The 144,179-nt window shown below is 39.9% G+C and overlaps 2 protein-coding genes and 1 non-coding gene across 5 annotated transcripts; 2 read left to right on the forward strand and 1 right to left on the reverse strand.

Moving 5' to 3' along the window:
* Positions 1-4,623: 4,623 nt before the first annotated feature.
* AEBP2 (AE binding protein 2) lies at positions 4,624-68,185 on the forward strand. Of its 3 annotated transcripts, none has more exons than XM_036251844.1 (9): positions 4,624-5,460; positions 24,612-24,819; positions 31,413-31,520; positions 40,438-40,624; positions 44,005-44,129; positions 50,172-50,239; positions 56,505-56,618; positions 59,669-59,695; positions 68,131-68,185. In XM_036251844.1, exons 1-9 carry the CDS (start codon positions 4,790-4,792, stop codon positions 68,168-68,170), a joined length of 1,548 nt encoding a protein of 515 aa, XP_036107737.1. In that variant the 5' UTR covers positions 4,624-4,789; the 3' UTR covers positions 68,171-68,185. The 3 variants fall into 3 exon arrangements, with proteins under 3 accessions (XP_036107737.1, XP_036107736.1, XP_036107738.1); XM_036251843.1 differs by lacking the exon at positions 68,131-68,185 and adding an exon at positions 60,209-61,780; XM_036251845.1 differs by lacking the exons at positions 4,624-5,460; positions 68,131-68,185 and adding exons at positions 5,657-5,799; positions 60,209-61,780.
* A 50,143-nt stretch (positions 68,186-118,328) lies between these two features.
* LOC118624786 lies at positions 118,329-118,434 on the forward strand. Its single transcript, XR_004958457.1, has one exon. It is a non-coding gene; the product is annotated as a U6 spliceosomal RNA (small nuclear RNA).
* A 15,047-nt stretch (positions 118,435-133,481) lies between these two features.
* On the reverse strand, positions 133,482-134,138 carry LOC118623368 (emerin-like). Its single transcript, XM_036250852.1, has one exon. The coding sequence runs from the start codon at positions 134,136-134,138 to the stop codon at positions 133,482-133,484; it is 657 nt and encodes a 218-aa protein (XP_036106745.1).
* Positions 134,139-144,179: the final 10,041 nt, after the last annotated feature.

A 144,179-nucleotide genomic window follows, 5' to 3' on the forward strand; every position in this document is an offset into this window, starting at 1 on the left:
AGGTGTCCTCACTATGTTAGTAGGTTGTAGGTAGAAGAATCCACTGACATTCAAGTTATTTTACTGTATCTGACCCATTAGTGCTGTAGCCAATGAGTTTGAATGCTATTCCTAATTAAATAGCTCTTATGCAATGGTGTGTTATTGGGTAATTTATAATTATTAATTACCAAGCAAGAAGGAAAGAACTATAGAACACTGGCTCTCAATCCATGAAGAGCCAATTTTTAAAAATTTCCAGAAGACTGATATTTTTACAAAATACATAAAAGTGAGTTACCAAAATAATAAAATAAACTGATGAAATAAAAAATATATATATAAGCCCCGCCTGGCCGGTGTGGCTCAGTGGTTGAGCATTGACCCATGCACCAAGAGGTCGCTGGTTCAATTCCTAGTCCGGGCACGTGACCAGGTTGTGGCCCCAATCCCTAGTTGGGGGCATGTAGGAGGCAGCCAGTTGATATTCTCTCTCATGGATGTTTCTGTCTCTCCCTCTCCCTTCCTCTCTCTCTAAAAATCAATCAATAAAAAAATATATAAGCCCAAATTTTTTATTATTAGATTCAACAGACATAAAATTACTCTGTCAAGTTGTGTTAAAAGTTTTCAGTACTTATCTAATTGCAGATTGGTAATGAACAGTTCGTGGATGGGCTCTGGTCTGTAGACCATGCTTCCTGAAGTTTTATGAACTTTTCACCTGATGCCACCTGAAGGAACTCCATCACCTGGAGGTCCTGCCTCTAGTCACACACATTAGTGAGTGGGATGATGATGACACTGCGACACTGTGGTCATGTAGGAGTGTGCCCTTGTTCTAAATAGATGTGTCAGAGTATTAATGTCTGCAACTAAAGGAAGAGGGAGAGAGAAAAGAGGGAGAGATTAAGGGGGGGGCGGTGAATAGGTGAATAAGGGGAGAAGGAGAAGAGGAAAGGGAGGGGGAGGAAAGAGACCAGAGAGGAGAAGGTGACAGAGAAACACAGCCTGCCCAAATGTAGCAAAATGTTAGTAACTGATGGATCTACACAGGTGTACAGGTATTTATTATGCAATTCTTTAAAATTATCAAAACATTTGTAGTTTAAAAAATAACTTTCCAGTGATGGGAAACACCTTTTTCTCCAAAAAGCCAGGTCCAAGATAGCTCATTTTACTCTTCAGTATGTGTAATGCAGCTCAAACATTCGTTTGTGGTTTTGATACCTGCCATTACCACATGTCTGATCTCCATTCCCATTTCACTCCTCTTACCATAGCTGCTATGTAGTAGATACCTTTGCAACCTAAGTTTAATTATATCACTCCTTTAAAAAATATCTCACTATATACCTGTTGTCTTTCAAAGTAGAACTTTTATTTTTTATCCTCACCCAAGGACATTTTTGCATTTATCTTCAGATAGAGCGGGAGGGAGAGAGAGAGGAAGAGAGAGAGAGAGAAACATCAATGTGAGAGAGACACATTGACTGGTCGCCACCCACACGACCCCAACTGGGGCCGGGGACAAACTGCAACTGGGGTATGTGCCCTTGGCGGGAACTAAACCTGGGACTCTCTGGTCCACAGGTTCACGCTCTAACCCCTGAGCCAAATCAGCCAGGGCTCAAAGTAGAACTTTTTATTCAAGGATTTCTGCAATCTAATCTTTAACTCTTGTTTTAGCTTTCTAGGTTTGCTTTCTCATGGTTAATTAACACTATCACAAATATTTATGCTTTTCCATGTTATTGCTTCTCAGTTCTAGAATTTCCCCTTAAACGGAATTACATTCTATATACTCGTCAAGATCAAGCCCAAATTAATTAAACTAAGATGTAATTATGTTATTGGAGAAATGTATCGATGGCCTTTCATTCGCTCTTTCCAGCTATTTTATAACTAGTTAATTACAGTGGTATCAGTTATATATCTTACTATACACTTGTTTAAATCTTACACTTTTCATGAAATTTTCCTTGATTAACTCAGCCAAACATTAACCCTAATCTCCAGGGCTTAATCCAGTGCTTGGCACATACACTTAATAAAAGTATATATATATATATATATATATATATATATATATATATATATACACTTTTCAGTGAAACTCTCTAATAGTTCTTAAATTATACAGGATGATAATACATTACTTACATTACTTGTCTATGTCAAAGAGTGGCTTTAAGGTTAAAATGTCTGAGGTTAGCCCGACCGGTATGGCTCAGTGGTTGAGTGCCGACCCATGCACCAAGAAGCCGCCAGTTTAATTCCCGGTCAGGGCACATGCCCAGGATGTGGGCCCAATCCCCAGTGGGGGGCATACAGGAGGTGGCCAATCGATGTTCTCTTTCATTGATGTTTCTATCTCTTTCTCCCTCTCCCTTTCTCTCTCTAAAATCAATAAAGAAAAAAAAAATGTTTGAGGTTAGTATTTTGCATTATATGTGTCTGAAGGTATCTGTAAACCATAATGCTTTATACTGTTGTTTATTATTTTTATTTTTGCTTTCCCTTGAGGCAACATATAGAACATATAATAGCTGACCAAGGCCTAAGGCAGTGGACATAATACTGGGGTACTCATGCTATTTGAAAACTTTCCAAGATGTGCATGAGCATGGAGAATGTGTTTTAAAGTAGTCAGTTCTCTGATCCTCACTTCCTTAGGTAGCCATCCCTAAAACTGATGCCTGAAAATGTGCCCAGGGTCAAAGTGACAGTACCCTCCTATCCAGCTTTCCTTATCCCAACTGTCCCTCCCTACTTTACAAAAGAATGACATAATTCTTTCCCAGTCCCAATCTTTCTAAAGCATAATACCTGCAGGGATACAAAACTTTCAGGACAACAAAAAAAGAAACTATTGACTGGGGAAAGAGAATGGGTTGGTTAACACATCCTTTTATAAGGCAGATGATTTTCAGTTACTTATTTCAACAAAATTGTAAGAGAAGCTAATCAGAGTTGTCAGCTGATAGATCATTAAAAGTATTTTTTTCTTAGATCTTTATGTGATTTTTTTGGCATGTAGTTTGAAAGGAGTTTCAAACAATGACATTACTATAATAAAAGTCCATTCTCATCAACTTATATACATGGACAAGTTTTTTCTTTCTTTCTTTCTTTTTTTATCCTCAACCGAGGACATTTTTCCATATTTTGTTCAGATAGGGGAGGGGGATGTGAAAGGGACACATCGAGTGGTTGCCACCGGCACAACCCAACCAGGGCCGGGGACAAATTGCAACCGAGGTACATGCTCTTAGCGGGAATCGAGCCCAGGTCTCTCTGGACCGCAGGTAAATGCTCTAGCCGCTGAGCGTAACTGGCCAGGGCTGGACAAGTTTTTTCAATGCTTACATCCATGGAATTGAAAACTTGGAGAAGAATTGATGCTGAATACATTCTCATTCTAGTAATAATCCCCACAGATAAAATAAACTGGTTGAAAAAATTCATTCAATTCCATCTCTGTAAGATGCATTTCCAATAAAATTTTACTTTCATGTTTAATATTTATAAATATTTGCAATATATTTATTTTATCAGTTGAAACAATAAAACTTTTCCTGTGATCATAAACCTTTCCTGTTTTATGATCACAGAAAATTTAAAAACTACCCTTAAATTTCTTAAAAAAAAATTGTTCTTTAAAAATTAATTTTAGGGAGAGGAAGGGAGAGGGAGAGAGAGAGAGAAACATCCATGACAGAGAAGGTGATTGGCCAATGGCCGGCCCTGCACGCCCCCCACTGGGGATTGGCCCGCACCGGGCATGCGCCCTGACCCGGAATCGGAACCCGCGACCTCTTGGTGCAGATGGTCGACGCTCAACCATTGAGCCACACTGGCCCGGCCAAAAATACGATTAAGGTAAAACTCTGGAGAGGATGTGAAATGTAAAGATCAGTTCAGACGATAAAGGATGAAAACAGGCCAAGGCTGTATTTTAAAAAGTAGATATTGGTGGTTAATAAATCCGTATGGTAGAGTTCACTGGCTACATGTTAAAAAGTGTGGCAGTTATAAAATATTTGTAACGAGTTGGAAGAAATGTAGATATCCCTTTAAACTGTAGTTTTAAAGGGCTCACGAGCCCAAAAGTTTGAAGCTCTTGAGCCTGAAAGCGGTGCTTGGTCTGATCAGAGACTGTGACTTAACTATTCCTAGTGGGATTCAAGCGCAGGTTAGAGGAAAACTTGTGGCTCTGCGTCGCGCATTAGCATTTGGTACTTTGCATTGTATTATTTATTGTTGTGCATTTTGATCACCTCTCCTCATAGACTGCAAGCTCTCAATAGACCAGGGAGCTGTTCGATTTCTGGCTCAGAGCTGTACCCTGGGGACAGTCCCCAAACACCCCTGGAATGAATGACTTGATCGTGAGAACTCGGAGGGCTGTTAAAATACCCAGCAAGCACTCAGGTTTCTGTTCTTCGTGTCCCGCCCGCTGCGAGGCCGGGGAAGGCGTGGGAAGGCCCGAAGGAAACTCTGAGCACTGGGCGGGCGAGGAGGGGCGGGGCGCGGGCCGGGCGGGGACCCTGGTGGGGGCGCGGGCGCGGAACCCGCGGCCGGGGGAGGTGCCACCTCGCGCCGCCGCGCAGGCGCGCAGCCGTCTCCGCGTGAGTGCTGTCCCCGCGCGGGCTCCGTAGCGCGTGTGCAGGCTGACGCAGCTCGCGGGCCCTCCTCTGGCTCTGCAGCGGCGTCGGTGGACTTTTGGGCGTTTGGGAGGGGGCGAAGGAGCGCGAGTCGGGAGAGGGAGGCGGCGGCGGCGGGAGGAGGAGGAGGAGCAGGCGCCGCCATGGCCGCCGCTATCACCGACATGGCCGACCTGGAGGAGCTCTCCCGCTTGAGCCCTCTGCCCCCCGGCAGCCCCGGCTCGGCGGCGCGGGGCCGGGCTGAGCCCCCCGAGGAGGAGGAAGAGGAGGAGGAGGAGGAGGAAGAGGAGGCGGAGGCCCAGGCGGTGGCAGCGCTGCTGCTGAACGGCGGCGGTGGGGGCGGTGGAGGCGGCGGCGGAGTGGGGGGCGGCGAGGCGGAGACGATGTCGGAGCCGAGCCCCGAGAGCGCCAGCCAGGCCGGGGAGGACGAGGACGAGGAGGAGGACGAGGACGAGGAGGAGGAGGACGAGAGCAGCAGCAGCGGCGGCGGCGAGGAGGAGAGCAGTGCCGAGAGCCTGGTGGGCAGCAGCGGCGGGAGCAGCAGCGACGAGACGCGCTCGCTGAGCCCCGGCGCCGCCAGCAGCAGCAGCGGGGATGGGGACGGCAAGGAGGGCCTGGAGGAGCCCAAGGGACCGCGGGGCAGCCAGGGCGGCGGCGGGGGCGGCAGCAGTAGCAGCAGCGTCGTCTCCAGCGGCGGCGACGAGGGTTACGGGACCGGGGGAGGCGGAAGCAGCGCGACCTCCGGGGGCCGGCGAGGCAGTTTGGAGATGTCGTCGGATGGGGAACCCCTGAGCCGCATGGACTCGGAGGACAGGTAAGTGCTCTGACGCCTTCCCCTTCCCGTCCTCCGCTAGCACTCCTGGGCTAAGGGGACTTTTTGCTGAGATCCTCCTGCTCCCCAATTCCTCGGCCCCTCCCCCAGGCTCTCAACTCGGAAACCTCCCCGGCCGCCCCGCCCCTCTCGCTGCGGATAGCGGCTTCAAACTCGCAAACCATTTTCCCCCCAACTCTCCGCTCCGCGCCCTCTTTCCCCCTGGCTCCGCTCTCCGTGCCGACCTCAGGACAGCTCTCACTCGGAAACAGCCCTCAAAGTAGGCCCCGATCCCCTGTCGGAGCTGAAGAGGCCCTTGATGTACACACCTCGGTACACAAGGTTAGCTTCTACCGTGTGCGCGAACACTTGTCAGAACTATAATTGACAAGTGTTTTCCAACATGGCTGGTCTCGCTTGGATTTCACAGAACTTCCTTGTTCAGGGAAGAGACCCCAGCTATCACTCTTCTCTCCTTAAGAAAGACAAGACTATTCTTTTACGTTTAATCAGTGCTTCCAGAATTCCTCGTGTAGTCGTTAATATGGTCTCCAAAGTGTTTAAATAACTTCTGTTTGTTTTGTGATCAAATCTGGGGGAAAGTTTAAAAACGAATAAATCATTGTAGAAAAGAGAAATGAACTTTGGCTTTTAAAATAACTTGGCGGAATCGAAGAGAGTTGGAATCGGAACAAAATACACTCTTGAAGGTACAACATGATAGTAGGCGGTTTAATATATATAGTTATGCCTCAATGTGAGTTATGATTTTAGATCACTGGAAGTCATGTATTGGGAGAGATCTCTGAAGGAATTACCATTTTTCTAAAGTCTGTTATAAGAAACGTTGAGACTGACAAAAATGCGCTTCATTTTTTTCGGGACATTAAAAAATTATCGCAATAGTATGTTTCAGTTGTTACTATTATTTTTGATCTCTTTGGAAAACTTCATATTTTAATTTTAATTTGTCCTTAATGTATTTTAGAAAACAGAACTACTTCATTCATGTTATAGTGCTTCTGAAGTATATTAGCATTTATTTTGACCATCTGCTAATGTTTTGATGAGCAGTGGAATTTTTAACCATCTATATCGACTTGGATTTAAAAAGTTTTAAGTATTTTAAAGTTCTAGGAATTCCAATTGTTAATTGATACAAATGAACACTTTGGTTTAAGTGGAATGTAATAAGGAATACAAGCCTTAACTATTCTGGAAATATAGAATTTGAATCTGTTCCACACTTTAATATCTAGTTAAAACATCTTGGATGGGGTAAAACTCTACAAATCTTAGAAAAATTGTACTGAACTAGATAGGTATGGCAGGAAGGAGAGTGTCTTCAAGAAAATTAAAAATTGATGTGAACTGCACAATGAAGCATATGTTATTTATCATTTTATTATATCATCCTTCGTTGGTGACTGTAGATTTTTGAAAGTTGATGTAGTTCCCACAGTTCTTCTGTTTAGTTATGAACACACATACACTTGTTTAGCACTGCACAATTAAGTGTCACAGTCATTTCATTCCCAACTCTGGTGCAAGATAGGTATTGTTTTAACTTCAATTTAACAGATGAAGAAGCAAGTTGAGAGTCTTCCTAAAAACAGTAAGTATAGAATGATATGGTGGAGCTGAACAAAGGTTCTTAAGTCCCTTCCTATTTCCACTTCACAAGGATAGGAATAATTGACCTTAAATAACATGCTGTGTGTGTCAGTTTTTGTTTATTTTGAGATAATATCTGTCCACTGTATCATTTTATTAGGAGATAATGAATTGTTGGTCAAGTAATGTTTCAGGAAGAGGAGTTTGGCTTCATTTCATATTTAATAGATATTTACTTGAGTATCTATAATTTTTACAACATACTTCAGAGTAAGGAGTAAGGTATTGGTGCCACAAGTCCAAATAAGGTTAAAACTTGATAACTAAGCATACTTGCTTTTCTTAATGCTTAAGCATTGGAAACTACAAATTATTGTAATCATTTTACCATTGCAACGTAATAGATTTATCACTTGTATGAAAACGCCTTACATTAGTAGTGAAACTGGTTGTGTGGTCTTGATAATTCTTAATTCTGAAATGCCCCTTATTGCCTTTGAGTTTTTTTTAAGAGTTATTTTAAATTTGAAAAGGATTCATAATTCTTATAAACTGTTCTGCAGATTACACTATTCTATGTGGATTTTATAGATTGATTTCATGGTAGGAAGTCTTTATTTTTTTAACTGATGAAAGGATATTGTGGTTTTAAAGTGCTTTTAAAAAACTTGAGGCAATCCTATCGCAACGATTTTATCATTAGAATTTACTCTGTTTCTATTAGGATGATTGTACAGTTTTTTATATCACTTTGAAATTAGATCGTATCTTTGAGTTTAACACACTTTAATTCTTTTTAAGAAAGAATTAAATATAAAGACTTAGATCTTAAAGCTTGTGATTCAAGGTGTCACTTTATAACCTTGTATTGGAGGTGTTGTGTGATGAAAAGTGACTAATTTATAAAATGATTAAATGACAGTATGAAAAAACATTGGTTCTTTTCCCCAGGTGAGAGTTATTCAAAACCAGTGTACGTGTACTAGTATGTTTATTTTGGTAAAGTTAGAACACCTTAAAGTTGATAGGTAATTTACTTTTACTTTGGTTACAGAGATAATGAAATTTTCTTTGGGGATGGGGGTGATATTTAATGGCAAGAACACTAAAAATTAGGGTTTTTGTTACTTTGAATCTAAGCTTAAGTATTTTTTTAAAAAGTTACCACCTTTTAAGTTACTTTCACAGGCAAGTTAACTTAAATACAATATTAGAATTTAAAATACCTCAAAATTTTTTTAGTTTACAAATTAGCCCTAGCTATTGAATCAGATTGTACTTAACATGAAAGTACTCTGAGCTTCTTATCCTATATAAACGAATCGATAATAACAACCTCTATTTTGTGGTTATTTGTCTCTTTTTATATTCTGTTGTCCCTCCCTCCATTACCCCCAACTAGAATATAAGCCATGGCTTATTTTGAAAAAAGCCCAGACCTTTTTTTTAGCCACTTTTATCAGCCTTTCTGGATAAATCTAGGTGCGAAGTGAAAAGTGCATGTGTGAGGATGGGGTAAGAGGGAAGGGCATATAACATGAAGCTTATTTTAAATGCTCAGTGAAGGCCCTTGACCATTTTGTGGATCAGAATTTGTCAACTTTTTGGGTTGCAAACTTTGAGGTATAATTAACATTGCTTTGAAACTGGGAAAACAGACTTATATTGCCCAGTTTCCCTTAAGTATGATTTGGAAAATTTTTTTCTAGTGTAGAGGCTAAATTTTTAAATCAGATTAATACTAAAAGGCTGCATGTTGAGGTTATTGTCAAGATTTATTAAGGATTTGTATGTTCGAGGCAATAAAATACTTTTATGTAAACCTATTTTGATCATACTTCATAATAAAACTCCTTTTCACTATTTACCCCTTTTATCTCTGAAGCAGTTAGCTCTTCATTGTCTCTAGAATTCCTCTTTTTAACTATGCTTTTATTTTGATTAAATTTAGGGAAAAGCTTCTGATAGGTCTCAGTTTTCATAGATAATATTGTAATGCTGAGTTAAGGAGGGTATGGCAATAGTAAAAAAAAAAAATACAGATTTTAGGATTGAATTATATAGGGAGATTCTAAGGGATCATTTTACTTTTAAGAAACATTAAGACTACTTTGTCTGGTCAATTAGAGAACCCTGTGTGTAAGCTAGTTTGCTACCAAACATAGGTTGCGTATTGCTGTGAGACCTCATTCCAAGGTGTAGGTTTTGCCATAGCTTCTAGCACAAAACTTCATTGATCTAATGTAAAAAAAAGTTGGAGAGTTCATACCTTGCCTATTGTATTAATTATTTATAGTTGTGTAATGAATTTCCTAAAATTTAGCAAATTAAAAGAACAAATATTTGTTATCACAGGTATTTTCTGAGAGTTAAGCAAGAATGGAAAGGCTTAGCTAGGTGGTTCTGGCCTAGTGTCTCATGAGGTAGTGAAAATGTTGGCCAGTATTGCAGTCATCTGAAGGCTTGACTGGGGCTAGGAAACCTTTTCCAAGATGCCTCACTGAAGTAGCTGTCAACAGGGGGTCTCAGTTACCTCATCCAGTCAGGATCTCCTGAGGGCTGTTTGTGTGTCCTCCTGACCGTAGCTAGCTGGTTTCCCCCAGAGCAAGTGACCTGAGAGAGAGCAAGAAAGCAACCGCAGTGCCTTTTTCTTCTTTGTACATCTTCATTTAACAAATAACTTATTCCTATTTTTCTTTTCATTCACACTGATACACAAAAATTGCTTCAAATTTTTGATGACTGAGACCTTTCAAAACTCAACAAAATGCCACAAATCCTTTCCTTGTCTTTTAAAACCTGGCTTTATTTTCTTTTTCTCTTCAATTTGATTCTCTTATTTTTTTCTCTCCTTTTATGGCTCTATTCTATAGGTGGAAGGATGTAGAATATTACACTATAAAGAGCCTGTAATCTGGAGTCAAAGGGCATAGTTCAAATTTTAGTCTTGCCTGTATTATGATTTTAAGTAATATCTTTGAGCCTTACTCAGTTCCTCAACTGCAAAATGGGTTTAGTTTTTACCATAACAGCATTCTAAGGTCCAAATGAATTTCTGTTAACTACTCCTGTGACTCTTCTGAAGAATCCATGTTATGTGGATGCTTCCTTTATCCTTTTTTGTTGTAGAATGGTACATTTTTGAGAGCAGGGACAGTTTAGCTTGTTTAGTGAGCACTCAATTATTAGAATTAAATTGAAATACCAACAGTAGACTTTATATAAATAAAGGACACTATAAACTGAGGGCCAAGAATTGGTGTCCATGGTTGGGTCATTGTTTTTGGTATTGATGAGTGTAAGGACAGCTTTGCCTATGAGATTATATGCAAAATTTTATGTGGGTGTTTTTCTCTGGGAAGATGTCCACAACTTTTATTAGATTTTTAAAAGAGTTGGTTTAAGAATTGCCTGTTTAGAAGAGATCCAGAGGTGCAGAGTTAAAAGAGTGGACAACTCTGAAATTGGTAATTTCTATCAAAAGCATATTTTAAAAAGTGAGTATGAGTATGGGAATCTGAAATGGATAGTCCCCAGAGTGTTTTTTATAAATATCACTTTTCAGCATTTATTGTATAAAAATGCTTAACATTTTATTAAAGTTAAATGGAAAATTTGAAGTAAAGGAGGGAGAAGGTATAGGGAGAGTAGTGGTTAAGAGTGAGGGATGAGTGTGACTGTTTGGATTTGGAATTCATTTAAGCTGGGTGACCATGGGAGGGTTATTTAGCAGTCCATCGCCTTAACCACTTGGTCACCTCGTCCCAGGTTATTTAATGTCTTACTCATATTTCGGGTTTCTCATCTGCAAAAAGGGGACAATAGTTCCTCTACTGTAAGATTGTTGTGGGGGTTACATGTAGAGTATTTAGCATGCAATTTATTAAGTGTTTACTATGTGATGAGTATTTATTTCACAGATGTACATAGAACCTCCATTCTGTGCCCGGCATTATTCTAGGTGCTGAGTATACAGCAGTAAATAAAACAAAGTGTCTGACCGCTGGGATGGGGGAGACAGACTGCACAAATTAACTGAGAATAGCTAGTAATGATCTGTTGTTCTGAAGCAGTATAAGGTCTGAAATACCAAAAAGTACTATACCAACTGTTAAATGTGTGGTAAGTGTCTGTGAATGAGTGCTGCAGAAACTTGCAAAAGTATCTCATACAAAATCTATATTTTAATCAATTACCTTTAACATATACAGGGTGGGACAGAATTAGGTTTACAGTTGTGAGTACACGAAACACAATTTTTTTTTGTATTAAGATTTATTATAGTATTTTCAGTGAACAACTAAACCTTCTTTTACCCACCTTGTATATCTATTCTGTAATTGACCTAAAAAGACTCATAATACCTTTTATTTTATTTTTTAATCCTTACCCGAGGATATTTTTACATTTATCTTCAGTGTGTGTGTGGGAGGGGGAGAAGCATTGATGTGAGAGAGACAGATTGATTGGCTGCCACCCGCATGACCCCCAACTGGGACTGGGGACTAACTGTAACCGAGGTATGTGCCCTTGGCCAGAATTGAACCCAGGACTCTTGGTCTGCAGGTCAACGCTCTAACTGCTGAAACAAACGTGCCAGGGCTATTTTATTTTTTGAATATGTTTTTAATTGATTTTTTTAGAGAGGAAGGGAGGGAGAGATAGAAACATCAATGTGAAAGAGAAACATTGATCGGCTGCCTCCTGCATGCCCCCTACTGGGGATCAACCCCAAAACTTGGGCATGTGCTCTCACCGGGCTATTGAATTGGGACCTCTCAGTCCATGGTATGACACTCAATCCACTGAGCCAGGCCATTTTTAATAGTTTTTAATACATAAATAAAGCTACTGATCTATTAGTAAAAAGTTTTGAGATACGTTTTCTTAGTAATGGTAATGGATTTACAGTGATCTAACCACATGTTGAGTTCATTTTTATGACTAATAGTTTTCCTGTGAAAATAGTAGTTACTGACCTTAGCACTAAATGGATAATTTTGGGCATGGATAGGAAATCAGATGGATATTTGGATATTTAAAAAATTTTAAATCATGGTTACCATTGTATCCTGTTTATAGTGATAAGAAATGTGATGGCACTTCTCTAGATGTTAATTTTTTTAAGACTAAAAAGGTGATTCCATTATTTTCTATTTTATCTGTAAATTGTGACACAGTACCTTAAAATTAAAATTGGAGAGTATTGTATTTAATCAGTACAATTTTGGTGGGAGTGTGGGACTGGATTTTATGGTTAGGTGAATGATGAAGAGAAATTTCTATAAAGCCTAAATGAAACATATTCTGGAGACTGCCTAGATCTGAAGTGTGCATTGGAACTGGGAAATAAGAGTTAATGGCTAAAGTGGGACCTTTCATACCAACACATGCGCATCTTTCTCATTGTAGGTTTGTGGATCAGATTCTTTTGCTTCTCTGCTGCTTCTGTCTTTGTAGTTACGTTCAGATCTTACCTTGAACATTTTCTCAAGCAAACTATCCCCGATTCTTTTTTTAAAGAGACAAGTGGGGAGAGAGAGACAGACACACACAGAGAGACACAGACATCAGTCAGTTGCCTCTCATACTTGCCCTGACAGGGGAACAACAACTGGCAGCCTGGATATGTTATGTGCCCTGAACGAAAATTGAACCTACCACCTTTCGGTGTACAGGACAACACTCCCATCAACTGAGCCACACCGGCCAGGGCTATCCCTTATTTTTTGTTAAATAAATTGCTAGCACTCCTAGTTCTTCATTGTCCTTATCACAGTTTAAATACTTATTTATAGTCTGTCCATCCTGCTAGAATGTGTGCTCCCTAAGAATAGGAACCATGTCTGTTTTGATCATTGCTCTATCCGAAGCACCTGGCACAGTGCTTGACACTTATTTTGGGTGTTCTTAAATATATTTTGGATGAGTGATGAAACTTGTGAAACAGGAAAATTAATTATATGTGGCAAAGGTACATGAGGAGGGTTTGGAGCAGGGAAACCAATTAGGTTAGAGGAATAGTACAGGTGTGAAATGGAGAGACATGAGCTAGGGTAGAAGTTGGGGAAAGTGTCATGCCTGGGAAACTGAATCAAAGGAAAGAAAAGCTAATTTCCTGAGTTGTCTCTGAGACAAATATTATGTTACTATTTCTGACTAAAAAAATTTTTTTTTGGATTTAATTATAACAACAGCTTACCCTTTATTTCTAAACATAGCTGTTACCGAAATAAAGGAACATTGAGTAGTAAAAAAAACATGAACCTTAAGTCAGAAAGACTTGGCTTATTTTAATTCAACCATCTCAGAAGTTGTTTCCTTACCTGTAAAATAAGAGAAATATCTTAGTGTTATGAATAAGTGAGATGGAATATGTAAAATGGCCTAGAGCTGTATTCATAGGGTAATTTACCCTCCCATTTCTCATGCATTGATGTGGGAAAGAAGACTAGTGGGAATAAGTAATCAATATTGATTGTAGCACTGGTTTTACTAGATACTGGCTGTAGAAAATTTGGCAAATCATTTCATTTCTCTGAATTTTAGATTCTTCTTAAAAGTGAGGGTATTTGAATAAATATAATTTGGAGCTGTCCTTTAGACAAACCCAGAATACTGCAGGTGTGGCTTTGCTGTATCTAGGCTCTCAAAGATAGTTTAGATAGGTTCTTCTGGGTTCAAATATCACCAGAATTCTAATTAATTTTTGTGGTGTTATATTTCTGTTTGTCTTCTCTGGGCTATAACATTGTAAGATTTAAATCAGGTCCTATTAATCTTTATACTTCTAACACATACCTACTTACACTCATCTATTATATTGCCTATATTCAGTAACTCAGTAGTTGGTTGAATTCAACTGAATATGGATGTATCTGACACACATTATTTCTCACTGCCATTAGTGTGGCTCCATGAAACAAGGAGAACCATTCTATGCCTTATGTTTTTTCCCCTATTTTTTTTTTAAATCGTTACCCAGGGATATGCTTATTGATTTTAGAGAGGGGGGAGGGAGAGAGAGACAGTGACATTGACATTGACCAGTTGCTCCCACACATACCCCAACTGGATGCAGACATGTGCCCTGACTTGGAATTGGACCTGCAACCTTTTTGGTGTATGGTATGATGTTCCAACCAGCTGAGCCACCCAGCTGGGGCCCTGATTTTTTTAAACAGCATATGTGGAAACATTATTTGAAAAAAATTGTGATTATTTGAATAATTTTAAAAAGACTTCCCCGACAAAAAAATAAATTTGCCTATTATTTTAGGAGAAAACACTATCTAGTTTGCTTAACCATCTGTGATGCATGAGCTTACTGAAAAGATTTTGAGAAGTGCAGTTCATTGTACCCTCACCAACCACCAATGAGGTCAGGAAGTACACAGAGATTATGACTTGCCCAAGTCACATTGCTCCTTGAGAATGCACAGTCATGACTCTAGACATGTGGTCTTAGCTACTATACTGCCTATATGATTGTGTTAACAACCTTGACCAGGGAAGTTTGATTAAAATCATATAAATGAGTGGCTATTTAAATTTTCAACCTTTCTCTTTTGCAAAGAATTCATACTCATTTATGAGCTTTATTTTCATTTGCAATATTTATATACATATAGGTTATGTAGCCCAGATCCCTCTTAAGACTATGAAACATAGAAGTTAATTTTTAAGTGTTGTAGTTATTCAGTCTTAAGGGGAATAGAGGCTCTTTATTGACATTTTATTTCCATAACACTTTTTGAAGTCCCTGACTTGCTTTCTGGTTTTCATTTATATTTTGAGTTTCTAGAAAGATGAAGTGTTACCAATTTGAGAAAACACATTTTAGAAGGGTATTAGTATTTCTCAGCAAATACATTTGCTAGTTCATGTATAAATTATAAAATTTTTGCCATGACTTTATAAATATTTGTTAAAGTACTGAGAGTGAATGAATCAGCAGTAGACTTTTTAGTGCTTTCAGTTCATGTTGGCAATCATTTGAACATGTCTTTTGAGGTGTTGAGCACTACTGTAGTCAATTCTGTCAGAAACATTTTCATGATTTAACACTAACTTCAAAGAAACACTAAATAAATATGTGATTGCTTCTGTAAAAAATGGGTGTTCTTCATAGTATATTTTTTTAACACGCCATCTTGCATATATGAGCATTTTTCTGCAAATCTTTTTAAGAAGGTAAAAGATAACTCCTTATGGTGTAATCGTATTGAAGTAAAATGTTTCAAATATTATAGTCTTTTTGAAGATAGTTGCTTCCTGATTTATTAAACTGGATGATGAAAATGTGGGTGGAGTAATCTTAAAGGGCAGTAGACTAGAGATGAGAAACAATTTTAAAATAATGTGCACAGTGCATAGTGGTGGTAGAAGAATGAAACCTACTTGTTTTCCATAGGCTGTATTTCATCATTGTTGCATCAAGTCCCATTTGGCCAATTTACTGAATGCTGCTGGGTCTTGGGGAAAATCTTTTGTCTTTATTCACAGAAATAATTGTGGGGATAGAGAGTAGTCTTTTTCTTGATTAGAAAAATCAATTTTATCTTTTTAAATTATAGTAATAATAGATTGTAATTACAGTAATAATAGTAATAATATCTTTGTTTTGGCTAATGATTTTTAGCATGCCTCCAATTAATTTTGATGATTATCTCGTGACAAATCCACGTATTTTACTTGTTAGGTTTAGGAGTTTGGTCTAAATGAGATGTTTATAGGTGATTCATGATACAGATCAATCAGATCATAAGGAAGCTGAATTCCTTCCACCTTAGGTGAGTAGGAAGGGCCTTGGGGAAATTTGTCTCGTGTATATGTAACACATGTAATAAAACAGGCACTTCTTAAAATTGTTTTCTAGTTTAAAGACCTAAAAGAGCCTACAGCACCACTGCAGTTTGGAAGGCAAAATGAGTAGGCCTTGTGGAAATCTGATGTGGTTTAAATTCATCACTCCCATTTAAGACCGATTTCATAATTTACTTTTGTTCTTGATAAATAAAAACTAAAGTGACTGCCCCATTGTCTCTGGAATGAATATTTGGAGTTGTATTTTATGGTGACATTGTTAGTTTCAGATCTGTTTTAGTTCTGGATTTGGGACAAGTTCTACCTCAGGGTAATTTTGCTTTCTTATGTATGTATTTATTTATTTAACTTTTATTGAATTTATTGGGGTGACATTGGTTAATAAAATTATATGGGTTTCAGGTGTACAATTCTATTAATACATTATCTCTATATTGTGTGTTTGCCACCCAAGTCAAATAATGTTGCTTTTTGTGACTGACCTTGAATTAATTTTCTATGAAGCAAAATGACTTGTAGGAATCATATTTAATCGTTCATCTTGTCAGTAACACTATCTGCCCAACTAAGTCAAATTATATGTAAATGTTAAATGTCTTGTGTGTGCATACCAGATAAAATTGAGTGAAGAGTTATTTTGATGTATAATATTGGCTCTATTTTATTTCTTAAATTAGTAATTTACCCAAATTTATAAACGTGGCAATTAAAGTTTTTGGCATTAGTGAGTTGTTCTTGTGTGACTTTGAGCAAGTCACGTATTTTTGTGTCTCAGTCTCTTTAATAGATAAGGTACTAAGAGTATTTCATACGGTTATTGTAAGCATTAAAGGAGTTAATACATGTCAAGCATTGTTCTAGTTACTGTGGCTGCATGACAACTCTAACATTTAATGGTTCAAAACAATTATTTTGCTTATGAATCTATAATCTGAGCAAGGTTTGGCCTGGTTAGATCACTCCTGCTCCTCTTGGTGTCAGTTTGGAGCAGTGTAAAGGCTGGAGACTGCAGTCGCCAGAAAACTCCCTCAGGTATCTGTCATATAGGAGGTGCCTGGGCGGAGAAGACTCCAACAGCTGGATGCTAGAACAGCTTGGGCATCCCTTGTCTCTCTGTAGCTCTGTGTACTTTCTTCATAGGCTCTCTTCTGCACGGTGGCTTTGGAGGAGTCAGATTTCTGGTGGGGTAGTTCAGGGCTCCCAAGTTGTGTGTTCTGAGAGAGGGCAGGCTGAAGCTGTATTGCCTTTATAACTTAGCCTTAAGACATCTGATAGTACCATTAACTTCTGCAGCAGTCTGGCCTGCTCTGATTTAAGAGGAGGTAATCTCCCCTCCCCCCATGCCACATGCTAAGAGCATGTGGGAGGATGTATATTGGTATGGCCATCTTTGGAAAATACAGTCTGACACAAGCACATAGAACAACACAGGGCAGGCAGCAAATAATAAGCCATTATGATAAAGAATGGGAAGTCAGATTTAAATAGAGAGTCTTAACTTTTGTGATGCACATCTTGATGTAGTAAATTACATAATTCCTCTTTTTCCTTAAGAGAAAGTAAAAAAATGTAACAGGCAGACAGTTTATAGTTTTCTTGAAGTGCCTGTTACTTTTAATGGTTCTGTTTAGCTTTTAATCCTTTTATCAATGTCCAGAATAAGGAGTAGGGCCCAAAATAATTGTTCGATTCCAACAAACGGTGGTGAGGAGTGGTATGGGTAACTCAAGTAAAGAGCTTTCATTCTTAAAGTTATATAATATCTGGTATACAACTTCAGACTTTTCAAAAATATAAAATCCTCTTTAGTGCTTTGTACGGTTTTGAATTTTAACCTTTAATAATTTTGATTACAGAAGTGGGAGAGACATAGAGTAATCTTTTGAGTAGTGAGTGGTCATTTTTTTTTTTTTAATAGGTGAAAGGAACATTGCCTGTTATCTGAAAAACAGCTTACCGTGTTGTATGATTAGATTAGGGCTCCCTTGTGTGTGGTTATGTTTACCTACAATTTGATAAATACTTTGAAAACTATACATAGTGTATTTATTTCTATCCAAAGCATATTATCAATTACAAAGATAAACTAAATTTATAATATTTGCTCTGATCCTGTTAAATATTCCTCAGACAGGTAGAATTACTGTCCTCTCTTTTCATGCCACTTTTCTTCATTCTGTATGGAAGACCATGTTTCAGTCTTAAAACATTAGAATTATAGAGTACTTGTTTTATAATAATTAAGATACAAATTATGAACTGAAGACTTCCTAAAGGTTGTGTTTTTCATTGATAGAACAAAAATAAACAGCCCAATCCATTAGAGATGGGAGGTTCTTTAGTGGAACGTCAATCAATATCTTTAGATCCTGAAGAAAGTGATTAGATGCCTTGCTTATTCTGTTTTCCTACTATATTCTTTGTTTATGGTACATTGTATCTTTCTGTCACTCTGTATATGAGGTAGCTCAGTGGTTTCTAACCTTTTAGTGTGAATACTATCCATTTAATAATTAATAATTTGATCATTTCGAGGTCTGTGGTTGAGAAAATAAAAGATCTAAAAACAATTTACAGACTTTGAGTAGTGGATGAAACTCTTTTCCAAATTAATTTTTATGTGGAACCCCAGTAACATAGTAAAATAGTGTATTATTATTATTTGTTTAAATATGTTTTTATTGATTTTAGAAAGAGAGGAAGGGAGGGAGAGAGAAACATCAATGTAAAATTTAACATCAATTATATGTCAATCAAAACAGTAAAGCTTTTAGATGAATTTAAATTTAAACAATGGCTTGTGGATAATACAAATTTATGTCAGTTTTAGCATTCAGTTTATTTTCTTATTCTGTTTTGGCTGCTTAGTAGTGAAAATCTGACTTGCAGATATAGACAGTTTGTCTTTCAGACTCCATATATACTTTAGTTCTACTGATTGAGCACTATAAAAGAGGATTTCTAGTATGGAAATTTTGTTTGAAAGACACCATTACTGCCCTGGCTGGTTTGGCTCAGCGGTGAGAGCGTCAGCCCATGGTTCAAAGAGACCCGGGTTCGGTTCCCGCTAAGGGCATGTAACTTGGTTGCGGTTTGTCTCCCCGGTCCTGGTTGGGGTCGTGTGGGAGGCAACCACTTGCTGTGTCCCTTTCACGTCAATGTTTCTTTTCCTCTCATTCTAACTGAACAAAAATGGAAAAAAGTCCTCGGATGAAGATAAAAAAAGAAAGACACCATTACTTAATCATCTTAATAGTCTTTATTTCATATCACAAATGCAAAAGTGACTAGTCTCTCAAACTTAAGCAGTAAAATTAATATTGTTTCATATTACCTCTTAATTTGGAACTAGCTACCTGGCTATTCCCCTAGGAGAGGAGAGTACGCAGCAAGTTAACTGTGAGTCTTCTTCGAAGGTATTTAATTGGGAAAGGCATAAGGTGTGAGATTTGCAGATCTAATTTTATATGAATGGACATGTGGAGGTCTAAATTAGGGTTGGGAAACGCCAGTGCAGAGCTCTAACTTTGTAATCAATGTCAACTTCATAGGAAATTGGACATTCTTATATGTTAATTTTTTTTGAGTGACAAGAGTAAACTATATTTGATTTCAAATTATGCACCCATATCCTCTTTAGGTCTGTTCTCAGCTCTTCTTTCAAGTTAGACATTTCAGAGCAGGGGTGAGTAGAGAATGATACAAAGTTGCCAAGAAAAATTCACAAAACAAATTAATTCCCTCACAGAAGGCAGAAAAGAAGACTGCAGAGAAAGCTGTCCCTACCTATTTGATCTCAGAAGTTATTGAAGAATCTAGAGCTTTTGTTTATGTCAGTTATATCTATCACTATTACAGGAATAGAAATTAAAACCAAGAACTTTTAAAAACATTAATTTTAAAATAAACTAATTATATGTAGCCTAGACAGTATTTTTAAAGATGTAAAATAATTTTTCCAGTTAAAGAAACAGAAGTGACATTGTTTTATATTTAATGTCTTTAATGTCTGGCTTAGCAGCTAGTTTCTCATACGTGCTTCTGCACTCAGTCTTTTGCAATGAATTAGTTTGGTTTAACTATATGAAGAAAATCTGGCCTCATACAGATATTTAGTGGGAAAGGAAGTAGTATTTTAATAGTTTAGATAATTTTGTGGCTATCTGATGATATGCCAAAACTTGACAAGTGCTCTTTTGACAAGATTATTTGCAATGTGGAATCTGAAACTATATCAGTGAACTTTTTTCAAATCCGTCTCTATACCATTTAAAAAATTAATTTGAGAGAGAGAAGAATGGGGTTGGAGAGAAAGACATACATCATACTTACATACATAGATCGGTTGCCTCTTGTCCACACCCTAGTTGGGGATCAAACCCGCAACCTTCTGGTGCTCAACCACTGAGCCACAGGGGCCAGGGTATCAGTGAAATTCTTACACTGTTGTACTGAGGCCGTGGTCTTGTCCTTCTCCATCATGATAACATAACATCCATGTATTTGCTCCTGTGTCTTGTCATTTAGCAAGTGGATCTTCTCAGTGTTGGCATTCCTGTTGGCTGTGGTCAAGTCCACCAAGCAGATGTTTGCAGATGTTTTGCTTGGAAGTAATTTAATAAGGGGCTGTTCTTGTATGTATGAGTGAGTTGGCCTTCAATTGGTTTCCCAAAAGAAACTATTTTGGTAAAAATTCTTGTAGTTACTCTAGTTATTGGGGTAGGAAACTCTGGTCCGCCAGATAGTTTCTTAACAAGATCCATGGAAAAGAGAAAAAGGGGAATGCTGTTACATTAAAAATATCTTATGTCCTTTCCTAAATATTTCACTGGATTTTATAACTGTATGTGTGTGTGTTTAAATCCTCACCCGAGGACATTTTTCCATTTTTGTTCAGATAGAGTGGGAGGGAGAGAGGGAGGGAGGGAGGGAGAGAGAGAGAGAGAGAGAGAGAGAGAAACATCAATGTGAAAGGGACACATCGAGTGGTTGCCACCCACACGACCCAACCAGGGCCGGGGACAAACTGCAACCGAGGTACGTGCCCTTAGCGGGAACCGAACCTGGGTCTCTCAGGACCATAGTCCGACGCTCTAACCGCTGAGCCAAACCGGCCAGGGCGTGTGTATATTTTAAAATTATGTATTTTTGCCCTGGCCGGTTTGGCTTAGTGGTTAGAATCGGCCTGTGGACCAATGAATCGCGGGTTTGATTCCGGTTAAGGGCACGTACCTTAGTTGCAGTTCGACCCGGCCCTGGTCAGGGTCATGTGGGAGGCATCCGGTGGATGTGCCCTTCTCACTTCAATGTTTCTCTCTCCATCCCTCACACTTTATCTGAAGGTAAATAGAAAAATGTCCTTGGGCGAGGATTGAAAAAAAAATACTATTATGGATCTTCTGTTGTCATGGTGTTTTTGCGAGTGCTTTAGTTTGTTGTTCTATAATGAAACACTTTGTTAGTTTGATTAGTCTCACACTTTCTTAGTTTGGTTTGTCTCAGTTGGATAATAATACTCCTTTAGAATTTGCTACTTAAAATGTAGCAGCACCCTGGCTGGTTTGGCTCAGCGGGTAGAGCGTCGGCCTGCAGTCCAGAGAGACCCAGGTTCGGTTCGCGCTAAGGGCGCGTATTGTCCCCGGCCCTGGTTGGGTCGTGTGGGTGGCAACCACTCAATGTGTCCCTTTCACGTCGATGTTTCTCTCTTTCTCTCTCTCCCTCCCACTCCGTCTGAACAAAATATGGAAAAATATTCTCGGGTGAGGATTAAAAAAAAAAAATGTAGCAGCAACGTCAAGCATCTGCTTGTTAAAAATAGAGTATCTCAGCTCTGACCGGTGTGGCTCGGTTGGTTGTTGTTCCGCACACCAAAAGGTCACCCATTTGATCCCTTGTTAGGGCACATGTCCAGATTTTGGGTTCAATTCCTGGTCTGGGCTTTGTGTGGGAGACAGCTAATCAATCTTTCTCTCTCATATTGGTTTCTTTCTCTCTCATTAAATCAATAAAAACATATTAAAAAATTAATATCTAAGGTTCTGCCCCAAACTCACTGAATAAATCTGCAATAATAAGATCCCAGGTGATTCATATATGTGTTAGTTTGAGAAGCGCTGCTTTCGATTATTGAAACTATCTGAATAGTGTGAGTGCGTTTTCTGGCTTAGGTTTCCTTCCATTCCACATACCAGGCTGCTTTTGTTCACCTTTTACAGAATCAGTAAGTGTTCACTGGAAAGGGGAACTGAGTGAAAATGTTTAATATTTGTAAGATCCTAGAAATATTGTTAAGATCAGGTGGAATGTAACCTTCTAGTTGTGATCATCATATTATCTTATTATAGGAAGAAGGACACTCCTTTCTATGGATTCTCTATCTAGCTCAGGATCCTGTCAAAATTAGAAATGACCTTTTACTTGCCTCCTATATACTCCCTTGTATCAGGACTGTTGCCTTCCTTAGTCTTCAGAATGGAGGGAATGACTGATTCCAGCATGGATCTGGGGCTAAGAGGGGGCCTTCAGACTTAGGATTGGATACTTGCTAGAAGTTGGGGAGCCTAAGAGGGTCTGTGAAACAGTATTCCAGTTGAAGGTTGCAGGTTCAGTTCCCAGTCAGTGCACACACTAAGAGAGATTTTTACCTTTAGAGAATAGTTGTATCTAAATCTATCTTCTCTTTCACTTAGGTATGCAAATTGGAACCATACTAGACTGCACTTCTTTGTGGGTGTGGTTTTTTTTTTTTTTTTTTAAGCTACCTTTGATAGTATGGCTTATAAAAGTATGAGGTTAACAGTTAAAATGTTTTAAAATACATGAAGCAGCCCTGGCCAGTTTGGCTCAGCGTTTAGAGCATCGGCCTGCAGTTCAGAGAGACCTGGGTTTGGTTCCTGTTAAGGGCATGTGCTTCCGTTGCAGTTTGTCTCTGGCTCTGGTTGGGTCATGCGGGTGGCAGCCACTTGATATGTCCCTTTCATGTCGATGTTTCTCTCTCTCCCCTCCCGCTCTAACTGAATAAAAAATGGAAAAATGTCCTCTGGTGAGGCTAAAAAAAATAACACGTGAAGCAAGTGATAAGGAAAATGGGTAACCATATTACGGTTAAGGGCCTCATGAAACTTGAAATTTTTAGGGCTAAATAAAAATTTTGTGTTTTAGTTTAGGAAAACTACCATACTCACAGTTTATTTGTGCAGAAACAGTTTATAAGTAAATATTTAGATATTCAAGAACTGATTTATATTTGAGAGTTTTATAGAGATCAAAAAGTTTTAGAATGAAGTTTAGGGTAGAAATTTAGAATCTATACATGTATTGACTGGTAGATAGATATCTAAATGAACTTACATATGTGAATATCCTTGAAAGGAAAATCTGAGACTTTTTTTTGTATCTGAAGCATCCTGCCAGAACATTTTGCTAGCTGTTGGGGTGCATTTGATGTTAGACAAATTATTAAACTTACTAAATAGGTTCAAATTCAGTTTAATTCTTAGATGTGAGCAAATAAGGTTGAAATAGTATAAGTGAATGTTTTTATTTTTAGAAAGCATGTGCTGGAATGATTGTGGTGAAGTATGTTTGCAACTGGCGGATGATTGAGAAAAACAAATTGCATATAGCCAATAGGACAAAATGTTCATTGTTGAGTTCAGATTTAGGTACACTTTCCTGTGTCTTTGAAATTTTCTGTAATACAAACTTGGGGTAGGAAAGTGTACCCTTTAATATAATTTTTATAATTTAATGGTACTTACATTCCAAGCTGCTATAGATAGCTTTTGATGGATTTAGTCTGAAAACATTCTTTCTGGTGACCATTCTGTAATTGAAACTACTTCTGTGTAGTTTCTCTGTTAGGAAGATATTTTTTAAAAACAGTAAATGGCTTTTAAAATGAAGGCAAAACTGTATTACGTTTTCTTAAGATGTGAAGTTTGGAGCATTTAAAACTATTGAATAACTTTTTTAAATGCAGTTTTTGGTACATAAAAGGGTTAATAATATGTAATACTTTGTTTAGTAAATAAACTGAAAAGGATTGATTGCATTTTCAATCTTTTGGTGGCTAGAGATTAGTTTAAAAAAAAAAGGACATTTCAATTTGGACTTTGGTAAAACCAGAGAAACTTTCATTGCACCCAGTTTTCTCTCTTCTGCTTTTTTATTTAGAAGGGAAAATACAGCAAAATTTCCCAACTTACTTGAGATGGAAAAATGTAGAATGTGATGGCAGTTGTATTCTCAGATTAGTGAGTAGACAAAGGATATTGGATCAACAAGTAATCTGGGAAACTGTAAAGATAATCTTTAGATTCTGAATTACTTATAGCTGAAACTATTTATTACATTATTGTGTGTTGAACTATGGAAAGGATGAAATGTGATGACTTGTATGTATAAGTATGTGTGTGTGTGTGTTTGGTTTGTTTTCTGTAGGGTATAATATGGGGGAGTTCGTGACTGCAAAAGTTGCTTAAATTATCCCATACATGTCTGGTTTTGAGGTACTAGCATTTTTTTTGGCCTTGATTTGCACTTTATTACCAACTATATAATTTCAAAGCAGTGTTTCTTTATAATGGAAAATATGGGTAGTATGCTTTGTATGAAGCAGAATATCAAGTAGTAATCTTAATTAAATATTTATAAGATCATATTCATGTTAGTGAATTTCTAGGAATAACGCAGCCTTTTTTCTTCTTTTGTAGCATAAGCAGTACTATAATGGATGTAGACAGCACAATTTCCAGTGGGCGTTCAACTCCAGCAATGATGAATGGACAAGGAAGCACTACTTCTTCAAGCAAAAATATTGCCTATAATTGTTGTTGGGACCAGTGCCAGGCTTGCTTCAACTCTAGTCCAGATCTGGCAGATCACATCCGTTCCATACATGTAGATGGTCAGCGAGGAGGGGTTTGTTTTGTCATTTCTTTTTTTTATTCCCTGTTTTCATTAGTTTTATTAATTTATAATGACTAGTTAGGCATTTTTTTCACCCTTAAAGTAATTTGGGATTGTTTTTTATAGGCTTTATTTTTTTCAAATGTTTTTTACTTTTATTTACAAAGTTTCACTTACTTGATGGAATCATATTAAATAGAACATATGATGTGTTGCACTTTAATTTGCTCTTAGATGTATTACTTTGAGGAAATTAGACTCTGAAATATAGTGGGGTATTATAAATGAATACAGTGTACTCCAAGGTTCTGATGTTTTGAGTTGAGGACATTTGGGGAATTGGTACTGTTTAGGATTTCTGTTAGAGTGGTCCTAAATTATCTCTGATGCTGAAATTAACTAGACAGACTATTGGTACCAGGATTCATGTATACATTCCTATTAAATGACAGTCTGCACTCATTATTTGTGATAGAAAATTGATCATCTTTCCCAAGTCTTGTCAGAGCTGGCTTAGATAAAAAGTTCTGATTAGTCAATGTTGACCTATATCCTTTCAGGAATAGCTTTAATTGTGTCAGTTTATATCATTATTATTGGATAGTCAGTAAAGTGCTGAGTAAATTAGGTGAGCCAAAGTGTAGTGGACCAAGATATTTATAATATTTCTACTATTTGTAATTTTTTCCAGCTTTATCTAGGTTTGTCTTGAATACTTAACCACATTTAACACATTTTCCAGGAATTAATGCTACATGGTGTACACAGGTAATGTATTAGGCCACATATTTCCCCTCACCCTGCCTTCACTGTGGAGATACACGGGTATTAAAAAGGCTAAAATCACCAGGGTTTACATGAGTAGGCAACTGTTTCCAAGGTTGTATTGATAATTAATTTATGTTATTGATCTTAAAAAAAAAACAAAAACCCAAGAAACAATTATATAAGCTCTCCTAATATATTTACCTCTGTGGTATTGCATCTAAATTTTCTTTGTAGAAATATTTGCTGTTGTCACAATATGTTGTAATGTATCAGCAGTCTTTTGATTAATCAAGCTTGATAAGTAAACATTTGTCTTATTATTAGATTTAATATATATGGTGTCTGGGTAGATACCAGATGGTGTATTAATGAAGTGTGTCCATCATATGGTTTTTCACTGTTGAACCATCTCAGCAGTTAGGCAATTTAAATTGACTATTTTAGATACCTCATATAAGTGGAAGACAACAGAATTAGATGACATAATTATTTTAGATTTTTTTTTCTTTTTTTTTTTACTCTTAAGTGTTAAACTATCATAGTGGAATAGAAACAAATAAGGAAAAAATTGTTAACGCCAGAGGACTTTGTGGTTCTAAATACTGAGAAAGAACAATTTTACTGGAGCAGTAAGTTAGTAAGATTTAAATACTGTATTAATTCCTATTTCTTTCTCATCAAACTTTGCATTCACCTTGGGAAAAAACAAAACCGCCCTGGCCAGTTTGGCTCAGCAGTTAAGAAGAGCATAGGCCCGCAAACCAGAGAGTCCCGGGTTCGATTCCCCCTAAGGGCACGTACCTCGGTTGCAGTTTGTCCCCAGCCACGGTTGGGGTGTATGGGTGGCAACCACTCGATGTGTCACTCATATGTTGATGATGTTTCTCTCTCTCTTCCCCCCTTCTCCCTCCCGCTCTATCTGAAGATAAATGCAAAAATGAGTGAGGATAAAAAACACAACAACAAAAAAACAAAACCATGATGTAACAGCTTAAAAACTTCTTTTCCCCCTCTAAACTATTTATGTTGCTATGTCTCCTGGACTTTATCTGTATAAGCTGAAGCCAGGTAGAGTTAGGTTTTCCTGACCTTTTCATGTATCAGACTGGTTAGATATTCAACTCTACATTAAAAGTTGTACTAACCATTTAAATACTAAATTATAAATGTACCTTTTTTAAAAAGAATTGAGATGGTTTTCTATTTAAAATATAAAAACAGGCAAAACATTTATTATTATTTTGTTAAGTGTAATAGAATTGTGTCCTTGTGTTCATACATTCACGTATGACTGGGTTTCCAAAACTAGACTGAGCTGTTTCACTAATCAAATTTCAAACCCCAGTGTCCTCTTAGTATACACCTATGTTTTGGTAGGTAGGGAACGTCATCTTGTGGAATTTCAGTGGTTCAATAAGATCCATTAGTCTTCTGTTCTTTCTGTTTTGTTTCTTACTTTAAAAACATTTGCCAGAAAGATATATGTTCATGTTTCTTGATGCAGGAGTTACTTTACGTTTGCTATGTTAAATGTACTTAAGTATATGTTCTTTGGTGTGTTTGAGGGGAGAGGGCTAGAGGGAGATTGGGGGTGGGGATGAGGTGATAAGATACTGTTCAAAGACTTGAATGAGGCCAGTTACCTTTATGTTATATAAAGTGACATTTGTAGACTCTCGGGGTTAAATCAGATTGCTGCTAGGAAGTGAAATCAGTCTTAGGTCACTTTGCTTGGCCTTTTTAAAAAAAATTCTCACCTGAGGATATGTTTTTACTGATTTTTAGAGAGAGGGGAAAGAGAGAGAGAAACATTGATCAGCTGTACCTTGACCGGGGATTGAATGCACAACCCATAATCGAACCTGCAACCTTTTGGTGTATGGGACGGTGCTCCAACCAACTGAGCCACATGGGCCTGGGCTCGCTTTTTTTTTTTTTTCTATCCTCACCAAGGACATTTTTCCATTTTTTGTTCAGATAGAATGGGAGGGAGGGAGGGAGAGAAATGAGAGAAAGAGAGAGAGAAACATCGACGTGAAAGGGACACATCACACATCGAGTGGCTGCCTCCTGCACGACCCAACCAGGACCGGGGCCAAACTGCAACCGAGGTACTTGCCCTTCACCGGAATCGAACCCACAACTCCTTGGTCCGCAGGCCAGGCTCTAGCCGCTGAGCCAAATCGGCCAGGGCTATAGCTATCATTTTATACAGATGTTGAAAGAGTAAACTGATTTGAGACAAAATAATTACATATGAAAAATATGCTTCTCTTTTGTATATACACATTTTGTAAAATAATGATTTTTTTTGGAGACATATTAGAACTTAAAAGAATCATAAAATCATCTGTCCAATTCCTTCCTGATTTTATATGGTATGTCCCTTGGTATATATGAAATCTTTTGATTCATATTTTACTGCCAAAGGAATCTAAATCCTTAGTAAAAACTAGCACCCCTGCTCCTTTGGGCTTGTAAATTATGCTTCTTACTGGCTCTCTATTTAGAATATATTTGACTGATTTTAATTTACTAATAATCACTGACTTCTCCTTATGTATAGTGAGACGCTGTCAAGTTGCATTGTACTCTTTTAAGAAAGGTAGTAAAGCTGACCTATTCTGACAGTAATGTGTCAGTCTTTCTAGAGGAGTTCTCAACAGAAAATCTCCCTGTAACTTGGATATTGTTGACCTGTACTTTTTACAATTTAGGTCATTGTAAATTTTAAAATACTTTGGGAGTCCGAAAATATTATTTTAATGGCTCTGTTGTTGTTTTTTTCTTGGACAGTGGCGGGAAAATCTGGTGGCAGTTATTTTGAGAAGGGACCCTCTCAGTGTCTAATATAAACAGTTTTTCTGTTAATCAGTCTTTCTTAGAGAATATATATCATATTTTTACTGTGCTTTGGAATTATCAAATGTGTGCTCATAGTATCTGATAAAAAAGGAAATAAGAGATACGTTATTTTCCCCAAGATTACACAGCTGTGAAGTGTGAAAGCGTCATAGAATTTAGTCATTTGCTTTTATTCTATTTCTGTTCCATCTAATACAACCGAATATAACATAAATCTGTTTGGCTATTGTGAGAGCCTGGCCTATAAACCTCTGTCCCTTAATCTAATTAATGTAGCTACATCTTTTTAAAAAAATATATTTGTATTGATTTTTTTTTTTTAGAGAGAGAAACATTGATGTGAGAGAGAAACACCAATTGGCTGCCTCATGCATATCCCTCACCAGGGATTGAGCCCACAAATCGGGCATGTGCCCTGACCGGGAATTGAACTGGGACCTCTCAGTCCATGGGACAACGCTCAATCCACTGAGCCACATTGGCTGGGCAATATAGCTAAATCTTAATTCATTTTAAGGTAGTGTAGAGGAACCATGAGATATTTTATTTTTGAATAATTTCTTTCATATTTGGGTTTAATTCCTATGGTGTTTGGTTTTCAGGGTTAATTTTTACAACAAGAAAGTTTCTTAAAAGTATAGTATAAAAATGGTTTTTGAAACTGGCATCAAAAAAGGACTGAGGTTTGAATAAAGATCCTTTTATCAAGATTTTGGATTACCTATTTTATCAAAGGGGTTTTTCTTATTTAAATTAGGAAAGGAAATTTAGCTTTTAAAATTTTCGTGGTTTTTGTGGATCCTTGATGTGGATTTTTACTGCCATTTTGTGTATCAAGACTATCCTTGTGCAAGTTTATTGCTGCCTCCTCCCGACCCCCTAATTATTTTTCAAATATTTCACAAGTATTTCTCCCAAATATGGCTAAACATAGTTAGCTTTGGTCTCTTAACACTTATTTCATTTCCTAAACTATTCACTAGGTTGAAGGTTATGGTTTTTCTTTGAACCTGAAGGTGTTGCCCTAATAGTGTTACTAGACATTATTCCACCTAGAGTCTAGACCATGCCTCTTCACAATTAAGGCTATTATCTGATGGAATTATAGGATCTGCCATTGCCTCCATACTTATATTTATTCATAGGAAAAAATTAGAAGTTAGAGATTTGTGGTTTCTCTCAAATGTAGTGGTTGAGTAATATTAGGTTAGAGCAGTGTTGGAGTATTTTTCTGTTTTTTTTTGAGTAATTCAACACAGGGGTCACTTGAGTTACACCAACAGAATTCTTCACTGTTATAAAAGTTGTTACATAAATTATGTTAATTTTTTGCCCAAATACTTTGTTTCTTTAAAAGATTTTTTTATTAATTTTATTTTTTTAGTGAAAGAGGAAGAGAAAGGAGGGAAGGAGAGAGAAACATCAGTATGACAGTGAAACATCTATAGGCTGCCTCTTGTACACCCCCCTCCATGGATTGATCCCGAAACCTGCCACACCAGCCACCTTATGGTGCATGGTATCATGTCCAATCCACTGAGCCACATCAGCCAGGGTGATCTCAGTTATTTTAGATTGTTGATTTTTCTAGACTTTAAAACAATTTATTTTAAACTGAGTTTAATGATTGTTTTTCTCAGTTCTGTGGGTCTCTTCTTTCTGTTCTATATGTAGTACATTACAGTTTTCAGAGTGTGGGTCGATTTATAATTGTTCTTACCTCGGAAAAGAACAGAGCCACGCCCAGCTGGTGTGGCTCAGTGGTTGAGTGTCAACCCATGCACCAAGAGGTGGCTGGTTTGATTCCCAGTCAGGGCACATGCCCAGGTTGTGGGCCAAATCCCTAGTGGGGGCATGCTGGAGGCAGCCAGTTGATCAGTTCTTTCTCATCGATGTTTCTATCTATCTCCCTCTGCCTTCCTCTCTCTCTAAAATCAATAAAGAAAAAATAAAAAAAGAACAGGGTCTAGAAATAGTACTCTGAAGGTGATGATCACAGTAGATTCATATCTCTTGATGATTTTAGGGATTCGTTTTAATGTCTACTTTGATGGAAATATGATCAATTAGAAAATTGACATCTCACAAGTAGGAAAATGATAAAGATTAGATGATTAGTTGACAGATTTGTGCTTTTCCAAACCCAGGCAAGAATGTAGTATGTTTTTATGATGTTAGAGTAGTTCATGCCCATTGCTTTTGCAATTACATTAATTTGACATTTTGCATTAGATTTTGTTTCCTATTCAAGATAATTGAAAATAATTTTTAATGAATAGAACAATGTAAGAATAAATAGTGTGCATGTGAAAATTGGAATTCAGGAGCAGGGAAAGTATGATTTTATAGTTGAATTGTATTACTCATTCTTTGAAGATGAAACTATCAATATCTACTAATTAACCTTTGACTATTTTGATTGTGGATTCCTTTATGTTTTTTTTTTTTCCCTTCTCTTTATTTCTTTTAGAGAGGGAGAGAAAAACATCGATTGGCTGCCTCCTGCATACCCCTCACAGGGAATCTGGTCCGCAACTTGGACATGTGCCCTGACTGGGAATTGAACTGGTGACCTCTTGGTGCCTGGGTCGATGCTCAGCCACTGAGCCACATCATCGGGCATGTTTTCTTGATAATTGCAACTAATACATGCTTGTTTCCTCATACAATAACTACAAAATGGTCATAGTGCTAGTTCCTAGGGATGTTTTGTTAATATTTTGTATATTTCCTTCTGAATGGTACTTTGGCTTTGGTGTATTAGTTCCTTTTTGAGGGACTGGACAGCAGCCTGAAGGGGGAAGGAAGGGTTAAAACTGTGCGTCTCATGCTGGAAGTTCAGAAAGTTTAATGTTAAGCATTTGATTGGCTCTTTTTGTCAATTGAAGACTTGCAGTGTGCTCATTTGAGCTTAGAAGGAATAAAGCTGTTGAAATAAGTTCTGAAGATTTTTATGGCTCTTCTCTTAACAGGTATTTGTTTGCTTATGGAAAGGTTGTAAAGTATATAACACTCCGTCAACCAGTCAGAGTTGGTTACAAAGGCATATGCTGACACACAGTGGAGACAAACCTTTCAAGGTAAGTAAATGTATGTGAGTTTTATTTTATAAATTTCAACCTAAATTGACAAGATGATGATTATTTTTTTAAATCCTCACCTGAGGATATTTTTTGAGAGTGGATGAGCAGGTGGGGAGACATAGATTGGTTGTTCCTGACAAGGGTTGAGGATCAAACCCACAACTCAGGTATGTGCCCTTGACTGGGAATCAAACCCAACACCCTTTAGTCCTTCAGCTGACGCTCTAACCATTGACCCACACTGGCCAGGGCAATAAGATTCTAAATGGGCATGCTTTTGCCCTGATAAAAAATTTTAAAAGAACCATTTGTTTTAGCATGCAAGTAGATGCGTGGAATTTAAAAAAATAGATGAAGGGTGAGTTAATCCAATTCTTAAAATTTGAAGAACAGGAAAAAAGTCTCTTATGGTAGGGTCTTGAAAATAGTGGACAGCTCAGTGACTTGAATGCATGTCTTTAAAGTTGATGGGTTGTTAATATCTTGTGCTCTGTTTTGTCACTGCGATAGATTTCATACTTTTTATTAGTGAACAATGACTATTATGTGAAAATTGTAATTGTAGAACGTTACTGTACTTGATTCCTTTCAATTTTGAGGTCATACTGAGCTTAGTTGTAATTACTGTGTCCAATAGAGGTATTCAGGGAAATGTGTATAAAGAACAAGTTTTTATAAAAGCCATTTTTCTATTTATCTTCGTTAAAAATTAAACAAAATATTTTGGTTTGTAATTATGGAAAGCATATACCATAGAGAATAAGTTTGTATTTAAAGAAGTTTAATAGTTATTAAACCAATATTTACTGGTAGGTAAATACTGTGCCAGAAACTTCCTTTGAGTTTCATTAGAAAGGAGATAATTCCTGTGGAGTTGCTTTTTAAAAACAATCACTTAACTCTTTTTGGAAAGACAATCTTTAAGAAGTTTTAAAAATGTGTAAAGAAATAATTTACATAAAAATCTTACTCCCTGCCTGGCCAGTGTGGCTCAGTGGATTGAGTGTCCTTCCATGGACTGAGAGCTGAGAGGTTCAGATTTGATTCCCATCAGGGCACATGCCCCGATTGCAGGCTTGATCCTCAGTATGGGGTGTGCGGGAGGTAGCCAATGGCTTTTTCTCTCTCACATTGATGTTTCTCTCTCTCCTTTCCTCTCTCTCTAAAAAAATCAATAAAAATATATTTTAAAAAATCTTGCTCCCTTTTTTATTCCCTGATTTCCTGTCCCCCAAATAGCTGCTATTCATTTCTAGTGAGTTATTTTAGTATTTCTTAGGAAACTGTAAGCAGATACGTATCTAATCTCGTTCTTCTTCCTTTCTTAACACAGAATCTAGAAAACTATACACTTTCTACTTTACTTTTTTAAATAAGCTTTTTATTTTAAAGCAGGTTTTAAATTTACAGACATACTACAAAGATTATAGTCTCTATATATTCTACGTCAAGTTTATCCCATTATTAACATCTATTGTGTGTATTGCTTTTAGCATCCTTTATACTAGAAATCTTTCTATATTCGTTCATAGAGAATATTCTCTTTTTCTGAACAGCTTTGTAGTATTTCATTGTGTGACTATAGCAACTTATTTAACCAAACTTGTATAGACATTTGGGTTGTTTCTAGTCTTTGCTATTACAAATAGTTCTGTAGCAGCAGTTCTCAACCTGTGGGTTGCAACCCCTTTGGGGGTCAAACGACCCTTTCACAGGGGTCGCCTAAGACAGAACAGTAGCAAAATTACAGTTATGAAGTAGTAATGAAAATAATTTTATGGTGGGGGTCACCACAACATGAGGAACTGTATTCAAGTGTCGCGGCATTAGGAAGATTTAGAACCACCACTGTTCTACAGTGATGACTCTTTTTTGAACATACATAATTTTGTACATGTATGTTTATATATATAGGAAAAATTTCCCAAAATGATGTGAGTAGGTGGATCAGAGGCTACATAAACATTGGTAATTTTGTTAAATACTGCAAATTGTCCTCCCTGTGGGTTGTGCCCTTAACAGCAGTGTTTGGGCATCTGCCTTCTCCGTAGCCTTCATAACAAGGTGCTGTCAGACTTTTGGATTTTTACTCATATAATAGATGAGAAATTGCGTTAGTTTTTTTTTTTTAATTAGGATTTAAAAATTTTTTTTATTTATTTTTTTTAATTTTTGTTTTTAGAGAGAGTAGAAGGGAGGAGTAAGTGGGGAGAGAGAGAAGTGTAGTTTTAATTTGCTTTTCATTGATTGTGTGTGATATTGGGCATCTTTTCATCTGTTTAACCATTTGGATTTCTTTTTCTTTATGTTTTTAAAAAAATAAACGGTCTCATTGAGCTTTCTGTTGGCATGTGGGTCCTATAACTTTAATATCCTAGTCTTTCCTATAGTCATATTACAGATCCTGGCCCTGACATTTACTAGAAGTGTGTGACCTGGGTGGGACAGGTTTTTTAACTTTCTGTCTAATGTGTAGCTGGTGTCCTGGCCAGTTTGGCTTAGCGGTTAGAGTGTTGGCCTGCAGTCCAGAGAGACCTGGGTTCGGTTCCCGCTAAGGGCACGTACCTTGGTTGCAGTTTGTCCCCAACCCTGGTTGGGTCATGCAGGGGGCAGCCCATTGTGTCCCTTTCACATCGATGTTTCTTTCTCTCTCTCCCCCTTTCTCTCCCTCCCACTCTATCTAAACAAAAAATGGAGAAGTGTCCTTGGTGAGGATAAAAAAAAAAAGTGTGTAGCTGGTAATTATAGTTATCTCAGAGTTGTACAGTAGGTATCCAATATATGTAAGGCATTATTTATTTTTTATCCTGACCTAAGGACATTTTTTTTTTCATTTATCTTCAGATAGAGCGGGAGGGAGAGAGGGAGGAAGAGAGAGAGAGAAACATCGATGTGAGAGAGACACATCGAGTGGCTGCCACCCGCACAACCCCAACCAGGGCCAGGGACAAACTGCCACAGAGGCACGTGCCCTTAGCGGGAACCGAACCCGGGACTATTTGGTCTGCGGGTCGATGCTCTAACCACTGAGCAAAACCGTCCAGGGCTGTAAGATACTGTTTTTGAAGTAAAAGAATACTTTCTCAGGTATTTTTTTTAAGGCAGAAATTCTATTGCTTGTTGATTATGATGTGCAGGTTAATCTGTACAAAAGGGTTTTTTTTCCAAATCCTCTTTTAAAAGCTGTAGATGATCCTATTTGAGAGGGGGAAGAAAGTGTCTTTAAAAGACCAAAATTACGAGGTATGATGTGGCAAAGCATTGTTCTGTAAGTCATAGGAATCATTTAAATCAAGAAAACATTTATTGATGTCTCCAGTACATGGCAGGGTGCTAGGCATTTGGAAGCAAGGTACATATGAAAGGCAGGCCTATGTTCTTCAGGGAACTTACATTCTTTGGGTTTATACAAATCTAAATAGATTAAAGTAATTTAATGTTATAAGTGCTTTAGCAGTGACCTATAAAAGAATCTGTGGAAACATGGATTAGAGTGCAATTAAATGTACAGTTAACCCCTGGACAGCACAGGTTGATACCTCTGTGCAGTTGAAAATCCCCATGTAACTATAACTTAACTACAGTTGACCCTCAGTTTCCATGAAGGATTGGTTCCAGGATCCCCAAGGATACCAAAGTCTGTGGATGCTCCATCCAGTCCCTTAAATAAAATGGTATGGAACAGAGAGCTAACAGTCATCTGGGACCAGCCTTCCACATTCGCATCCACAGATTTCCAGCCGTGGATCGAAAATACTGCTTTCGAACTGCAGTTGGTTGAATTGTGGATGCAAAACCAATGGACATGGAGGGCCAGATGTATTTATTGAAAAAAATCTGTGTGTAAGTGGACCCATACAGTTCATACACTATTGTTCAAGGGTCACTCTACTATGTAATAGGAGCTGGGAACGAATAGTAGAAGTTGAGTGGTAGCTGACTGTTGATGGAGGAGGTGATGAAGTGATGATGATTGAGGTGAGTCTTATTTTTTTGAAAAAAAAAAATTTTTTTTTATTGACTTTAGAGAGAGAGAGAGGAAGGGAGAGGGAGAGAGATAGAAACATTGATGAGAGAGAACATTGATTGGCCGCCTCCTGCATGCCCCTCACTGGGGATTCAGCCCACAACCTGGGCATGTGCCCTGACCAGGAATCAAACTGGTGACCTCTTGGTGTGTGGGTCGGTGCTCGACCAGTGAGTCACACTGGCTGGGCTGAAAAAAGTTTTTTGTTGTTACATAATATATAACAGAGTGTGTAAAGTACACTTAAGTGTTGAACAGTTTAAAGATTTGTTTTTTATGTATGTACTGTGTTTTATATGTGTATACTTCTGATGAAGAATACTTTCAGTAAAACAATTTCCTAATGTCCCTTTCCAGTCTGTCCCTCTTTAGTCCTCTACTCCTCCTCTCAGGCCATGTTATAATTTCTGTCGTCCTGATTTAATTGCATGAACTTGAGTCTGGCTTTTTTCACTCAAGAAAATAAGCAATGAGAATTTTGCTTGTTGTATGTACCAGTCATCTTATTTATTTATTATTATTTTTTAATATCCTCACCCAAGGATAGTTTTCCATTTATTTTCAGATAGAGTGGGAGGGAGGGAAGGAGGTACAGAGAAATATCGATGTGAGAGAGAGACATCAGTTAGTTGCCTTCCACACGACCTTGACCAGGGCCGGGGACTGAACTGCAACTGAGGTACGTGCCCTTTGCTGGAATTGTTTGTTTGTTTTTTTATCCTCACCCGAGGACATTTTTTCCATTTTTTGTTCAGATAGAGTGGGAGGGAGAGAGAGGAAGAGAGAGAGAAACATCGATGTGAAAGGGACACATCGAGTGGCTGCCACCTGCACGACCCAACCAGAGCCGGGGACAAACTGCAACCGAGGTACGTGCCCTTAGCGGGAACCGAACCCGGGTCTCTCTGGACTGCAGGCCGACGCTCCAACCGCTGAGCCAAACCGGCCAGGGCCCTTTGCTAGAATTGAACCTGCGACTATTCTCTAACAACTGAGCCAAAGTAGCCAGTTGCTGTATAGTATTTGACTTTACAAATAAATCATAGTTTATCCGTTCTAATGCTGATGGGCATTTGGATTGTTTCCAGTCTTTGGCTACTATTAATCAGCTGCCCTATGCACATTCTCCTACATCGTCTTTTAGATTGCACACATGCATTCATTTCTTTTGACTGTATATGTACAAGTGTAATTGCTGAGTTCTAGAATGGGGCATTTTTAGCTTTTCGAAACTGCCAAACTTGTCTCCAAATGGATCGTATTATTTTTAATTCCCACCAGCAGCAAATGAGAGTTTTATCTGTGCTATATCTTGGTATTATCAGACTTAAATTTTAGCCATTCTGGTTATGTAATGCTACCTCCTTGTGGCTTTAATTTTTATTTCCCTGGTGAGTAATAATTCTGAGCACATTTTCACATACTTGTGGCTATATGGGATTTCTGTTTTGGTGAAGTGTCTAATCAAGCCTTCTATTTTATTGAATGGTTTGTCTTTTATGATTATGCAATTTTTTTTTTTTTTTTTTGGTACGTGCCCCTAGCAGGAACCGAACCTGGGACTCAAGTCCGCAGGCTGACACTCCAACCACTGAGCCAAACTGTTCAGGGCTGATTATATAAAATGTTTATGTATTTTGGAAATAAGTCCTTTGTCAGGTATATGTATTACAAATACATTTTTTATTTGAGAGTACATTTATTAAAGCTGGGGACAGTGAAACAAGGAAGTTGTAGGACAGAGGAAACAACAGGGGAGAGATTGGCAGGTCTGCTCTGGCTCTAGAAACGGAAATAAATGAGCCAAGGCGGGGTTGCTGTCAGCTCACTGGAGAGTCAGAGAAAAGGGGGCTTTGGGGTCAGGTTCAGGGGTTTAGCCTGTGATAAGCTGTCCGTGGCCCCCTGGTTGCTACCAGGGCCTAATCTTTTCAGCCTTGAAGGATCCCAGGTGAAAATGAATCTGCCAAACATACTGGGACGCTTGTAATTAAGGATCATCCTGGTGGAATCATATGACAAAATCCCTCCGAATTTAAACCTCAGGGCTCGGATCTAAACCGTTACTGTCATCTCTGCCTTTTAATTATATTCAAGGTAGCTGTTCTAAAATTTGAAATGTGGAGTTGTTTCAGCTGATTTGCTTGACTAACCAATATCAAACTGGGAACCCAAGGGCAAAGACTATCTTATTTATATTATATTCTTAATTATATTATATAGTATTTTGTATTATATATATTATAGTATAGTACAGTATAGTATATATTGGCCACAAAAGATACTTATTTTAATGTATTTAGACTAGGTGTTAGGGAATATAGGGGTGGTATCTTCTTGGAAAGTAAAAAGAGTAAGTATTTCCTTAAGTGGTAAGTAGCAATGCTTGGCTCTTGGCTCCTGTAGTGGACAGGGTTGTTCTATGGCAATATGGTAGTCTACAGGAGATGGAAACTTTGTCTGTCTGTCTGTCTGTCTGTCTGTCTGTCTATCTATCTATCTATCTATCTATCCATCCATCCATCCATCCATCCATCCATCCATCCATCCCCACCCACCCATCCATCCACCCACCCATCCATCCATCCATTCTCACCTGAGGACATTTTTCGATATTTTGTTCAGATAGAGTGGGAGGGAGAAAGAGAGAGAGAAACATTAATGTGAAAGGGACACATTGAGTGGTCGCCACCCACACGACCCAACCAGGGCCGGGGACAAACTGCAACCAAGATACGTGCCCTTAGCGGGAACCTAACCCGGGTCTCTGTGGACCGCAGGCCGACGCTCTAACCACTGAGCCAAACTGGACAGGGCTACAGGAGATGGAAACTTTAAAAAGCATTATTCTTTCTTGGTACTCAAAGTATGTGTAGTACATTTTCAAATTCTAAGAATTCAGTAACTTAAATACTAAACTCTCATGGTCGGGGTCTTGAGCTGAATATTCTTGATGCAGGCTGAGGACCACACATTATTATTGTTACTTACTATATATATATATTTGGTTAATCCTCACTTGAGGATATTTTTACCATTGATTTTTAGAGAGAGTGGAAGAGGGGGGAGGAAGGGGAATGAGAAAGGAAGAAGGAAAGAAACGTGACCTGGTCGGTGTGGCTCATTGAATTGAGCATTGTCCAATGGACTGAGAGGCCCCAGTTCGATTTCCAGTCAGGGCACATGCCTGGGTTGTGGGCTTGATCCCCAGTAGGGGGCGTGCAGAAGGCAGCCGATTGATGTTTCTATCTCGTTCTCTTCCTCTCTCTCTAAAACAATGAAAACATTTAAAAAATTGCCCTGGCCGGTTTGGCTCAGCGGTTAGAGCGTCGGCCTGCGGTACAGAGAGACCCGGGTTCGGTTCCCGCTAAGGGCATGTACCTCGATTGCAGTTTGTCCCTGGCCCTGGTTGGTCGTGCGGGTGGCAGCCACTCGATGTGTCCCTTCACATCGATGTTTCTCTCTCTCTCTCTCTCTCCTTTCCGCTCTATCTGAACAAAAAATGGAAAAATGTCCTCAGGTGAGGATAAAAAAAAAAAAAAAAAGAATTATTAATGGCGTTTTATAAGGAGCTTACTGTGAATTGTTTCAGTCAGCATTGGTTTTTACCACATTCTCTAAGCAGTTAAGTTCTGACATTTGGAAATAAACCTATGATTTACAAGATGTGTCTGGATATATACAGATACAGATCTATATCTATATATACCTGCCTTGAAAATGCGTGGAAAAGGATGAGTTGGGATAAGTATCTAGATATGCAGTGAAAGTATGAGGATGCCCTCAAAGGAGGATGTACTCCTTTTCACTTTTGCAGTTTTAGAGAGACTTTGTGAAAGTTAGGATATCTACTAATAGAGGGTTGTATTGTGTTTTTAGAAGTTTAGAATGGTAGAGGCACCTGCTGAAAGAAAGACCCTGGAAGCATGTAGATTATTTGTGATGTTATCTAGTTAAAGTGTGATATAAATTGAACCACTAGGAATAATCTGATGGATATAATTGGTATTCATGATAACAAATTTGTATGGCTAGAGTTTGATTGTCAAGTCAGAAACTAAGTAAAGTGAATAAACTACTGATAGAAAAGACACCAGCAATCTAGCCGTGGAGTTTTCTGTTTGGAGATCATTTCAGAAAATTGTGTTTTAGTTAACATTCATTTGTTAGAAGACCTGCAAATATGATTTTCTGAGGTTTAACTAGAAATAGCACACTTGTACTGTAGCTAATATATATATTGTATTTTTAGTGATATCCAAGCGTTCTATATTCAGTGTTGGAATATAAGATCCACCAGATTGACTCGAGTAATTAGCCTTTTGTTTTCTCAGTCTTGCAAGTACAGAAAGCTATAGAGGCAGTGTTTAATGGAACTTACAAAGAGGTTACCTAAGTCCAACTCTGAGCATAAGTCTTCTCTGAGGCTAGATCTAATAGTTAAAAAATCACTATTACTATATTTCTTTTCTGTCAGAACAGTAGAGAGGCTGCTGGAAGTTTAGAGATAGCATATATTATGAGGCAAAAGTAATTTTAAAAGTCCAGAAATGCAAGTATTTGTCAGGATACCTAATTCTTTGATGCAACACAGTTTATTTCTCCTCTTCAGAAAGTGGTTAATCCAAAACCAGATTTTTCTGGAAAGAAAATTTCACTATTTTTGTCTTGTGTGTAGTGGGAAGAGCAGTAAACTGGGAAGTCATGAAAGTTGAGCTTCCACTGCCTGTTACTTTGGTTAGCTTATAAAATGAAAGGGTTCTTAGTTTCTTTCTGGAATTATTTCTATAGCATCACTGATTTACTTCTGAAAATGTGAAATAGTCGTTCATTCATATTATACTTGTTTCCTACACAGCATCCCTGACATCCTTTTCTGTTTTTATTTAGTGTGTTGTTGGTGGCTGCAATGCCAGCTTTGCTTCTCAGGGAGGGCTAGCTCGCCATGTACCTACACACTTCAGTCAGCAGAACTCCTCAAAAGTTTCTAGCCAGCCAAAGGCCAAAGAAGAATCTCCTTCTAAAGCTGGAATAAACAAAAGGAGGAAATTAAAGAACAAAAGACGACGCTCATTACGTAAGTGTTTCACAGAAAATCTGTATTACAGTGCTTTTGTTTATATTGGGCTTTCTTGCAAATTCAGTTTTTACTGTTCTTCAACTCTGTCTGTTTTTGTTAACTAATAAACAGATAGGGTACCTCTGTGACAATGGGAGAATTCAGTGATAGAAATTTTATCTGTAGTAGCTAAGGGAGTGTGAATATATATGGCCTTAGAATACAGACTGTATAGAATTAGATTTTGAGGGCTACTTTGATTCTGTTCTAAGGACAATTTAAAACATGGCAGTGTCAAGTGTTTCTAACAGTATTTTAGAAAAATTGAACATGTTAAAGGTAAAAATCAAGTAACTGTTAAGATAGGTTTTACCTGCTCCAAAGTGATGTGTGTGTGTGTGAATAGCAAAACTATTTGTAGTCTGTTTCAGCACTGAACAGTCTTTATAGTAATACACACATACAGTTGTTAGGTGCTCAATTACCAGATTATGAGCTGAATCCTTGATATTTAGGATAGGACACAATTAGATGACAAGACTTGTAAATGTTGGGAGTAGAATTGACTTTGAAACCCCCAGAGCCTAGCACATTGCCTGGTTCTTAGTGTCAGCTGGCTAATTAAATATATCTTGAAGAAATATGATTGAGTGAAGCTGTCATTGAAAAGTGAGGCCACTGCAAGGGTGAAGTAGAGAGAGAAAAGAGGACACTTTACTTTTTCTGTTGGGATTTGAGTAGTGTAGAACAGACTCTAGACACTAATTCAGACTATAAAGCAAACATTGAATTTAGATAAAAATTGAATTTTTTTGGTTACTGCAAGGCTGCAGTAGACAAATGAACACATCACAAGTGAAAAGTAAACCTTCCTAAACTCTCTTAAGATTGTTATTGTTGAAATTAAACATTTATTTTTCAAAGTTGGCCACTGAATTGAGATTTTGGATCCATTTACTTTTTGATGATGTAACTCATCGTTTTAAAAACAGTGCTTGGGCACCCAATTCTAACATGTGTATTATTATAGTATAAGTTTAGTATTCTTGATACTTTAATAGTGGACATAACATCATTAAGGTCTGAATAGAATAGAATATGAAGTTTGAGGGCTCCTTTCATTATTGTGAATTTAATTCTGGTCATGATGTCTATGTTTGAATCTTGAATGAGGAGTGGTAGATTTGAATGATTTAGAGAGGTTAGTTATTTTTATTTTCTCTAAGTGTTTATCCTTCCCTGGAAAAAGCATATTTGTAGAGTATGGAGAAAGTACACCTTTTTCCCCCTGTAGTCACAGATCTAATAGGGAAGGGTTTTTTTTCCTCAGCATTAGGTAAAATCATGACTATTTTTTTCTCATAAGTGTTAAATATTTTTTTCTTACCAATTTTCCCATCATCATTGCATTCTTGGTCTTATGGGTTCTGCCAATTTTCCTTCTGAGAAAAAAATGTTCCTTCTGAGAAATAATAGATATGTAGGTTGTTTTACGTATGCCAGTTTGTGAAATCCTCCCCTCACAAAAACTCTGGTGAATTTGTGTAGATGTTCTGACAACTTCTGGAGGTAAATCCACTCCATATAGTAATCAGAATAGTGTGGTAAATCAGCTACATGTAATTCAGAATGCACTGTACCAGGAAATCAAGCCATTTCTTCTGTTATCAGTAAAATTTAATATTTTATTATAGACAGTCTTATAAAATTACATGTACTAGTAAACTTCACAGTGGTAAAACAATTCATTTTTCTGATTTTGATCAATGTTCTGATTAAGAATAAAAATGAACACAGTTGTAATAAGATTAGTGGGATGAAAATTAACTTTTTAAAAATGTTCTTACCATATTAAATCTTTAATGTATGACTTTGTTGTGAGCACACTAAAAGATTGCTTACCCTGGGTTTATGAGTTTATTATTTTTTAAAAAGTGGTATACACTTACTAATATAAACTGCTTTATGGCTTAACAAGGCATTAAAAAAATTGTCTTTCTTTCTTCTTTCTTTCTTTCTTTCTTCTTTCTTTCTTTTCTTTCTTTCTTTCTTTCTTTCTTTCTTTCTTTCTTTCCTTCCTTCCTTCCTTCCTTCCTTCCTTCCTTCCTTCCTTCCTTCCTTCCTTCCTTCCTTCCTTCCTTCCTTCCTTCCTTTCCTTCCTTTCCTTCCTTTCCTTCCTTTCCTTCCTTTCCTTCCTTCCTTCCTTCCTTTCTTATCCTCACCCGAGGATATTTTTCCATTTTTTGTACACATAGAGTGGGAGGGAGAGAGAGGAAGGGAGAGAGAGACAGAAGCATCGATGTGAAGGGACACATCGAGTGGCTGCCACCCGCACGACCAACCAGGGCCGGGGACAAACTGCAACCGAAGTACATGCCCTTAGCGGGAACCGAACCCGGGTCTCTACGGACCGCAGGCCGACGCTCTAACCGCTGAGCCAAACCGGCCAGGGCAAAAAAATTTGTTTTTCTTTATTGATTTCAGAGAGGAAGGGAGAGGGAGAGAGAAACATTGATGAGAGAGAACATCAATTGGCCACCTCCCGCATGCCCCCTACTGGGGATTTGGCCCACAACCTGGGCATGTGCCCTGACCGGGAATTGAACAGGCGACCTCTTGGTGCATGGGTTGATGTTCAACCACTGAGCCACACTGGCCGGGCAACAAGGCATTTTTTCATAGGCATTTATTTTAATTATTATCTATAGATGTTTATCTTCATTTCACAAATAGGGAAATTGGCTAAAGTAGATTTAAGCAGTTTACCCAAAAGCACACAGCTGATAAATGGAGGAGTTGAGAGTTAGAAATAATTTTGATGGACTACTCATTGACATTCAAAGGTGTATTTATAATGTTCTTAGAGAGTTATTTATAATCAAGAAAATACTTGTCAAAAACTTAAAAAAAAATGACCAGTTAAATTTGGAAAATTTTAAATTATATATTAATATAGAATATTTATGAAGTACATTCCATTGTTTGGTCATGGGGAATGAAATCTCAGTGTGGTGCACAGATGAAGGCAGTCATCAGATTGTTGAAAATGCAGAGTGGTGCTCAGGAGAGATACTGGAATAAAATATAAAATATATGGAAAACGATGGTAGCTGAAATGTGGAATCGTAAGACCTAAAATTAGAACCTCACACATCAAGGGGCCGAATTAACCCACATTCACTCTTGGAATTCTGCTTTTGTACATCCTTATCTTGTCAGCTAGACTCCTTGTTTTGAAAGCAAAGAAAAATTTGGATTTAAACACTAGATTGATACTCATCAACTGTTTAAATCTTTCTTACTTATTCCATGGTTTTGTGGAAAACAGACTACATGGCTGTTTGGCAGACTGTTATATTTATCTACACATTCTTTATCTCTTTTGTATTGATTTTTAGCACGGCCACATGACTTCTTCGATGCACAAACACTGGATGCGATAAGACATCGAGCCATATGCTTTAACCTCTCAGCTCAAATAGAAAGTTTAGGGAAAGGACACAGTGTTGTTTTTCATAGTACTGTAAGTATTTTTTTCATTTGTGTGTTTTTAAATTATCTGTATAGGTTTTTTGCAGGAACGTGTATTTTGACTTTTATAATTGTATTTCTAAATTGCTCAAAATCTAAGAAAATACAATTTAACAAAAAAATTCACAAAACATTTTGCTTTATAAACATTTTTAAAATTACTTGTATTATTGGTTACAAATCAAGTATTTCCCACAATGTGACATTTTTACTATTAAAAAGAATATTTTAGCCTTTCGTTTGAACTATTTGGGAATGTTGGGTTGGCATTTGGCCCACTAGGCAGTGGTGTCTTTTTTGACCTGATGTCCTCATTTGTAAAATTAGAACTTTAGACTCCTTTTAGCTCACATCCTTGTGAAAAATCAATACATAGTGTATTTTTAGTTAAGTAAGAGTTAATAGAGTTCTCGCTTCCCATGCTCCTTGCTGTTTGTCCAGTCATCTTTAAATTGCTGTAGTTTGTTGAAGGTAAGTTAGTGGACATAAAATTTTAGACCAGACTCTTCACTAAGAATCCCTAGAAAAAGATAATGTTTAATTTTGGCTGCTGAAATACAAATTACACTAAATTAAGGTTTTATTTTTATAGTTCAATTAAAATGCATAAGAATTTAAATACAAAAGGTCAGTATTGATATCATTGTCTTTACTGGTTTGAATCTGTATTTTTTCCATCTCCTATAATAATTATATTTTCTTGGCATTTTTACTTTTTTGTCTATGTATATTTCCAATTCCAAATTTCCAATTTCTTTGTGATTTTTCTTTTATTTATTTATTTATTTATTATTTTTTTATTCATTAATTTTTGTTACAGATGTTTCTCCTTTCCCCCCTACTGATTCCCCCCTCCCCCTCCCTCCCTGCCCTTTCCTAAGTTCGTTGTCCCATGTCCACTGTTCATGCATGCATGCATATAAGTTCTGTGGTTTATCTCTTCCCCACCCCCACCCCCCCTATTTAGGGGATTGTCAGTCTGTATCCCATTTCGACGTCTCTGGGACTACCCCCTTCCTCAGACTGTTACGTTCATTATATTCCACCAAATTTCCAATTTTGATTTATAAAATTAAAGGCAAGAAATTAAAAGGTTAGATACAAAAGAAAGGGAACCTTTTCTGAGTTGAGACACATGAGAGATGTGAATTTGGGTTCAAGGAAAGGTGTAGTATACTTATGGTCTTTTAAAGAATATTAGAAATGTAGTTGTCTAAATAAGGATAGAAGGGTTGGAAGGAAAACTAGAGGGATTGAAGGCAGAGTTGAAGTGGTTGCACTGGGAATTTTATTGGGATTCAGGAAGATCAGGAGCTTGCTCAGCAATGATGGCTGGATGTCCCCATTTGAAGTTTGATAATATAGGTTTAGGTTTATGATTTGGTAGGTTTGTGAATTGTTCAATAAGATGTGGTCCCCAGTCCCACGGACTAAAGAGTCTTGGGTTCTATTCCAGTCAAGGGCACGTGCCTTGGTTGTGGTTTGGTCTTCCATCCTGGTCAGGGTCTGTGCGAGGCAACCAATCGATGTGTCTCTCTCACATCAGTGCTTCTCTCTCTCCCTCCTTTCCTCACACTCTATCTGAAGATAAATGGAAAAATATCCTCGGCTGAGGATTAAAAAAAACAAACTACACCAAACCATGCCTGTGCTCTAGTGGAAGAGACTTGATAAACAAGAAAGATTAGTAAAAATGTAACAACTTAAATTTAAGTACAAGCCATTCATTTATTAGGGGATGAGCATCATAGACAGTGGGAAAATCAACTACAAAATCCTGAAATGGGAATATGCCGTGTATTTTTTTTTTTTCTTTTATCCTCACCCGAGGACATTTTTGTGTTCATCTTCAGATAGAGCTGGAGGGAGCGAGGGGGGAAGAGAGAGAGAGAGAGAGAGAAACATCAGTGTGAGAGAGACATATCGAGTGGTTGCCACCCACACGACCCCAACTGGGGCGGGGATGAACTGCAGCCGAGGTATGTGCCTGTAGCAGGAACCGAACCCAGGACTCTCTGGTCCGCAGGCTGATGCTCTAACCACTGAGCAAAACCAGACAGGGCTATGCCAAGTATTTTGAAAAACAGTGAGGAGCCAGTGTGGCTAGAGGAGATGAGTGAGGCAGGGAGAACAGGAGTTAAGTCAGAGAGGTACTAGGGAGAACCTTGTTGGGCCAGGACCTTGGCTTTTATTCTGAAGCCATTGAAGGAGTTTGAACAGCCCTAGTCTAATGTGATTTTTATTGCTTTTTTCTTACTCAGATTTTTAACAATTGATTTGAGAGAGAGGAAGCAGGAGAGAGAGAAAGACAGAAAGAAACATTGATGTGAAAGAGAAACATCAATTGTCTGCCTCCTGCAACCTGGACATGTACCCTGACTGGAAATCAAACCCTCCACATTTTGGTGTATGGGACGATGCTCCAACACGCCAGGGCTGGTGTGATCCCCACCCCCCCATCTTTATTAATTTATTTTTGTTACAGGTATTTCTCTTTTTTACCCCCCAGACACCGTCCTCCCCATCCCCCCCCCCCCAGCATTGTTGTTTATGTCCATTGGTTATGCATACATGCATATAAATTCTTTGGTTCATTTCAAGGGGTGGTGTGATTTTTTAAAAATAATTTTTTATTGAGGCATTATAATATAAACTGCATCCAGTTAAAAGTATATAATTCTAGCACAGCTGGTGTGCTTCAGTGGATTGAGCGTCATCCCATGGACTGGGAGGTCCCGGTTTGATTCTTGGTCGGGGCACATGCCTAGGTTTCGGGCTCAGTCCCCAGTAGGGATGTATAGGAGGCATCCAATGGATGTTTCTCTCTCACATCCATGTTTCAATCTCTCTCTTAAAAAAAAAAAAAAAAATCAGTAAAATATATTTTTAAAAAATATACAATTCTGTGAATTTTGGCAGTACTATTTACCTATGAAACTACCACTACCACAGTGAAAATGCAGACCATTTCCATTAATCAGATCTTGTCTGTTGTAACTCTCGTTCATCTTTGCCTCCTCACCCTAGAGAACTAACTCACTGATCTCTTTCCTCTCGTGTAAGTTTTAATGTGCTTGCTTTCCCCCCTCTGTTGTGAGAACCCATTGTAGGTTAGAGTGCAGGGAAATAGGGATCAGTCTTCTCAGTATCTCATGTGAAAGAAGACTGGAATGGTTCTAGTGGAGATGCCAAAGAGGTTAGATTCTCGGTATCTTTTGAAAGTAGTACTGACAAAAATTATGGGTGGATCACATGTCAGGTTAGATGAAGAGAGGAAAGGATGGCTTCATTTTTTTTTTTTTTTTTTTTTTTGGCATGGGCTACTGGCCAAAAAGATGGAATTGCCGTTTCAAGTAGAGGCTGTCCGGGTGAGCAGCTCGGAGGAGATGGGTGTATTAAGAGCTGTAATTTTGGCGCTTTTTGTAGAGCCATATAGTGCCTGTGTCACGTAGGCAGATGGATGCACGAGTTGTGGCTACAGGTTCAAATATGGAAGTTTTTAGCATTATTAGTTGTGTTTAAAGGTATCAGACTAGACTGGATCACCTAGAAACTAAGTATAAACAGAAAAGAAAAGAAATTTAAGGACTGAGGTTTGGGGCTCATTAATATTTAATGAGCAATGAATCTGATGAAATAATGGTCTAGTAATGAGCCAGGATCACTGCATATTGGGGAATACTGAGTGGTGATGGCAGTGATAAAGAAGGTATTGTATTTTTTAATAATGAGCTATTCTTTTTTTTTTTTTTAATCCTCACCCAAGGACATCTTTGCATTTATCTTCAGATTGAGCAGGAGGGAGAGACGGGGGAAGAGAGAGAGAGGTAGAAACATCATTGTGAGAGAGACACATGGACTGGTTGCCACCCACATGACGCCAACCAGGGCTGGGGACGAATTGTACCTGAGGTATGTCCCCTTAGCGGGATCCAAACCTAGGTCTCTCTGGTCCGAGGGCCGACACTCTAACTGCTGAGCCAAACTGGCCAGGGCGCTATTATTTTTTAAAAATATTTTTCTTTATTGATTTTAGAGAGAGAGGAAGGGAGAGGAGAGAGAGAAACATTGATGAGAGAGAGAACATTGATTTGCTGCCTCCTGCACACCCCCACTGGGAATGGGGCTCACATCCTGGAAATGTGCCCTCACCAGGAATTGAATTGGCGACCTCTTGGTGCATGGGTCGACGCTAAACCACTGAGCTACACTGGCTGGGCAAGAAGATTGTATTTTAAAAAGGGAAGCCCCAACTTCTACATGCTTTCATTAGAGTAGCTCCTCGTGATAAAATCCTTAGGTTTACCATGAGAGGAATTAAGATGATCAAAAAAGAAAAAGAAATGAAGAAACTAAAGATAATGGTGATGATGTAAGGAGTTTGAAAGAAAATTAAAAAATTTAAATAAAAAAAAAATTAAAAGTGTAGTATATGATGTCATATAGAGAGTTAAAGTAGTGTATGATGATGGAAATAAGTTTTCTAACTGTAGAAAACATCTAGGAGGTTTTAAGATCATGAAACCTTATGTTTATCATAAAAACAACAACAACAACAAAAACAGGAATAAGAATGACTTGCTACATCCCCAAGTGACACTGAGGAGGCAGAGGTAACCTTGACTGAGGAAAATCACAAAGGGTGGGGTGTAATCTGGAGAAAGCTTTTTCCTGGGGTAGGGGGAAGGAAGAGGACATGTACAATGGGAAAAAGGTCTTTGTTAGACACAATGGAAAGGAAGGAGCTAGGTGAGCAAGTTCTCCGAGTTCCATGGCTGGGAAGGTTTAGATGGAGGAGCAATATGTGTTAAGCAGAATCACTTCTATTAGCAGTCAAAATGTTCAATACCAACTACAGATTTAAGTTTTCTAGTTATCAAATTAACTTTATAGGAAATATACTGATAATGAAACAATTTGTAGAAAAATGTGTATGTGAGGTACTATGCTGTGCAGTTTGCCTAATTTGTCTTCTTTAATTGAAACATTTTCTTTCGAGCCTTCTCCAGAAGAGGTCAGCAGATTCCTAGTTACCAGTCAGTTGGCTTGCTGTGCTTGCTTGGTTTGCATTGTTTTCATATTTTATTGTTATTATTTTTTTTGTAGAGGTATTTTGTTTTAGCATCTTCATCTCTGTCTTTGGGCTTTAATTTCATTGTCAAGTCTAGAATTAATGTGCTTAATTTAACTATATAGGGTTTTCAATAAGAGAGATAGAAAGGGTTTTATTTTTGCATAGAATGCTGCTGTTCTAATCTGTTTTGAGGATGGCATATAATTTTGTGTTGTTTGGAACTTAAACTTGGTAAAAATATTGAGATTTAGATTATTAAAACACATGAAGTGCTGATTTTGTTAATATGGAAGAGGTATAAAATACCATCTTGATCTGTTTTTATTTAGCATTACCTTAACTTTCAGAATCTGGTAATGAATGGCAAGTATATTGTTTTTCTTACACTTCTATAGGTCTTTTTTGTTTAGGTTGATCCACCCTTTAACCTAGGTGATTCATTAAGGTTGAATCTAAACATTGATGGAGCAATGTTACATTTAAAATAAAACCAACGAACCAACCAACCAACCAACAAGCAAAAAAACCCCAAGTAAACAAACAAACAAAAAACCTTGGTTGTAAATTGTAGACTTTTCCTTTCCCAGAAATATTTTTTCTTTATTGTTTATTCTTTAAAAATATTCCAGCCAATGGAATATTGGATTGTTTGTTCTTGGTTAGCATTCTAGCTAAGCCACGGACTTGAGAGATAGTAAATAGCATTTTTAGTCCCTTAATAAAGATAATATGGTTTTTCTATTTGGCTGTGCAAACCTTGTCTTCAGTTCCTTTTTTCTCTTTTCAAAAAATATATAATCAAAGGTAAAATTGCTACAAAATAGGGCAGAACAAGATGTTGTTTGTAGTAATATCTGGTCTAGGATATGACACTTCAAAGTTCTTGTTTAAGATTAAAAGTGCCTTTTAATGATATATTACAATAATGTGGTACATCATTTTTATGATTTCTTATTGTAGGTAATTGCTAAGAGAAAAGAGGATTCTGGAAAGATAAAATTTTTGCTTCATTGGATGCCTGAAGACATGTAAGTATTTGGAATATTATGTGTAATTAATACAGACTAATGTCTTACTTTTAAATCTTCAACAATTACTTATATTATTGGATTCAGATATAAAGACTTACCGAAATTAATCTATAAATATTTTGTGGTTCTCAGGATTAAAGAGATAATCTGTGAAAGCTCTTACAATACCGGCTCCAGGTATAAGCTTTACAATTAGCTTTTTATTGTTTTTAATAGAAGTTGTTGCAGTAATTTTTCATAGGATGTGATTATTTTTTGGATTTTTCATGACTCGGATAGTATGTAAGCATCCTTAATTGTCCCTTCGATTGAATCATTTATTTTAAAAAATTTTCTAAGCGTTTTCTAGCCCACAGTTTTTTTTTTTTGTTTTGTTTTTTTTAATCCTCACCCGAGGACATTTTTCCATTTTTTGTACAGATAGAGTGGGAGGGAGAGAGAGGAAGAGAGAGAGAGAGAGAGAGAGAAACATCGATGTGAAAGGGACACATCGAGTGGCTGCCACCCGCACGACCAACCAGGGCCGGGGACAAACTGCAGCCGAGGTACATGCCCTTAGCGGGAACCGAACCCGAGTCTCTCCGGACCGCAGGCCAACACTCTAACCGCTGAGCCAAACTGGCCAGGGCTAGCCCACAGTTTTTTAAAGAAAAAGCAATTGACCAGCTTTCCAGCAGCCTTACATTTATCTTTGTGTCTTAGTACCCCTTAGAGCACTTTTGACCCAGATACTCCCTAATTTAGATATTTAAATTTTCTTTTTATCCTTTTATAAAAATTTTTTTTTATTACAATAGACAATAGAAGTATATTTGTGGAAATTTTGAATGGACTTGATAAGCACCAAGAATAGAATTAATTTTACTTATTTATTTACAATTTTATTTTATTCCATTTGTTTTTTGTTTTGTTTTTATCTTCACCTGAGGACATTTTTCCATTTATCTTGAGACAGATTAGGAGGGAGGAAGAGAGGGGGAGAGAGAGAAACATCGATGTGAGAGAGACACATCGACTGGTTGCCTTCTGGGCGACCCCAACTAGGGCTGAGGACGAACTGCAAATGAGGTACATGTCCTTGGCCAGAATCGAACCTGGGTTTCATTGGTCCATGGTCTGACACTCTAACCGCTGAGCCACACCTGCCAGGGCAAGAATAGAATATATTTTAGAAAGTGGAATCAAAGTATGTATATTTATTTTTCAAAATTAAGCAATATGTGGTTAATACTTGTTCTGGATATTAAATAGTTTTTTACAGTTTTGTTTCTCAAACTCTGTTTAAGAAGATGTTAATGAATGTGATATGAATGAAAAGTTCTTAAATAGATTTGGGAGTTTACAGTGCACATTAGCATAGCAATATAAAGAAATCTTTTTTTTTTTTTTACTCCTGTAACTATTAAACTTCTATTAGTGTAGAATGTATGTTCCATCACTTTCTCCCCGTTTCCTTTTAGGTTTTATGAAATGCTACTGTAAGACATTTTGTTTTACTTAAAAATATTTTAATCCTCACCAGAGGATATTTTTTCTGTATCTTCAGATAGAGTGGGAGGGAGGGGGAGAGAGAGAAACATCGATGGGAGAGAGAGAGAAACATAGATGTGAGAGAGATACACTGGCTGTGGCTCTTACTGCTGTGCCAAATCGTCCAGGGCTAACCAGGTAAGATCATTTTTTTAAAAAAGAACTTTTTAGCCCTGGCTGGTGTGGCTCAGTTGGTTGAATGTTGTCCTGTGCACCAACAGGTCACCAGTTCGATTCACAGGGCATTATGCCCAGGTTTCGGGTCAGTCCCCACTTGGGGCACATATGGGAGGCAGCTGATCAGTGTTTCTCTCTCTTCCTCTCTCCCTTTCTTTCTCTAGTAATCAATAAAAACATTTAAAAACTAATTTTTATTTAAATATATGTAATTCTTTAAGCATATTCATCATCCTAATTCTACTCCTACTTAAAGCACTTAAAATAAATTTTTTATATCTTTTTTCTTTTTTTTTCTTTTTATTATTTTTTTAAATGTTTATTGTTGAATGTATTACAGGTGTTTCTCATTTTTCCCCCATTGGCCACCGTCCTTCCCACTCCCGCCCCCCTCCTGCCTTTTCCCACACTGTTGTCTGTGTCCATTGGTTATGCATATAAGTTCTTTGGTTTATTTCTTCCCACCCCCCAACCCCGTTTTCCCTTTGAGGTTTGTCAGTCTAGCAACCAATTTGTTCTTCTTAATCCCTTCCCCTTTTTCACTCATTCCTCCAACCCCCCTCCCATCTGGCAACCAACAAAATGTTCTCTGTATCTATGAGAATGTTTCTGTTCTGCCTGTTCATTTTGTTTGTAGATTCCATTGTCGGTGGGTATGTATTCATTTTGTTTGTTCATATGTTTTATCTTTTTCTTCAAAAAGACCCTTCAACATTTCATATAATAATGGTTTGGTGGTGACGAACTCTTTTAACTTTTTGTCTGGGAAACTATATGGCCATCGATTCTAAATGACAGCTTTGCAGGATAGAGTAATCTAGGTTGTAGGTTCTTGCTTTTCATCACTCTGAATGTTTCTTGCCACTCCCTTCTGGCCTGCAAAGTTTCTTTTGAGAAATCAGCTGACAGTCTTATGGGAACTCCCGTGTAGGTAACTAACTGCATTTCTCTTGCTGCTTTTAAGATTCTCTCTTTGTCTTGAACCTTTTGCATTTTGATGATGATGTGTCTTGGTGTGGGCCTCTTGGGGTTCATCTTGTTTGGGACTCTCTGTGCTTCCCGGACTTGTACATCGGTTTCCCTCACTAAGTTAGGGAAGTTTTCTGCCGTTATTGTTTCAAATAGGTTTTCAATTTCTTGCTCTCTCTCTTCTCCTTCTGGCACCCCCAAGATGAGAATGTTGGCACGCTTGAAGTTGTTCCAGATGCTCCTTATACTATCCTCATTTTTTGGGGTTCTTTTTTCTTTTTGCTGTTCTGATTGGGTGTTTTTTGCTTCCTCATATTCCAAATCGATGGTTTGCTTCTTGGCTTTACCTACTCTACTTTTGAATCTGTGTAAATTATTCTTTATTTTAGTTAGTGTGTCCTTCATTTCTTACTGGTCCTTTTTTGTGCTCTTGAGGCCCTCACTAAGTTCACTGAGGTTCTCACTAAGTTCATTGAGCATCTTTATGAAAGTATTTTGAACTCAGCATCTGTTAGGTTGCTTATTTCCATTTCGCTTAGTTCTTTTCCTGGAGATTTTTTCTGTTTTTTTCATTTGGGATCTGTTTCTTTGTCTCCTCATTTTGGCTTCCTCCTTGTGTTTGTTTCTATGTATTTAGTTAACAGGAGGTACGGGGCTAGCTGAGACCAGATGCTGCTTGTTTGAAAGAATTTAGGAAAACCTGAAGCAGAATCCAAGACAGGCCAATCCTATGGTTAAGCAACTGGCAGCAGCTTGGGTGGGCCTGAAAGTTGGGTGGGGCGGGGCCTCAGGGAGTCAGCAGGGTGGGGCTACCAGTGTGAGCCAGGTTGCTGGAGTCCCAGATATGGCGACTGTCTGCCGCCCCAGGGAAGGGCTCACCAAAGGAACAAAGGCCTCTGACAGCACGTGTGTCCCGGAGAAAGCCCCCCTCTCCAGCCCTCACTCCAGTGCCAAACAGCTCAGTTCTTCCCTGTATGTCTCTGGCGCCCCTCGAGCTGCCTCCCCTCCGAGCTCAGAGGGAGAGAGTCCGATAAGTCCGTGCGCGGGCCCTTTAAGGAGCTGCCTGGGGCTGCAGCCGCTTCAGCTTCCCTGAGCCTCAGTTCCCGCTGGTTTTTCCAGCCAGAAGTTATGGGGATTCTCTTCCTGGCACTGGAACCCTGAGCGGGGCACCTGGTGTGGGGCGGGGACCCCTCTGTCCTCAGGGAGGACCTTCCCAGCCTCGGGAGCTTCCTGATTTTTATCCGCCACACTTGGGTGTGGGACCAGCCCGTCTTCCTCCGCCCCTCCTACCAGTCTGGATGTGGCTGCTGCTTTAATTCCCTAGTTGTAGGACTTCCATTCAGCTTGATTTCAGGAGGTTTTGAATGATGGTTGTTCTGTAGTTTAGTTGTAACTTTGATGTGGTTGTGGGAGGACGTGATACCGCGTTTACCTACGCTGCCATCTTGACTGGAAGTCTTATATATCTTTTTTTAAAAATTGAATTTATTGGGGTGACACTGGTTAATAAAATTATACATCATCTGTATGTATATTGTATTGTGTGTTCACTATCCCAAATCAAGTATCCTTCCCTCACCATTTATCCCCCATATCCTTTCTGCCTCTCCCTCCTCCTCTGGTAATTATCATGCTGTTGTTTGCGTCTTATGAGCCCCCTGCCGGCCTTTTCTTTCGTTCTTTTTTCTCTCTCTTAATTCCTTCACCTTTTCCACCCAGCCTCGAAACCCCCCTCCTTCGACAGATGTCAGTTTGTTCTCTGTGAGTCTGTTTCTATTTTGTTTGTTAGTTTATTTTGTTAATTAGATTCCACATATGAGTGAAATTATGTGGTACTTGTCTTTGACTGCTGGAGTAAGACATTTTTAAATGGCCCTGTAAAATTTATTTGATGAGCTGCTTTTCACTAAACATTTAAGTTATCAGTTTTTCTCTACTGTTACAGGAAGAGATATTCAAATCTATTACTATAACCCGGCCAGTGTGGCTCAGTGGATTGAGTGTTGTCCCATGGACTGAGAGGTCCCAGTTTGATTCCCAGTCAGGGCACATGCCTGGGTTGCAGGCTCAATCCCCAGTAGGGGGCATGCAGGAGGCAGCTGATCAATGTTTCTCTCTCATCGATGTTTCTGTCTCCCTTCCTCTGTCTCTAAAAAAAAAAATCAATCACTCACATCTATTAATATATAAACTATGCAAAATGTTAGAGGTTTTGATAGACATTGCCCTCTTGAGTTTTTACCAGTTTCTAATGCCATCTACTACATTAGAGAGCTTTCCTCTCTCGTTTGTAATCAATACTGGCTATTATCATTCTTACATTTTGCATTTTTTTTTATAAGTAATATATATTTTTTAATCCTCATCTGAGGATATTTTTCTATTGATTTTTAGATAGAGAGGGAGGGAAGGAGAGAGAGAGAGAAAAACACATTAATTGGTTGTCTCCCGCACGACCCCAACCAGGGCCAGGGATCAAACCTCAACCTAGGTATGTGCCCTTGACTGGAATCTAACCCACAACTCTTTGGTCCATTGGCCGTCGCCCCAACTGCTGAGCCAAACTGGCCAGGGCCAAGTAAGATAATTTTTTACTGTTTGTATCTTTGCTGAATCGATGGTTTGTGTTCTTTGTTTACCCTGTCCCCTTTTCCCTAATGAATGTTCACCTCTTTCATACTGATTTATAAGAGCTATTTTTATAAAGTAAAGTTATAAGCATACAGGTGGGGCAAAAGTAGGTTTATTGTTGGGTTTACTGTTGGGAGTATGTGAAACAGTTTATTTTGTATTATTATTTATCATTGTGTTATTTTTCATACGAACAACTGTATACTTACTTTTGTCAACCCTATGGTTTCTGTTAAAATATGTTTAAGTGTCTGTGTATTCTTAGTATTCTGAAAGTTGATTAATCCAAATATCAAAATGCTTTTATTTGAATTTCCTTGTAGAATTACTTTTCTTTGATTTTAGAATTTTGATTACATGTGAAATTTTTATAGTGGAATTTGGGGTTTTTACTTTTTCTTTCTTTTTTAAAATTTTTTTCTTTATTTTTTTTAGAGAGAGAAGAAGGGAGAGGGAGAGAGAGAGAGAAATATCGATGAGGGAGAACATCAACTGGCAACCTCCTGCATGCCTTTCACTGGGGATTTGGCCCACAATCTGGGCATGTGCCCTGACCAGGAATCGAACCCGCACCCTCTTGGTGCATGGCTCGATGTTCAGCCACTGAGCAACACTGGCTGGGCTACTTCTTATTTCTTCATAAAGAAACTCTGTGTCAGATTTCCATCAAGTCGGGCTCAAGTGTGCATTTCACTCAGCAATTTAAAAGACAGGCAGTGTGTTCTAATAATGTGTTTCTAAGTTTGATAGGGCTTTGCCACCAAGAGTTCCTAATGCACCCCAAATTTGTGCCTAAAATTTCACTCTGTACTTCGTGTCCCACACCTGAGTTCCCTTGGCTTGTGAAAAGCTTGTTAACCTAGGTTGCCCTGTCAAACTAGTGAAAGCAACTGGGTAATGTGAAGGTATATGAGGGATAAATTCAAAATTAATGTGACTGTTTTTGAATTTATAGTCTGCCTGACGTGTGGGTGAATGAAAGTGAGCGACATCAATTAAAAACTAAAGTAGTTCATTTGTCAAAGCTACCCAAAGATACTGCCTTGCTTTTGGACCCAAACATATACAGGTAATTTAATTCTTGATTTGATGTTTTACTTTCTGAATTGTAATCTTTAAATCTCTCTAAATATTAGATGTAAAGTTAGGATTTATTTTTTAAGTTCTGAATTCAGTACCAAGCATAATGTTTTCTGGAGCTTTCTATATGGCAGTTACATCACAAAGATTTATAAATTATAGAATTGAGAAAGATAACATTTTGATGAAGTTTATATGTCACTTTAATTCCAGATTTATCTTAAGTTGCTTCATTGTAATAAACATAGTATTTTGAAAATAAGTGCCTCTTGTTTAAGTATATAATACGTTTTATAATATCAGACATTTGTAGACCTAAGAATGTGTTGCATGTGCCCTAAATACCATAAATGATTGTGTTTTTTAAACTTAGACTATTCCCAACGGTTTCAGACGAGCAGTTTATATATATATATATTTATTTTTTTCTTTTTTTTCATCCTCACCCGAGGACATTTTTCCATTTTTTATTCAGATAGAGCGGGAAGGAGAGAGAGGAAGAGAGAGAAACATTGGTGTGAAAGGGACACATCGAGTGGCCGCCACCCACACGACCCAACCAGGGCTGGGGATAAGCTGCAGCCAAGGTACATGCCCTTAGCGGGAACCAAACCCGGGTCTGTGTGGACCGCAGGCTGACGCTCTAACCGCTGAGCCAAACTGGCCAGGGCAATTACTGTTTGTTTTTAAGAGGTAGCTCAGAGTGTTTACATTTCTAATACTTTTCTGATCTGACCTTTGTTTTAGTGTACTGTACTTACGAAGGTATGGGGATGAGTGAGAAGAGACCCAACATTTCTTATTATGTACTGGGTCAGTTTGCTAGGTGCTTTAAATATACTTCACTCACACAGCAGTCCTGTTAACTAGGTGTTACTCTCTCTGTTTTACAGGTTAGAAAACTGAGGTTAAATACCTTGCCCAAGGTTATACAGATAGTGTGTGACTCAACTCCATACTACCTGTATCCAAATGACATATACTAGGGTGACTTCAAAAGTGGGGAAAATGCTTTAAAGGCACTCTTATTGAACAAACTTTATATATATATTGTTTTTTAAAAAACTCTTTTTTTTTCTTTATTGATTTTTAGAGAGAGAGGAAGGGAGAAGGAGAGAGAGAGAAACCTCTATTGGCCTCCTGCATGCCCCCCATGGGGATTTGGCCCACAACTTGGGCATGTGCCCTGACTGTGTACCGAACCAGCGACCTCTTGGTGCATGGGTCAGTGCTCAACCACTGAGCCACACCGGCCAGGCCAAACTTCCTGTATTTTTAGAAGAAATTTTAATTTAATGTATATTTACAATAGGAATAGTGTGGATAAGAATAAGAGGACATATAATGATTGATAATCCCAAATGTGAATTTTAGCTATCATAAGGAGACTGTGTCCTATGCCAAATTTTTGAAGTAATTAATATTTTGAAGGTTCTGATCATTCCATGACTCAACTTTTGGAATGTTGTTCAATGCAATAGGATTTCTGTAATTTGGGACATCTTCTGAGAATGAAATTCTAACATAATGGGCCTTGCCATGTGGAAACACTGAGATTCTTGAGTTTTTCATACTCAAAAAAAAAAATCTTTTGGTGAAAGTACTAAATACAGTAAACCTTGTTTTTTGTGGAATGAACTAGATTATAAAGAAATTAACTAGTATAGAGAACAATGAAATGACTAAAAAAAAGATTGAGGGAAATCCACTAACAAAAGTATAGAAAAGTCACTATTTAAGAAATAATTGAATGTTGTTTATTTACTGGTACCTAATTTAGGGTTATTTCTACTTACTCTTTGAAGGGAGTAATTAAAATTAGCATTCTAAAAGAGTGATATTTTGGGAGAGCCACCCTACTATTACAACTGGTTGTAAACATCTCTTAGGCAGAGTTGACAAAGGGGCATGAATCTTAATTATATGATTAAGACTAGCTTCAGCAGTTTTGCCCTGCATTCTACTTTCCTCTCTCTAAGGGTCTTCCGTTCTCACAGAACCAGCTTATTTTTTATTTTTTTTTTTCTGTTCTTGTGCTATATAGGAAGCAATTGAGATATTTAGTGAAAGTGACTTAAAAAAAGTCATTACAGCTCAGAACTGATGTTATTAAGTGCATAGGAATTAGGTTCTCATAGTGCAGTTCTATAATACTTACTGATTTCTTTTTTGGGTAATGAAGATGTTCTTAAGACATATAGATACTCCTGTGGAGGTAAATTTTTTTAACTGTACCTTACCTTCCCCCTAATCTTAACATTTAATTTTGAGTCTAAACTTCCATGCTTCTGCTATTCTGGAAGTTAGAATTTAGTCTACCCTAAAGTGATACTGAGTAATAGAACCCCCTACATTTGCTGTGGTGTAACATCTTAACAATCTTTTAGATTTTGATAGGGAAAACTTGTGAAATTAAGTAAAAGGGGAAAAAGCAATTGTTTTTAACTTGTTTTAGGAGAAATGATTTGCAGTTTATGCATAGCTCAAAATGAAAGCATGGCAAACCTTGTAGAAATATATTAAAAAGACTAAAAACAATCTGTTTGATATTTTAAACATCAGCTTTCAAAGTACTAGTTGGTTAAAATGCATGTGTTAGACATGAGATTCTTTTTTAGAGATATACTAGCAGGCTACATAAAAAGAGTTAATTAAAAAACTATACTATGTAACTAAATTTGCATTCATTATATGTAGATGTTTTGGCAGTAAATTTTTAAAAAAACTTATATTTTTATTGATTTTTTTAGGGAGGAAGGGAGAGAGAGAAACGTCGATCGGCTGCCTCCTGTATGCCCCTGTCTACAACCTGGGTGTGTGCCCTGACTGGAAATTGAACCTGAGACCTCTCAGTCCACAGGACGATGCTCAGTCCACTGAGCCACACCAGCCAGGCTGGAAATAAATTTTAATGATGATCAATGATCATCATCACATTGCCTATAACTTATAAATATTTTTAATGTCTTTCTTGAAGTACTTAATGTGTTTTTGATACAGTTGAATAAAAGAGTGTTCTTTATTTTTCTCTTTTTCTAGAACAATGCCACAGAAGAGGTTGAAGAGGTAAAAAATAAATAAATACATAAAAGCAAACAAGCGGGGACACCTGCAGTCTTAGTCACTGACAATGGGTTTAGTAAAAGTTGCACATTAGTGTCAACCCCCTTCCTTTTTTAATCCAATATTTAGAATAATATTTATGCTTAGTGTAAACATTCTGTGAATGAAGTAGGCTCTTCTGTGGAATATATTAATATATTACTGTATATCCACATTTTCATGGAATGGTACTGTGGGAGACTGAGCAAACACTCTTCTGGCAACTTAGTGGAATAGCTTCTTAAAGGCTTTGCATGCTTGCTGCTTTAAGCTGCTTTTTCCCCCTTTAGTGATTGCAGTAGTTTATATTGGAAAGAAAAACAATGACAACATGTGCCCTTACAAATATAAAAGCACTGTAAAGATATTTGTCTTGGCAGTGTCTATTGATTTGAAGTCATATTAGGAAATATTTAGACAATGAAAATTGTCAATTATAAATAGATGTGATTGGTTGCCATTTGTGTTCTTTTGCAGAACTCTGATAAGAAAAGTGTTCAATTTGTATTTAAGCAAACAGTGAACGACATTTGCAATCAACTAAATATTCGTCTTTCGAATTAGGGCTGCAAATTTCTGTTAAAGAGTGTTGCCGTATGTCTGGTGGCTCCCTTTTCAGGACTAGGGTTTTCTCATGGAGTACAGTATGTTAATATTTACCTATATAACTAATCTGTTAACGGTTTTTGAAAAACCTTTATTTCAAATATTTTAATAATCCTCTATTTTCATTTTAACTTACATAAGCCTCTAATTTTTTTTTTTTTGGTGAGGAAAGCATTTGGTGTTTATTAGTTTTTTCTTAACGTAAGAAAAATTGTATTTTTTTTAAAGTATCTTCAAACTGAATCCTTTATGCACCAAAGTTGGTTTTGAAAAGGAAAATAAAATCATTTTCTTGCTTGGTTAAGCAAGAAGCCATATGGATTTTTTTTTAACATACAGAAATGGAAATATGTGTAACTTGTTAGTATTGTATCAAACAAATGTTGCATAGAGATAATAGAACATTGCTTGTAAATAATTCAGCAGATTTGTAATATATTTTTATATTATGAAATGTACTGTAGATGTTTTTCTAGAGGCATGAAAGTTAAATGTATATATTATGGGTAGAAATAATATTGAAGGATATTGTAATTCACTAGTGCTGCCAGAGGAATTGTTAATAAAGCACCTTCTTTAACAATAAATGTCTTTTGCAGACTTAAGGGACTATGTACTACTGTTAATATCTTTAAGAACAAAACATTGAACATCCTTCCAGAAAGTCTTTGAGGGAGGACCTATACCCATAATAGAATTATGGCACTCATTTCTGACAGTGACCGTGAAATCAATCATTTCCTTACTGTTGGAAGGACATATTGTAAAATATGTGGTTATATGCAGTCAAACTGCAGAAAATACTCCTGATTGAGGAGTTTTCACTTTACTACAATGATATAAAAACCAGCAGTTTTTACACTAAATTTTTTAATGAAAGAATAGACTAAAATATAGAACTAAGCCTTTGATTCCAAAATGGGAAAGTTCCATGATACATAAGTCATTTCTCATTTACTTTTTAAAAAATTTAAAAATAAAAGTTATGGAAGACTTTATTCGTTAACAATGGGGTAAAGAGCTATATACATGAAATGAGTCATATAAAATTAAATGAAGTGCAAATAAAAGCACTGCTACTATAAGACATTCTGGAACGGTTGTTTAATAAGGGTATTATCCATATGATCTGTAGCAAATGTGACTTTATTTTTAAAAAGAAAAGAAAAGCAGTGTGTTACTTTTTTGTTTTCTTTTGCTTAAGCACTTCATTAATTGCTTTATTCTGTATCTGCGAAGTAATCTGCAATCTTCTTTGTTCTTTAAATTTTGATTTGTTAAAAAATTGCCAAATAGAAGTGTTTCAGATATATAGTTTGTACCTGTATTTTTTATTTTATTGCCTCATGTTCTTGTAAGTCATTCTTAATTGACCGATGATTGTAGACCTTGCCTGAGTATTTTTTCTAATAAAACAAAAGCAAATCACATTTAGCTTCAAAATTGTAACAATTCAATTACATTTTAAAACAACATCTGAGATATACATGTAATATTTTCTTTAGGGACAAAGCAAATAAAAGAGTTTTTCATTGTGTAGAAATATTTAGATGTGAAAATCAAATTTCATGGTTATTGATTAGGCTCTAAGTACTCAGTCACTCATGGTACTTTGCTGCTTATCTGACTTTGGTTCAATACTATTAAAACTCCAAAAAAATATAGAATTAAAGTGAAAGAGTATTTAACTTGTAAGTAAACATTATTACACACCAGCAGTTATGACTGGCAAGTAAGTGTGAACATTTTATTTAATCCTCAACTGAGGATATGTTTTTATTTATTTTGAGAGATAGAGATCTGTTTCCTCCAGTACATGTCCCATCGAACCTGAAACATAGGTATATGCCCTGACCAGGAATGGAACCCGCAACCTTTTTGGTGTAGGGGACAACACTCCAACCAACTGAGCCACCTGGCCAGGATCTAAGTGTGAACATTTTAATTCATAATGTTTATTGAGTGATGTCTGTCCCTCTACGTTGTTCTTCACTAACTTCCATATATGACATGTTTATAATATGGTACCTGAATTATAGTTACTCTCTTAAAGCCATTGTTTGGTTCAGCACTGGTCCAACTGCAGTCCATTCATTGATATGTTGTCTGACTGCTTTCTTCCTGTAGTGGCAGAGTAGAGAGGCCTTTTGGCCTGCAAACCTGAAATATTTACTCTCTGACCTTTAAGGAAAAACAACAATTCCCTGGTACAGTTGATAAAATTTTTGGAAAAATAAACCTAGACCACACAGTTTACATTTTAATACAGTGTTAGTCTTGGTAATGAACCAGCACGTTGCGTTTCAGTGAAAGCTGTTGACTATACTTTAAACAGTGCCGTATTAGGTGCCTGCAACAAATGGTGTTTGTTTTTCTTACACTTTTACATTGGATTTCTTAGTAGTTATTAGTATTTCACCATTTGTGTTTTGTATTATGTTTTACTAAATAGGACTAAATGAGATTTGTACATCAAATTCTTGTTTAAAACACAAAGGCACATCTTGCTCTATCTAAAAGAATCTTGGAAATGGAAAATATTGTAAAATTTAAAGCTGTTTATTTTTTAAATAAACTTTTCATATACAAATCTTTCCAAAAGTCGACACACATTCCTTCTGGGTTTTAGGTGAAAGGAAATTAAGATGGGGAGTAATTAGCTCTCAATGTGTGTTTTAAGATTTGGTTTATTTTCATTGAAAGCAATGATAATCATGTCAGAAAACATTTGACTGTAAAATTTTTTCTTTCACGTCAATATTTAAAATTTTCAAGTACTTTTAAAATGATAGAATTTGCAATAATTATTTAAATCTTTTGTTTGCTATTTGAAATTTTAATATATGGTTAACAAAAGTTAGATATTTGAATAAAATATAAAGATGGGAAAATATGGTCCAAGTCTTTAAAACAGCTTGTGGTGGGGAGTGCTCTCTGTAGCTACAACTTCTTTTAAATCCTCACCTGAGGACACCTTTTTTGCATTTATCTTCAGACAGAGCAGGAGGGAGAGAGGGGGAAGAGAGAGAGAGAGAGAGAGAAACATTGACGTGAGAGAGAGACATCGAGTGGCTGTCACCCACATAACCCCAACCCCCAGCCAGGGCCGGGGAAAAACTAACTGCAACCGCGGTGCGTGCCCTTAGCGGGAACCGAACCTGGGACTCTGGTCCGAAGGCTGATGCTCTAACCGCTGAGCCAAGCCGGTCAGGGCTGTAGTTAAAACTTTTTAAAAATAGTGTTTAATACTTCTGCATAGTTCTGTTAAAGGCAAGCAAATTCGTATGTTGAAAAACTGATATACTTATCTGTTTAACAAGGACTAGGGTTGTAGACCTACAAGGAGATGGCTAACATATTTAGTGCTTTTATAATTTACTTTTATTTATTTTTTTTGAAATAGCTAAATGTTAATTTATTTTTTTAATTAATTTATTTTTGTTACAGATATTTCTCCTTTCCCCCCCACTAACTCCCCCCTCCCCCTCCGTCCCTGCCCTGTCCCCACCTTTGTTGTCCATGTCCATTGTTCATACATGCATATAAGTTCTGTGGTTTATCTCCACCCCCCCTCCCTTCTGGGGATTGTCGGTTTGTACCCCACTTCCTCGTCTCTGGGACTACCCCATTCCTCAGACTGTTATGTTCATTATATTCCACAAATAAGTGAGATCATGTGATATTTGTCTTTCTCTGCTTAGCTTGTTTCACTTAGGATAATAATTTCCAGGTCCCTCCATGTCATCTCAAAGGATAAGAGATCTATCTTTCTTACAGCTGCATAGTATTTAGTGCTTTTTTAAAAGGGGAGTTGAACTATATATATCATTTGAATGTTTTTTTTTTGTTTGTTTTTGAAGACAAATTTGGGGGGGATTTCAATGAACAATATTTTTCTATTCTAAAATAATTTCTTAAAAGAACAAGATTTTGTTAGAAAATTTCTTATGTGTATATACAATATTTTTAAACTCTTAAAGAATCTTTGACTTGGTGGCATGCTTTGCAATTCCAACACTACAGATTTTTTAATATAAATAAAGTCTACAGAGTTATGTATTTATTTTTGTCGTTTCTAATGGTCACAAGCCTCAGTAGCCTTTAAAATGTAATGAAATGCTATATTATTTTTAATTTTTTAAAAATTAGAAAAATGTTTATAACATTTCATTTTACTTCCTGAATTGGGTTTGCATGGTTTATATAACACATGGTTCTATTACTCTGTGGGATATAGCCAAGCCAAGGAGGGAAGACCCTCTTTCCCATGTCTCTTTAATTTTTTTTCTTTATTGATTTAAGAGAGTGGGAGAGATAAACATCAATGAAAGAGAACATAGATTGGCCACCTCCTGCACACCCGCCACTGGGGATTTAGCCCACAACCTGGGCATGTGCCCTGACTAGGAATTGAACCAGTGACTTCTTGGTGCAGGGGTCGATGCTCAACCACTGAGCCATACCAGCTGGGCTGATTTCTTCATTTTAATGTTTTGTCTTGGTTCCAGAGTATTTTCCCCCAAAGCAATATTTATATGCTTCTGGTTCTGGTTAAAGAAAAAACTACATTTTACAAATCTTAAAAATTTATTATGAAATTGTCAAGGATTTATATGTTCCTATTAAAGAAAATCATTTCAGAAATTCTTCTATATTTGGATCCCCAATAGGTCTTGCATAAGATTATTACATGCCTTGGGACTTTTTTCTTTTAGAAAAGTGTAATGCTTTTTGGAAAGAGTATGTAGCTAGGGAATAATAATAGATTGTAAAACGTGAGCATTTACTCTTGATAGCTGAGCCCAGTGCAAGTAGTTTAATGTAAACATCATGGAGCCTTTCAGAATAGTGGGTCAAAAGATTCCCAGTTTACATCTTTTTTTTTTTTTATCCTCACCCGAGGACATTTTTCCATTTTTTGTTCAGGTAGAGTGGGAGGGAGAGAGAGGAACAGAGAGAGAGAGAAACATCGATTTGAAAGGAACACATGGAGTGGCTGCCACCCACACGACCAACCAGGGCCAGGGACAAACTGCAACCGAGGTACGTGCCCTTAGCGGGAACCGAACCCGGGTCTCTCCAGACCGCAGGCCGATGCTCTAACCACTGAGCCAAACCGGCCAGGGCCCAGTATACATCTTTTTGAATTTCATAAATTAAGAGCCTAATTGATTATCTTCTTAATACTTGCATATCTTTTTAATTCCTGCCATAACAACTTTAAAAGATTACAATAAATCTCATTCTTTTTTGAAGAGAGTTTTAAGTTTCTCTGTATCGGATTTCTTTCCTATGTGTTCTCCCCTAAATTACCCAAAATAGCTAATTTTCTTTAAAAATATAATTCAGAATAATTAGTTCATTCAGAATTAGTACAACAGTAGTGAAGTCTTTCTAGCCAGTAGTAAAATTTAAAAAATTAATAGGTTTAAAAAACCATTTTAGTTTCTTTGTTATTAAAATTATAATTGCCAAAAAAAAGAAATAAATAGGATGAAAATTGGAATAAGCTCTAGTATTCACAAATGTAAGTCTACTCTTGCCCCTCCCTGCAGATCTTTTTTATGGCCAGGTGTGATACCGTAAATCATCACTTGGCCAGTCTGTATTGATTGATGCAGACTGTTTGCACACTTTCTATCACTCAACGTGAATGCTCTTTTCCCAGCACTGTACCAATACTTAAATGTTATTCTTTAAGTTTTAATCACTAGAAAGTGGAAAAGTCGGTTAAGAGTATGAACTGTGTAATTATCAATTTAACTGAACACTGACTGGTTTGGGGGAAGTTTTACTTAAACTCACAGTGCCATTTTTTATTTGTTAAATGGCATATCATTGCTTACCCAATGGGATTTGTTGTGAGGTTAAAATGAGATGTATAGTCATTGATTTGAACGGACATGACTTGCAGAGTACAGTCTTAACCTTGACATTTTATCCTTTCAAACGCACTCTGGATGTGGTCTTATCATGGGAAGAAATAGCGTGTGGGTTCCTTAGTTTTTACGATTCTTCTTAGGTAACATAAAGCTCTCCAATTATATGTAGTCAACAAAATGAACAATTTCCTATTTCAGTAAGTATCTTCTAATCCATTTTAATTGTACAATTAGAAGAGTTTTGACACATGCACATAACCATGAAGTCACCGACACGATCGAGATACTGAGTATTTCTGTTGCCTCCAACAAGTTTCCTCATGCTGGTTTGTAGTTGATCCTTCCTTTTGCCCCAGCTGCAGGCAGACACTGTGTCCTTTTTAGTGCTATGTACTCTGCATCTTGACATGTTTTCTTTTAAAATGAGATGTAAAAATGCACTAGACTAATACAGAGTACAATATGTTGCCCATTTTATCTTTGTGAGAACTAAAACTTGAGAGACGTCCTTAAAGCTCAGGCCAGTGTGGCTCGTTTGGAGCATCGTCCTATGCAACCGAAGGTCTCAGGTTCTATTCCCCATCAGGACATATGCCTGGGTTGTGGGTTCAGCCCCCAGTCAGGTGCTCGCAGGAGGCAACCATTCATTGTGTCTCACACATTGTTTTCTCTCCCTCCCTTGTTCCCTCTCTACAATCAATGGGGGAAATACGTCCTTAAAGCACTTAGAAGAGGTCTTGCCTTTTATGGTACGTGATATTCAAACTGGCACTTCTGTCCATGTGTAGTTCCAAATGGTTTTGGAAAAGCAGCCTCCTCGACATGGACTGAGCCAAAAATTGTTTTTTTGTCTTCTGCATTATGGCTAATTTTGTGACACTGAAAATCACGTAGGAATTTAGCAACATAGAGAAGATTTCCTGAAGTAGAGAACTCTATGTAACATAGAGAGGTTAGTTGATATTTATAGTTTATGAGGAAATGGAACATGAAATAGGTATTCAAAGCAGTGTTAGTAAATACCAGATAATTGAAATCTCATGTTTTTGCCTAGAAAAAAATAAAGGGAAAAGCAAAATACAGAAGTGAATCGTAGTGAGCAACAGATAGGTGTGTAGTAGGTATTTTCTGTGGCTGGGGATATGGGCTGGCGGGTCTCCTTGGATGTCGTTTGTGAAGATTGGAGGTTGAGGCACTTCTAGAAGGCACTTGCTGGGATCATTTTACCCCTCCCCCCTTGGAGAAAATAGAAAACTTGTTTGGTTTTTACCTTTTTATTTTCCCTTTTGTTTCAAAAGGTTTCATATTATGAAATACGAAGCAAGATATTATTTTTAAAAACGGATAAAAGACATAGGAAAAATTTAAGGTACAGCTGGGGTGATGTCCACAACATGCATTGACTAGAGACTGGCCATAAACTTGTTAGCTCTAAGGTAATTTACGAAGCTAGAGTAAAAAGAAAGTTGCAGGATTCATAATGTTTATAACTTAGTCATTGAGCATTTAGAAATACAGTGATACCTCGGTTCTCGAACGCCTCGGTTTTCGACCAAATGGAGATTCGAGAAACTTTTGTCTCGGAATCCGAACAAATATTTGGAACTCGAACTTCCGAGATGAGCCGAGTTGAGCTGAATGGCGTTCATTCGGCCCAGCGCGCCTTGCTTGCGTCATCAGTGTGAGTGCAGAGAGAGAGTCACGCTTTGTGGAGTCACGCTTTCCTATTGGGTTTCATTGCTTCGGTTCTCGAACAATTCGGTTCTCGACCGTCCTCCTGGAACGAATTATGTTCGAGAACCGAGGTATCACTGTAGCTGGATTGAGGGTTTGGTGAATTTGCATATGCTTCACAGTTCAGTCCTTACTGTTTACACGTGAAATCTGGCTTTCACTATTTTTGTTTTACAGATGTAACTTTCCCAAGACTGTGCAGCCAGCAAGTTGCTGAGCTGGGAGTTTGAACCAGTTCTGCCTGATCTTACCACTCACTGTGCCTTTTTGATAAGTGGTTTATTCTTTGAATATATTCTGCACACTGTGCTAAAAGAATAAGCACCCCTGAAAGAATCTTAGTGTGGAGGAAGTCTTAACCATGTTTTGCTTATCTTTTTCCTTGTCTGATTCCAAGCATTTTCCACTTATTATTACAACTTTTGTGACTAGTGATTGAAATTACTTCTAATTTATGACAAACAGCAAGGTAAATGTGGTACAAAACCATTTGAAGTATCTTATCCTTACTTATTCCTTCTAATGCTCTTCCTTCCTTGATGTGGATGCTGATGTGGATGAAAACTGGGTCACGTACTAAACCTGACAGGCTTAGGTCTTACATACTTGGAGACCAAAAGTACCCATGTAGGATGGTCTGAACGTAAAACTTCCTAACCAAAAGTGAGTCGAGGTTAGTGACATCCTAGGCCTATAGCATCCTTGACAAAGGTCAAGTTTTACCTTAAGTGATCCTGTCTATTGTCTTTTTGCTTCTAAGATGACATGCCCTTGCAATGTCAGAGTAAACCCCCTTTTCTGGGCCCCTCAGGGTTCACCCACCGCATCAGAGCAGAAGCCACAGAACCCCTCATTGTCACCTTGTTCCCCACATACCATCTCTAAGTGCTGTAAATGCTAATTGTAACTGCCCTACACCCACCAATGTAAAAGAAATGTGTCTGTTTTACTTTTTCGCCAATCCCAGAGATTTCCGTTCTACTTTCTACCCCCTCCCTAATCTACCAGTGATGGATTTCATGTAACCGCCCCCCACCATGTCTCCTCTTTTGATTCTGATGTATAAAATGAATTACAAAACTGCTGTTCTCTCAATCCGTTGAAATTGTGCTTTTCAGGAATTGTCAGCTTGGCTTAAATAAACTCAAAACTTCGCTACAGGTTTGGACGTTTTTTTTTTTTTCTTTTTAATTTTTTTTTCTTTATTGACTTTAGAGAGAGAGGAAGGGAGAAGGAGGGGAAGAGAGAGAGAAACGTCAATGAGAGTGAGAACATCGATTGACCGCCTCCTGCATGCCCCCCACTGGGGATCGGGCCCACAACCTGGGCATGTGCCCTGACTGGGGAATTGAACCGGTGATTTCTTGGCACATGGGTCAATGCTCAACCATTGAGCCACACCAGCCGGGCATGGACATTTCTTATGTTGACACTGACCTGATCATTTCCTTCTCTCTGAAGAACTTAATATTTCTTGCAAGGCAAACCTACTGGCAACAAAGTTCTTCAATTTTTGTTTGTCTGAGAAAGTCTATATTTCTTTTTCACGTTTGAAAGATAATTGCATAGAATAAAGAATTCTAGGTTGGTTGTTTTTGTTCCTTTCAGTATTCTAAATATTTCACTTTCTTTGATTGCGTGTTTATGAGGAGAAGTCTTATGTTATTCTGTCCTCTATAGATTGCTTATCCCCGTCCCCCCACCTTCTTTCAAGATTTTTTTTTTTTTTTTAAATCCTCACCCGAGGACATTTTTTGTTCAGATAGAGCGGGAGGGAGAGAGAGGAAGAGAGAGAGAGAGAAACATCGATGTGAAGGGACACATCGAGTGGCTGCCACCTGCACGACCAACCAGGGCCGGGGACAAACTGCAACCGAGGTACGTGCCCTTAGCGGGAACCGAACCCGGGTCTCTCTGTACCGCAGGCCGACGCTCCAACCGCTGAGCCAAACCGGCCAGGGCTCAAGATTTTTTTTAATCTTTGATTTTTCTGCAGTTTGAATGTGATATGACTAGGTGTGTGTGTGTGTGTGTGGGGGGGGCATTTATCCTTTTGACATACTCCAAGCTAACAGATGCTTTTTTAACTGTGTCCAGTCTACAAAAGAACCGAGTTGTATTTTTGTTATTTCTATTACAGTGTTTTTTATTTCTAGCATTTCTTTTTGTCTCTTAATTTCCATCTCTCTGCTTACGTGAGCCATCTGTTCTTGAATGTTGTCCACTTTTTCCATTAGCATATTAATACTTATTATCTTAGCACATTGATTTAATTATTTTAAATTCTGGCATGCCTGCTGTATCTGAGTTGGCTTGTTCTTTCTCTTTAAAATATGTTTGTTTGGTTGTTTTGCATCTCAGTATCCACGTAGTAATTGTTGCAAGCTGGACATGATGTGCTTGGTAAAATAACTGCTGAAGATTGGCTTTTAGTGATGTGAGGGGTAGGGGGAGGGGAGGGAGCCGTGCCCCGGGCTGGGACCTTCACACTGCCTCAGTCTTTCCTTGCTTAGATGGAGCAGGATGGCTGGAGGAGGTGTTTTCTTTCTCCCACCTGGAAGACTTCTCCCAGGTCGGTCAGGCCTGGATAAAACTTAGGTAGGATTAGGATCTGGTGAAATAGTTTCCCTGGAGGGCAGGGCTCCTTAAGAATTGCAGAATGCTTTGGGTCTCTTTGAAAATGGCTACTTTCCCCTCCCGTCCAAAGCAGGAGAGGACTTTCCTGCCTTCACTATGAGAATCCGACAGGACTCCTGGAGGTAAAATTCACAAAGGTGTGTGGGGTGGGGGACTGGGGAGCTAGGACTGGGTCCCCTTGGAGTTTTTAACTCAACCTTGTCCACACTGAGCCTTCAACAATACGCCAACTCTAGGTACTGGTTCCCATGGAGGTTTCTGCTCTAGTAAGTTATGATTCTCTGTATCTGCCTCTGTGTGTCTCTAGTTTTGGGGCAGTGATTTGCCTTGTGATCTGAGTTCTCTGATGGGTCTACAAAAAGTTGTTGATATACAAGTCAGCTTTCTACCTGTTAGGGCAGAGACAGCTTCCAAGCTGGTTACATTCCAGACCAGAAACCAGAATTTCAAACCATACAAGTCAGTCGTAATCTGCTGTCCATTCATCTGTCGCTCTGGCTGCATTACTGCAAACGGGAGTTAAGTAGGTGCAAGGGTTAGGGATGTGTTTTCGGACTGCAGTGTCATTCATGTCATCTTACATAAAGCATTCGCAGACAAAATTCTGTTTTTACGACTTTTGTTTTTCCTCTACTTCACTCTCTTCAAAATAGAGAAACTCAAAGGAAAAGGAGGGATCAAATGAGCAAAACCGGATCCTGGGAGGATCGAGAAGATGTATTCAGCATTTACTGAATTCTAGATTATGTTCAGTGTTCGGGGGGTGCAGGAATGAAGGAAACCACAGGCCTGTTCTGGCACTGCACGTTCTAGTGGGGAGGGGAGGGCTAAGACGACAGACTGCTGGAGGAAGGCCCGATGCGGCCAGGAAGAAAAGCAGAGCGGAGTGAGAGCCAGAGAATGGAGGCAGGGTGCCGTTCTAGTTGGCTCCGTTGGGGTGGTGACGCTTGAGCAGAGAGACCTGGCGTGTGGCTGGGTGAGGGCATGTTCCGGGCTGGCGTGGAAGTACAGAGGTCTGAGGGGTGCGGGCTTGGCCTGCCGGGTGATGAAGAAGCCATCCAGTGTGGCTGGAACAGCGAGGGGAGGCTAGGGCCACATCTTAGAGGACGGACTGCGCACATGTTCTGTAAAACTCGCAAATTCTTTAACATTTCCTTTTTAGTTTTCAATTACTGTTCACCTTCAGTGTTACTTTGTTCTGGTCTCAGGTGTACAGCATGGTGGCCAGATAATCATACACTTCACAGAGTGATCCGCCCAGTATTTCCAGTCCCCACCTGGCACCATGCATAGCTGTCACAATGTTAATTGACTTTGTTTCCCTGTGTTGTACTTTACATCTCCATGACTCTTTTTTTCTGTTTGTTTTTCAAATTTTTTTCTTTTATTGATTTTTGGAGAGAGAGAGAGGAAGGGAGAGGGAAACAGAGAACATCGATTGGCTGCCCCAGGAAGCCCCCCACTGGGGATCGGGCCCACAGCCTGGGCAAGTGCCCTGACCGGGAATCGAACTGGTGACCTCTTGGTGCAAGGGGACACTCAATCACTGAGCCACACCAGCGGGCACCAGGACTGTTTTTTGTTTTTGTTTTTTGTTAATCTCACCTGAGGATATTTTTTTCATTGATTTTTAGAGAGCAAGGAAGGGAGGGCGGGAGAGAGAGATTAGTGATAAAGAGTGGAGATAATTTACCTGGGAAATCAGGAGTAGAGTGCAGCTGCTTTGGAAAGGCTGAAGCTTCTGACAAACTTTATTTGCCTACTTGGTTTAAGCACTAATTTTTATATACAGCCATAATTTGTACAAACTGCATTGGTTTTGTGGTTATAAACTTTCACTGTCTCATGAGAAATACCTGAATCAGTTTTCACTAGGTGCTGTACAGGTGGCTGAGAAATGCTCCTTTGACCGTGATTAGGAGGAGAAATTTGGGGTAGCTTTTGTTTTCACCCAGGTACGGCCAGATAGAACTAAGGAGAAAACTTAGGACAGTATTTGGAAAATTGATGAAGAGACCTGTAAGATGTTCCCAGTCTTATATGTACAGAGTATTGAATAGAAGATTACTTCAGCACTTGGGCTGCTTCCAGATCTCAGCTATTGTAAATATGCTGCTATGAACTTCAATAAACGGTGCTGGGAAAATTGGACAGCTACATGCAAAAAATGAAGCTAGACCACAAACTTACACAATACACAAGAATAAACTCAAAATGGATAAAAGACTTAAATGTAACTTGTGAAACCATAAAAATCCGAAAGAAAACGTAGGCAGAAAAATTTCAGACATCCTACCTAGTGGAATTTTCAATGATACATCGTCTATAGGGGCAAGAGAAACAAAGGAAAAAAATTAATGAATGGGACTACATCAAACTAAAAAACTTCTGCATAGCAAAAGAAACCAGCATCAAAATGAAAAGCGAACACATTCTCTGGGAGAACATTTTTGCTAACGAAACATCAGATAAGGGGTTAATAATATTCCAAATATAGAGAGTACTCATAAAACTGAACAAAAAGAAGACAAACAATCCAATTTAAAAATGGGCAGAGGACCTGAATAGACACTTCTCCAAACAGGACATACAAATGTCCAGAAGATATATGAAAAATTGCTCAACATCTCTAGTTATTAGAGAGATGCAAATTAAAATGACTGAGATATCACCTCACACCTTCCAGAATGGCTGCCATCAAATTATCAAACAACAAATGCTGGTGAGGGTGTGGAGAAAAGGGGACTCCCTACTGGTGGGAATGCAGAGTTGTGCAGCCACTATGGAAAACAATATGATGTTTCCTCAAAAAAATAAAAACTGAACTTCCATTTGACCCAGTGATCCCACTTCTAGGAATATATCCTAAGAAGCCAGGAACACCAATCAGAAAGAATATATGTACCCCCATGTTTGTAGCAGCACTATTTATAATAGCTAAGATCTGGAAACAGCCCAATCATATTTTTAAAAATCACTGTTAATACATATCAATGTACTGAGGATATTTTATTCTATCTACACGGACAGGATTTTTTTTTCCAGATTGGGTTAATAACATATCATGTCTGCGCTGAGCATCCCACATCACTGGTCTCCTAGTACTGAGGTAATATTCCACGGTGTGTACCAGACTTTTGTCAGCTGGTCCCTACCGAGTGTTCTGGTTTCCAGTGTCTCACCGGTATAAATAATGCTTGTTGAACTGAAAACTTCGAGTGTGTTTTGTTACTTGTATTCTACAAATGGCATGTGGCCTTGTGCCCTCCCATTCTTGAATACTCTCATTAAAATAAAGTATAAAGGACAGCTCATTGTTTTAATTTACATTTGTGATAATCAAGCCTTGGTATATTCTTATGCTTATTGCCAGTTATTATATTTCTTCTTATTCAACTATGTAAGCCTATTAATCCATTTACATGTGGCAAGCACTGTCCAATGTTATTTTCACGCAGATGTTTAATCAAATCTCTCAGTCTTTCCCATTATGGATCTTTCGGTTAAGGTGGAGACAGTCCTTTCCTAGTCATTGTCCAAGTAAGTTATTTTCTTCAGGTTATTATGTGGTTTTATTTGTAAAAAACAAAACAAAACAAAAAATTATGTACAGTTTTCAGCATATTTAAGAATACAGAGGAGCCCTGGCCAGTTTGGCTCAGCGGTTAGAGCGTCGGCCTGCAGTCCGGAGAGACCCGGGTTCGGTTCCCGCTAAGGGCGCGTACTTCGGTTGCAGTTTGTCCCCGGCCCTGGTTGGTCGTGCGGGTGGCAGCCACTCGATGTGTCCCTTTCACGTCGATGTTTCTCTCTCTCTCTCCCTTCCTCTCTCTCCCTCCCACTCTATCTGTACAAAAAAATAAATAAATTAAAAAAAAAAAAAAAAAGAATACAGAGGAGGTTAATGAACCTGTGGCATCCATCACTCAGCTTTAACAAATATCAATACATGGCCAGTCTTGTTTCTGCCCTCAGGTCCTCTTGCGATATTTTGAAGCAAATCTCAGACATCTGAGGATCATTTAATCTTGATATTTGGGATTGTATCTCTAAAAAATAAGGATTCCTTCATTTTAAAACATAGCCACAGTACCATATCACATACAAAGAATTTAACCGTAATCTCAAATATAAATTATTCAATATCATTTTCCTGATTGACTTAAAGTTGTTTTTAAAAGTTTGAAATTGAGAATCAAATAAGACACATACATTGCTTTTGGTTGATACATATTGAAGTTTCTTTTAATTTGTAGGCTCCTCTCCATATTTTCCCCTTTATTCTTTTTTTTTCCTTCCTCCTTCCCCTCATTTATTTGTTGAATAAATGGCTTAAATTTTTTTGACTCTAACGCAGTGGAAAAAAAGTTTTTTTTATGTGTATTTTGAAGCTGGAGTCTACCTGTCTCCAGCTTCTAATAGTTCATTAGTGTTACAGTTGACATTCAATATTTACTATATAGTAAACATCCTTTTATTTTTATTTGTTAATCCATACCCGAAGATACTCTTCCACTGATTTCTAGAGAGAGTATAAGGGGGAGAGAGTGAGAAAGAGAAACATCGATGTGAGAGAGACACATTGATTAATTGCCTCCCGCACAACCCCCCACTGGGGCTGGGGATTGAACCTGCAACCCAGGCACGTGCCCTTGACCAGAATTTAACCTGCAACCCTTTGGTCCGTGGGCCAATACTCTAACCACAGAGCCAAATCAGCCAGGGCTTGACACTCAGTATTAAATTAGTTTTAAGTGTACAGTATAGTAGTTAGACATTTATGTAATAGAGATCCCCCAGATAAGTCTAGTACCCACCTGCACCGTACATAGTTGTTACAATATGAGTTCGGCTTTTTTAGATTCCACATATAAGTGAGATCATACAGTATTTGTCTTTCTCTGACATTTCATTGAGCATAGTGCCCTCAAGGTTCATCCATGTTGTCACATAAGTCAGGATTTCCTTCTTTCCCATGGCTGAATAATATTTTGTGTGTGTGTGTGTGTGTGTGTGAATGTGTGTGTGTACAGAGTTATGTGCTATTTAATGACAGGGCTACATCCTGAGAGATGCACCGTCAAGTGAGTTTGTCATTGTGTGAACATCGTAGAGTGCACTTACACAGACCTAGGTGGTCTGGCCTGCTGCACACCTGGGCTCTATGGTATGGCCTCGTGTGTAGCCTATGGTGTAGCTCCTTGGCTACAGACCTGTGTAGCATGTCACTGCACTGAATACTGTAGGCAGTTGTAATGCAACAGTAAGTATTTATACAACTAAACATTTCTAAACACGGAGGTACAGTACAAGAGATAATAAATGGTATCCCTATGGGGCACCCACCATGAATGGAGCTTTTAGGACTGGACGTTGCTGTTGGTGAGTCGGTGAGCAGAGAGTGAATGGGAAGGCCAAGGACATCGCTGCACACGACTGCAGACTTCAGAAACGCTGTGCACTCAGGCTACGCTAGCTCTGGAAAACAGCATGCGGTTAAGTCGGCACAAGAGAATGATGTGATAAAGAGACTACACGAGAGGTAGGGGGCTACTGTGGGTGTCACATGGTGTGCTGTTTTACAGCGGACTTTTTATAAGTAGAGGACATTTTAAAATAAAAATAAAAAGTATAAAATAATAAATACATAAACCAGGAACATAGTCGTTGATTATCAATGTCAAGTATGTGCTGTACATAATTGTATGAGCCATCATTTTACATATGTTTTATTGATTTTTAGAGAGAGAGGAAGGGAGAGAGAGAGAAACATCAGTGAGAAGCAAACATCTCATTGGCTGCCTCCTGCACGCCCCCTACTGGTGATGAAGCCCACAGCCCAGGCACGTGCCCTCACTGGGAATCAAACCAGTGACCTCTGGGTGTGGGGGATGACGCTCCATAAACTGAGCCACACTGGCCGAACAAAAATTTTTATTTAAAAAATTTTAGTTTTTAATTATAGTTTACATTCAGTATTATTTTGTATTGTTTTCAGGTATCCAGTGTAGTGGTCAGACAGTCATATACTTTACAAAACGTTTCCCCTGATATTTTCAGTACCCACCTGGCACCATAGGTAGTTATTACAGTGTTATTGAGTATATTTCTGTGCTGTGCTTTACATTCCTATGACTATTTTGTAACCAATTTTTACTTTTTAAAAAAAATTTCTTTATTGATTTTTTTAGAGAGGAAGGAAGAGAGAAAGAGAGAAACATTGATGAGAAAGAACATCGGATGACCGCCTCCTGCATGCCCCCCATTGGGGATCGGGCCCATAACCCAGGCATGTGCCCTGACTGGGAATCGAACTGGCAACCTCTTGGTGCATGGGTCGATGCTCAACCACTGAGCCACACTAGCCAGACAGTCAGTTTTTTTTTTTTTTAATCCTCACCTGAGGACATTTTTCCATTTTTTGTTCAGATAGAGTGGGAGGGAAGGAGAGAGAGAGAAACGTTGACGTGAAAGGGACACATCGAGTGGCCGCCACCCGCACGACCCAACCAGGGCCGGGGACAAACTGCAACCGAGGTACGTGCCCTTAGCGGGAACCAAACCCTGGTCTCTCTGGCTCGCAGGCCGACGCTCCAACCGCTGAGCCAAACCGGCCAGGGCCAGACAGTAGGTGTTTTTACACCAGCATCATCAAGGGTCTGTGAGAACAGAGAGGTGGAGATCATGAGTTTGGTTTTGGACCTTAACTAGTAAGTAGCAACAGTCTGTCTAAAAAGTGAAAAAGATATTATAATATGGATTTATTGTTGTGGAGACATAAATGACATTTTATTTTATTTTATTTATTTATTTATTTTTTATCCTCACCCGAGGATATTTTTCCGTTTTTTGTACAAATAGAGTGGGAGGGAGAGAGAGGAAGGGAGAGAGGCAGAAACATCGACGTGAAGGGACACATCGAGTGGCTGCCACCCGCACGACCAACCAGGGCCGGGGACAAACTGCAACTGAAGTACATGCCCTTAGCGGGAACCGAACCTGGGTCTCTCTGGTCCACAGGCCGACGCTCTAACCGCTGAGCCAAACCGGCCAAGGCCATAAATGACATTTTAATTTCTTCTGTTGGGAAGGAGCCTATGGAGAGGACAAGGTTAAAGATACAGAAACGAGGGGAAATGATTGGTACTGGTAATACTGTGTCCTGTAGAGGCTGGAAAACATGGCTCTCCAGAGCACTAGTGGCTTAGGTAGGAGGAGGGACATTATCCTTTTCCTTTAGCAGGAGGAGAATAGGATGATTGGTGAGTGCAGATGTTGGTAGGTGTATAGATCTGCTGGGGGGAAGACGACGAATAATTACAACAGGTAACATTGAATGCTTACCATCCCATTTGCTGATCTTAGTAGTGTTTTATGAATTATAACTCATTTAACCCTCACACTACCCTTATGTGATAGATGCAATCATTATCCCCATTTCACAGTTGAGAAAAATAAGGAAGTTCTTGAATGGTGAATTCACTCTTGTCTTAGAAGTTGGATGTGAGGTCATTTACTGACATTGAAGATAGCGGTGAAGTGGGAATAGCTTCTTCAAAATCCATTCAACCTCAGCCCCAGATTACTTCAAATGAAAAAAAAAACCAACCATATTTAACAAGGACAATGGCTATTTCTTGAAATGTATGTAAAGTATAAGTGAAAATACCTTTCCATGGCTTTGTTATTGTAGTTGACATGTAACTAACAGTCTAAGTACAAATTGGGTGATTGCTATGTAAACTCTGTTCAACATAAAACTTTCAGCCTCTCTACTAACCACACTGCTGCTCCTCCGTTCTTCCTTTTTCAAATATGTTTTTATTGATTTTAGAGAGAGGGAGAGAGAGAAAGAAACATTGATCAGCTGCACGAACCCCAGACCTGGGATCTAGCCTGAAACCTAGGCAGGCATGTGCCCTGATTGGTAATCAAACCCGTGACCTTTTGGTGCATAGGATGCCACTTAACCCACTGAGTCACACCGGCCTGGGCTACATTTTTCTTGTGACAACTTCCTGTGCTGCTACTCGTGGAGAAAGTGTGGAAATTTAGAGAGACAGAGAGACGGCTAATCAGGTAAAATCAGTGTTCCTCACACAGGCCAGGAGGATGCAGACCCTTTCTGTGAAGCTGTCTGTCCCTAGAAGTTTTTATAAAATTGTCCATCTTTGCCCTGGCCAGTTTGGCTCAGCAGTTAGAGTGTTGGCCTGCGGACCAGAGAGTCCTGGGTTCAGTTGCCGCTAAGTCGTGTGGGTGGCAACCAGTTGATGTGTCTCTCTCACATTGATGTTGCTCTCTCTCTCTCTTCCTTTTCCTCTTCCTCCTGCTCTATCTGAAGATAAATGCAAAAACGTCCTCAGGTGAGGATAAAAAATAAATAAATAAAAGTGTCCATCTTTGTAAGAAAAGCCACTCTTTTGTCAGAACTCTATTCCTGGTTAATCAAAGCTCCCCTCTCAGCATTAAACTTTGCGTGTGTGTTGTTGTTTTTTACATGTTCCTCATATAGCACACGATGTATAAAACATAGATTTGTAAATTCTCTGTAAATGTAAATTACAGATCTGTGCACAGTGTATCATATAGTTACATATTCTAATACAGACTTAAACAATGTTCCATTACAGATAATAAACCCAGGCATCTCTTATAAGTGCTAGAATTATATATATATAGTGATACTTACCAGGTACCTTGCACTGAGGACCTTTTGAATATCCTCCCATTTTCCCTTTTTTATTTTTGTTTTATATTTTGTTAATCCTCACCCGAGGATATTCTTCCATTGATTTTCAGAGATGGTGGGAGGGAGGGAGAGGGAGAGAGGGAAAGAGAAAGAAACATTGATGGCTACGGGAGAGAGAGAGACAGTGATCTGTCGCCTCCTGCACAGTCCCAACTGGGGCCCGGATCAAATCTGCAACCCTTCAGTGTGAGGGCCGATGCTGTAACCACTCAGCCAAACTGGCCAGGGCTTTATTTTTATTTTTATTTATTTCCTCACCCAACAATATATTTTCTTCTATTTATCATCAGATAGAGTGGGAGAAAGGGAGAGAGAGAAACATCGACGTGAGAGAGACACATTGACTGGCTGCCTCCCACATGACCCTGACCAGGGCCAGGGACGAACCGCCATCGAGGTACGTGCCCTTGACCGGAATCGAACCCGCGACTCACTGGTCCACAGGCCGACGCTCTAACCGCTAAGCCAAACTGGCCAGGGCTTTGTTTTAATTTTAAAAGAGCTTTAAATTTCATTTTTCAGCCGCAGGTGACATTTGAAATTACTTTGTAGTTTCAGGTGCACAGCACGGTGGTTGGACTACGTGCACACGGGACAAAGTACACGGCCCTTTCCCAGCACTGACTGCCGTGGAAGCTAGGGAGCTCTTACAAATAAAAGCTCATTTAGAACCTTGACAGATGGTAGGTAATTTGGGTGTTCCTGCCTCTCTGCCCTTTGTCCTTCCCTAGGTGAACGTTTAGTTGGAGAGAAGCCACGTGGGACTCCCTCCTCCTCCTGCTTCAGTGCCGGTCAGCACGCTCTGCCTTCTGCCGGGCGCTCTCTCCACGCCTCTCCTCCTGGACCCCTGGCCGCGACCGGTCACCCTTCTGACCGTGGCCCGCGCGTCACGGCCTCAGCACCTTTCCTCGATGCCCCTCTACCTCCGTTCGGCTCCCCCATTTTAGTTCAGGGTCCCGTGGCACCAAAGTACCAGTCATGTTAACGTCCCCCTGTGTCAACAGGGCTTCTTCACGTGATAAGTTCCCTGTGGCCAGGACCTTATTTCTCTGTCTCCTCTCCCCCTCTGGTGCTCATGTTGTTTGGCACCGAACGGATGCAAGACAAACAGGAGTCCAAATGAACGTCATTTCCGTCTGATGTTTAGCTTTTATTATAAAGACATTCAAAACGTAGTTTCTAGTTACTAGGAATAATAGCAGATATGTTCTGACTTATAAGACAAAACTGGAGGTGAGTGCGCCCCGGCTCCTGTCAGGCTGCCGTTTGATTCTTCGCTCCCTGCAGGTGGTAAGTTCACTGGTGAGGTAATTGGAGCTCAGCTGATAACTTGTGCAAAGATAATAATACTGTTGAGAATCCCTTATTAGTTGCTGTGGTGAGAAAAATTAATTGTGTCTATTTATTTGGGTAGAATGTATTTACTTTTATTTTTATTGAATTTATTGAGGTGAGATTGGTTAATGAAATCATACAGGTTTGAGGTGTACAATTCTATAATACATCAACTGTATATTGTGTGCTCACCACCCCAAGTCATTTGTCATCTGAATATCTTTTTTTTAAATCCTCACCCAAGGATATTTTTCCATTTATCATCAGATAGAGTGGGGGAGAGAGAGAGAAAGAAACATCGATGGGAGAGAGACACATCGATCGGTTGCCTCCAGCGCGACCTGACCAAGGCCAGGACGAACCATAACCGAGGTATGCGCCCTGGACCGGAATCAAACCCGAGACTCATCAGTCCTCGGGCCAATGCCCTAACCACTGAGCAGAACCAGCCAGGGCTCATGTGAATATCTCAAGAATGAGTCTATTCCTCGATAATGGAATTATCTAGGAATTTAGTCACAGTTTCAGTATGGACTGGGAGCTTGTTAAAAATGCAGAATCTCAAACTTACCCCGAATGTGCATTTTAACAAGATTCCCAGGTGATTAGTATGACCCTTGAAGTTTGGGGGCCACTGCCTTAGCATATTAATTACATCACAGGCAATTGAGGGGATCTATGGGCAACCATTTCAAATACTCATTTTTCCACAAAACGAATCTCTTTTCAGCATGTAATTCTTACTAGGTATTAGTAGTTTTGTCAGTAATAACAGTGACAAGAATAATGCCATGAGCCCGACACTTTACATCATGTGTAATTTCTAGTTCTCACAACAGCCTTGAGCGGAAGGTAGTCGCAGTGTGCACAGAAGTGACTGGAGTTTGGGTAACATGCCCATGGTAACTCGGCTAGTGGATCAGGGGGCCCCGGGCAGCGCCTCCTCCCGTCTGACAGTCCCATTTCGACCATTTCTGACCTACAACCAGAGGCTGTAGGATCTTGTACTTTAAAATCCTTGATCATTTTAAAGCCCCTTCTTGGTGTACAAAAAAAAGGGGGAAACATGACCTGGCTGCTATGGCCCGTGCGGGAGCATCACATGGAGAAGGAATGCAGAGAGGGGAAAGCAGAGATGTGTTAATGAAATGTTACCGCTTCTCTGTCCAAATCAGAGGTGACCAACAGAATAGCATACCCGTTTGCCTAACACTCTTTTTGTGGAGGAGTAAAATTAATTTCAAAACATCCCTTGAGAACTGCATTTCTCAGTGTTTTGCATCAAATCTTTTGTCTGACCTCAAAAGCCTTATGATGATTCTGGGTGAAGGCAGGAGAGGGAAGCGTCAGCATGGCTGAGCTGGCCGCTGACTTCTCTGGGTCGCGGTGCACATCATAACGTAGGTGAGAGAAAGGGAACCCTCGCATGCTTCTCTGCAGACTGGAGTGACATGATCATTTTTCTTATCAATCACAAATCAAGTTGCTTCCAGTCAAGAGAAGTCACCTGAGGTCCTGCCCTGTTGCCACCTTCTTGTTTGCCTGGAAAGAGAGATTCCAGAGGCAGGCAATTGACGCAGTAAAATGCCTTTGATTTCCACTCTGGAGTATCGGGCGCGCGTGTTTGCTGGGCAGTAAACAGAGTGTTCAGTGTCATAATCATATTTTCCATTGCTGCAAGAAAGACCATTTATGACTTAGCACCCAGAATCAAAGAAAATTGTTTCCTTATTAGCTAAAAAATAAAAATAAAAAAAGTACCATTACAAAATATTGACCCATTCAGGCTAAGCAATGAAGATGTTTGGAGTAAATATATCCAGGTTTTCCTAAAGCTGGGGATTTGGGAGACCCCAACGTAGCTTTGTTTGGGATTGGCCACAGGTTCCGCGAGCTTGCTTTCTGTTGGCGAGAGCAGAGCGTGCCTTTTGAAGAAATGTGGCCCACACGCTCTTAATATAACATGAAAGGGAAGGTTCTTCGTGCCAAGAAATCACTCACGTGAGATGGAATTTTTTTAAAAAACAAATCTGGTGGCAAGCTTTTCCCCAAAGCTTCAGGGAAGAATGGAATAATCTGAAACTGTGTTCATGGCAGCCACCTTTCATACGGAGAGCGCAACGCCTGTCTGCAAACAAACTCAGCTTGCGGCTCGCTCGCTCTTTTTTTTGTAGCGCAAAATGGTGTGCAAAGGCTGCTCCTCTGGCTGACTGGGACAGCTTCCAGGTCGTGGTGATGATTTTTAGATTTATGGCAAGCTCTCAGTCTGCCTAGAGACACAGCGTGTTTGAAAAACAAGGTGTTAAGTACGTCCTGGGAGGGGGTCACCAGCCAGCGTTTCTCAGGGTGATGTTCCAGTTCAGAACCGCAGGCAGTTCAACCATGAGGGAACCAAGCTCCTTTGGAGGACTTTTAAATTAAATTAATTAAAAATTGTTTTCTTGTAACCGAGGACCGAACTGGCTCTGTAACTTTCTCTTAACTACTGGCTCCATTGACCAGTAAGGTTTTGCTTAGGAGATCTTGATGCTGCTGGAAGCTTAGGGACCTTCAGCCATCAATCCCCGAGCCTCGGGAAAACTCCGCTCAGCTTCATATTCGAAGTTGATTCCAGTCCTTTCAAATGGGACAAACGCACTGTGTCCGCGTCAGCCCTGCCGGCCTGACCTTCCGTAGCACTGACGAGTTGCAGAAATAAATGAGGCACCGCAACCTCCACATTCTTTTCCCGGTTTGAGCCGCTTCTCTGTTTGGAAAGACCTCTTGTTAGCAAGGCCCCTGTGACCTTGACCTTTGGAGAAAATTCAACAAAGGCAAGAACTCAGCCAAGAAATTAAACTGGATTAAACTTCTGAAGTGTCCAAGACACAGTACCGGGGCTATCATCCTGAATAAGGACGCAGATAATCCCCGAAAGTTACTTCCTTCAGAGACACAGTGTGCTCAGAAAATAAGGATGCTACTGCTTGTAAATTTCTTTTTAATAAGTCATATCCTAGGATAAAAAGAAAAGTAATTATTTTGTTGGTATTGGAAGTGGTAGCCATCATAAATTCCCCTTGTTTTCTTCCTTTTCCTCTGACTCAACAGAACACAATTATGTTTGAAGTTTGCTTTTGCTGTCATAAAACGCAGACCTTAGCTCTCTCAGCCAATACATGGAAATTGATTTTAGATTTATGGCAAATCCTAGACTTGTCTCGGGTAAAGAAACTATATTTAAGTATGGAAAGTCATCTCGAGAGCATTGTGTGGGAACCATGCTATTTAAATATATATATATAAATTTTTGTGTTTTTTTTTTTTTTTTTTTGCTGGAAAGGCTCTTTTTCAAATCCTTTTTGGCTTCCAGCCCTGGGGAATGCAGCCTTATTTCAGAGGGACAGGAGAGAAACACTGGATTAAAAAATCAGCGGATACAAAATCCTAGCTCAATAGCTACCGCGGACTTGCTTTGGGTGGGCCACTGTCTGTCCCTCTGCACTCTAGGGAAAGCATCAATGTGATGGAGTCCAACTGAGAAAGTGAACCTGAACGTCCTTCCTTTACTTCCTTGTTTCATTGCAGAGCCCCCCCAGCAAATGTGATCCTACCTCGACTCCTGAACATAATATAGATGCTTCATGAACTCTAACTGATAACCTTTATTAAGAAGTTAGGCAATGATGCCCTGGCCAGTTTGGCTCAGCGGTTAGAGCCTCGGCCTGCGGTCCGGAGAGGCCCGGGTTCGGTTCCCGCTAAGGGCACGAACTTCAGTTGCAGTTTGTCCCCGGCCCTGGTTGGTCGTGCGGGTGGCAGCCACTCGATGTGTCCCTTTCACATCGATGTTTCTCGTTTCTCTCTCTCTCTCCCTTCCTCTCTCTCCCTCCCACTCTATCTGTACAAAAAATGGAAAAATATCCTCGGGTGAGGATAAAAAAAAAAAAGAAGTTAGGCAATGAGAACAGAGGTCTTTCGGGTGTTCTCGAACAGTGGACACGGGAATTGTGTCAGTTCCTTAGAGCCCCTGTAACAAACTACCTCAAACTGGTGGCTTTAAACAAACTTCTTCTCTCACGGACTTGGAGGCTAGAAGCCTAGAATCAAGGGTCGGCAGGGCCCTGCTCCCAGCAGTGCTCTCAGGGTGCACACTTGCCTCTCCCACCGGAGGGAGGCGGGTTCATTTGCCTTTCCAGGCCTGGCGTCCCTCAGCTCCAGCGCCTGCCCTGCGGCGCACGACCCCGCTCCCGCCCGGCCCGTCCTGTCCCGGGGCGCGCGCAGGGAGCTGGCCCAGCTGGAGCTGCTCCTGGACAAGGCTGCTGGTTTGGGCACTCTCTTCCCTTTCATCATACTTCTTCTGAACGTTCTTTCCTTGTTTTCTGTTTAAATTCTTTCCTTCTCAGGAGTCGGCCCGGCCCCCTTCTTTCAGCCCAGGGGCACTGCCTAGAGGACCCCTACCAGTGCCGGTGCCACGTGCCGCCCATGAGCACAGTGCATTTCTTCCCCGGGCCCTCGGGTGGACCCGCCAGGTGCCGGCTGCCGTGTAGACATCAGTAGTCGGTGCTGCGCGCGCAGCGCCCGAGCCTAGGAGTTGCCCCGGCCCAGCCTCGGGGCGGTGCTCCTCGCCCCTCCCCAGGGGCCTGCGCGCCGGGGCCAGTCTTCGCCGGCAGCGGGCGTCCCCCTCACCGGCTGCCTGCGGAGGGGCTTTCTCTTGCCCTCAGTCCGGCAGCACTTGTGCCCTTTGTCCCAAGAGGTGCCCACGGCTCCGCATCGTCTGGAAAGAGCTGAATAAGGTCACATTTATAGGTACCGGGTGTTCGGATTTGAACAGATTTGGGGGACGCAACCCAACAGTGAGCCTTACAGACGGCAGTTGCGGTGTTCTCGTAACATCGGTACCTAATTTATTTCGGTATTTTGTTTGGTGGCACAATATGAAAAGAAATCCTGGCCAACACTGATGAGGAATTACAAAGTATAATGAAAAACTTTCGGAAACGTGTCATCTTGCAATCTCCATCTCAATCCCTTTGGCTAAAGCAATCCTGAGGTTTGAATGAGCCCCATTAGGAAATTTACTTTTCCATGTTAAATGGCTGAGAATAGCCTAAAAAACACTCTCCTCGCTTCCTAGAGAGGATTCACTTTTAAGACGGAGTTAATAAAGGACTCCTGAAGAAGCTTCCGTCACCATTACATTGGGCTGAGAGTGTGCACTTGAATGTCACGAGACCCGGAATGATTCAGTGGTGCCATTTGGAAGCATTTCGTTAGTGGCACGTTCTGTCTGACATTCCCTCAAAACTTCAAATGAGTGGAAATGGTGTTATTTTATATTATGAATCAAAACTTGGTTTTAATTTTGTTGCTGACACTTTCTGCTTTTCTGAGCAGTAATGTGGGCACTGTGATCTGCCAAAATGAGCCCATTCCTCTGGTTAAAAATAACATGTAGCTAACTCCAGCTGGTACAACTAACTTACATTTGAGAGATGTTTAATTAATGGAGTTTTTTAAAAAAACAAAAACAAAAAACGTTATATTTTTATTTGACATATCTGTTCTAGAACCTTGTCTTGAAACTACTAAAAACTTCAATGTAAACATGTACTTTCTGAAATTCACTACCCTTATCGTTAAAATAACTCTGAAAAGTCCCCAGTGGAAAGGCTATGCCGTAATAAATTTTACAATTTTTATGACTTTATCCAACTCCTTTCAGAATGCTGCGTACACAACCCTGTAACACGGTGACCACACACGCCTCAGCAACTGCTTTCATCTGAGTGACTTTTCATAGCGTCGGAATAGACGTGGCTGTGTTAGTTACTCCACAGTATAATCATAATCTAATTTAAACACTTAATGTTTTTCTCCGGTTTTATCTAATCCATCTTCCTGGGGGTCACTTGGGTGATTCTGTAGGGAAACAAGCAAAACATAATGATCCGCAAATCCACGTTTTCATTCGGCTGAATCATAAAACCTGAGCTTTAAAGGAATTCATCAGCTGTGCATTTTGAATGTGTATTTTGGGGTTTGAACCGTGATGCTAACCAGCATGGCATGGGCCCTCAAGGATATTTGGAAATATAGGGGCACCTTTATTTGTCCGGATACCTAACGGCACACTGGCACTTGGTTCCCTGGAGCCAGTGACACTAAGTGACTTGCACGTCTCCCTTTAAAGGCAGAAAAGGAGGGTAATTATGCTTTTGTAAATGTCTGTTTACTTAACACAGCCCAGACCTGAATATGCTTTTCCTGATAGAATGTGTTTTTTTCTCACATATCTTTGGATGGTCCTATTAAGGAGCTGTCCTCATCAGATTTAAATTTTGTTCGCATAAAATTTTTGTTACTGAAACTAAGTAGTTCAATTAGGCAGGAACATCTGAGTCCATCGATGTTTCTCTCTCTCCTTTCTTTTCTCTCTCTCTAAAAAATTTCCTTTTCTTTAAAAAAAAAAAAAGATTTCATGTGAAACTTATAGGCAATTGCTTCATTTCATATATTGTTATTATAGTGGTTGGTTGACCATTAATTGAGTATCACTTAGTCCCAAATTGGCTCTTTTTAAAAAAAATTTATTATGTTTTTAGCCTAGCCAGCGTGGCTCAGTGGTTGAGCATCAACCCATGCACCAAGAGGTCGCCAGTTCGATTCCCAGTCAGGGTACATGCCCACTTGTGGGCCTAATCCCCAGTGGGGGGCATGCAGGAGGCAGCCAATCGATGTTCTCTCTCATTGATGTTTTTATCTCTCTCTTCCTCTCTCTCTAACATCAATAAAAAGAAAAAAAAATTTTAAATATGTTTTTATTGATTTTTAGAGAGAAGGAGGGAGGCAGAGAGAGAGAGAAACATCATGTGAGAGAGAGACATCCATCGGCTGCCTCCTGCACACCCCCTCCTGGGGATCGAGCCCACAGCCCAGGCATGTGCCCCAACTGGGAATCAAATCAGCACCTTTTGGTGCATGGGACAATGCCCAACGAACCGGTCAAATTGGTGCTTTTCATCATAAAGCAATCTTATTTTACTTATCATCCGATTTTCTCATTAAATTTAATTGTTAAATCAATGATTCATTTCTACTTTTATTTTTTTATTAATCCTCACCTGAAGATATTTTTCACATTGATTTTTAGAGAGGGTGGAGGGGAGGAGAAGAGGGGGAGAGAGCGAGAGAGAAACACATTGATGTGAGAGAGACACTTCAGTTGTTGCCCTGACCAGGGCTGGGGACCAAACCTGCAACCCAGGTACCTATCCTTGACCAGAAATTGAACCCAAGACCCTTCAGTGCATGGGCTGCACTCTAATCACTGAGCCACATCGGTCAGGGCCATTTCTACTTTTAAAGATAATTACTTTATCTCACCAGAAAAATTTAAACAGAAGTATCTAAAACTTATCATAAGACTTAAGCGTAAATGATTATCATGATACATTTTGCTTGTTTACTGCATGGCTTGCTGTGGTTTCCTGACAAGAGTAAGCACTGAGCAGAAGCTCTGAGCCTCATCTGGCATTTGGTGAATTGGATCAGTGTGTCCTAGGGTAAGCTTACCCCCCTGTATAAGTTTATGGGAGAGGCCATGTGCAAGTCTGAATTTAAAAAAAAAAAAAGGCTGGTGCAGGATTACTACCTATTAAGTGTATTATATGTATGCTAGAGATGGCTAAAAAGCGATCCTTCAAAGTCTGCATACAAATAAACGTGATTGGAAGTTAACACAATAATGGTCTCCAGTGTGTTCAAAGCTGGTGTTTTTAGCGACATTTTAAAAATAGTTAAATTCTACAGTGACTGATTTCTGACCAGCCTGAGCTCTCAGTCAGCCTGATTAGTTGGTCCCATTAGTTTCATCCTTTTCTTTTTTCTTAGTTCAATCTTGTCATGTCTTGTTTTGTTGTTGTTAATCTTCACCTGAGGATATTTTGTCCATTTTTAGAGACAGTGAAAAGGAGGGAGGGAGGGAGGGAGAGAAGGGAAAGAGAGAGAGACAGACAGACAGAGACAGAGACATAGATTGGTTGCCTCGAGCCTGGGTCCTGACTAGGAACCGGACCTGAGACACTTCGGTGTGTGGGCTGAGGCTCCAGCCACTGGGCTGGGCCCAATCTTGTCACTTCTATGTCAGCTTCAGCTTAAACAATTTCAGTGCAGACACGGCTCCTTCTCGAGATGTTCTCCTTTTGTTTCTCCCAGGCCCCAATTCTTAACTCCCCAGGACTGACACACATGCCAGCTGACGTCGCTGAGAAGGGAACCCTCCCTTTCTTGGTCTTTCCGGGCTTGTTTCACCGGGGGTGGGGGTAAATGGCAAGTCTGCCTGTGTATTTGATTAACACCAAATAACTTGGCAGTAAGTAATGGCTCTCAAGTTTGTCTGTGTCCTCTTTTACTTAACTCAGGACCGCCATGCCATAGCTTTGTAGTGTGTGCAGCTTTGTCCTACAGGTGGCTCCTGGCAGGTGGACATCCATGCCTACCCACCCGGGGACCATGGAGACATCTGGGGCTCCTCGTCCCCTGCTCTTTGGTATGGATACACCTTGTTGACTACTGTCTTCCCCCTCATAACCCAGAGTGCTTCAGAACCCTCAGCTTTCAAAATATTCCAAATTTGGAACTGAACACATGTTCTCTGTACTTTGGGATTTCCCAATTAAAGATTTTTATTGATTGGGGGGGGGGAGCATTGATCTAGTGCCTCCTATAACTGCTCTCACCCAGGATTGAACCCAGAACCTAGGTATGTGCCCTTACTGGGAATTGAATCTACACACCCCCCGTGTGTGTGTGAGTGTGTGTGTGTGTGTGTGTGTGTGTGTGTGTGTTTGTATAGGATGATGCTGCAACCAACTGAGCCACCTGGTCAGGGCCGGATATTCTTTTAAACATTTTGATTTTCCCATAGGTTTTGATACTTTGGCTGGTAACATCGAGCAAGTCAGTCAAACACATATAATATGACGCATAGTGTCATTTAAATAGAAAACATTGAATTTTGTCAAGTTTAAAAACTTGCAATTGTATGACAATGAAAAGGTCGTATCTTCCTCCTTTTATGTCTCATTTGTTCAGCACATAAAATGAAATCAAACTGTCATTGCCAAGTGTTTCTCCTCCAAAGTTTTTAATGTGTATTCATTTAAAAAGACAACACTTAAGTTGAAAAGACTAGAAATCCTTGGTTTACACTCCCAAAGAACAGGAGAGTTGTCAGAGAAATCCAAGGTGAGCAGAAGAAATCATGTTTGTGACCCTGCTTGAGAGTTAATCATAAAAAAGTTATGAGGAAAAGAGAACCTGCTTCCTGGTCCTTCAAAGGGGAAGAGGGTTTCCGAGCGCTCTCCGTTTTAGGTAGTTTTAGTCTGCGTCGCCTTTCACGGGGTAGGTGTTTTAAGACTTCGCTTTCCATGGGCAGTTCTCCTCACCTAGAACAGCCACATGTGGTCTCCAGATCTCCTTGCCTCCTGAAAAATGACTGTGAACAACAGCCAGATCTTTCCTGTTCTTTATAGAAAAAATTTTTTTAGATGAACATTATTTTCTCCTCCATTAACCTTTTCTCTTCTGAAGTTTTATGTGAAGAGAGACATTCTCTAAATCATTCATCTGAATAAATTTATCAGATATATCACGTAGTCATAGAAATGTCTTCTCTGAAATTCTACCTTGACCTCTAAGACGTCGCTGCCCTGCTTCTTTTCAAAAGAATAGAACAGGAGTTTGTGTTGTGTTCAAGAGCCGTTCTGAAATGTGGCCATGATGTAGAGAACACAGGCCTGCTGAATGATTTTCCTCTAAGGCCTCCACAGATTGGGAAGGCAGGGGAGGTGGTTTCTAGAATGGTCTCTCCATGAACTCACTGTGTAACCTGCTTTGTCTCTCCCGCAGTGAAGAGCACATTGGTTTAAAATAGATGATCTTTACAGTGTTCCTAGTCCTATGACCTAACTTCATTTCCTACATTATCATCAAATCTTATCACCTGAGTATTATTTCAGTTATTTTCTGCTGCATAGCAAACCACCTCAAAACTCAGTGGCTTAAAATAAACCAACACTTTATTATCACTCACGATTCTTCGGCTTGACGGGGATAACCTGGGTGATTCTTCTGCTGCATGTGATATTGGTTGGGTCTGTTGGCATATAAAGGTTCAAACAGTCTAGAATAGCTAAGGTATCTTCATCACTGGTGCTAGTAATTGGCCTGGAGCTCAGCTGGGTTGGTTGACCTTGATTCTCCTTAATTTGGCCTCTCCATGGGATTTGGGTTTCTTACAGCATAGTTCCTGTGTTCACATGGAAAGAAGTATGATTAGCTAGGTATTTTAAGGCTTAGGTTTATAAGTCCTAAAACATCACCTTGGTTATATTTGACTTGAAAATAGGCACAGAATGAGCTTAGACTCAAGGGGAGGGGAGATGAACTCCGCCTCGTGACGAGATGTGGTGTAGGTACACAGGGAGGGAAGGAATCGATGGTGGCCATATCTGAAACTTATCTACCGCAGACAATCCTCTGGAACAAGAATTCACATCCCGCCCACAGACAGGATACACTCTGCCTTCCCTCACAAATCTCGTCTTATTACAGCATGGGCTCACATTTTAGTTTTTCTTTATCAGATTATGTTCAGGCGTGCTATGGACTGAATGTGTGCTCCCCGCTCCCCAACTTCCTCTTTAGCAATCTAATCCCCATTGTGATGGTATTGGGAGGTGGAGCACTTGGGAGGTAATTAAGTCATAAGGTAGAGCCATCGAGTATGGGATCCCAGCCTCTGGAACTGTGAGAAATACGTTCTTGTTGTTGATTGGCCACTTAATTTACGGTATTTCGTTGTAGCAGCTGAGCTAAGACAAAGTGTGAGTGTGGTTCCTTGGAGCCCTATAAAAAAAACCCAGAAGTTGTCTGGCATTCACGTGCCCAGCGTCTGCCTTCTGGGTTCTGGGTCAACACTGAGTCACTTCCTTTTCTAGAAGAAATGGTGTGTCTGCGTCTAACATTCTCAGATTGATTCCTGCCCAGAGGCCTCTGCATTTTGACCATTTGAGTGCCCTTGACCATCTGACTTGTGTTTCAAGTTATGATTTGCTCCTTCAGGTGAAAACCACACTTACAAATCCTCTCCTTGTGCTGAGACCGGGTGCTGTGGCAGCAATGCTCTTGAGTCTTAGTCCTACAGTCCCTTTGAGACCTCTAAGGCTCCAGCTTAAACATTTCTGAGATTTAACAGACTCGTACAGCTACACTCTTGATCCGAACTTTACCCCGAGACTGCATTTTACTAGTAGTGTTATTATCTCCATTTTACAGATGAGGAAACCGAGGTTAAATGACTTTCAAATATGCATACATACTGCTAATTTCCTCCCTTCCTGAATTAAAAATCTAATGGGGTACTGGAAATATATAAGCAAATAAAAAATAAGAAAGACTCTGACTCTAATACAAGTTTGAAATGCTGATGAGTCTGAGGGAAAAGAAGATTGGACAGGATTCTTGGGGAAGGGGAGACTGGATTTGGACAAACCGGAAGAGGGAGAAAAAGGCATTTCAGGCAGAGAGAGCAGAGGCGAGACAATCGAACACAATGAGAAAGAGAGTCTATTATTGGAACCTAGGGGACCTTTCTGGTAGATAGAGGTGATGGTGATGATAGTGAAGTGTAATGAGAGATATGACTAGAAATGGAGGCTTGGGTACATTTTGGAAGACTTGGAATCCTAGGCTGAAGAGTTTGATTTGGTTGAACAAGAATTTGGGCTTTTTCAGCATGCTTTGCTGGTTTTACGTGTCTGCATAATCATTCACACATCTTTGTATTTTCATTCTCTAGATCATTGTTCTTTTATGTTTCAACCTGCGGCATGTGTATGGAAACAGTGTAAAACGGGAGCAGCAGGGCATAGCACTTAAAATCTTGGATTCCAGAGTCGGGCAGACCTGGATTCAGACAGACTTGACCACCTACCATTTGTTTATCTTTGGGCAAGTGTCTTATTATTTTTTAAGCCTCAGTTATCTCATCTTTTTAGAAATATGTTTTTATTACTTTTTTAGAGAGAGAGAAAGGGAGAGAGAGATAGAAACATTGATGTGAGAAAGAAACATCAGTCGGCTGCCTCCTGCATGCCCCTTACTGGGGATCGAGCCCAAAACCCGGCCATGTGCCAGCCTGGCTGGGAACCGAACCTGCGACCTCTTGGTGCATGGGACGACGCTCAGTCCACTGAGCCACACCTGGCAGTTATCTCATCTCTAATGGGAATACCTACTTTAGAAGGTTGCTGTGACTACCAAGTGAGATAGTATGCATAAACCACTTAGTATAGATTAGGCCTCATGGTAAATTATCAGTTAATATTGTTATTAATAATTATTAAAATTTAAAAATTACTGTTATTGTCTGAACTATGTTCCCCAAAATGCATATGTCGAAGCTCTAATCCCCAATGTGACTGTGTTTGGAGAGAGACCTTAAGTAGGTAATTAAGGTGAACGAGATCAGAAAGGCTGGGGCACTAATTCAAGGAGAGGACGAGACAACAGACTTTGTCCCTCTGCCCTGCGCACCGAGCAAAGGCCATATGAAGGCACACTGAGAGGGGGCTTGTGCCATAAAGAAAGGCCTCACGAGAAACCAACCATGCCAGCACCTTCATCTTGGACTTCTGGCTTCGAAAACTGTGAGAAAGTAAGTTTTTGTTGTTTAAGCCACCCAGTTTGTAGCACTTTGTTATGCAAGCCTTAGCAGACTAATACACTGTTTAATGAAAATGAACTCAATGATAAAAAATAAATTTAAGATCTTACTCTTTTGTATGCCACTAGAGTCAATATGTAGAACTCTCCTTTAGCAAGATGATGAAGAATTTTTTTCCAGTGGCCTAGACAATGATTGTTGAAACAGAAAGTATTTTGTTTCAGCTTTGGAAATTTATCATGAAATCAGTTGGTGAGTTGGCGGCCTATCTGCGGTGACTGGGTCACGTGTCTTGTATCCTCCAGCAAGATCGTCCAGGTTTGTTCTCGTGGTGGTGGAGTTTCAGGAGCAGCACGGAACCAACTCCAGTGAGAAAGCACTTTTTAAACTTCCACTTGCATCACCTTGGTCAAAGCAAGTCTCCTGACCTACCCAGGGAAAGAATTTGAGGCCATTTTTGAAGTTTACCACAACTGTTATATTGCCTACAAAACAAGACCTCCTACAGTCTAAGCCGAACGAGCTCTGTTGAAGACTCGTAGTGCTGCATAAATCCTGACACGTCTTCCTAGAGCTGTATGTAGTTAGTCTTATTGTAAGCAGGTCCTCACATTTTCTTTTTACATGTCAGTAATGCTGCAAATACTTGTTGGATCATATTTTCTTATTTTTTCAGGGACTGATTAGAAAGATCTTAATCAACTTGGAAAGAATCATTTATTGTTAATCCTGGGAATCCGATGCTAGTTTCACCAGTAGAGATATTAGTAGACTCATGAATATTCATCAACTCCTAGAACCAAGACATTGTTCAGTTTTATGGACAATACTGAAAGTACTTTTGTTTTTCTTTTTTAAAAAAACATTTTTTTTCTTTATTGATATTAGAGAGAGAGAGAGAGGAACAGAGAGGGAGAGATAGAAACATCAATGAGAGAGAACATCGATTGGCTGCCTCCTGCATGCACCCTGCTGGGGATTGGGCCTACAACCTGGGCATGTGTCCTGACCGGAAATCAAACTGGTGACCTCTTGGTGCATGGGTCAACGCTCAACCACTGAGCCACACTGGCTGGGCACTTTTTGTTTTCGTTATTAAGAAGAACATCAGCTAGTTCTTTTGCATTTCAGTGTAGCACCACTGAGTTCCGGAATGCCATCTCCTCCCCCTATTCTGTGGGTGGGGTTGTGGATGGGATCTCTGCCAGGAAATAATAAAATCAATTCCATGAATTCTCCCCTCCAGTTCCAGGGTAACCAAGGCTTTCCTCGTTATCCTGAAGCTGACTCGCATTTTCAGGGATTTTAAGACCTGTCGGGGGGATTGATCCTGTCCTTTGAGTCTGGTGCATTCTCTGAGAGCAATGAATGGTTTAAATGTGGTATTTGAGGCACTGAACTTGCTGGAATTATTATATTTTAGATTATATAGTGTGTAGAAAGAAACTTCTTGATGAAAATAGACTTCACTCTTTTTTTTTTTTTTTCTGGTAAAGCTTTATTGTTTCCATGTGGCCCATAGCTCAGGAGAGGGCTCCAGGTGGATCAGGGGTTGTCTGGTGGCTGCAAGGGAGAGGCTCAGGTAGAAGCCCTGCCACCAGGTGGATACAGGGGACCCCTGAAACGCCCCTGGGCTCCGGAGGCTCCGAGGCATGCTTGAGGGTGAACCTTCCAAGAGACACTTGCCCAGCCCACCTTGGGCACCGCCACGCAGGCGGAGTCAGTCAGGTGGTACCCATCTTCTTGGTGAGCTTCCCCTTCCCACCCAGGAAGCAGCGCTCCTGGAAATCACAGAGATGGGCAGAACGCTGGGCATGCGGACCCACAAGGGCCTGGGTCAGGTTCTTATCCAGGACCACGGTGGCTTCCAGGGCGTCCGGGGTTTTACCCCATTCCGTTTGGGGGCATTTCTGCACCACCTGCAAGAGGACATGGTCTCCGCCTGGTGTTGCGTCTTTAAGAGGCTGTCTGCATGCGCACGTTTCTCTGCCGGTTTGAAGTGGCCGTGGTGGTCCAGAACCACAGGTGGTGGCAGAAAGAGAGGCCTGAGGAGGTAGGTGTAGGAGCATGTTGAGGCAGGTTTACCGGGCTGTCGGTGGTAGTCTCCACCTGGGTGGAATAATTCTGAGGAATCTGGGAGCTCATGGCTGGTCGGCACTAGGGAGCTAGGCACGAAAAACGGAAACTGGTGTTGGCTGGTCTGGGAGGCAGAGGCTGGCGGAGGAGGGGTCCCAGAGGCTGTGACTGGACAAGAGGCTGGAGGCTGGAAGAGTGGGCGTCCTTGGGTATGTTCCGTCCAAACACTGTTGCAGCAAAAGACAGACCCCAGGGACGACGGGCTGCGCTGCGGGCTAGATTCATTTTTCAGAAACTTTCTCAAGACTGGTCTCTCAGCACAGGTGGTGCATATCCATCCGAATAGTATACATATATTTGTATAGATTTCTGTTTCTATTGTTGAAGCATCTCATTCAATCAATTTTTCAGTTTTGTTTTCAGTTTCTTTTCTTTTTTTTTTAATTGAACTTATTGGTGTGACATTGGTTCACAAAACTATACAGGTTTTCTGCCTTTTGACACAGCAATCCCTCTTCTGGGAATATATCCGAAGAAATCTGAAACACTAATTTGAAGGAATATATGTATCCCTATATTCACTGCAGTGTTATTTACAATGGCCAATATCTGGAAACAGCCTGAGTGCCCATCAGTAGATGAGTGGATGATTCAATCATTTTTAGCACTTTTATTTTTAGATTTTTTAAATTAATGTTTTAGAGAGAGACGAGAGAGAAACGTGGATCGACTGCCTCCTGCACGCCCCCTACTGGGGATCGAGTCCATAACCTGGGCATGTGCCCTGACCGGGAATCAAACCGGGACCTCTCAGTGCATGGGATGAGCCACGCTGGCCGGACCATTTTTAGCACTTTTAAAAAGTATTTCTGCAATGACTTTTTGAACAGTCTTTTGTGTTGTAAACACTTTTTCTTTAATCTGCTTTGAAAAGTGCTTCCACTTTCTTTTGGAGAATTGTTGATGCATCTTTAGCCCAGACATGTGGCTGGGGTGAGGCTCACTTCCTGCGCCGCAGGCTGGGTCTCCCACAGTACCTATTTCCTAGCCAGAGTGCTTGATCAGGGATAGGAGAGATTAGCTGCACCAAACAGAGACTTTCCCCAACTTTTTTAAAAACGAGAGGACATGAGCTCTCCTTTTCCTTTGGTCACAGAAGAACATGCTGGATTATAGATGTGCAGCCACGTAATATCTAGAAACAGTCTCTGTGCTCCTCCCTGCTTGCGTTACGTCCTCCATGATACTCTAAGGCAGCGGATCTCAACCTTCCTGATGCTGCGACCCTTTAATACAGTTCCTCATGTTGTGACAACCCCCAACCATAACATTTTTGTTGCTACTTCATAACTGTAATTTTGCTACTGTTATGTCTTAGGTGACCCCTGTGAAAGGGTCGTTTGACCCCCAAAGGGATTGTGGCCCACAGGTGAGACCTGCTGCCCTAAGGCATCCCTGTTGCCTTGAGAAGAAGAAGAGCAAAAAGTAACTGAATCTAAGCCCCCCCCTTACTTCCTCCAAACAGGGTTTTGACAGTCTAAAGAGAGAACCTAAGGGGATTTAGATACATAATTTATACTTTAGCTATACGGTGAGCAAGGAGCTTGAGAAAAAATACGATGGCCTCATTTGTACTCTTGAGGAGATCAAAGGAGGTCACCTGGGCTAGGTGGGGGTGGGCACTGTTTAAGGACATCGGAGTTGGGGGGTGAGGGGTCGCCACCTGGCGGAGGTCCCGATGGAGATGGGTCGGGTCGGCATTGGGTGCGTGATGAGTTTCACTAGTGGCCATCTCAAAGCCAGTGGGAGCCACGCTGATGCTTGTAGATCAGTATCATCTTTCGAGGGCGCATCACATGCCATGTGTGGTTGTGCTTTTGAGGGGCAGCTGCCCACACCCTGAGACTTGGCCAAGCTCTGCTGAGATGACCTAGTCTATACATCTCAACAGTCCAGGGCAGTTATCTCTGTTTTTTTCCCCCTTCCTTTCTCCAAGAACACAGGGAGAAGAATCTAAAGATCCAGAAGAATGAGTTCTTTCCTCACACTGTGATAATCTATTCTTTTCCCATTAATCAACTGATATCATCTAAATATATATATGCCTCTCTCTGGCAGGCCACCATTTAAAATAAGAGGCCTCAGACTTTCCCTCGCTTACCTGACAGCTAAGGGTAGAAGCAAAGGGAAAGCGATGGAACGTCCCACACTGTCAGTGGCCCGAGATGGGCCAGTCCCATCGAAGCTGCAAAACTCATGGGCTGAGCCTACAGAGGTTTTGCATATCTGGTGGACTGCTCGAAGGGAACTTTGCAAACTTGGGTGGAGTGGAATGGAGAATCTGGCAAAGCTACCCAGTGAAAAAGAAAAGCAAGCTGGGGAAGAATGGGAACAGAGCGGATGGGTTACAGAGAAATTTTCTGAGAACATTATGGGTTAAATAGGATTTTATGAACCTGCCTGGGAAACCAATGATTATTTCTATGAGAAAATGTATTCCAATGTTCAAAGGAGATTATCTGGAACACATCTCCTTGTCACAATGCCAGAAGGGCTCCTGGGATTTCAATTTCCCTTTACTCTGGTCTCAGAGGTGGGAGCTATACCCTCTTTAAGCCGGGACTCCACAGACAGACGCAGGACCTGCCTACCCGAAACACACACGGCGGGTGGGAGGGGTGACTTTGAGCTCCATGGCGAAAGGGAGTATGACAGCAAGGAGCGTGGGCTCTCTGGGGCCTGGGTCATATCCATACGTATCTTTAGGGAAAGTAAAAAAGCTTGGAGAACATAAACACAGAGCCCAGAGTCAGGACTTGGTGGGAAAGCTGGCCAGAGCTCCCCTCCCCGCACGTAAGCCCTTATTTCTTCCTGTGTCGGTCAGGGTGGAAGTGGCTGGTAATGCCACTGAAGCCTGGACCACCTTCAGAGCCTGCCTGGCACAAAATGCGAGATTGATGGAGAACCTCCTTTTCTTTCTGTTCCGGGGGCAATGGGATGGACTTGCTGCTGGGGAATAGCCTGTGAACTCATGGAACTGGAAAGGGCTGAGCGTGGCCAGCACCCGGCAGGGTCTGTCCGTGGGAGCAGGGACCACTGTTTCTTTCTTTTTTTTTTATCCTCACCCGAGGATATTTTTCCATTTTTTGTACAGATAGAGTGGGAGGGAGAGAGGAAGGGAGAGAGAGAGAGAAACATCGACGTAAAGGGACACATCGAGTGGCTGCCACCCGCACGACCAACCAGTGCCGGGGACAAATTGCAACCGAAGTACGTGCCCTTAGCGGGAACCAAACCTGGGTCTCTCTGGACCGCAGGTCGACGCTCTAACCGCTGAGCCAAACTGGCCAGGGCGGGACCACTGTTTCTGACTGACTTAAGAGTTAGGAACATGAGACGAAGATAACATTTAATCCGTCTTGCACAGACTCGGTTCAGAAAAATCTTAAAAATATACTGAAAGGGGCTACATTTTTCTCTATGCCTGTTCCCTAGATGCAATAATTTTGTGTTGGAAAAACAGTATCAATATTTAAGCACATAGAAATGGAAGTATTTGGTGGGATGGAAAAACAGATGGATAACCTCTTTCTCTGTCTACCCAACGCCCCTTCCCTTTTTTTCTTTCCCCATTTTCTCTATTTTAGAAGCTAATTACATGAAGAGATTAAGGACATCTTTAAGCGACTATAAAAAATAAGGTTCATGTTTAGACAATTTTCCCAGCTGGAATGCTCTGTTTAACAGACTCTGTTTTCATGGCCTGCACTGTTTATTTTACATTCAGAGATGTGGGCACGTGGGAACCATTTGCAGAAAGTATCTTTGTTTGCTGCTACAATTGATATAATACAGAAGCAGAGGGTAGAAGTTCAACAGGCTGCCTTGCTAAAGCCAGATGTACAATCTTTCTTTTTATTACTACTGGCAAGTACATTTATGAGAAAAAAAGATGGGAGTTATGCAAAATAATGAAGAGATAAACCCATTCTGTCTCTGAAAGGATACGTAACACTCAAGATTTACAGAAGCATGAAAGTTCTCGGTGATCACTTGGAGCTGAATTCTGGGGGAAAGGCCCAGGATCCCTTCACGGACTTGCACTGAAATGTAATAATCGATGATAAAGTGTTGTGCCTTCGTTTGGACGCTCAGCACATCTTCCGCTGATGATTGATTGCAGGCGCCTTCAAACGTATCTCCCAGGTTCAGTTTCAATTTCTCCATCCCCCAGTCAATCCATCCTGTAGCCTGGTACCACAATGGTCTTTAAAACTGCAGATTTGACCATGGCTCCTCTTTGTCTTAAAATGCTAAAATGGTTGCTTCTAGGAGAGGTAAAAACTTGTGGTCCGTTGGCTGAAACCAGTTTTCAATGTTATATATGTGTGTGTGTGTGTGTGTGTGTGTGTGTGTGTGTGCGCACACACACATACACATACATACACTTTTCTTTGGACCACATACTGTGAGACTGAAAAAACATGGAACAGTTGCCAACATTTAAAAATTGAAGAATTTGACAGAAAAATCTGGACATTCTGCTATTATTAAAAAAAACTGGAAGCTCTGGCAACCCTAAACTTACATTTCGTATAAAAATAATTGAGCCGCTCCACTTGGAAGGGCATGCTTTCCCCAGGTTCCCACGGGTCCTGCACGTCCGGCCTTTTTTCTCATTGACGCGGCCACATTGTGCTCATTGACATGGTCTGCTTGGCATTTACAGGCACTTACGTTTTCAACTACTGGACTGTGGGCTCAAGTCCAGCTCCTCACCTTCATATGTAAGGACCATCTGACTCTCATTAACTTCTTTAGGCCCATTTCTCACATTTTCTCCTCTTGAACTTTATAATTCAAAAATACAGTTTCCCTTAATACACTGTGATTTTTACCATTTCCAGGCTTTTCCATCAATCTGAAAAGCCTTCCCTGCTTACCAAACTATTTTTCTTTTCTTCTTGAAAATGTTTTCCTGATAGCCTTAGCATTCACCATTCCTTCTTTGTGTTTTTTTCTGAACATTGAATATACACTTCCATGATTGAGTATATCACTGTACAGTTTACTTATTTGTATAAAATAGGAGAGCCCTGGCCGGTTTGGCTCAGCGGTTAGAGCGTCTGCCTGCGGTCCAGAGAGTCCCAGGTTCGGTTCCCGCTAAGGGCATGTGCCTCGGTTGCAGTTTGTCCCCAGCCCTGGTTGGTCGTGTGGGTGGCAGCCACTCGATGTGTCCCTTTCACATCGATGTTTCCCTCTCTCTCTTCTCTCTCCCTCCCACTCTGTCTGTACAAAAAAAAAATAGGAGAAACTTTCTCTTATGAGCCCGCAAGTATAAAAGTCCTTGTGGGGAGACGCAGGCCTCTGCAGAGGGGTGACTTTGACAAGTTTGGGCAGGAGCAGCTGAGCCCCAGGGCTGAGGAGCCTGTTGTCCCAGGTTTGGAGATGGGGACGGGAGTCTGTGCGGTGGGGCTGGAGGGTAAAATTGGGAAGATGCAGGAAAGAGACCTGAAAGGAGGAGAGAAATTTCCAATGGAGGCATTTTCAAGTAAGAACCAGCAGAAGAACTAAATATAAAGTCAGTTGAGAAGCATTGGAAGAGGTTGATCCTGGAGAACGGATTAATTGTGGTGGAGGAGAGGCAGTTACTTTCCATCATAAGCTTTCTGTAGATTTAAAAATCAAATTCACATAATAGTTTGATAAATTACTTAAAAGTTATATTTAGCAAAACACACATGTAACAATTGATTATATGGGATATGATCCTGTTCCATGGCCCCATGAGTCTCCATAAAGAATTTAAACAGTTGCCAACTTTGGAGTCATTCTTGTTCTTATGGAAACCAGGGAAGAGGCTGGGTTCTAAGTACCGGCCATTGTCAGACCGGAAGCGGCAGCTGGTGAAGGTCAGAGAACAGCTGATTTCTTAGCTACACTTATGTTTTCCCAAGTGCAATGTTAAAAGAATGTACAAATTAATACATGCACTTGATTTAAAAAGTATTGCAGAAGGATTGAGATTAAACAAACAAAAACCCACAATCCCCACCCTACTGTTTATCAGCTCAAGTCTCATCCTCTAGGGTCAACCTCTTTTAATTCTTCTATTTTTTTAATCCTCACCCGAGGATATAGTTCCACTTATCTTCAGCTAGAGTGGGAGGGAGTAGAGAGAGAGGGAGAGAGAGAATCATCAGTGTGAGAGAGACACATCAACTGGTTGCCTCCTGCACAACCCTGACCAGGGCTGGTGATGAACCGCAACTGAGGTATGTGCCCTTGGCCGAAACCTTTAGTCCTCAGGCTGATGTACTAACCGCTGGGCCAAACTGGCCAGGGCTCTTTTAATTCTTTTTATTTTTGTCACAGATGTTTCTCCTTTTTCCCTCATTGACACCCTCCTCCCAATCCCGCCACCTCCCGCCTCAGCATTGCTGTCTATGTCCATGGTTACGCATACATGCATGTAAATTCTGTGGTTTATCTCTTCCTTCCCGTGTCCCCTCTTCTGAGTCTTTTAATTTTTTTAAACCAGTGCTAGTGCTTATCCTCATATCCCCAAATAATGTGCTAAGTTTACGCAGAAGATTATATTTTGTTATTTATTTTTAATTTTTATTAAATTTATTAAGGTGACATTGCTTAATAAAATTATATAGGTTTCAGGTATACAATTGTATAATACGTCATCTGTGTGTTGTATTGTGTGTTCACCACCCAAAGGCAAGTCTCCTTCCATCACCATTCATCCTCCCTGTACCCTCTTTTCCCCACCGCCCTTTTTTCTCTGTTAATCACCAGGCTGTGTCTGTGTCTATGAGTTTTTGCTGTTGTTGCTGTTTTTGGTTTTTCTTGCTTAATCCCTTCACCTTTTCACCCAGCCCCTAAACTCCCTTCCCTCTAACAACTATCAGTCTGTTCTTTGTATCTATTAGTCTGTTTCTATTTTGTTCGTTAGTTCATTTTGTTCATTAGATTCTACATATAAGTGAAGTCATATGATACTTGTCTTCTGACTGGCTTATTTCACTTAGCATAATATTCTCTGGGTCCATCCATGCTGTGGTAAGACTGATTTCTTTTTTACGACTGAGTAGTATTCCGTTGTATACGTGTACTACAGCTTTTTTATCCACTCATCTACTGATGGGCACTTGGGCTGATTCCAAATGGAAGATTATATTTTCTAAAATGATCAAGACAATATCTCCTCTCTCACATAACTTAATATTTAAAAAAAATATTATGGAAATAAAACTTAATGTGAAATCTACCCTTTTAACAAATGTTAAAGAGTACAATGTACTATTGTTGACTATAAGTGCACCATTCTACAGATTTCTAGAACTTATTCATCTTGCTTGACTGAAAATGTAAGCCTGTTGCTTAGTAACTTCCCATTTCTTCTTCCTCCTAGCCCCTGGCAACAACATTCCACTCTTTGATTCTGTGAATTCAACTATTTTAGGCACTTCATATAAGTGGAATCATGTAGTATTTGTCTTTCTGTGACAAGCATATTTCACTTAGCATTTCTTCAAATCATATAGTTTCTAGAAAGTTACCATTCTCCTATCAAGAGAAAGAGTTTTTGTTCCCTCCCCTTGAAACTTGAAGGTCTTTATTCATTTGGGGGGTGGGGAAAATAAAATTAAAAGAAATTTCTTTAACTTTATAACTGAAATCTTTATCTGGATACAGGCAAGACTGTCACACACTGATGTTATTAACAATTTAACTAAGCAGACACATGCTCAAATACTAACAGGTGTATTATGGTTCTTATGGCTTTATAGCTGAGAAAACAAATAATGTAGTTAGTGTGTAACCAGAGCACAATTCTCAACCAGTTCAGACTTGACCCTGCCTCTCATCCATTCAAGCATCTGAGGCCGCTGCAAGCTCTTCCTCCTGCTCCTCACCAGCTGCTTCCAGATGCAGAGTCGACGCCTGAGTCAAGGAGTCACTTAAGCTCTGGAGCAGGGTCACCCTGGCTCTCAGCATAATTACTTTGGAAATTTAAATGTGGCACAGAGAACTGTCATGAACTGGAAAGTGCTAATGTGGACTTTGCTAATTAAAGTGATTGAACCTGCCCTGGCTGGTTTGGCTCAACCTTTGGAGCGTGGGCCCGTGGACCAAAGAGTCGCAGGTTAGATTCTGGTCAAGGGCACGTACCTTGGTTGTGGTTCGGCCCCCAGCCCTGGTCGGGGTCGTGCAGGAGGCAGCCAATTGATGTGTCTCTCTCACATCGGTGCTTCTCTCTCTCTCTCTCTCTCTGTCTCCCTCCCACTCTGTGTGAAAAAAATAAAAATGGAAAAATAGCCGTAGGTGAGGATTAAAAAAAATGTTGAAAGTGATTGAACCTCTGGCCTAAGCCTAAGTGGTCCCTACTTGCCACTCTCAGGATGGACTTGCAGAGCCAGGCTGCACTCCTTCACGGAGCTGTCCCTGAGCCAGTGGTGAGAATGGGCGCCCTCTGTTGGGGTGATGCCAACAAAGGAGATGAAAGAAGAGAGAACACAGGGCCCAATGCAATCTTACATACACACGTTAGGTGCTTAATAAATGTTTGCTTGTTGATCTACATGAGAAAAGTACACAGTAAATAAGCTCAGTGAATTACCCCAGAGTAAAGATGTCCTGGTAGGCACAATGCAGACCGAGAACTAGGCCATTATCAGCAACACAGAAGCCTCCCCAGGACTCCCTGCAGTCACTGCCTCCTTTTCTCCCCAAAGGTAAGCATCGTTCGAATTCCTAACATCATAATTTATTCAGTTTATTGCCATGGCAAACAATAAAGTATTCACACCATCGTAATTGAGATTTGGGAAACAATAAAATATTCCACCTGGGATACAATAAAATATTCCACCATCATAATATACATTTGCCTGCTTTTGAACTTTAGTGTAAATGCAGTTGTACAGTATATACGTCTGTGAAATTCATTCATGTTGAGGCATATAGTTGCAGCTGATTCTTTTTTTTTTTTTGTTTTTTTGTTTTTTTATCCTCACCCGAGGACATTTTTCCATTTTTTGTACAGATAGAGTGGGAGGGAGAGAGAGGAAGAGACAGAGAGAGAGAAACATCGATGTGAAAGGGACACATCGAGTGGCTGCCACCCGCACGACCAACCAGGGCCGGGGACAAATTGCAACCGAAGTACGTGCCCTTAGCGGGAACTGAACCCGGGTCTCTCCGGACCGCAGGCCGATGCTCTAACCGCTGAGCCAAACCGGCCAGGGTTGATTCGTTTTTTTAACCCATGTTCAAATGCATACCTGAATCATGATACATATACATTTTCTACTGTTAAAATGGTTTAATTGTTGCCTTGGCTAGTGTAGCTCAGTGTTAGAGTGCTGGACCATGCACCAAAGCGTCACAGGTTCGATTCCTGGTCAAGGACATGTACCCGGGTTGCAGGTTTGATCTCTGGCCATTGGTGAGGGCGCGTGAGGGAGGCAACCAGTTGATGCATCTGTCTCACATAGATGTTTCTCTCCCCTTCCCTCTCTCCCTCCATGCTCTCTAAAAATCAGTGAAAAAAATATCCTTGGGTGAGGATTAACAACAACAACAAAATATTTTGATGGTTTTCAGCTTTGGGCTATTATAGATAATGCAGCAATGAGCATTCTCTGGCATGTCTTTTGATGTAAATATGCATGTATTTCTTTTGGGTATATGTCTAGAGTAAATTGCTAAGGCCTAGGGTATATATATATTTTTTTCTTTTTCCAGTTTTTTTTTTTGGTGGTACATGCCCCTAGCGGGAACCGAACCTGGGACTCTCTGGTCCGCAGGCCGATGCTCAACCGCTGAGCCAAACTGGCCAGGGCATCTTTTTGCAGTTTTATTGAGATATAATTGACATATAAAATTGTGTAAGTTTAAGGTGTACAATGTGATGATTTGATACATGTATATATCGCAAGTAGATAACCACAGCAGGACTGGTTATCACCTCCATCACCTTATAGGTTTACCTTTTTTCTTGTGGTCAGAACACTTAAGAACTACTCTCTTAGCAACTCTCAAGTAGATAACACAGTATCATTAACGACAGTCACCATGCTGCAATTAGATTCCCAGAATTTATTCATCTTATAAATGACAGTTTGTACTCTTTGCCCAACATCTGCCCACATCTCCCATCTCCCCGCCCCTGACCGTCACTATTCTACTTTTTGTTTCTGTGAGTTCATCTTTTTTTAGATTTCACATAGGAGGACATAACGGTCGTCCGTCTTTCTCTGTCTGACTTAGTTCACTTAGCAAATGTCCTCAAGGTTTATCCATGTTGTTGCATGTGGCAAGATTCCATTCTCTCTCATGGCTGAATAACATTTCATTGTATGTAGATACACCAAACCTTTTTTATCCATTCATCCATTGACAAAACTTAGGTTTTTTCCCCCCCATGTCTTGACTATTGTAAATAATGCAGCAATGGACACGGGACTGCAGCTATCTCTTCAAACTCTGGGCCCTCAGTTGGGCCCTGATGATATTTTCTGTGGATCCCTGTAATGATTTCCTAATGGGTCTCCCAGCTAACATCTTATCTTTTCGCTCACTCTTCTGATGACCAGATTGATTTTTAAAAAATATATACATCTTACCAGATCAATGTCAAAGTTATAGTCTTCAGTGGAAATGTTAGTGGTGCATAACTTTTCCAGACCGGTCTAAACTGGAGAGGGGAGAACAGTGCTCAGCAAGTGTCGGTGACTGACAGGTGGTAAAAGAAACCAGGGCCCAGCATGCCCACGGACATGTTTGAAATGACTGAGTTCCTGTCTTGTGCAAGGGTTGGAGGGTGGTATGAAGAAACAGAAGAAAAAGATTGATCTTGAGGCTTAAAAATGAAAAAGGTGAGATGAAAGGAACATGAGGTAAAGATTGGAAAGAGAATAGAGAAAAATAAAATTGGAATCATAACTTCTGCTTCTATTGAGTTGGGAAGTCACAGAATTTTTACATTAATGTGAAGGAAATTACTGTATAAATGCCAGAAGTGTCTGTAACAATTCCCTAAAAAGATGTAAAGAAAGAGAGCCCAGTTGATATTGTAAAGGAGAGGGAAAACGTAAATCAGGAAATGAAGTTAGGGTTCCTTTTTGAAGTTCAGGAGAAGACCAAACAAAGTTACAAGAAATTTTGCAGAGTTGCTTTTGTGTGTGTGTGTGGGTTTAATATCACCATTTTCATGAGTCTGGAGGGCAGTTTCTGACATCTGTTAAATGATCTGAAACAAGAACAGTGCAGACCTGGTGTGATAGAAAGTATAGTTTATGGATTAGGTATGCCTTCTAAACGGTACATTCCTTATTTTGAAACAAGGGAATTAAAACTAAAATAAGAAAAATTATGGAAAATTGACAACTGATAAAAAACAATGCACTCACATCCCTATTAGAAATAGCCATGGTTCTTCTTGCAAAAACAAAACAAAACAAAAACAAAGGCGAAGCAGGGAGATTTACCTGTTCGAGCAAGATGAGAGGTTTATGGCGAAGAGGCCGTGAATGTGTTCAGAATTGCCTTGCCCAGTGCTATGAACGTTTGAAGATGCTAGTGATGGAGAACATAAGAAAGTAGCTCACATAAAATAGCTATTTCATTGAGATATGGATAAATATATTGCTGCCATCAAAAGCTTACTCAATACTGCATTGAGTTCAAATATGTGATAAAAGGCCAAAAGCAAAATCAGAAAAATAAGTTTTATAGTATAAAAATGTATTAGGATTAATAAACAAAATCCTATGTCGTTTAAAGACAAAATCAAAAGGAATTTGTGAACTTCTGTTTACAGAGGGGCTGTGGCAGATCGCACTGTATGTGTGCCCGTGTGTGATTGGGTGGGATGCGCTTGGCACAGAATCGCCTGGCCAAGGTGGTCTGCAGTCCGTGGGCTGCCTAGCTGGGAGGAAGGAGGGTCTCTTCCAATTTGTCTACTCAGATGAAAAGAAGGTGGGGTGGGAATGGGGAGAAGGGAGTGAATGGGGGGAAAAAGAGGGACATCTGTAATACTTTCAACAATAAAAACAAATTTAAAGCCCTGGCCAGTTTGGCTCAGCGGTTAGAACATTGGCCTGTGGACCAAAGGGTCACGGGTTAGATTCCTAGTCAAGGGCATGTACCTATGTTGCAGATTTAATCCCCAGCCTCAGAGAGGGTCGTGTGGGGGGCACCTAATCTCTCTGTCTCTCTCACATTGATGTTTCTCTCTCTCTCTCCCTTTCCCACTCTAAGAAGCAATGGAAAAATAGCCTCAGGTAAAGATTAAAAAAAAATTTTTTTTTTTAAAAAGAGCAAACATAATATTAGACACAGCAATATTCTGTAGAAATAACCGTACCAGACATTAATAATTTGTACACAAGGATGTCCGAAGTGGCACTTTTTGTATTATAAAATAAAATGTTGAAGACAATTGGAATCATCGCAGAGGAATGGTCAAATTATGGTTCCTCCATACTAGGGAATGTTGTATTGTTTTCAAAATTAAAAATCTTTATTTCTATTAAAAAAGTATGCCTTCTTGTAATTCGCCCACCCAGAGGGGGTGCATTTTCCTAATGCGTGAACAGTTCCGTGAAGAGTTATGTAGCGGATGAAGAGCAGGAGGAAGGCTTGGAGAGGTGAGAGAGAACGCTGGTCTGCAGTTCTGTAGGCCCCAGTTCAAGTCCTTCCTGCGTCACTAACCGTGAATGTGGCCTTAGCTTCTTTACGTCTCTTTTTCCTCATCTGTAGAATCACCTAGATCCCCTCACAGATCACTGTGGGTTTTCAAGGGATTAACATACATAAAAGTGCTTTGTCATTCGTGAAACACAATTCCGCCTTCATGTAGTAAACATACATTGAGCACATACTGTGTGCCAGGCACTTTGTTAACAAAGCCGCAGACACAAAGCTGGAAAAAGCACAGTCCTTATCCTCGGGGAGCTGACAATCTATGGAAATGGCAGATGAACCCATAGTTATAATGCATTGTGATCTAGAGTATAAAAAATGCTGTGAACTTGGAGAGGGTGGAGGGGCCCTTGTAATGTAGGATCCCTGGACCCCTCGTGTGCTCCTCCTCAGAAGCCTACACAGTCAACTGGATGCCTTCAAATCTCTAGTACCATGTGTATCTGGATAGCAAAATAGTACACAGGTAGAGGGCCACCTATAACATAAAGTTCCCTTTGTGCAAATTAGAAAGAGAGACCCCTTCTGGGCAGACACGTTGCAAAATGTGATCCCTCTACCTTTGCAAAGAGCAATCAGAAAAAAGCAACCTGACCAAGTCAGCTGGAACAGGTGGTCAGAGGGCCAGACTGGATCTATCTCTTATGCTCCCCTGGCCAGGGGTTACTGGGTCAGGCACAGCCTGAATCACTAAATATGGTGGCCTGGCAGGGGTAGGTTTTTGTAGTTCTTGCTTTTGAAGATTGTAATAATAATAAAAAAAAAAAATCAGATCAGGATACAGCCTGTATGCAATTTAGGGGAAAAACTTAATTCTGCGGCTTACACAGACAGACTGATATACGCCTGGGAGGGATGGGAGCATTTTGCCAGCTTTCCTATGTGGGCTCTAACTGATTTGATTGATGGGCCTCTGAGCCCATCAGGAACACAGAAACCACTCTGAGTAGGTAGACGGAGGGAGTTTAGTGTGGGAACTGGTCACACAGGTGATGGGATCGCTGAATAGTCAAACAGGAGGTGGTGAGCCAACCCCGATATTGGCCATGGCAGGAAGTTAATGTCATTCCTAGGCTGGAACAACAAAAGGAGGAGTGTGTTCCCAGAGCCTGGAGGCCAGGTCGCTGTGTGGAAAATGAAGCCACTGTAGGTCTGGGTGGTATGAGATGGCACTACAGGGAGGGGATAAGCCCCTGCTGGAGGTGTTGCTGAAGGTGGCGAAGGAGGGGGAGATATGCCCTGGTTCTTTCCTCCATGTCTCCAGGCTCCCTCCCCACCTCTCCTGGCTGATTTCAGATCCTCCCACTACAGGGAAGCCTTGGAAATGCAGTGTGGGGGAGGGGAGAGGAAGGACATCTGAGGGCTCATTGATTGGCTCAAGCTTGGTACAGGAGAGAGAAGAAAAGCCAAGGTTAGACCAATTCACCAAGAACTATACTGAGTTCTCATTATAAAATAGTTGTTTAGAGCCCAGCTGGTGTGGCTCAGTGGATTGAGCACTGTCCCATGGACTGAGAGGCCCTGGTTTGATTCCTGGTCAGGGCACGTGCCTGGGTTGTGGGCTCCATCCCCATAGCAAGCGTGCAGGAGGCAGCTGATCTATGTTTCTCTTTCACATCAATGTTTCTATCTATCTCTCCCTTCCTCTCTCTCTAAAAACATATTTGAAAAATATATTAAAAACTAAATAAATACAATAGTTGCCTAGAAAGAAGCACCCATGAGGAGGGGTTTAGGTTTGCAGTTAAAACACTGGTACACAATGACTAACAAGTGCAGAAACTGGCAAATAAAATGAACATGAACATTTAAAACGTGAAGAACATTTTTAATCAATATCACTGAGACTTGGTGAAAAGGGCCTGTATTATATGATTAAAGAGCATTTTCCGGTGGAGAAATTTCCTTCCTTCATTTTGTGACAGGTGTCAGCTGCCTGGGTGGAAGACAATGATAGTCTCATTCTGTCATAATGCAGGTCAACCTAAATGATGGTCTCATTCTGTCATAATGCAGGTCAACCTAAATGATGGTCTCATTCTGTCATAATGCAGGTCAACCTAACGATGAGCTACAAGAGCCCCTGCCCAAGCCTCTCCCTCTGGGTCAAGGGAAGGATTTTTTTTTTTAGAGTAGAAGGGAGAGAGAGAAACATCAATTTTACAGCGACATATTGATTGGTTGCCTCCCACACAACCGAGGCCGGGACTGGGGATTGAACCTGCACCCCAGGTATATGCACTTGACGAGAATTGAACCTGGGACCCTTCGGTGGACAGGCCAACACTCTAACCGCTGAGCCAAACTGGCCAGGGCAGGGATGTTTTTTAAAAATTTCCACCCAAAGATATGCTTTTATTGATTTTTAGAGAGAGAGGACTGGAAAGAGAAAGAAAAAAATCGATGTGATAGAGAAACATCGATTGGTTGCTGCTGGTCTATGCCCCAACTGGGAATTGAACCCACAACCTAGGCATGTGCCCTGACTGGGAATCAAACCCGCACCTTTTTGATGTATGGAACAACACTCCAACCATCTTAGCCACCCAGCTGGGGCAAGGGATGGAATGAGTTCTGAGGTCTCTCAAAAGATGGCTGTTACCCCTGGTGTGAGTCCTTCTGGCCCTTAGTTCTTCTGGATGCTGAGGTGAAGCCAGGTTATTCTAGGTGTGAGTCTGGATACCTCGTACAAAAATCAATAATCCTGTTATTTGGGACTCTAATGCCTTTCTTTTCTTTTTCTTTTTTCTTTTTGGTATGTGCCCCTAGTGGGAATCAAACACGGGACTCTCTGGTCCGCAGGCTGATGCTCCAACTGCTGAGCCAAACCAGCCAGGGCTCTAATCCCTTTCTTTAGAGTACCCATTTGCTCTCTCTCTCTTTTTTAAAATCCTCACCTGAGGATATCTTTTAGAGGCAGGGAGAGAGAGAGAGAGAGAGAGAGAGAGAGAGAGAGAGAGAGAGAGAAACATCCATCAGTTGCCTCCCATACACGCCCCTACCAGGAATCAAACCTGTAATTTAGATAATCCCTGGCCGGGAATTAAACCCGATAGATTTTGGTATATAGGATGATGCTCCAACCAACTGAGCCATGTGGCCAGGGGGCCCATTTTGCTGTCTCTTATGCAATCATCTTCTAAGACAGTGCTGTTCAACAGAATTTTCTGTGATGATGGAAATATTCCATGTCTGAATTGTTCAAGATGGTAGCCACTAGCCACATGTAGCTATTGAGGACTTGAAATGTGGGTAGAGTAACTGAGAAACAATTTTAATTTTAATATTAATTATTTACAGTTTAAATTAAAATCTCTACATGTGGCTAGTGGCTACCATGTGGGGCAGTGTATCTCTGTGGTGTTGAGACTGATCCTTTGAATGATCTCACTGGTTTATTCCACAAGGGGAAACAATCTTTCCTTTGCTTTCCAAGTAATTCCTGGAATTAAGTTCGTTAACTCAGACCACCAAGATAGACAGAAATTTCACTGCAGCCTTAGACTGTTGCTAATTCTATTGTTTATGTCCCCAATGCCCCATGCAACCAAGAAGATCCCAAACTCCTCTTCCTGATGAAGTCAGGGAGATGACAAGACTTGGGAAAAGTTTCTTGGCCAATGGGAGCTTAGGAAGAGAGGGCCAAGGGCGGCACTCTAATGGTTCATGGCCACCGAGTGGTGTGGGAAGCTATCTGGAAGGTTTTATTTTGGCTCGTGAGAGAGGCACAGAGAGGCTAAAAGGGAGTTCTCCGACATATCTCAGAGAATGCCACCAAAGAAAACAGCCAACACCAAGCTAAAACTATGACAAAAATAATAAAGCCAGCGTGAGCTCTATCCCAGAGGATACCAGCGGGAGGCAGAGTGCAGCAGTGGACCAGAACCCGTCTAGCCATACAAAATGATGACGCGCATAAGGCTACATCGCCCGGACGGCTCGCCAGGACTACAGTGCCTCCTCCTTGATTAGAGAATCAGCAAGGGACATCCCCAAGTGACTGAGCTTAAATCTAAGGGGAGAAAATACAAAATGACTAAAGTTACTCCCCCAGAAAACCTAAGTGACACAGCAATAACAGAATGATTCTGTCATTTATACAGGGTGTCCCAAAAATGTCAACACAACTTTGAATGATTATAAAGCCATTTATACATTTCATTTTCAAAATGTAATAGAATTTTCAGATACCCTGGATACATTTTTGGGGGGACACCCTGTATATACACCATGGGCATGGTTAAGCATATTTGTAGCAAAAAAAGAAAACAGGAAAAGACAACACAAATAACAAGGTAAAATCCCAATAATAGGAGAATAGGGCATTTGTGGAACTGCCATACTATACCATGGTGAAAATAGAGAAACTACTATGTGGAGTGGTGTGGAAAAATTTACAAAATATTGAGCGGAAGAAGCAAGTTATTAGAAGAGTATATGCCAACGTCATATGAGATAATAAACAGGCAAAGGGGAGTAAAATTGCTTTGGGAATAGACACAAATGGTGGCAACGAATGAAAAACGAATGGAGAAATGCAGAAATCAGGTTAATAGTCACCACTGGAAGTCCAAGAGGAGGGTGGCGTCAGGGGGCCACGGTAATAGTAATGCTTTTTTCTTGATCTGTGTGGTGGGGACAAAGTTGTTCACTTTTTAAATTATCCTTACTGCTCGGCTGGTGTGGCTCGGTGGTTGAGCGTCGACCCGTGCATCAAGAGGTCACCGGTTGGATTCCTGGTCAGGGCACATGCGCAGGTTGTGGGCCTGATCCCCACTGGAGGGCATGCAAGAGGCAGCCAGTTGATGTCCTCTCTCATCAATGTTTCTGTCTTTTTCTCCCTTTACATTCCTCTCTCTCTAAAATCAATAAAGGAAAAAAAAAAAGCTCTTAAAAAAATAAATAAAATTAGTATTATTAAAATCACCCATAATGTTGAGGGAACAGTATATGTACAATGTGGTATCGTATCTATAATGTTTAAAATCATGTAGAACTATATATTGTTTCTAGATTCATATTAGAAGTATAAAATATATTCCAAATTCAGGGGAGAGAGAAAAAAAAGCCTGTGGGATTCATAGGGGTTTCAATGTAAGCAGTCATTAGCATTTTTATTTCCTTGTCTGAGTAGTATTTGCTATAGTTTTATATGCCTAAAATATTTCACCAAAATTATAAAAAGCAGAAGCAGTGTGGCTTCATTGGTGAATCTGGGGGGAGGAATGCACCCTCCAAAGAGCAGATGGACGGGAGGGGGGAGCGTACAAGGAAAGGCGAATGCCAGTTACTTCTAGATTCATTACAACAATTGCGAAAGATAGAAGTCTGTAGAAAAACTGTTCATAGCAAGGAGAACTGGAGAATAATCTAACGTCAACAGATGGCTATAGAAAGTAGAGTGTCCTAGTATTTCATTCATTCATCCAATCAACCTATTTCTATTGACTTTCTATTGGAAGGCTTTGTTCGGCTCATCTCCTATTTTATGCATCTTTAACAACAGGAGACCAGCCCTGGCCGGTTTGGCTCAGCGGTTAGAGCGTCGACCTGCGGTCCTGAGAGACCCGGGTTCGGTTCCCGCTAAGGGCATGTACCTCGGTTGCAGTTTGTCCCCGGCCCTGGTTGGTCGTGCGGGTGGCAGCCACTCGATGTGTTCCTTTCACATCGATGTTTCTCTCTCTCTCTCTGTTCCTCTCTCTCCCTCCCACTCTACCCGAACAAAAAAATGGGAAAATGTCCTCCAGTGAGGATAAAAAAACAAACAAAAACAACAACAACAAAAACCAACTGGAGACCAAATTGAAATGAATGGAAAATTCCATAAGTAATCAGTGTAAATTAGGTAAGGGGTTAAGAGACCACTTAGCATGTGGCATTTCTGTGTGTGTTTGCTTGTTTATTTTTGAGAGGCAGCCTAGGACAGGTGGTAAGGGTTCCTGGTTCTGGAACCAGACTACTTGGTTCTAATTCCAACTCCACCAATTTCTAGCTGTGTTTTCTTGAGCTAGTTGCTTAACCTCTCTATGCATTAATTCTGTAAAAAAACATGAATGATGGACTTCATGGGGTTGCGAGGATTAAAAGAATTAACATATATAAAGATTAAGAACTCATAGGGTTTCTTCTTCTTATTAATTCTAACTCCCTTAAGTTTATTCAAGTTTCCAGGGCTAAATTAATTATTGCTTTATAAACAATGTCAGAAATTATCATACCAATTGGTGACTCAAGAAGTCATGAATGGGGTGAGGTGCTGGGCTGGGACAGGGCAAGAAGATAATCAGGTATGTCCAGGTAGATGAATAGACTAGAGACATAAATTTAGGAGTCGTTAATATGCAGATTTCAGTGTTGGATCTTAAAACAGATTTTAAAACTTCTTTTTTGCTCCCCTTCTTGTAGTAAATGATAACATTCCCAGTATTTATCACTGCCTTTCCTTTAGAACATGTTTAGGAGAGAGCAGCATGTCCTACACTGGTCTACACTGGTTGCTGAATTTACCTGTATTCCTGTTTAGTATATGCTGCATTTAGACTTACTTATGGCACTGAAGACATTTTTTTTTTTTTTTTTATCCTCACCCGAGGACATTTTTCCATTTTTTGTTCAGGTAGAGTGGGAGGGAGAGAGAGGAACAGAGACAGAGAGAGAAACATCGATGTGAAAGGAACACATCGAGTGGCTGCCACCCGCATGACCGACCAGGGCCAGGGACAAACTGCAACCGAGGTACGTGCCCTTAGCGGGAACCGAACCCGGGTCTCTCAGGACCGCAGGCCGACGCTCTAACCGCTGAGCCAAACCGGCCAGGGCACTGAAGGCATTTTTTAAAAAGGAAGCAAATTTAGCAAATCATGAAGATATGTAAATACTACGTATGCCCAAAGAAGCTCTGAATTCAGGTCTCAGTTGCTGTCACAAAGGAATGAATGGAATTCTAATCCCCACCCTTTTTTGTTGTTGTTGTTAATCCTCACCTGAGGATATTTTTCCATTGATTTTTAGATAGACTGGAGGGGAAGTAGAGAGAGAGAGAGAGAGAGAGAGAGAGAATGAACATTGATGTGAGAGAGACACATTGACTGGTTGTCTCCTGCATGACCTCAACTGGAGCCAGGGATCAAACCTGTAACCCAGGTATATGCCCTTGACTGGAAACCGAACCTGAGACCCTTCAGTTTGTGGGTTTACACTCTAACTGCTGAGCCAAACTGGCCAGGGACCCTACCCATTTTTTTACAGAATAAAAATGCTTTAGCATTGTTGCAGCTGTCACCACTACATTAAGCTGGTTTACAGATGTTCTCTACTGAGCGTCACATGCTATAAAAACAAACAAACCTCACACTCCCCAGATGACACTGGATACTCTCTGTTATGGATAAAACTCTCCCCAATACTCCTCAAGTGGGAAGTTTCATCCTTGCTTCATTGCTCTCATTTGCTTTCTTCTTAGGATGGCATTAATTTTGAGTTCTATCTGTTTTCATTAATCCCATTTTTTCAGTGACTTGAATGGAGGTGCTAGACATCAAAGGGTGAGGAGATAATGGTTCTTTATCCAGAAAGAACAGTAAAAGTTATTAGTAACACACCTGAAACCACACTGTGGAAAAGGGCTGCAAGGTTGTTTTGAAAAAGAAAAAGAAAACCCTAGTTCCTGTGTGATTTAACTCTGAGTCCTAACAAAAAACTTTATGGGCATTCAACTATCTAGTTCTTTGCTTTGTTTCCTGATAATGAGGCCCAGAAAGGATATATTTTGCGATTTTATATTTTTCCCCAGGTTTGCTTATTTTAGTAACTGGAGATGAAAAAAGTATTTTTTGAGTAATCTATATGATATTTCTTATATCTGGGATGTTTTAATATCACTCGAATGTATCTAAATTCTAGATGTATATGTTGCTATGCTGAGGGCCATTCGAAGCAATGTAAATTGGTGTTCTGCTCAGCAGGCCTTCCCAATTATGGGCTGTGTCAGAAGCCTGTACTTTACTATTTAGGACTATGAATAGCTTTCTCTAGCACTGAAAAGCTAGGAATCGAAAATTAAATTTTTAGAGGAAAATGATCCTTGGATGATTTTGCAGACTGGCTAAACTTTCCATCCCAATTTACTCAATTATTATCGAGGGCCTAATTTGTGCCAGTCATATTGATTGTGAAGACGCTGAACCTAATGATAGACTCTTCTTTGGAATAGTTTGTTAAGGTTCTAGTTTAGTTGGTTTTCTGCGTCCCTGTGTCGTCACTGACTTTCTGTTCATGCTGACTGGTTAGCTGAACTATGTATGCTCCTTAGTTGTCAGTCTGAAGTGATTTTCTTCTCATAGGAAACGCCAGATCTCTGTCTGGGGAGCATTAAACAACTTTATGGTTATTGTATTACGAAAGGGTTTTAAGCAAGGAACTGGCCTAAAAATGGTCACTTCATCTTATTTTGCTTGGCGCACTTGTCATTTGTCTTAGTCTCAAAACCAAGAAATCTCAATATCCCTCTTAGTGTGTGGTCTCAGGTTTGGAAGAAATGACTTGGCGGGACTCAGAAGGATGAAGCACCTCTTTGGATCATTTACCTACTCCACATAATGGAAGAATGGCAGCCAACTCTCTCTGAAATTGCAGCTAATTTGTACAAATAACAAAGAGGAATCTACCAAGAAAGAGCCTTTCACTACTTGAAGATAATTTAGCTTTTAAAAATTATGTTTAAAAAGAAATCACTAACCACAGCAATGGCAGCAGTGTTTCTACCAGAACAGACATTTCTGATTAATTCCTTGGCCATTAAACCCTGCAGGTCAATCCACATGAGCAGTAAAATTGTAGTGAGGGAGAAGTGACGGAGAAAGTTTTGCTTTTTTGACTGTCAGCATTACCGGTCATATTTTATTCCCTCTTCTGAGTAGTAAACTAGGAGCTGCCAAATGGCTAGGGAAAAAATTTAAAGTATTAAATACTCTCTACATGGCTGTTAAAATAAGAATTCCATCTGTATGTTATAGAATTAAGTGATTCTAAGGAAAGTATTAGCTCTTAATAGTCCTTCAGTAGTTTTTTTGTTACATTAACTTCCCACAAGGAAGACTTAATGACAGTTTCCAAGCTTGGCTAGAAAGAAGAAACACAGCTTGAATTTTCTTTCCAGAAGATGATGATTTTGGAACGGTAACATTTATTTTCCTTTTGAATTATGTACACAGTTGCTTCTCCAAGAATACCAAAACTGAATATTTTTCATCCCTATTTTCCTTCCAATTTCAGGGCATATAATAATTTGCCTTCCATAATTATAGATGGATAAAGGCTGTTCCATTTCCCATAATATCCTCTTGAATTCTTAGCTTGGGTTAATCTTAAACTGAATTTGAATAGGGATTCCCTGTTATGTAGCTGGTGGCTAACAAAGTCACAGGTTCTACTGCCTTTCACATTATAGGTGCTAAAAATTACTGGAGCTGAGGATCGGTGGCTTCCATTGCAGAGATAGGAAATATCCAGGACTGTGCGGGCTCCGTGCCTGCCCAAGGCAACACCTTGTGCGGATGTAAGAACAAAAGTGAGTACCTGATTTTATAAGTTCTTTACAGTTCATAAGGCACATTGACACACTTCATGTGTTTGTATCTTGACAATCCTCTGAGGTAGGCATGACAGGGATTACTGTGTCCTTTATAGGATGAAGAAATTGATGTTCAGAGAGATAAAAATGCTTTCGTAAGGTCACTCATCCAGTAAGTGGTGGAGGCAGGTGGAAGGTCCTGAAGCCTTTAAACCACATTAGCTCTATGCCACATTGTCCCAGTGCTAGAATGGAGTTTTCAGATACCCAGAGAAATGGTGCTTAGCATAAACTGGAAGAACAACAAAGGATTTGGAATGAGAAGATGAGGGCTCAAGGTACAATTCTACTACTCTCTAGTCATGTGACCTACTTAGTCAAGAGATTCTGCTTCTCTCCAAGACCAGTGTTCTCCTCCAACCCCTAAACATACATACCCCCCCTGAAAACAACATCAACAACAAAACCCCCAAACCAAAAGTGTAGTACTTCAGAGTTTCACAAGTATTTTTTGACTTGTGGGTTGGAAAAGCTGACTAATTCATCTTCACTATTCTCATGAAGGATTCTTGACAGAAAATACTGTGCTCGATTAAGTAGCACATAGACTAAAACTGGAATGACACAGAGAAGATTAGATGGCCCCTGTGCAAGGATGACGCACAAATTCGTGAAGTGCTCCATATTTTTTATATGTTGTTTACAAGAGACCCACCTCACAACAAAAGACTCACATAGGTTAAAAGTGAAGGGATGGAAAAAAATCTTCCAAGCAAACAGAAAGAAAAAAAGCTGGGTAGTAATACTCACATCTGATCAAATAGATTTCAAAATGGAGGTCATAACTAGAGACAAAGAAGGTCACTATACAATGTTGAAAGGATCTATCCAACAGGAAGATATAACCTTGGTAAACATATATGCACACAATATAGGAGCACCAAAATATATTAAAAATCTGGAGGATTTCAAAGGAGAAATCAACAGCAATACAATCATAGCAGGGGACTTCAATACCCTGCTGACAGCACTGGATAGATCCTCTAGACAAAAAATTAACAAGGAAACACAGCCTCTAAATGAAGCACTAGACCAAATGGATTTAATAGATATCTACAGAGAATTACACCCCAAAACTACAGAATACACATTCTTCTCAAGTGCACATGGGACATTCTCAAAGATAGGCAAATGCTGGGACACAAACTAAGTCTCTACAAGTTCAAGAAGATTGAAATCATAATAAGCATCTTCTCAGATCAAAATGACATAAAACTATAAATCAATTGCAATAAGAACATGCAAAGACATTTGAAAACATGGAGGCTAAATAGCATGTTATTAAACAATGAGTGGGTTACCATGGAGATCAAGGAAGATATTAAAAACTTCCTGGAAACCAATGAAAATGAACATACAACGTCACAAAATCTATGGGATGCAGTGAAAGCAGTTCTGAGGGGGAAAGTTCACAGCACTACAGGCCTAACTCAAGAAGCAAGAAAAATTTCTAATAGACTATCTAACCCCACAACTTAAAGAACTAGAAAGCAAACAAAAAGAAAACCCCAGAGCAAGGAGAAGGAAGAAAATAGTAAATATCAGAGCAGAAATAAATGACATAGAGACCAAAAAAACAATTCAATGGATCAGTGAAACAAAGAGCTGGTTTTTCGAAAAGATAAACAAGATTGATGGACCCTTAGCTAGACTCACCAAGAAACAATGAGAAAGAACCCAAATACACAAAATCAGAAATGAAAGAGGAGAAGTAACAACTGACCACAGAAATACAAAGGATCATTAACAAATACCATGAACAATTACATGGCAACAAATTTGACAATCTATATGAAATGGATAAATTTCTAGAAACAAATAGTCTCCCAAAACTGGACCAGGAAGAAATAGAAAACTTGAACAGACCAATAACAACTAAGGAAATTGAAGATGTAATCAAGACTCTCCCAGCAAACAAAAACCCAGGCCTGGACAGCTTCACGGGGAGTTTTACCAAACATTCAAGGAAGAACTAACACCCATTATCCTCAAACTCTTTCAAAAAATTCAAGAAGAAGGAAGACTTCCTAACTTGTTTCATGAGGCCAGCATAATTCTAATTCCAAAACCAGAAAAAGACATTATGAAGAAAGAAACTACTGGCCAATATCCCTGATGAACATAGATACCAAAATCCTGAACAAAATACTAGAAATAGGATCCAGCAATACATCAAAAAAATTATTCACCATGACCAAGTGAGATTCATCCCAGGGATGCAAGGCTGGTACAATATTTACAAATCAATAATGTGATATACCACATAAACAAAATGAAAGATAAAAACTACATGATCATATCAATAGATGCTGAAACAGCATTCAACAAAATCTAGCACCCATTTCTGATAAAAACGCTTAACAATGTGGAAATAGAGGGATCATATCTTGACATAATAAAGGCCATATATGAAACACCTACAGCCAACATCATACTCAATGGGCAAAAACTAAAAGCGTTTCCCTTAAGAACAGGAACAAGACAGGGATGCCCACTTTTGCCACTCTTATTTAACATAGTACTGGAAGTCTTAGCCACAGCAATCAGACATGGAAAAAAAAAAGAGATCCAAATTGGAAAGGAGGAAGTGAAACTGTCATTATTTGCAGATGACATGCTATTATACATAGAAAACCCTAAAGACTTCATCAAAAATCTACTAGACTTAATAAATGAATTTGGCAAAGTAGCAGGATACAAAATTAACGTCAAGAAATTGACAGCATTTTATACATCAATGATGAACTCACAGAGAAACTAAAGAAACAATCCCATTTACCATGGCAGCAAAAAAATTGAGATATGTAGGAATAAACTTAACCAAAGAAGTAAAGGACTTATTTGCAGAAAACTACAGGACACTGAAAAAAGAAATAGAGGAAGATATAAAAAAGTGGAATCACATACGTTGTTCATGGATTGGAAGAATTAACATCATTAAAATGTCCATATTACCCAAAGCAATCTATAGATTCAATGCAATCCCCATCAAAATACCAATGACATACTTCACAGAACTAGAACAAATACTTCAAAAGTTCATATGGAACCAAAAAAGACCCCAAATAGCCACAGCAATCTTAAAAAAGAAGGACAAAGTAGGTGGGATCACAATACCGGATATCAGGTTATACAACAAAGCTACTGTAATCAAACCAGCCTGGTACTGGCACAAGGACAGGCATATAGACCAGTGGAACAGAACAGAGAACCCAGAAATTGACTCAAGACATTATGCTCAATTAATATTTGACAAAGGTGGCAAGAGCATACAATGGAGTAAAGACAGCCTCTGTAATAAATGGTGTTGGGAAAATTGGACAGCTACATGAAAATAGATCATCAACTTACACCATACACAAGAATAAACTCAAAATGGATAAAAGACTTAAATGTGACTCGTGAATTTATAAAAATCCTAGTAGAAAATGTAGGCAACAAAATTTCAGACATCATATGCAGCAGAATTTTCACTGATATATCCCCTAAGGCAACAGAAACAAAGGAGAAAATGAACACATGGGACTACATCAAACTCAAAAGCTTCTGCACAGCAAAAGAAACAACCATCAAAACAGAAAGGGAACCCACTGTATGGGAGAGCATCATTGCCAGTGATACATCAGATAAGGGGTTAATTCCCAATATATAGAGCACTCATACAACTCAACAAAAAAAAGTAAAAAAACCCAATTAAAAAATGCGCAGAGGAACTAAATAGACACCTCTCCAAATAGGACATACAAATGGCTGGAGACATATCAAAAAATGCTCAGCATCACTAATCATCAGAGAGATGCAAATTAAAACAACTATGAGGTATCACCTCACACCTGTCAGAATGGTCACTATCAACAAGTCATCAAACAACAAGTGTTGGTGAGGGTGTGGAGAAAAGGGGACTCTAGTATACTGCTGGAGGGAATGCAGACTGGTGCAGCCACTGTGGAAAACACTATGGTGTTACCTCAAAAAATTAAAAATTGAACTTCCATTTGACCCAGTGATCCCACTGCTAGGAATATACCCTAAGAAGCCTGAAACACCAACCAGAAAGAATATATATACCCCCATGTTCATAGTAGCACTATTTACAATAGCTAAGATCTGGAAACAGCCCAAGTGTTCATCAGTAGATGAATGATAAAAAAGCAGTGGTACATATACACAATGGAGTACTATGCAGCTGTTCGAAAGAAAGATCTCATATCCTTAGAGACGACATGGAGGGACCTGGAGAGTATTATCCTAAGTGAAAGAAGCCAAGCAGAGAAAAACAGATATCACATGATTTCACTTATTTGTGGAATATAATGATCATAACAGTCTGAGAAACAGGGTAGAGCCAGAGACATGGAAGTAGGGTACAGACTGACCACCCTCAGAAGATGTAGAGGGGGAACGAGAGAGAGAAGACATAAACTACAGAACTTATTTGCATGTATGCATAACTGATGGACATGGACAACAAAGCTGGGGACGGGGTGGGGGGGGGTTATGGAAAGGAGGGTGTCAATGGGAAAAAAAGGAGAAACATCTGTAACAAAAATAAATTAATAAAAAAGAAAGAAAGAAAATACTGCCTACTGTTAGTAGTCAAGAAAATCATGACTTCAGTCTTGAACATTTACTGTTCAATGAATAGAATGATTCTTTGCTATACTTGAAATTTGTTTGACCCTGTAGTTGGTTATTATGATAACCTCATTTTACGACTCAAGAAATGAAAAAGCTTACAACTTTCAAATGTGCTCAAGTTCATAATAGTAGCTTCCAAACTTTTTTGATTAATATGTACTGCACTAATATATTATTAGTGTTATACACAGAAATGAAAATTCCAGAGAATGAGGAGAAACAATACAGATAACATCTTTATATTTTCCTTCTCGAGTAGATAAGTTGGCTTATTCTTGGGAGTATGTGAAACCCACATTGGAAATTGCTGTTCTAAAGAATGAAAAAAAAAAAGCAATAGCAGACTATATTGATCAAGAATGTATAAAATTTTGTCACATGTTTTGTGATTCATTCAAATCAAATGTTTATTTCCCAGTGCATATGTTGAGAATTAGAGCCTTTGGACATGCTTCATTTTTAAAGAAGAATTGATATAACAGAGTAACTTGAGAAGGTTAACGGTATTAATACCAATATGAAGTACTTCAGCATGCAGCATAGAGACAAAGTCCCTATGGATGATACTCTAATAACAACAATTGTGAGGATCTAAATCTTTCTCTCAGGAATTAAAAAAAATATGTTTTATTGATTTTTTAGAGAGAGAGGAAAGAAGAGAGAGATAGAAACATCCATGTGAGAGAGAAACATTGATCGGCTGCTGCCTGCATGCCCCCTACTGGGAGTTGATCCTGCAACCTGGGCGTGTGCCCTAACTGGGAATCGAACCAGGACCTCTCAGTCCATGAGACAGCGCTCAATCCACTGAACCACACCAGCCAGACTCAGAAATTGTACACAACTTCCATAAATCAACATGGAAGGAAGTATCCAGGAGAACATGGAGAAAATTAAAAGTTTGTGGACAATAAAAGTGAGCTCAGAGATCATTTCTAACCCTATTCATAAGATATTTATTCATGTTCATATTCATATATATTTATATGGAGGACTAGCAGAAACCAGGCATAAAGGTAAGAAATATTAACAGTGTTTTATAAAGAACAATGCTTTTCTCTAATTCTAGGTAGAAATGCTAATTATTTGAAAGACTATATTAAAGAAGTTTAATTATCTGAATAGATGTGAAAAGGAAAATGTGAGAGGGGAAGAGATGAAATTGGTGACAGTTTCTTTTAGGTAATTGCTCTCTTTGAATGGGGTGTAATTTAAGAAGTAGAAGCTCTTAACATTTTTGAAACAACTGTTACTCCTAACCATGTAATAACTTGGGCTTTTTTTTCCTTCTGTTATTTATTTATTTGTTTTTTATCTCCATGTTCCACTTCTATTTTCCTCCCCTTATCCACGAGCACCCACTCTGGTAATAAATTGCTCACTGTGTGCCAGGCATTGTTTTTTGTTTATGTTTTTAATCCTCACCTGAGGATATTTTTCTATTTATCTTCAGATAGAGTGGGAGGAAGAGAGAGGAAGAGAAAGGGAGAGAGAGAAAAATATCAAAGTGAGAGGGACACATTGACTGGTTGCCTCCCACACCACCTGCCCAGGGCCGGGGGTGAACTGCAACGGAGGTACGTGCCCTTGACTGGAATTGAACCTGAGATTCTTTGGTCCATGGGCCGGCACTCTGTTGCTGAGCCAAACCGTCCAGGGCACCAGGCATTGTTTGACTGTGTTTAATATATATCTTGTTTTTGTCTGTATGCTTAGAAAACAGCCATGATTTTGCCTGTACAGTGATACCTCGGTTCTCGAACGCCTCGGTTTTCGACCAAATCAGGATTCGAGAAACTTTTGTCTCGGAATCCGAACAAATATTTGGAACTCGAACTTCCGAGTTGAGCCGAATGGCGTTCATTCGGCCCAGCGCGCCTTGCTTGCGTCATCAGTGTGAGTGCAGAGAGAGAGTCACGCTTTGTGGAGTCCGCTTTCCTATTGGGTTTCATTGCTTCGGTTCTCGAACAATTCGGTTCTCGACCGTCCTCCTGGAACGAATTATGTTCGAGAACTGAGGTATCACTGTATTTCTTTTTCTCAAACATTTTGTTGTAAAAAAATTAAAAAAAATTTGGAAGAGTGTACAGTGACACCATCTAGAGTTTACAAATAACTTTATGCTATATCTAATATATATCCACTAATTTTCCATCACTCCATGCATTCCTCATCCATCTTAATTTCTAGATAAATTTCAAAGTAACTTGCAGACATCAATGCCCTTATAAACACTTTAAACACTTCAGGATGTGTATTATTAATTAGATCTCAATATTTGTTTACAGATTTTTCAGTTAAAATTTGCATAGAGAGACATTGTCAACATTTAAGCATACTGTTCGATCTATTTTGAAAATTATATATATGTATGTGTATATATATATGGTTAATGCATACAAATATTAGTGTGTTCTATAGTTTTTCTGTTTTTTAATTTTTTTCAGCAAGCTCTGTTTTTAGAATGCATCTCTGTTGCCATGGTCAATCGCTGGCCATGCCTACCTTTCAGGGTAGTTGTGACTATTAGAAATAATCCACTTAGAACACTAAGTACTTATTAAATTGATGAAAGCACTTGTAAAGCACGAAATGATTGGGAGCTTGGGTTTTTCATTCATTCCACATTTTATATATAGCCATTCCATGTGTGCAATGTGAAGGGCGTTGGATTTGATTCCTTTTCTACCATCAGTACCCACAGCCTTTTGGGGAGATAGTCATTTAACCATAACTCTTTTTCAAGAGCAAATTGTTGTTGTTTCTTATCACACTGAAGTGTGCTGTAGCTGAAGTTCCTTAAAATATGTAAAAGGAGGTGCACTCTCCCTCTAGGGAGCACGCCCACTCCTGTCCCTCCTCTTCTTCCTCCCTGGGGTGGGGGGGGGTGGGGGGTTACATTTGCCTTTCTCTCTCCTCAGCTTCAAGGGCCCCTCCTCTGCCTCTTGTTTCCTTGGTTCATTTCTTCTGTGGCTCACTTTTACTGCTTCTGTAACTTTCTAAATAAACTTTCTCTTATCATTGGAATTCTTGGTTCTGAATTCTTTCTTTGCTGAACTCAAGACTGAGGTCCAACTTTGCCGGTAACAACTGGTGCCATTTTACTGCCAACACTGAAGGTAACAAACACAGTGAAGAGATTCTCAGGTGGCACAAACGAGCGGAAAAATATCTGCTGGGACTGTTAAAATGTTCACATTACAATTGTGTATACAAGTTATTTATTTTAATGATCCATATATGTGTGGAGATGTTGTAATGTATTATACCTTCTTTTCTCTTAGGAGAATATTAAGATTCATCAATTCTAATAGGATAGGCACCATTTACTATAGGTTGTACAATTAGGACTTTAAAAGAGATCTTTTTTAACATATAAAATACACTTCTATTAACAAGCACTATAATTAGGTATTGAATATACTAGAAAACATATATATCATATTAACAGATTTATAAACAGGATAATTAGAGAGTTAATTTAAAAGTAGAAGTATTGCCCAGCCGCTGTGGCTCAGTGAATTGAGCATTGTCCCATGGACTGAGAGGTCCTGGCTCTATTCCCGGTCAGGGCACATGCTCAGGTTTCGGGCTTGATCCCAAGTAGGGGGCATGCAGGAGGCAGCTGATAGATATCTCTCTCTCACATCGATGTTTCTATCTCTCTCTCCCTTCCTCTCTCTCAAAATAAATAAATAAATAAAAACATATTTTTAAAAAGTAGAAGTATTGCCCTGGCCGGTTTGGCTCAGCAGTTAGAGCGTCGGCCTGCGGTCCAGAGAGACCCGGGTTCGGTTCCCGCTAAGGGCACGTACCTTGGTTGCAGTTTGTCCCCGGCCCTGGTTGGTCGTGCGGGTGGCAGCCACTCAATGTGTCCCTTCACATTGATGTTTCTCTCTCTCTCTCTTCCTCTCTCTCCCTCCCGCTCTGTCTGAACAAAAATAAAAATAAAATAAAATAAAATAAAATAAAATAAAAAGTAGAAGTATTGAGTAGTCACATAAAAATTGCAAATTCATTTGTCTATTTTTTCAGTCTTCATTTAAAATCTCATGTTCAGTAAAAAGCTTTGTAGCTTTAAAAAATATGTGAAAGGAACCTTTAAAATGGATCAATTAAAATGAATTTGGAAAACTGCCTGTGGAAGTATATATTTAGGGGAGATAATGAAATATATTCAGTGTATGCTAGGCACTATGCTGAGCATCTTACAAGCATTATCTCATTTAATTATTACAATGACCCTACAAAAGAAGTACTCTTTCTTTCATTTTATTGATGAGGGGAACTAAGGTAATTGGGGTTAATAATTTGCCCTTAGGATACATAGAGGAAAGTGCAGAATGGCATTTGGATTTATATCCATCTCTCTTGAGAGCCTGACCATTAATATTTATTATACTGAGAATCAGAGGAGGAAAAGAGCTTCAGTGGGTGGTGAATATTTTGACCTACTAGGTCATGGTAGATTGTTACTTTTGATTTTGTGAAAATTCTGTTGTTCCAATGCACATACAAATCAAAACCACATGACAAAATACCACATGGGTGCTGGTTTCTCGTGCACTTCATATAGAGGTGCATATAAACCTCATTATCCGGTGATTCGTATTTTCTGGGCTCTGGTGTTCTAGCACACACAGAAAGGAAAGGCTAAGACAACTAAAACTATGGGTGCCCTCTCCAGTTTCTGAAATGGGTAATAGGTCATCGAGGAGGAGGAGAGAGTTCTCAGTAGTTACCGGGGTACCCCCATGGATTCTTAATGAGGGATGGGTCTTCCTCATCAGACGCTTGGAAACGTATGGGGGCTTTTCAGTTGTCAGTGACTTGGGAGTAATATGAAATTTAATTCCCAGGGTCAGAAATGATTAATATACTACAGTGCCTGAGTCAGGCTTACACAGAGTAGAGAGGTCTTTCTTTCTTCAAATGCCAATTCTACCCCGGTTGGAATACACCATGGGTTAGGCCTACTAACTTCAAAGACACTTTGGTGGTCAATGGTTGAGGGACAAGAAAAGACAATAAAGGCTTGAAAAGATTATGGGAAGAATCCAGATGTATCTAATATGTTTTATTCATATGGTCACAGGGTTTCTGTGTGTGTGTGTGTGTGTGTATGTGTGTGTGTATGTGCGTATGAGAGAGAGAGAGAGAGATGTTGAAAGGTCTTGTGTTATATGGAGAAAAATATTGAATTCCCAAATATATGTTGACATTGACATGACTTATTAATGATTGAAAAATAGGTTATAATTAATTATTCTTTTAATGCATTGCCAGAATTTATTTGGTATCATTTAAAAATGTTTCCATCCTTATTCATAAATAATATTTGCCTATAGTTTTCTTTTTCTGAACTATCTTTATGATACTATGTTTATAAGAACATGATAATGCATAAAATAAAATAAATTCTCTGGTTGAGAATAGATAAAATAAATTAGAAATTATTTGTACTTTAAAAGTTAAATATAATTCAGCTGGTATGTTATCTGAGGCCTGGTGGCTTTTTGGAAATGCTAGACCTTTGCTTTCCAATGTCTTCTGCGACTGTTAATCTGTCCAAACTTTCTATATCCTATTTGGTCCAATATAGTAGTTTTTTTCTGGTATGTGTCCCTAGTGGAAACCGAACCCGGGACTCTCTGGTCTGCAGGCCGATGCTCCAACTGCTGAGCCAAACCGGCCAGGGCCAATATAGTAGTTTTTATTTTGGTTGAAAATCAACCATTTTCTCTAAATTTTGAAATATATCACTGTCTTAGCCTGGGGTCCCTAGAAAACAGATGCTGGAGCAAGGCATGAGAGCTAATGTTTTATTGGGAGGTGCAATCTGGGATGGTAAGAGAGGGGACAGGGAAACAAGACAGGGAAGGATAGAGAGCAAATGCAAGTTGGCGAGTTACCAAGCTTCCTGAAGGGTGAAGGGTATGTCACTTACCCAGACAGGGTATCTCCAGACAGACTGTACAGAAAATATGTGTTGGAATAGTCTGCTGGAGGGAGGAAGAAAGAAAGATTTATCTGCTAGCTCTTTGCCATCTCATTTCTCTCACTGGTCAATGGGACTCTTGAGTCAAACTTTCTCCTCAGAATCATTTAAAAAATAATTTATAGCAATGATATTTAAAAAAAAGTACTTGCTATAACCCTCATCCAGTACTGGGTCGGTAGACAGAGCAAGTCAGCCTGGCAGTGACCTTTGAGGAAATGATACGCTGTCGTCCCCACTTTCGGGACCATTCACTCCTCTACACTGAGTCGGTGCTCACACCCAGCCCTCTTCACCCCGTAGATAGTTTGACCCCGATACATGAATATGCACATTTAGTCAGACTTACACTGACGTGAATGACCTGTTATTATAAAATAGTTTTTAGGGCAAACTCTAGTAAGCGAATTAAAATCTTGTCTACCCTAGCCTTCCTGCTTATTATGGTAAACAAGTTAATCCTGTCTCTTGTGATTAAGTGACTGTTGGCTTCTTCCTCTCTGGGCTCCCACAGTCTTTATTGAAATAATGGAACACATTGCAAAGACAGCTTTCCCAACTTATCTTTTTTTTTTTTACATTTATCTTCAGACAGAGTGGGAGGGAAGGAAGGAGGGAGAGAGAGACATTGAGTGGTTGCCACCCGCACGCCCAACCAGGGCCAGGGACAAACCGCAACTGAGGTACGTGCCCTTTGCCAGAATTGAACCTGGGACTCCCTGGTCCGAAGGCTGACACTCTAACCACTGAGCCAAAGGTCAACCATTATAATAGTGCTTTTCAAAGACCTCCACATTTAAATAATTCTCTTTGCGGTGGTAAAGACTTTGAGCCTTCATGGGAGACTTAATTAGGGTTAGAAAATAAGTTACATATAATAATTTTAGTTTACTATTCCTAGACATTTACATATTTTTTCTACTACATTATTTAATCTAGTATCTCAGCCTCATTTAGCATAGACCACCACTGAGTCCAGATTTAAGTTAAGCAACCAAGAAGACAGTTGAAAGCAACCTGGATCACACAGAACTAGTGTATTGGCTCCGGTGCTTTGGGCATTTGTTTCTGTACATATAACTTCAGTAAATCTAAAATTATGTTCTTCTCCCTCTAATTTAGCATTGTCACATTTATTCTTCAGATTTTCAGTAATAGAATGTAAACAATTCTTGTCATTTTTCTTGTTGTATGCTCATGGTTTGACTCTGCAATAAACCTCAAAGGGCATGCTGAAATATATCTCTAGTTTTAGGTACACAGGGTGGGCAAAGGTAGGTTTACAGTTGTGAGGACACACTGTGATTGTTGTACTATTTTCCATACAAACAACTATAAACCTACATTTGCCACACCCTGTAGAAGCACGAAAGAGTGGGACGTGGGGCGAACTGGCGATCGTTGAGCAGTATTAGGTAAGGTTTTACAATCAAGGCTCCCAGTAAAGCAGGAAAACACTTAATGGAAGAGGGAACTACGTTTGGCAAGAGAAGAGTCTCGGTTTTAAAGGGTTGGGGCTACCGATGGACTCTATTCTAGACCTTAGGGTCTCAGCCTTTCTCAATCAGTTTCTTAACTTGTACCTTAGAGAAGGGCTGTGAAATCAACCTACATTGCAATTATACAAATTCAGGTCACATACCGTGTCTGACTTTCAGAGATCTCAGCCAAGTAACTGCAGATATAGAAGACTCTTTTTTTAGGGCAGTTATAGAAACTCTTTATTTGATGAGTGTGTCTTGAGCCACGAATTTTAAATATTGAGCTTGGTATTTTCTTTCTTTATGCTTTCCTGTGTGGAAGCAGGGATCACTCAGACTTGCCGATAGTAGGTGCTGCATTCCAGGCTACTACCGGTGAGCATGTAAGTAACAATTTTGCCCCATGCACAATGAAATACCAGTGCCTTAATGGTCTTGGGATCTTCACTGCCTTCAAACCTCACTGGGGAGGAGAATCAGTCAATGTTTCCTATTTCTCTGAGGGTCTGTTGACTGCAAATTCTTTGGCACCAGTTACTCTGTGGCTTACTGTTCTAAGTTTGAATCATCTCTTGATTGTTATAACAAAAAGGGCTTTATTAAAGGGCATTGAATACCTTATAGAATCTCTAAGATGGCCAGATAATCAGGCTTTGACATTAGAAACACAAATTTCAAGTTGAACCAATTGTATCTAAAGTAAATCCTGCCTATCCTCACTTTAGAGACCCAATGTTGTTTCCTTTTACCTTGGAGATACTTTTGCAGAAATATGTATCCAGTGATTTTCCTAATCCTTTGGCTCATATTACTAGGATGAGAGTTAGGCAAAGATATTAAAACGGAAAGGTAAATCCTATGCTCGCTTTTAATTGGCAAGGAAGCACTGCCTTAAATGTTTTATAAACACTCTGCTGTAACAAGACCAACAACGTACGCATTTGTTCTTTCTTTTGCCTGAAAAGACCAGCAACTGACTCTGATTTACCTTTGGGTGAACTTTTGTTTTTGAAAGTAAGCAGATTTTTTTTTTTTCCTCGCTGAGGTTGAAGAGTTGGTACTTTTACTTCTGTTTCTTTTAAGGCAAATAATTACCTCAGTGCCTTTTAATTTTGTGGCTCTGCTAGTTGTTAGTTGAAAGGTAGGAACCCCATTTCTGTTTTATTAAAGCAAATGAACATTTTTCAGTAAATGAACATTGACAAAGAACTGTTTCCTATCCTCTTTTTAAAATGTCCTTTGGGTCCCGAGCACAGAGTTTTGGAATTAAAAAAAAAAAAAACCCAGGTAATTGATCATTTTAGGCTAAGTGACTAGAGTCCCAGCATTCAGATCTTTCAAGCGAAGGAACTTTGCTTTTATATTAAAAAAATCACTTAATGTAATAGGAAACAAAAATGAAAGAAAGACCTAACTGTATTGGCTGTTTATTCTGGCTATGTCCTTTCAGATAATTGTTTAATTCTCTCCTTTCCTCCTTGTTTGCTGATACAAATGCCCCAAGAGCTTTTCGTCTGTTCTCTTAGAAGCAGACCACCATTTGAAAAAAAGCACACAGTTCAGGAAATGTAAACTTAATGCAAAATCTTTACTCAATCTGCCTTGAGTTTAACATCCTATCATCTTGCATCTTCATCCAGGAGGTCTTTCAAGACATAATCTCAAATAACTATTTATATGCCCGTTGGTGACCTCAGTTAAAAATTCCTAGTGGTGAATGTTTGATATTAGTGGATTACTCTGAAATCTGAGCATATGTGAGAGTAAAGCGAGGAAGAAAACTGTAAGTAGCAGAGTACTATTAGATCTAGGCTTCGTCACAAAGTGTTGGTGAGAATCCTGCAAATATACAGAAATAAAGGCTCTCCCAGCTCAGATCAGGCTCCTGAGAATAGACTATAGACTCTGAGATTTCCACATAAGAGGTTTATGGGATGAATTTTTTCTTATAATTGGTACCTGCACAGAAGTAAAGAAAGCAGGATTGGGCAGAGGGAGAAGTTCAACTTTGATAAAGTTTTAGCAGTGGCCTGGGTGATCTCATGGGGAATTGTGGATGGAGAATGGCGGTTTTTGCATGCAGTGTCCTTGTGTTTCAGACAAGGGACTCTAAGGAAACTCAGAGCTTAGGAAACTCCAATACCTCACAGCAGAATGCAAGCAAATGTACTCAAATGTTACCCTAAAGACACAAACACAGATAATTCTGAAATGATATCATTAGTGCATGGCTTTTATTACTTATAGTTTGGGCCCAGAAATCCTTAGGATGAGATATCAGAAGCTTGGGCAAGTCTTTGTATTACTTTATTACTGAAGGTAAAGGTAGATGCAAGGGAGGTGAGGTTTGGGAGACATTCTGCAGTTGTAGTTGCATAACTGATGGGGGTGGCTGTTCTGGCTTTCAGCCCCCACACACTCCCTGTAGCTATCTTCCGGCCAGGGCAGAGGGTTGGTCACAAAACAGTCCGTTCTGATCTCCACCACGGTCGTGCTCTCTAGATGATGTCTTCATCTCAGAAATATTAGTTTGGAGTTGGACCCGGGTCTGAGCTTGTCTCTTTTGTTGGATCATCTGACTTGACAGTGGCTACACAGCAGCACTCAAGATCTGGAGAGTCTACACTCGGCAGCTGCAATGCACAGAAAGACTTTGTAGAACATCAGACTTGGAAGAGCATCAGACTTTGTAGAATGCTTCAAAGCCACAAGTCCATCTTAGCAAACCTAGATAAGAAAAACATGCCCAGGCCTTTTTGGGTTTATCTTGGAAAGCCAAGTGGCCGTCTCCTTCTGCTTAGAGATCAGTTGTTCTGTCTGACCAGATGTACCACGAAGTCTTGGCAATGGCATGGATACCACCTTTTCTAGTTAACAGAGAGTTTAAAGCTAGTTGCAGTCGATTGTCACTAGAGCCAAACAGTTTTGACTTGAGCTTAAAAGCAATTTAATTATGAATATCTGAGCAGCATCTCCAATGGTATATATCCTATTGTAGACTTGCTGTTGGGGTGTTGTGCATAAAAAGTGAATCAGCGATGCTTTCGGTTAACTTTCCAGGTTAGTCGTTTGTGGTTTCATTTTGTAAGCTCCTGGGTTTAAGCTTCAATGAGAAATAGTCCATAATGGCCACAGGAGAGTCTTCTTCTTCTTTTTTTTTTATTAAAAAATTTATTTTACTGTCTTTTTATAGTGTGTCCATGAAAATAAAAGTCAGGGTGGCCTTTGGTTAATCCCCCAACAAGGTGACAAGAACAGGAGGCAATGACAACTATATTCTCCTCTCCAGGAAAAGGGTCTTACCAGAGGCAAGCAGGGTCAGGAGGAAGGCCCGCCCAGGCCCACCATGCTGCAGAGGGCCTGGTCCACTGCCTCCATACAGGACAAGGCAGGGCAAGGCCCGGGGAGCAGGCATTGCCCCAGGCCATGCCCAGCGCCCCCGAGTTAGAACACACAAAACTACCCCCACCCCCCACCCCCCAACAAACACTGCTAAGGCAGTTGGCCGGCAGTTCCAAGAGCAGCTGGCCGCCAAGCCAGCCGGACCCTCACGTGTTTTCTTAGAAGGGGCTGCCATCCTCAACCTGCATAGAGTAGTAAACCAAGAGCAGGAAGGCAGCAAAGACCAGGAAAAGGAACAGCTGGCCCCAGAGTGGGACCTGGCGGTCCTGGCCCAAACCAGCCCCAGCAGCCTGCTTCCCTGGCCGGATGGCACGGCAGGTGAGCCACGAGGGTGGGGGAGATGAAGATGAGGACGCAGAAGAGGTGGAGGAGGATGTGGGATAATAGTACAGGCCCGGGGAGCTTCTGGAGACGTTGGAAACGCGGTGGTAGTGCGCGGTGCTGTGGTGGGCACTGTCCCGGCCATACACGGGGTGTTCCCCATCCTTGCCCTCGTCTTCCGAAGAGAAAAAATGATCATCATGTATCCGGTGGTGACAGGCGTCAGGCTCCTCGTAAGTCCTGGTGCTCGAGGAACTCTCCCCATAGTAGTCATCATCGTAGCCCTTAGTCTGGTCAAGGAAGGCATCCGCTTTCTTGGGCAGATCGTACACGTCCGAGTCCACCGACGCTGAATTGGAGTCGGAGAGTCCATAGGAGTATGACAACGCGGACGAGCGCCTCCGCCTCTGGGGCTCACACTCGAACATTTTCTTTTCGCAGACCTTGCAAGTGGAGCCCAGCTCGGCGTCCGACAGGACCACGTCGTCATCCATGGTGGGGGCGAAAGCCAGCAGCAGCCCGGGCCTGGCGACACGGGCCTGGCCACCCCGGCCTGGCTACGGTTGCCTCGGAGCGCAGCGGGGGCAGCGCGCGCGCCTCGGCAGCCGCAGCCCACGCGTCACGCCCTGCGGGAGATTCCAGCACCTGGAAGTGTGTGTTTCGTGAAAACACAGAAAGCTTAGTGTGCACATAAAAATGAGTATTTTATAAATAGAGGAATTGATGTTTAGCGAAGTTAGATAACTTGGCCAAGATCACATAACCAGCCCTGGCCAGTTTGGCTCAGCGGTTAGAGCGTCGGCCTGCGGTCTGGAGAGACCCGGGTTCGGTTCCCGCTAAGGGCGCGTACTTCGGTTGCAGTTTGTCCCCGGCCCTGGTTGGTCGTGCGGGTGGCAGCCACTCGATGTGTCCCTTCACGTCGATGTTTCTCTCTCTCTCTCCCTTCCTCTCTCTCCCTCCCACTCTATCTGTACAAAAAATGGAAAAATATCCTCGGGTGAGGATAAAAAAAAAAAAATATATATATATATCCTCGGGTGAGGATGAACAACAAGATCACATAACCATTCAGTGAGGAAGTTGAGATTTGAATGCAGCCCCCAGTCCAAAGCCTTGTTTTAAACTGCTGCAGTATAACTACTGCCTCTGTGCATTGAGATTGTTCCCTGTTCTAAGGGGCTGCGCTTTGAGAATATTAGTGGCAAAGACTGAGCTACCATTTTGCTACCATTTTGGAAAATGACCCTTTCACAAAACTTGGGAAAGCTCTGTAGAAGCTCAGGGTGGATCACCCCTCAATTCAACAGTTGTAAGTGGAAATGGTTTCCTTGAATGGGTTCTGAAAACATTATGGCTTAAAACTCAAGTTAATTTTTAGTAATCACACAAATATGTGCAAGACACTGTTGTTAGGCTGTTTGGAAACAAAGTAATGTATAGTTTAGGTAAACTTGGTGTGAGCAAGTGAAAAAATAAACAGCTGCCTAGGGGAAGAGTCACCCTTTCATTGAAAATTGTCAGGCCAAAGCAACCCCTTAAGAACTAGTCTTATGACTAGTACAAGTATACAGTTACCCACATGGTATTCTGGACACACAGACACTTAGTTCCCTAAACTCTTAAGGCTTTGTAATTGTTTCTGAAATTTTATAATTAGAGATTCATTCCTTTGAGGTGTAATAGCTTTTTAGATTTTGTGAATGTTCAAGACTTTGACTATATATATGTGAACACCAAGGGAGGAATGTTTTAAAGACTTGGATGATACTTAAGAGACGAGAATTGGCGGCTAGCTAAGACCAGCACCCTGAGAATTGTGATCAACTAGGCAGGAGGGAGAGGCAAGGTTCTGTGGGATAGAAGGGGACTCACTTCCCAGCTTGGTACCTTTAGCCCTTTCCTTCCCAAATGTGTCTTACACAAGCTCTAAATTTCTTTAAATTTTACTTTAGAACATATTGTTTGCTTTTCACACTTTTTCCATATTGCCATATAATTTTCCCCCTTACTCTGTTGAAAAACATGTCTTTGTTTCAGACATGCACATATAAACCCACCCCAAACCCTACATCTAATGTAAGAAGAGAGATGATGTCTTGGACTTCAGTGTCCAGTGTGGCATTGCTTAGAGGTCAGGGTTTAGAATAAATGAGTTTTTTGTCCCTTCTTGCATTATAACTTAATAACATGGTGAAGAGATTAAGTAACTTGGTGAATGATGCATGGTTAGGAAATGGCTGTATGAAGTGTTTGGTCTCTACATCCAGCCCTGTGTTCCATGCCCAAGAGACTTTCTGTTTCTTTCTTTCTTTTTTTTTTTAAAGGAAGAAAACAAAAAGTATCAGGGGCAGGAGATAAGCTTTCCTCTTTCATAATTCAACTTTGCTTGTCCCTAAGTGTGTAATAAAAACTAAACATTTAGCCCTGGCTGGTTTGGCTCAGCGGTTGGAGCGTTGGCCTGTGGACCAGAGAGTCCCGAGTTCGGTTCCCACTAGGGGCACATACCAAAAAAAAAAAAAGTCTGTTTAAAAAAAACCCCAAAAAACAATTAAACATTTATTTCCTTCAGGATATTCTATTATCTGATTCCTCCTGGCTCTCTGGAGGGAGAGCATTCCAGCTAAATGTTTTCTTCCTTCAGAATCTCTGTTCCTTCTCAGGCCAGTAGGATTGGATGGCATGGCATCAGAAAGGCTGAACGTTCTTGTCCAGCTTCGTCTTTGGAGGGATGGCTATTCCTTTTTGATTGCAACTATTGCAGAGGAACCCCAGGAAAATGATAGTGTTGGGACATGGGGCTTAAATTTGCCTTTGTTATGATGTTTGGTTTTCATGGTCCTTAAGACTGAAGTGTGGCTTAATTTTCCATTTTATTTGAAATCAGTTCACTTTTGTAATCAGTTGATGTTGTTCTTGTTTAAGGAAATAAATTATTTAATACTTCATTAACTATGTTGCAGCGTAATTGTGTAGAAATGTCAGGCTGGTACAGTTTGTATTTATAGTATACTTCTGTTCCTTCCATGAGCTTATGTTCTCCGGTCTATTCACAGCAGTGATTTAAGGGCACCCAATATCCAAGTTTCCTTGCTTCTCTGCCTTCTCTCATTCATTCTCTCCTTTCTCTCGAATGTCCTTTTTGCTGCCCTCCTTGAGTCTTTAGGCTGAGTGTGGAGTCATACTGGTTAATGCCTTTCTGCAAATGGATCTGTGACTATACTTCACAGTGAAATTTCACAGTGAAATTGAATCCGAGAGCTTCATAGTCTGTTTAATCTACAGCTACTCTTGGCTCTTACTATCAAAACGAACATTTAAAAAATTGGTCAATTATATGATGTGAATTAAAGATTGCCATCCTGCTGAGGGCTCAGTCAGCCTTGAAAAAAAAAATACCTTTGTTGTTAAAACAGCCTCCATTTGAGTATCAGCCAGCACCAAAGAGCTTTGGGTCATATGTTAATTTTATATTAAAAGATCAATTGTCACACTCTCTGATTTTATTGAAGCCTACACGAATTCCATCTCCGTGACTGTGGCTTGAATTCCAGGAAAATTTGCGTGCCTTTTCTGTTTTTCTGCTGCTTCACAGATATATTTTAACATCACTGTGGTCTAAATGTTTAGTTCTGGAAGAACCAAAGTGATAGAGAGCTGGAATTGCTTTATGGTCCACCATCTGCTTTACCATTTGTCTTCTGTAATGAGAACAGTAAGTTGGGCTTCGCTACCCATTTCTCTTTAAGGCTCTGATTTAGCGCATACCAGGAAGACGTGCACCATGTGTAGGCTTTTCCGGCCAGTAAGAGGGAGTTGCCAAATCTTCTGCGAAGGTTTTCCATTGAGCAGTAAGTGATGTAGGAGGGCAATTTATTGATCTTTATTCCCAGTTTGTGTACCAACGATAGTAACACATTTGTGAGCACCCTGGGGTAAAATGAAGTTTTCTATTGCATGCATACGGCGACATTTGAAAGGGACTTCCCTCTGTTTGGTTATTTGGTGTTCTCTCAAGCTCGTGAGTGTTTGAAACGATCTCAGAAGAGAAGCAAGGGGACACTTAGAAAAGTCTGATTGTTTAAGCCTCTGAATGCACTGGAGGCACGCAGCAGGCTGCGGGTTTTGACTCTAGGCATCTGAACACTGAAAGACGACAGCTGGTCGACGCTGTAACATGGTTACATTCTCCATCTGGTTTGCAATATGGGTGAAGATTTGCTGCAGATATGGATTGAATACCTTGCCCCAGTGAGTTCACAAATACGGCGCGTCCCTTAGCTACAGAACACGAAGTGTGGTCCCGAGCGCCAGAAGCATCAACTCTGACAAGTATTCGGCAACGAGGCGATAAAGAGAAAAGCAATATCATCTATTTAAAATTTGCTCTACTTAATTTCTCAAAGTGATTTTCTTCCATCTTCAAGAATCTGACAAAGAATTGAAAAATCTTAGGCCTGCTTTAAGTTTGGGACGACAGTGAAGTGAAAGGAAGATCAAAGGCATTTGTGTTAAATTGAAACTGGTAACACTTTGAATCTGGTATTCCTTCCTTTGAGGAGGTTATTTTTCTTAGCAAAACGACCCACCTTTGTATCTAAACATTTATTTATTTATTTTTAAAATTGAGATATGGTAACCTTATATCAGTTTCAGGTGTACAACTTGATAATTCAGTATTTGTATATATTGTGAAATGATCCCCACTTAGTTACACTTTTTTTTTTTCTGTGATGAGAACTTTTTTTTTAACCTTTTTTTTTAGAGAGAGTGGAAGGGAGAGAGAGATAGAAACATCGACTGCACACCTCCTGCACACCCCCTACTGGGGATCGAGCCAGCAACCTCGGGCATATGCCCTGACCGGAATTAAACTGGGACCTCTCATTCCGTGGAACGGCACTCAATCCACTGAGCCACACCAGCTGGGCTGTGATGAGAACTTTTAAGATGTACTTTCTTATCAACTTTCAAATATACAATACAGCTATTAGTTCTTTTTTTATTATTATTATTAATTTGTTTTTGTTACAGATGTTTCTCATTTTCCCCCCATTGACACCCTCCTCCCCATTCCCCCCACCGTATCCCCAGCTTTGTTGTCTATGTCCATTGGTCATGCATACATGCATATAAGTTCTGTGGTTTATCCCCCCCACCCCTTCCGCTGAGGCTTGTCAATCTGTACCCCACCTCTATGTTTCTGGGTCAACTTTGCTCATCAGTTTGTTTAGTTCATTATATTCCACAAATAAGTGAGATCATGTGATATTTGTCTTTCTCTGCTTGGCTTGCTTCACTTAGGATAATACTCTCCAGGTCCCTCCATGTCATCTCAAAGGATAAGAGATCTTTCTTTCTTACAGCTGCATAGTACTCCATTGTGTATATGTACCACAGCTTTTTTATTCATTCGTCTACTGGTGGACACTTGGGCTGTTTCCAGATCTTAGCTATTGTAAATAGTGCTGCTATGAACATAGGGGTACATATATTCTTTCTGATTGGTGTTTCAGGTTTCTTAGGGTATATTCCTAGAAGTGGGATCACTGGGTCAAATGGAAGTTCAATTTTTAATTTTTTGAGGTAACACCATGGTGTTTTCCACAGTGGCTGCACCAGTCTGCATTCCCACCAGCAGTATACTAGAGTCCCCTTTTCTCCACACCCTTGCCAACACTTAATGTTTGATAATTTGTTGATAGTGGCCATTCTGACAGGTGTGAGGTGATACCTCATAGTTGTTTTAATTTGCATCTCTCTGATGATTAGTGATGTTGAGCATTTCTTCATATTGTCTCTTGGCCATTTGTATGTCCTTTTTGGAGAGGTGACTATTTAGGTCCTCCGCCCATTTTTTAATTGAGTTCTTTGTCTTCCTTTTGTTGAGTTGTATGAGCACTCTATATATTTTGGAAATTAACCCCTTATCTAATGTATCATTGGCGATTATGGCCTCCCATATAGTGGGATCACTTTCTGTTTTGATGGTTGTTTCTTTTGTTGTGCAGAAGATTTTAAGTTTGATGTAGTCCCATGTGTTCATTTTTTTTCTTTGTTTCTGTTGCCTTAGGTGATGTATCAGTGAAAATTCTGCTGCATATGATGTCTGAAATTTTGTTGCCTGCCTTTTCTTCTAGAATTTTTATGGATTCACGAGTTACATTTAAGTCTTTCATCCATTTTGAGTTTATTCTCGTGTATGGTGTACATTGGTGGTCTAGCTTCATTTTTTTGCAAGTAGCTGTCCAATTTTCCCAACACCATTTATTGAAGAAGCTGTCTTGACTCCTTTGTATGCTCTTGCCACCTTTGTCAAATATTAATTGAGCATATTGTCTTGGGTCAATTTCTGGGTTCTCTCAGTAATTGGTCTATTCAGATTTTCTATTTTTTAATGCTTCCATCTTGGTATATTGTATATTTCTAAGAATTTATCAATTTTTTTCTAGGTTGTCTGAGCTGGAAATATTTTGTGCCAAAAAGTAAGGAAATGCTCAATGATGGAAACGTATCAGAATAATATAAATTTCTTGATTCACTCCCATTAGTCAAAACTGGAACAATTTTAGCATCATAATAAATAATGATAATAATAGATATAATTCATTACATAAAGTAAAACTCTGTGTGTCATCATACTAATATAAATAAGTTAATGGGAAAGAAGAAAAAAGTTTCTTTATAGCGGTTTGCTAATTAATAAATGAAGAAGGATGGAAACCATCACTGTAATAATTGGTTCAAGCAACATCATCAATGTATACTAAAGCTAATGATAAAAGTTTGATGAGCTTTGGCTTTTTACATAGTTTAAAGTATGTTCTTCTTTTTTTATTTAATCCTCACTCAAGGGTATTTTTCCATTTATCTTCAGATAGAGTGGGAGGGAGAGAGGAAGAGAGAGAGAGAAACATTGATGTGAGAGAGACACATCTACTGGTTGACCCGCATGACCCTGACCAGGTCCAGGACCAATCTGCAACTGAGGTACATACCCTTGGCTGAAGTCGAACCTGTGACTCTAATCTGCAGGCTGATGCTCTAACTGCTGAACCAAACTGGCCAGGGCCAAATTATGTTCTTAAAAATTACTAATTAATTACAAAGCGCCATGTGTTAATCATCACCTTGATTAAAGTTAACCTATATTGGGACAAATAGCATCATGTACCTCCTGATAGGATGCTCTGAGGGAAACAAATTGTGGTATTTCTATAAGAAATACATTATCCAAATCTAATTAAGAAGAAACATTGTGATTAATAGCATCAGGCAAACCAAAGCTGAAGGGCATTCTACATAATAACTGGCCTGTGTTCTTCAAAAATATGAAGGTCAGGAAAGACAAAAAAGATTCTAGAACTGTTTCAGATTAAAGAATAATTAAGTGTCATGACAGCTGATAGCAATTTGTGACCCTGGATTCCCGATAAGTTAGTCTTTCTCTCTCTCCGTCTCCTCTTTCCCTTTTCCCTTCCATCTCTTCCATCTCCCTGTCTCTGTCTCTCTCTTTTCTCGAACGTACATGGAATACATAGTTTATACTAGTATTGTCAGTGTTAAAATCCTGATTTTAATAATTTTACTGAGGTTATGAAAGACAAAATCTTTGTTATTAGGAAACACACCAGAAAGTATTTAGGAGTAAAGGGGCATAGTGTCTCCATTTATTCTCAAATGATTTATGAAATACACACACACACACACACACACACACACAAATATATGTAGAGAGACAAAGAAGCAAAAGGCAGTAATTGTGGGATTGACTGTTAAGTCATATAGAATTTCTTGCAACTTATATGGATAAGCAACAGCAGTGTGGCAGAGCTCCGAGTAAATAGTCGGTGAACATGTTTGTAGCAAGAGCCCTGTGGTATGTGCTATTCCAGGATGACGGGCAGAATGGATAGTTGTGGAGGACCACTCCTTCATCAACGTGGGGCAGGGGGAGGACAACACAGCCAGTCAAGGAGGAATTAAAGTACTTACTTGTTTTAGAAAGAGTTGAAGTAGGAGGCTCTGATCATCACATCACCTTGTGGTCCCACATTCGGAAGAGGTGGTCACTACATAGGACGTGCAGTGAGGTGCACTAGGTCAATAGGTAATTGGAAAGCCAGGAAAGGGTTTTCTTTGCTATGTAATTTAGAATTCCTTGTTTTACTTGTTATTTGGTTTTCTTCTCATGATAAAGTGATCATATGTTGACCAAACTAAAATAATTTTATTTTAATAAATTAATAGATTAATTTAATGAATTAATTTTAATTTTATTGGTCCACCTTCTCCTCTTCTGGCAACCATTGATCTTTTTATTGTCTCCATAGTTGTGACTTTTCCAGAATGTTATACAGCTTTTTCAGATTGGCTTTTCTCCCTTAGCAATATACATTTAGGTTCCTCTCTGTCTTTTCATGACTTGATAGCTTATTTCTTTTAAAAAATATATTAATTTTTTTGAATTACAGAGAGAGGAAGGGAGAGAGAGAGATGGAAACATTGATGAGAGAGAACATCAATTGGCCATCTCCTGCATGCTCCCCACTGGGGATTGGGCCCACAACCTGGGAATGTGCGCTGACCAGGAATTGAACCGGCGACCCGTTGGTGCATGGGTTGATGCTCAACCACCGAGCTACACCACTGGGCGAGTATGGTTAGTTTTATAAAAAAACTAACAAATTGCCTTCCAAAGTGGTTGGTTATATATTTTGTCTTCCCATCAGCAATGAATGAAAGTTCTTGTTGCATTTAGTGTCATCAATGTTTGGGACTTTGGCCATTCTAATTGTTGTATAATGGTATCTCACTGTTGTTTTAATAATATTCAATTTCCTTATGATGTGATGTTGACCATCTTTTTCTTTTCTTTTTTTTTTTTTATCCTCACCCGAGGACATTTTTCTATTTTTTCTTCAGATAGAGTGGGAGGGAGAGAGAGGAAGAGAGAGAGAGAGAAACATCGATGTGAAAGGGACACATCGAGTGGCTGCCACCCGCACGACCAACCAAGGTACGTGCCCTTAGCGGGAACTGAACCCGGGTCTCTCTGGACCGCAGGCCGACGCTCTAACCGCTGAGCCAAACCGGCCAGGGCTTGACCATCTTTTTCATATGCTTATTTGCCATTTGTGTCTCTTCTTTGGTGAGTTGTTTGTCAGATTTTTGGTCCATTTTTAAATCAGGTTGTTCACTTACTTATTGTTGAGTTTTAAGAGCTCTTAGTATATTCTGGATAAGTCCTTTATTATATATGGCTTTCACAAATATTTTATCCAAGCCTGTCACTTGTCTTCTCATTCCCTTGAGCCTTATGCTTATTACTAAATCAAAGTTCAAAGAGGGGACTTGATCAGATACGCAGTTCAGAGTGTCTATTAAATAAAAGCAATCCAGATTCGGGAGCTTCTGAGATCTCGCTTCCCAGCAATTGTCATCAGTTTGGCTCTTATTTAAATCCTAATAAATTTTCTTTTAAAAAAGCAATCCATTTTGTCAAGCAGAAATACAAATGTTCCTTCCTTTAAAAACATAAAGGCATTTAATGCTCAATAAAAGGCATATTTTGGTAATATAATTAAGAAGAGCGCTTACTGCAGGCTTCTCTCTCCTACCCACCAAACCATGTAAGTACTCTTCGTTTGAAGGGACCTCAGACATTGATCGCTGTGTGTTAAGACTGTAAGCAGAGAGATATTCCTAGAAATAGAATGTATGTAAGAAATATAAGCTGACCTTTGCAAATCCATAAGATGAATGTGAGAAGGGCTTTTGTTAGAATTATCCAGAGATGGAAGAATAATTGGGGTGCTGAGATAGTGCCCAGAGGACCATTAACTGTAGCAGTATGCACCTGTCCAAAAGGGATTCCCAGAGTGCACCAATGGCAACTAGAGGTTGTCAACTCAACCTAAGCTGAGGTATTGGCAGCTGATACTGAAAGTCAGAGCGTCTCACCAGTATTTATTCATTTATTTATTTTTTGTTAATTTATTTTTGTTACAGGTGTTTCGCCTTTTCCCCCCATTGACACCTTCCTCCTGATCCTCCCCTCTCACTCCCCAGCATTGTTGTCTATGTCCATGGGTCATGCATACATGCATGTAAGTTCTGTGGTCTATCTCTTCCCTCTCGCCCATCCCCCTCTTCTGAGGTTTGTCAGACTGTACCCCACATCCATGTCTCTGGGTCCATTCTGTTCATCAATTTGTTTTGTTCTTTATATTCCACAAATAATCTCACCAGTATTTATTACCCAGATCACAGATTTACACAATTGAGCAAGCCATGCCAAGATGGGGTAGCTCCAGAGACAATTTCTATCACCAAGTTCCAAGAATATTTTACAAAATGTTTTTATTGATTTTTTTTATTTTTAGAGAGAGAGATGGAAACATCATGTAAGAAACATTGATCAGATGCCTCCTGCATGCCCCCTACTAGGGATCAAGCCCGAAACCTGGGCATGTGCCCTGATAGGGAATTGAACCAGGACCTCTCAGTCCAGGGAGGATGCTCAATCCACTGAACCA

This window comes from Molossus molossus, unplaced genomic scaffold (assembly GCF_014108415.1).
Source record: "Molossus molossus isolate mMolMol1 unplaced genomic scaffold, mMolMol1.p scaffold_m16_p_10, whole genome shotgun sequence".
Taxonomy (NCBI): Eukaryota; Metazoa; Chordata; class Mammalia; order Chiroptera; family Molossidae; genus Molossus; species Molossus molossus.

Coding starts and splice junctions, on each gene's coding strand:
- AEBP2 (XM_036251843.1), top strand. CDS start 4,790: ATGGCCGCCGCTATCACCGACATGGCCGACCTGGAGGAGCTCTCCCGC. Junction 44,130..50,171: donor GTGTTGTTTTTCATAGTACT/GTAAGTATTTTT, acceptor TTCTTATTGTAG/GTAATTGCTAAGAGAAAAGA. Junction 56,619..59,668: donor TTGGACCCAAACATATACAG/GTAATTTAATTC, acceptor CTCTTTTTCTAG/AACAATGCCACAGAAGAGGT.
- LOC118623368 (XM_036250852.1), bottom strand. CDS start 134,138: ATGGATGACGACGTGGTCCTGTCGGACGCCGAGCTGGGCTCCACTTGC.